We start from the raw sequence: 105434 nt of genomic DNA on the forward strand, positions 1-105434 counted from the left end.
CAATAAATATGCTTTGCCTGTGGGGTATGTTGCCATGTCTCCATGGATATAGGAGATCGCCACCTGACCTTGTGGCTGCCACAACACACCGCCCAAGAGAGATGCTCTAATTAAGGTCTGACCACACCCCGTGTCCACTAATGCATGGGTTTTCACATTTCCCAAAATCACATTAACAATACAATGCCCCTCCCGACCATTTTCCCCTCATTTACCCACTTCAGATGCCAGATTGCATATGGCCATGTCACACTTCATCACAGATGGGCATGACCTGAAGAGAAGATAGCGCTAAGCTTTATACCTCTTGACTGCAAGAAGATTCTGTACCCTGCAATAAACGAACGTCAACAAAAGCTCCTCGTTCAGACTCCTGCTAATAGGAAAAAGAGACGTCTGCGAATTAGTTTATCTATGCGTCAAAAAGAACCAGCTTCTGTTCCTAGTTTGTAATCACAGCATGACAAGACTGTGTCTGCCTTTGAGGCGAAGCATTCAAGAAGAAAACACACAGGGTGTGTGTGAAACCCCTACTTGGGTTTTGAAGATAAAGGAGCCCAACTTGGGTTTGAAGATTTGCGGAAACGAGAGAAAGACTTGCTCTGCAGACTTTTGGAGTCTTCTCCAAAAGTTGAGTATAATTCCCTTACCTTTCCCTTGTGGAACTAATGTAATTAATGGTAATTACAACACATAGAAATTGATAAAATAGTTCTTATATAGTGCTTTTAATGTGCCTATGAAAAACCTCAGAGTCTGAACCTTGTTGAAAAATAACTAAGCTGCTAAACTCATATTGTCATATGAAGTGCTTATTAGAAAGTATACTTGTGTAATTGTTCGGAAATAATTGTAGTCCAGCCTCAGCTGTGATATGTTATTAAAAGAATTTAAATTGAACAAGTTTTGTTTTGCATTTGAATAATAGATGCTTGTGTTTAACTAGAGTTATTTAGCATGTGAGCGCTAGACGCAGGGCCACTGTCTGTGTAGTGAGCTGAGGGAACTGTCAGCCTCTACTGAGATTGAGACAGAGGAGTGACTGTACTGTGTTAGAATGAAATGCTGAACCTATACTGAATGTCAGGAAAGCAATAGGATTCTACTTGTACTGTAGTTTAATTGTGTTATTGAGAAACAACATATATAGAAGCATCTACATCCCATGAATAAGTGTTTACTGGTGCTGCATTGATATGTATGTGAATCGTTACCTTGTGATGATTTTCTAAGTTTTTTCTTTCTCTACCATTAGTATTATTATCTAATAAACTGCTACGATATTTTAACCTACCTTCTTGTGGTTGAGGGTGTTTTGTATGTTCATTGTAATTCCTCAATCTTATACACGTCATTAAATAAAATTATTATGATGAGGTGTTAATTAATGTGAATGAATTCACATTAATTCACATTCACATCGATTATTTATCATATAACTTATAGATTGTCTGTTTAGTCAGTGATCTAATAAGGTAATGGTCATATATTGTTCATTCAAGTTGATTAACACACATTAATTTGAACTATATTAATTGTTCAAATTAATTAATTGTTTAAAGTAACTATTAAACAAACTAACGTGATTAGCTCCAAAAAGGTCATATGCAGACAGGCTTAAAGAATTAAATCCATTCAGTCTTGAACAAAGAAGACTACGCGGTGATCTGATTCAAGCATTCAAAATTCTAAAAAGTATTGACAATGTCGACCCAAGGGACTTTTTTCGACCTAAAAAAAGAAACAAAGACCAGCGGGTCACAAATGGAGATTAGACAAAGAAGCTGCTTGATCAGATTCTGGGATTAATAAGCTACTAAACACCAAACGAGCAAGACGTGCCAAATGGCCTCCTCTCATTAGTAAACTTTCGTATGCTTATAGTAATAACAATAAAAATGGACACTGTAGTACAGTGATCTTGTTATTTTTTAAGCAAGAGCCACTTTACCAAGAAAAAATCAGTGAGATGAGGGCCGCACCAATTTTACAATACAACTTTATTCTTATACAAAAAATGGATGAACATGAGAGATTTAAAGCATAATGGGATAATACTAACTAAACAAACATTAAATGAAATATTATGCAAGGTGAACCAGTATGAAATCATTTAAAAAGTGAACAATGCAAAACTTGTTGCTCCTTGACTTTCTCAATGCAGTCCTTGTAATCAGTCATTGCAAATCCAAGTGAGGCAGTCCAAATGTTCACTGGTCAGTTTTTTTTTTCTCTGTTTCCGTTTCACAACATTCATTGTTGAACAGGTGGACTCGCAGGTGTATGTGCTGACAAAAATGACAGCACTTTTTGCACACATTGTTTCAGAGTTGGGTATCGTAAATCAGGGACCATGTTCCAGAAATGATATTCACCTGCTTTGAGCTCAGACTTCATGATGTCATCCAACTGATGTCCACTGTTTCACTCTCCACTTTTGCTTGATCTGCTCCAAGGTCTGTTAGGACCAGTGACAGAGATGACACTTATTCACTGAAGGGGTTCTCAATGAAATTGAAAAGCTCCCTGTACACAGCAACATCTTTAAATCTCGACTCTTCTAAATTCCTGTCGTAATTCTTCCAGGACATGTACAAATGACATGTGCTGGTAATGATTCAAAACACCTCGATTGTCAGAGGTGACTGACTTAAGTTTTGGAAAGTGAACAAAGCAATTACTGCACAAATCAGGAATGAACAACGTTGTGATCTTGCACTGAAATGTAACTCAGAGCATGTCACTCGGAAGTTTTTGTTTTCCCTGTAATTGGAGGTTTAGTGCATTCAAGTGGCTTGTGATGTCAATCAGAAATTATAGCTTTATTGTCCAGCCTGGATCTTCCAATTCTTTCTCCCCCTTCCCCTTCCCCCTTCAAGAAATCCACGAATCAGAGGAAGAAGACCCAAAAATTTTTCAAGAACCCTGTCACGAGACAACCATCTCACTTCATTGTGCATCACTAAGTCACCAGACTCTGTTTCATGCTCTGAAACCAAAACCCAAAATTGCCTGTGATTCAGTGTTCTTGAAACAATGAAACTGACCACCTTTACAACCAGCTGTATATGTATGACTGCTTGCATTTCACTATTTCCATTTGCTCACGAGTGCTTTCTGGTGAATTATACAGTGAAATGTAATGAATTTTGGAATGCCATCACACCAAGCAATCCGTTTTCTTTCCCCATCATGTCTGTACACAAAGATATTAACTTCTTGCACCACATTATTTCAGTAAAAAAAATCAAAAACTGGAGAAAAACATCTGAACATTGGCCTGGATTTTCATGAGTATTGAAACAACAATTTCTCACAGAATAATTCTTCTTTGGGGAAATGAGCCCACACAGACAATTGCGTGAAGTCACTTTGTGACGGGGTGCCCACCCCTTGTGTGTTATTATTTATGTATGTATTCATTTGTTGTTATTGTGTTTATGTGCGGGTGGTCGAGCACCATCCGTCTTTTATTATTTGCTGTTTGAGGCCGGTGAAAGCCAGTCTTATAATGTGTAGTCGGTGGGGATGGGTTTAAAACCCCTTCCCTAGTACCCTCGTGGGAACTTGGCTGGAGCCATAAGGTAATAATTGTATCAAATTTGGTAATTCGGTAATTAAATCCACCGAATATAAAAAGACACACTCCAGGCTTATTAGGCGGAGAGTGTCAGAGAAGAGATGTAAGTCTGTGGGGGAAAAAGGAACTAATCAACTGCTAAGTATGCTGGTTTCACAACCAGCATACTATTTGTTTACTGTTTGTTTGTTTGTTTGGCCATTGTGCCCCTTTCTTTAGTGTTTTGTATAAATATTTATTTTATTTATTATTTCCTAAATCTGCTGAGTGCTCTTGCGTTTCAGTTTTGCCCCACCGTAATCATGTTTTGACTTGCTTCCTGAACCTGAATTCACCACCCACACACCACACAATGCCATCTGTGACACATTTATATCTGAACTGTTGTCCAAAGCTAGACTCAAACAAAGTGCTGTTGAAAGATCTGCCAGTAACTGTTCCCGGACGTCTTTTCCGATTTCCTCCACCCTTCTCATTACTGTTGTGTCTGACAATTGCAATCCTTTCATTTGCTTTAAAATCACATTCTTGTTGTTGAAATCAGCATACAAGATTTCCGCAGAAGCAATAAAATACTCTTTAACAATTTCTGTGTCAGTGAAGGCTTTTTTACAGCATGCCAAAATCCATGCAATTTCAAATGATGCCTCCTTCAAGCACTCTGTAACTGAACTAGATTTTTAAATTATTTTCTGTTGACTTTTGAAGGCAGCAACAAGTTGTTCAATTTTATTTTTTATAGACGTACTGCCAGTGGGTATTTTCAACTGAATCCCGCATGCTCTGTTGTAAGATGTCTTTCTAAATTGCTGTGTTTAAAAGCTGAACAGTCTTGCTGACAAACTAAACAAACTGGCTTCACAGAACTTTCATTACAAAGAAAAACTGATCAGCCTACTTGTCTTGAAATTTTCGATTCTCTCTTCATTCTCCAGCTCCAGACTCGCTTGCGGACTCATGGCTCCTGCTATTTCCAGCCCCCTCTTGTTCGACGTTTAACAAATCGCTTTCATTTGTTTCATTTGCTTCTGTTTCTTTGTTATGTTTTGATTGTCTTTTTAACGGACCTAGAAAATTACGTATTCTTCCTTGAGTAACTTGCTCCACAAAATATACATACAAAAATCTCCACAAACCGCTATGCGCCGGTCATTGATGATGCACAGTAATAAAAACGCCTTTTTTAATCTCATTTTAAAATATGTGCATGTACCGGTGTACTAACCTTTGACCAGACAATGTCTTGTGGTCTGGATCAGCACACCTTGTTAATCTGGTAAAGTTAACAGTGCCATGGAAGGATGCTGTGGATGAGGCGTATGAGAGGAAGAAACTTCAGTATGCTCAACTAGCTGCTGAAGGGGAACAGCGAGGATGAAGAGTCTGAGTTTACCCAGTGGAGGTGGGTTGTTGAGGATTTGTGGCACACTCTACAACTTGGTTTCTCAGAGACGTTGGGTTCAGTGGCCAAGAGTTGCCTCGCAAAGTGAAGAACTTATGTGAAGCAGCAGAAAGGAGCAGGAACTGGCTGTGGATGAGACGAAAAGATTCTGGATGGGGATCTCAAGCAAAATAGAAATAAAGCAACACTGATGTACAGGTAAGTAAGCTGGGCTGAGCTGAGTGGTTGATGGAGGTGGGTGATGCTGGGACGCCAGAATCACTGTTGAGCCCTCTTGAGGTGTGAGGCTAGTCGACGAAACACAGAGGACGGGAGGTGCCCACTTGAAGACCCCAAAGATGTACCCTACTTAGCTCAATCCAGACGGTTGTCATGCTGATGCACCGGGGAGACCGCACTGGGTTGATCCCCGGAGCCAGCATTGCAGCCATTGTGTGTGCTGATGCGATGGGGAGGCAAAATAAGCTGATCCCTGGAGCCAGCATTACACTTCAGCAATCAACACCAGACAGAAGGATATCTACATCACCAGATGGAAAGGAACGCAAATGGATGGAGATGCTGATGGATCACATTAGTTTACTGTAAAGCTACGTCTTAGTTGGTGCTTATCTTGGCGAGAGCCGAGTTCAAATCAGCATGAAGTTCAACATCTACTCTCATGTAATGGAAGTCTTACATTTGATGTGATTACTGTCTTACACTATCATCACTGCGGTGACTTCAATGTGAACAGTCATCAAAAGAGTATGAAGAGAAACCATAACTTAAAAAAAAACTTAAGTGAACGTAATAAAATAATTTGTAAGATGAGTCCGGGTGCCGCCCTAAGGTTTACGAGGGCTGCCATTGGCTCATGGGCCGTGCAATGAAGAACAGTGGTGTAGGCTCTAAACGAGGGTCACAGGGGGTCACAGATTGCTGTACTGTGCAAGTTCTTTGCTATGCAGATGAGCACTCTCCAATAATAATATTATGCGTGTCTGTAGTAGGCCCGATTAAAAAAAATTGAATCCCAGTGAGTAGCTTTCACACATAAGTCATGTTTACACAGAATTGTGCATTTTGAGACAATAAAAACAACAACAACAACAAAATAACGCATTTCTAAAACTCAAATGTACAAGACTAGTGACCCCCTTTTTATCACCAGCTACCCAATTTCATTGAAGAACTCGATATCCCATATGGCAGTGGTTCTCAACCCTGGTCCTGGGGGAACACTGCCCTGCTGGTTTTTGTTCCAATCAAGCACTCAATTACATAACTTAACCCTTAATTGAACTAATAATTGGCTTAATTTTACTTTTTAAATAGAGTAGCTTATAAAAAGTTTAAGAATTTAAGATCATTATACAATGTTATACCTAAAATGAAATCTCCATCTGTTTAAAATAATTAAAAAGCTCAGATTAGGCAAATTATTAGTTTAATTATGTAAATGAGCGCTTGGTTGGAACAAAAACCAGCAAGGCAGTGTTCCCCCAGGACCAGGATTGAGAACCACTGCCATATGGCATAGCACTGATCACGTTAAGGCTGGGGCAGGCAATTCCGGTCCTGGAGGGCTGGTCACTCCTGGTGTTTGTTCCAACTGACCAATTAAGCTTCAAATAAGCACTTCATTGGTCCAATTAAGTAATTTAGTGTACAGTTGGAACAAAAAGCAGGAGGGACACCAGCTTTCCAGGACCGGAATTGCCCATCCCTGCTTTAACATCAAAACGCATTAGCTGCTGTTTACAGTTAAACAGTGGTCATGAGCAAAAAAAAAAAAAAAAAGTTTACTTAAACTTCAGGTAGTCAAATGCTGGCCACGCAAATAATGTAGAGCCACATAGTAGTACATCGTTGAAACTGAAACTGACAGCACAAAGGCACATACGAATGCAACTTATTTCAATTATACAGGGGTATGCAAAAAAAAAAAAAAGAAAAACCAATTCAGAACACGTGGCTGTAAAAGAAGTGCATTATTAAATTTGAAAAGCAAACATTTATGGTAATCTTGTCTTCTACCATTATTTACACTGTATACTGTTTTGCATGTTAACTGTATTTCCTGGTATGTGTGGTTTAGTTCATCTTACATACAGTGCTTATCATAACCAGTGGAATAGTCCAATCAATTATATATTTTATACTAATATTGCAAATCAATTTTTGCAGCAGTTATTTCATGTAATTGTAAATTATTGTTTTCTTTCAACTTTTTGTTTTATTATTATTATTCCACATCATTGCACAGACTCCACATAAGTAAACAGAAAATTCAGATACACTGTCTGTTAATGAGAAGTCTATGTATAAGTCTATAATATATTTAAAATGTGATCATGCTTGGAAATATTTGCTTTAATAAGAGAGGATGTTGCAAATATCGGTTCTAAGATGGTTTACAAACCTAAAACTTATACAGAAACCTACAGTGAAAAAAAAATGATGTACTTTCCATTGCATCTGTATACAGATATTTTAACTCAGCATTCCAATAAAAAAGCAATGGACATTTAAGTAGTTCGAGACAAACACCAATCACCAAATGTTTTAGTACAAATATTTATTGTGGAGAATGTGGAGTGTGCAATTGTACAGTTTTTAAGAAAGGTGGAGATGGGGAGGTGGTGGTTTATGATGAAATCAAAACGCAACTAAGAGGGAAGTGAAGAGGGTACTTATAGTGCTAACAATCTTAATTAGCTAATGATTCATTTTGGTGATGTGGAGATTGGTGTCTGACCCTCTTCCCGAACTTTAGTTATGAACGTCATTAAAAACAAAAAACTATGTTTTAAATGACTGTAAGAGCTGACAAAGCTGAAAAAGAGGGGAAATTGTCAAGTAAGTCCACTACTGCATTCTTACTTCACAAACTGATACAGTAGCTGGGTTCACTTCAGACAACACAGGTAGTCCCCACCACTGGGCAGGTCAGTGGGTTGCTGAGGATTCAAAAGTTATCTGAAACAGCCTTATACAGTATATATCATTTAGAAGTTTTGAAGAGTCACTGTCCTTTGTGATTAAAACCAAAACAACTGTGGTTATGACTGTTGACTATGTGACATTTGTTAAATCTCTTAATTTTTGTAAGTATTCCTGTGAAATAGTATACTGTCCATTATGAACAACATTACACAACTGTGTGTAATTTTCAATACAAACATGACCATAAATAAAAATAGCTGAAAGGGTTGAAAGCAAAGGTTACTGTTAGAAATGTTTGTATACTTGAAAAAGAAAAGTACACAAGAAATACATGGTCTCACTTCACATGTGTTCATATTCTAATTGTTCTGATTATCTTTTACAATTCACATGTCATTGGTTTTAGTCACAAAGAACAGTGCTCTTTCTTCACTTCTAAAGCAGTGGTTCACAACCCTGGTCATGGGGATCCCTTGATCTGCTGGGTTTTGTTTCAACTGAGCTCTGTTACTTAAATGAACACTCGATTGAACTAACAATTTAGTTAATCTTTTTAAAACTATTCTTAAGCTTATAAGAAGTTGGAGATTTCAAGTTCTATTAAATTTAATATGTAACTTGGAATCTCCATCTCTTTCAATTCATTCAACAGCTTTCATTAGGCCAATTGTTAGTTTAATTGAGTGTTCAATAAAGAAATTAAGTTAAAAAAGAGTAACACTGATCGAAGGCATATTAGGCTGTTTCAGAGAAGTTTTCAATCCTCAGCAACCCACTGACCTGCCCAGTGGTGAGGACTGCCTGTGTTGTCTGAAGTGAACCCACCCACTATATAAGTTTAGTAGTGTGTGCTGGAAAGCCTTGTCAGAACATGGGTGATGTAAGAGCATAGTGGCGCTCTTATTTGACAATTTCCCGTCTTTTTTGGCGTTGCCAGCTCTTACTATCACTTTTTTGTTTGTTCGTTTTTTTTTTAAAATAGAACGTCTGTACAGCACTGAAACACTACGTTTAAAAAGTCTGGAAAGTTTGGAATTACTCTATAAAGTTATTTGTTTCTTTAGCCATAAAACATCTGAAGAATATTGAAACGCAAGCATTGTGGCTGATTGCGCCAAACACTCAGATTTCTTTTTAGAGAGGAAGACCTCCAGGCTCCGTCCTTACAGCAGGTGGCAGCACGCGGAATGGACGGCACTGAACTTCTGTTGTCTTGGTGGTTGTAAGGATGTTTAGGGGATGATAAGTTCCGGTTGTATCAACGCGTCAAGCAACACGGAGAGTGAAAACAGGTAAGCATACAGATAACATTTAAAAGCTGTTGCATGCCTTGTTTTATTGTGTGCTGTTTTGCCGTCCTCTTTGCACTATGTAGTTTAGGACTGTGGATGGTTCACAGTCCGCGGATTGTGGTGGACCGTGAATCTCGCAATGCAGGGAATAATAGGAGAGGGTCGTTCCCGGTGCCCAAAATCTAAATCTAAATTCACTTTCAGTATTTAATCTCATTGGAAAACAGTCAGGTTTAGTGGAAACACACATACACATACACACATATATATATATATATATAATATATATATATATATAATATATGTGTATGTATGTGTGTATGTATGTATGTGTGTGTATATATATATATATATATATATATATATATATATATATATATATATATTATATGTATATATATATGTATATATATATATATATATATATATATATATATATATATATATATGTATATATATATATGGTATATATATATGTATATATATATATATATATATATATATATATATATATATATATATATATATATATATATATATATATATATATTATATATATATATATATATATATATATATATAGTGCCAACACATACATATATACATATATATACATGTACATATATATACATATGTATATCATATATATTATATATATATAATATATATAATATATGTTACACTTTTAAAAAACATGATAAACATATGTGTGAAATTTGTATCCGAATGATAAACATCAAAACAGAATAGCAGTCACTCATACATGGCAAGCCGAGTCCCTCGCAGTTCAGTACTTTGTGAATTGATGCCGTTTAAAAGCTTAACATTGACCCAGACTTATTAAAACGTGTTAATTTATGATACAGTGTTGACACTAGAACGACTAAAAACAGGATTAGTACTAGTCCTCGATTACCCAATATTAATTTAGGTAAAGTAAACTAAGATTAGTGCTAATGTGGGTCTGTGAAACTAGCCATTAAATTAGAGTTGATTGTCCTGATTAGTCCGGTATCAAATAGCAAATGAGGTAAAGCCATACCATTTGCCAGTCTACGTATGTGTTCAGAGAAATGTCAATTTATGTTTGTTTAATACGAACAGATCAAGAAACGATCGTTCTAATGCTGAGTAAATAATAGTGCAGTTGATTATAAATAAAATACAGGTTTATTATTTTCTTTTGTTTAAATCTTGAAAACATCACAGTACAGGGAAACCTGTATTAATAATAGTCAAAGAACAAGCAGAATGGGTCCTTCATAGGGTGTGTGTCTCATACCATAGGCATTTATTCTTTAATCAACACTATTGAATAGCCCATTTTCTTAATCCAGTTTAAGGTTTCCTTTGCAAACTGCTCTCATTTACCATTTTAGGCCATTTCATACTCCTTCATAAAACAACAAAGTATGAATACAGAGAGTCTATTATGTTGAAATTTGAAGTCGGACAAACCCAAATCAGTGTTTTCTTAGTGATTCATACACTAATTGTTCCAAAAATAAAATATAGGTCACTTTTCAGTTGTAAAAAGTTTAATTGGTATAAAAATATCCAATTTTAAAAACACCAAACTTTCATAATGAAAAAATGCAAAGGGTAATTTGGCACAAAAAAATAAATATTCAGGGTATCACGGTCAGCCTGTTAACAAGAGCTCAATATAGCGCTGATCTGTGTCCTGTAATGAAAACTTTAAAACCCTCGTGCCGTGCATTTCGTAATTTAGGGTAAGCAAGTTCAACTGGACTTAATATAACATGTCTGGTGAAGCGAACAAATCAGTGCATTTTTAAATGGTAAAAATAGTATTCTCTCAAATTGAGATTTTCACAGAGAATTTGATATTATTATTATTATTATGATTATTATTATTATGATTATTATTACACGGCATTGGTTCTGATTTATTTTCACCTAGAAAAAAATACAGCCTTGGTGATACAACAGAACAGATAAAACATATCAGTGAAAGGAAAGTTAGATAGATTTTCAGCAAAGCTGGCTGAAAATTTACCAATGGCTGGAGTTTAATAATGATATTAGTTGTTTGGTCTGCAGTGTGTCTGCACAACTGTAGTTTACTAACCGTTGTGACCTGTACAAACAACGCGGCTTAGAAAAAAACAAAAACGTGAAATAGAAATTTTGTCAGGCAATGGAGAGTGCTCTGCATCACAATGATGAACAGCTAGACAAACATAATGTTCCATGTTTACATTTACTTTTATTTATTTATTGTATTTATATAGCGCTTTTTATACAAAAGTATTGCAAGCATTGTACGGTACATAGCGGAAAAAAAAGAATAAACCACAGTGCATTTGTATTGCACGTCAGACATACAACTGCCACAGTCAGACCAGTTTAATATACACACGATCCAAAAGCATTTGTACATACAGAACAAACACTTTGTTGAAGAGTTAGTGAAAAGTGGTGACATTATTTTCCTTTGGATTCTAAATACATTTAAAAAATAATAAAATAAATGACCAAAGAAAGGGGCCCGTGGGTATTGTGCTTTGAAGGTGAGGTGCTCTTGATGTAAGGTTATACACTGTTCGTGTGGATGCACTGCCTGTGTAGACCTGCCTTGCAGCCGCATCTTGGATGCTTTTCAGGCCAGCATGCCACCAGTTTACCTTATCTTCCCCCTTCATTTATTTTTTACACATTCCTCTCGAGACGCTTTCTACGCACCCAGTTTCCCTTGGCCAGGCACTTTCTACATGCCCAGTTTACCTTCTCTCTTCATTTGTTTTTTTACACATAGCTCTTGAGTCACTTTCTACACTTGTGGTGTTTGTATTTTATGCAAAAATAAGACTTAAAATACCAGTCAAAAGTTTGAGTACACTTGCTGGAAACTAGGTTTTTTTCATAATTGACAATGTTTTACGTCGTATATGTTTCTGTAAGTACTTGAAAATGAAAACACATGTTACAATATACAAAACAAAACATAAGGAGTATCAAAGCAATGTTCAAGAAAATTAAAAATTGTCTCTAAATCTTGGATTCCTCACAATAGCCACCCTTTGCCTTAATAACAGCCTCACAAACACAAGGCATTTGGTTAACAAGTTTCAGCAGGAAATCACCCAACATGTCTTCCCAGCTCTTGTGCAGCAATTCCCAGAGATAGAACATAAGAACATAAGAAAGTTTACAAACGAGAGGAGGCCATTCGGCCCATCTTGCTCGTTTGGTTGTTAGTAGCTTATTGATCCCAAAATCTCATCAAGCAGCTTCTTGAAGGATCCCAGGGTGTCAGCTTCAACAACATTACTGGGGAGTTGATTCCAGACCCTCACACTTCTCTGTGTAAAAAAGTGTCTCCTATTTTCTCTTCTGAATGCCCCTTTTTCTAAACTCCATTTGTGACCCCTGGTCCTTGTTTCTTTTTTCAGGCTGAAAAAGTCCCTTGGGTCGACACTGTCAATACCTTTTAGAATTTTGAATGCTTGAATTAGGTCGCCACGTAGTCTTCTTTGTTCAAGACTGAACAGATTCAATTCTTTTAGCCTGTCTGCATATGACATGCCTTTTAAGCCTGGAATAATTCTGGTCGCTCTTCTTTGCACTCTTTCTAGAGCAGCAATATCTTTTTTATAGCGAGGTGACCAGAACTGAACACAATATTCAAGATGAGGTCTTACTAGTGCATTGTACAGTTTTAACATTACTTCCCTTGATTTAAATTCAACACTTTTCACAATGTATCCGAGCATCTTGTTAGCCTTTTTTATAGCTTCCCCACATTGTCTAGATGAAGACATTTCTGAGTCAACAAAAACTCCTAGGTCTTTTTCATAGATTCCTTCTCCAATTTCAATATCTCCCATATGATATTTATAATGTACATTTTTATTTCCTGCGTGCAGTACCTTACACTTTTCTCTATTAAATGTCATTTGCCATGTGTCTGCCCAGTTCTGAATCTTGTCTAGATCATTTTGAATGACCTTTGCTGCTGCAACAGTGTTTGCCACTCCTCCTACTTTTGTGTCGTCTGCAAATTTAACAAGTTTGCTTACTATACCAGAATCTAAATCATTAATGTAGATTAGGAATAGCAGAGGACCTAATACTGATCCCTGTGGTACACCGCTGGTTACCACACTCCATTCTGAGGTTTTTCCTCTAATCAGTACTTTCTGTTTTCTACATGTTAACCACTCCCTAATCCATGTACATGTGTTTCCTTGAATCCCAAGGGCACTTGTGGGTAGCTTTGCTTTGACTCTTCTGTCCAGTTTGTCCCATACAAGTTCTATGGCATTGAGGTCTGGAGACTGGGCAGGCCAGGTCATTAGATTGTTGTCCTTCACTTTCCTTCGCCAGATAGTTCTTGCACAACTTTGAGGTGTGTTTGGGGTCATTATCTTGCTGAAGAAAGAATGACTGCCCAACTAGCCGTAATTCTGATGGAATGGCATGCCTCTGAAGTATGCTAAGCCATTCTGGTTGAGCTTGCCATGGACTGGTAAAGATCACCATCTCTACCAGCAAAGCAACCCCAGACCATGACACTGCCTCCTCCATGCTTGACAGTGGGAACCACACATGCAGAACTCATGCGCTCACCACCTCTGCATCTTACAAATACTCAGCAGTTGGACCCAAATATTTCAAGTTTTGAATCATCAGTCCATAAGAGCGACTTCCACTCCTCAAACGTCCAGTTTCTGTGTTTTTTGGCCCAGGCAAGTCTCTTCCTCTTATTCTGCACTCTAACAGTGGTTTCTTTGCAGCAATTGTTCCAGTTAGGCCAGCTTCACGCAATCTCGTCTGACCAGTTGATGTTGAAACATCTGTACTTCTAGTAGCATTTAGGTGAGCTTGTATTTCAGGGGCAGTTAATCGCCGGTTTCGCAGACTTGTGACTCGAATGAACTTCTTCTCTGATTCTGAGGTCACCCTTGGCCTGCCTGACCTTGTTCGATCCTCGAGTGCCAGTTTCTTCAAATCGTTTGGTCTTGGCCACAGCAGTTACAGACACTGGCAAAGTTCTTGTGATTTGTCTTAGATTGACCTTCATTTCTTAAAGTAATTAGTCTTTTTAATTTGTGTATTTTGCCATTTTCTGCTCCCCTACATTCAGGAATGACAAACTTGTGCCTATGATACGTATATTTATAGTAATCATGGACCCTCACCTGTTAACTGGTGATAAAAGGTTAATTAGGTAACATGCTAGTTAACTCAGAGAACATCTAACAAAGACACTTTTATACTTAGACCAGTGTTCTAACGCTGTGTTATACACATTTCAGACTTTTAACTGACTTGGGCGTCAGACTGAAATCCCCATACTTTGGGTGACCATTTCTTTGAAATTGACAAGATTTACATTTTCATTTAAAAATTTAATTTTTGAATGCAATTCACTTATGATTATCAGCTTATATAAGTACACGTATCATATAATGAAATTAAGTGTACTATATAATATATACTGTAAATATGCATGAAATATTTGCACCACTTGTCATTTATTTGACTTTTTTTAAGTGGCTTAAACTAGTTTGTTCTTTTATTTTTCAATGAAACTTGCAAACACTCACTGGTATTTATATATTTAATTATCGTCAATCTAACATATTTATCATAAATATTAACATTCCTGTGTAAATGGCCATTTTTGAACACAAATTAACCAAAACTTGTAAAAAGGTATTTTCAAGTATTGCGTTGACACAGTAGGAGAAATATAGAGGTTGGAAAACAGTTGTAATAGTGTATTAAATGCAAAGACAACGTGTCTTTTTCATCTGTATAGTCAACAGAATGTTTCCATAGTTACCCTGCACTACCTAGGTGGCAGTAGCAGGTTTAAATATAACCACAGTTGTTTTTACATGCCTCTCTGGATTTTTCCGAACTTCTTTGTTTGCATCCTAGTCTGTTCTCTCGCACGCACTTTGTGTCGCTGCTCTGGACCGAAGACCGGCATCAAGGACGGACTGTTGCAGATCGGCTAGATTCTGCGTGCCCTGAACGCAGCCATTGTCTTGCCTCTTATACCCATTTCACACAGACAAGTTGTGATGGCTCAGAACCCGCACTGATGCAGCATTTTGGTCTGTGTGAATTGCCTATACCATCATATTTTATGCTCGCGAGGTGGTTCAGAGACAGCACTGAACTGTCTTAGCTGTTTGTGTAAAAGGCTGTGCCGGCACTGAAGTGCTGTAGTGGGCGTGGATTGAAAGTCAACATGTTTTTTCCACTCACTATCTTGGGAGTGTTTGGCTCCAAAATACGTCATTGTGTTGGCGTTCCATTACCAAGTGTAGCGTTCACACGAGCATCCTTTAATACAGCAAATACCAGCATCCACCGTATTTTCACTCTGCTTTTGCCTGAAGAGCTGGACTCTTTCTTTTAAATAGTGTATCGATGCCTTTGCAATACAATACACGACCTACATTGTGCCTGAAGCTCCTGCAATTTAACACTTAACAGGTTGTTACAATGTATAATATAACTGAAAATTAAAAGCAAACACGATCCAGCCAAATTTTCTACTTCGAACAACTATGTCGTTTTGCGATTGTTTGTTTCCATTGCCATGAACATGATCTGCTGACTGACAGGTTTGAAGGTTGTACTCGCATGATCCCTTTGCCTGTGTGAAAGGGTTGTGATGGTATTGTACCAGCATAGATTGTGCAGTTTGGTGCTGTGTGAATGAGTATTTTAAATGGAAACTGCAAGTTCTGTGCGATGGGTCAGTAGCACAGGGGTAATGAAGCTGAAACATCGCTCTTGATTGTGTGTGAATGGGATAGTGGAGCTGTAACATCACGTGTGTGTGTGTGTGTGTGTGTGTGAGAGGTAATGGAGCTGAAACATCACTCTTGCGTTTGTGTGTAAAAGGGGTAATGGAGCTGAAACGTCGCTCTTGTGTTTGTGTGTGTGAGGGGTAATGGAGCTGGTGTTGCATATGTCTATGGCAGGAAACTAGTACTGAAGTGCTGCTTTTGAACTCAAGTGAAAGCACCTTAACACAGACATAAAATACAATAACATCATAAAAAGAGGGACAGTAAAAAAAACATTGGAATTAGGGATGTAATAGGTTAAATGATAAATTCCTACTGTTTTTACTAATGGTTAACGTAGAATACAAATTGATCAAATGTGTCTGGCATCTGGGGTTTTGAAAGTAAATCCCCAACAAAACACATGCTCTTTACGCGCTGCCTCTGAACTCTGCATCTCCTCTGCCTGCTTTTTATTTGTCAACATGTTGTTGGGTTAGGCGTGGTTAGTCAACTGAGATCTCATCTAGCAAACTAGTCTCAAGCTGTCGATTTCCGATGTTCGCTGCTGCCATCAAAATAGAAAAGGGAGGAGACTGTAAAGGTGAAGTGTTCAAAACGAACACTTTCCTACACTGGAAAAAGTTACTGGTGCATTCCTCTGCCTGCAGGATGTCTCTTCCACTAACTGAATCGGTTGCATACAAGGCTAATGCCGGAACACGCCAACATGTTCATTTTTCAGAATAAAAACCACTTCATAGCTGCATTTTTTTTTTTTTTAAATAGTAATTTCAAAGTTCCACTTAGGTCAAATCTAAATTGGACCATATTTTGTTTTCTGAGGGAACGTTTTTGATTTTTAGCAAAAGACCGTAAGCTTTCTTGGATTTTCTTGTATAAGTAGTTGCTGCAGACCTTTATGTTGGATGACATTTTCATCACCTTTTGAGTACAGTGGTTTTAAATTATATAAACTATATTTACAAACCTAATTTGAATCTACATCTCCATAAAATCTGAACTTATGAATGACATTGCCACTGTGTTGAATATTACACCGCTACAGTCCAGCCAACACCACAGGCAGAAAGAAGCTGCCAAACAGTGGATTGCTGGTGGTTCTAGCACAGTGGGCCAGCCTGATCCCTGACTGCTGAATGGTTGTGTTTGTATGTGCAGGTGTTTGTGGGAAGGTTGGAGCAGCGTGTCTGGAGTACAGCAGCACTGTCAGCCTCAGGCAGCAGATAGACAAGTGTTTAGTACAGAGCACGGAGCAGGCAGCAGAATGGCTGGTGTGCTGGATCTATCTGCCCCTGAGATTCCTGAGCCCACTTTCCTGGAGAGTGTCCTGCGCTATGGCCTCTTCCTGGGTGCCCTCTTCCAGATTATTTGCATCCTGGCTGTGATCATCCCTTCATCCAAGCTGCAGGAGTCGGTAAGCACTTTTTATTTGGGTTATTCCATACCAACTCAACCAGAGCCATTGCCCAACCATCTCAGATTTTGCTAGAAAAATGATCTGGGGGTTTTCAAGCCCATGGAGTTCAGAAATACTAAATTTATTTTGTTTTAATTTCCCTTTTTGAACGGTGACCTGACAAAGGTCAACCTAAAGTGAAAAGTGACCTAACCAGACGAGTGTTATTCGAACTTCAGCCCAACCCTTTACCCTGTAGGGGATGTGGGTCCTGAAATGTTAATTTTGCTTTAAGACCCTTAGGGACCACTCTTCCAAGTTCTGTGAAACACTTCTGCTTTCAAGGCCCCCAACTGGTCACTAATCCCCTCTGAAATTTGAATTTTTGGTATTTCTACCAAGTTTAGGTTGAAACACATGTGTGGAGGGGCTCCAAAAAAATCACCCAAAGATATTTTTGGGTTGATGTTGATGAGCTCTACAAGAATCAGCAAACATTTTGGTATCTGCAGATTTTGTATTTTTGGCAGATTTCTGAAGTTGTGTTTGTCATGCATTTGAGCATTGCTTATGACCCCTTTGGCGAGGCTAAAGTACCACATAGTCCTGACTGAACTGGCGTTATTCTTCAGTTTGGCATTGTCTGGGGTTAGATCTAGAGTAAAAAGTGACAGGGTGTGCTTCCAGTGGTACTAGCTTGGAGCTGAGCGTTATGAACTTGGCTGTTGAACTTAGTTCCCTTTCAAGTACAAAAGTCTGAGCCTTTCATCCCTTTCTCTGGTTCAATGTTTTACATGAATATAGTTGTGTTTCAAGATAGAGGGAAGGGGCGGGAAGGGGGGGGGGGTGTGCCCTCCCCCCGTGGAACGTCCCCCCAGGAGAAAAGCACCTTGCAGGATGGCGCTTGGTACCATTTTCTATTCAGCCTTTTCAGGTACCCAGAGAGTGACCCAGCATTCGAGAGATTGAAAATTTGCAATCTTTGACCAGAAGCAATCAGATAAGCTTGTCGTTTTTTTTTTTTTTTTTTTTTTTTCTGCTTGTTTTTCCCCTTGGGATAAACCACTGAAGCAAAAAATTGTTTAAATTAGATTTTTACTGTTAGTCTTTTTTTTTTTTTTCACGGCGTTCTGGCCAGCGGCAGTAGCGGATTTGCTTGCTCCTGCACCCCGCAGATCGGTTACACAGTAGTATTAATATTATTTATTTTCTGTTTTCTACCTTCTCTCCAGATGGAGTTTTTTGTCTTGTTTTTGCAAGCGTATTGTGTTTTTAAGCTACATTTTTAAATGAGTTGTGGTTGAAGCTGCTCTATGTGTGTGCCTGCCTGTTTTATTCCAGGGGTTGTGCTTGCAGCTCACTGCTCAAGCAGTCACAGCGGTCTGGGCTCAGACTTTCTTGCAAGCCAGCACTCCTGGATGGGCACTGTGTTAGCTGTCAGGCTGCTCAGACTCGCTTGCAAGCCAGTTTTCCTGGTTGGCTCTGTGTTCGCTCTAGGGCTGCTCATGCCACAATAGGGGGCAGCTTCGGCACAGCTTTGTGAAGGCTTGTCAGCGGAAGAGAGCTGTAAACAGGTGCTCCTCAGGTTCTTGCATTGCATTCCTGTGTTGCTGCTTTGGTCATGCACAGTTTGCTTAGGCCCTGTCAGTACCACCTGTGCACAGTTTTGCACTGTACACTGTAGTACATTGTGCCATGTGCATTACTATACAGTCTTGCTGCAACAATACCTGTGTTATATTCTTGCACGACCTGCAAGAGCATAAGCATGATCAATGTGTATGGTTTTTGGACTGAGCATGCTCAACAGGCATTCCAGGATCACTCCTTTTATCAGGCCTGTGCAGTGCTCAGCATGAGTTTGGTCGAACGCAGACACAATCGCATTGCAGAACCGGCTCTCTTGACCCTCCTCTCGCAGGGACATGGTCCCCTCACCACAGTGTGTGGCACCGCCACCAGCGGATCGTGCTCCAGTTGCCAAATGACAGCAACGAGGCAGAAGCCTCTCGTGGTCTTCTATGTTGGCCTCGTCTCCTCCTCCTCCTCCTCTCCTCCCACCCCCACCTCATGAGGTATTGGAAGGCTAGAAGCCGCTGTTCCCTGGCTATTAAGACGCAGATGGATCGCATGTGGGAAGCCATCTCAGCACAGGAGCAGATTTTGGAGCCGCTGGATGAGATGTGCCCGGTGCAACCCACCCCTGCCCTTCCTGTGGTGCAAGCAGCTGTTGCAGGATGATCAATGTCTTTCGCTGCCTCTAACTCCTGAGGAGCTAGAAGAACTTGATCTGGAGGAGGACAAGCAGAGCTCACAGCCTTAGTGAAAAGAGCCACTGAAAGTGCCGTGGCCTGAGGAGTCCAAAGCGTTGCATTTTTGACAGCTTCTCAGTTCCTCCAGAAAGGCCTTGATTTCCCCCGGTCCACCCAGACTTTTTGCAGGAGGTCCAATCAACATGAGGACACCCCGGCTGTCCCCAGTGCTGATGACCTGCTGTGTTGGGTCTGTGACACAGAGGAGAAGGGGCTTGGCCACTTCCACCCTGTCACTGTATCCATCGCCTCCCTTGTACAGGGCCTCATTTGGCGGTCTTTTCCAAAGATGTGTTGTGCCCTAACAAACAGTGCAAGGTCACAAGGCATTGTTGAAATGCCTATCATGCAGTAGCTACAGCTACCCAGCTGGGTAACTACACGAGCATCCTGGTGACTTGCCAGTCGGCACTTGAACAGATCAGATTTGACTTTTATTATTGTTTGTTTGGTTTTTATTTTTAAAGGGGCAGTACTCTGTAGGCTACTTAGCAACAACGAATTTAAACGTCTCGTTCTTATTGAAGAATATTTCTGTACTGTTTCATTTAGAACACAGGAATAAAAACAATTATTTTACATGCTGATTTTGTGTGTGTGTGTGTGTGTGTGTGTATTTATATATATATATATATACACACACACACACACACACACACACACACACACACACACACACACAACACACACACACACACACATTAGGAACACCGTTTTTTTTTTTTTTTTTTCAGACCCCGTCTGTTTCACTGTGAAAGCCTGCATCGTACAGAATTAAAGAAAAAAAAAGTTGGTGTGAAAGGACCTTTTAACGAAGTTTTGTACTCCTAAAGTAACATTTAAACTTGTCAGCAATCAAAAGCAGAAGTCTTTATATTATTGGTTTTGGTGTACTGTTTAAAAGCTCTTGTGTATGTTGATGTAGTTAAACCTGCATTATTTGGTGGTCTTTCCGTGAATTCTTGTGTTTTTTCCGCAACTCTCCTGTGAAATGTACAAAAAATCACTGTGCCAAAATTGGATCCTTAGTTATTGGAACAGTAATCATGTTTTTTCCATGATACGTCGAGTCGCTTGCACAGTTTGCATTCAACTTGTGTGTGTGAATGCAGCTTGACGAGCCTTCGAAGGTTCAGAACTACCTCCGAATTCCTGGCTAGCAAGTGAACCTTCGAATACAGCACTACTCTCCACGCTCAGCAGTTAGTCCTTCAGTTTGCCCCCTTCTTTAACAAAGTTAGGCGTCTATGATTGAGACCTCTTGGACTGTTTGCTTCTGACGTTGATTAAAACACTGAATTGTGTTGCTTTTAGAATGAATTGAGAAATGTATTGCCCAGTTGATTTATGACCCATGATGTGTGATGCAGCAACATGTTTAAAAAATACAACGCCGGGTCCCCAAGTGTTTCACCTGGGTGAAGCGCAGCCCCATGGAGCGCAGGGTAAGTCGTACACCACAGGTTTCCTGGCTGGCTTGGTCATGGGATCGGAGGACACCCACTGAACCTTCAGGTCTCCTGAGCCATGGGGGGGTATGTGCTGCAGTGAGCGGAAAAGCAATTGGGTATTCCAAATTGGAAGAACATCAGGGGTAATGATCATTTAAAAAAAAGTTTTAAAAAAATACAATGCTGCCATAGGGACAACACGGGACAGCAAACTTAAGGCAATGCGTTTCTTGTCCACTTTGCAGGTGTTCTGTAGCATTTCAAACTTGCCGAACTAGAAGAAACGGAATTTGTTTCAGAATTGTATTTGGGTAAATACTGTAGCTTTTGAGAATCTAGCCCAGTATGCCCTGACACATCCCAGGGTCTATGTGATTAGTACACCTTGCATAGTGAACTGGAAGAGACTAGTCACTTTCAAGAAACAGGTTTGCCATGCTTGTTGTAGGGAGTTCCTGTCCGGACAAGCCCAGCCATGTTAAGAGGATTTTTTTTTTTTTAAACAGACTTCGAGCTGGCATGTGACAGAACAATACTGAGTAACTGGGTCAGGCAATGAAAGGTTTTTTTTTTTTTTGGTACTGTATTCATCTGTTTGGATGCAAAGGCTGATAGTGAAGAACATTCAGTGAAAGCTACTTTTTAAAATCTTTTATTGTGCAACTACAAGATATAGTTATAAAAGTTGTATTTCGTTTTCCATGCCAAAGACTATAGTGGATTTAAATCCAGACCTCGCAGAAATAATGACGTTGCTTTTGCAGCCTGCAAAGAGAAATCTGTTGAAACTTGCCTAGATCAGTTCAATGCTTGATAATAGAAATGTGTTAACTTGCCTAGTGATCAGTTCAATGCATGATAATAATGCGCAGGAAAGCTAGGATTTCATATATGAAGATGGATAAACATGCTATTTGAAAAGGACAGTGTTTGTAAATAACCCTATCATTTTACTGAATGTTGACTTAACTGAACTCGCCCCTCCTTTCAGGATGCGGAACCCTTTGAACGCAGTGTGGATCAGACGAAGAAACCGAAGGGGCCTGTCCCTCTGCCGAGACAGAAATCAAAGAAAGAGAGCAAGAAAAAGAGATGAGGGGACCGTGGACACCTGTCAGGAGTATTTAGCCCTGATAGAGATTCAAAATTGTCTTCAAAAAGGGTTACGTTGTAGTGTAACTTTCAAAAATATAAACCTGTGCGTCTAGTATTTCAGTTTGATTTTGTTTTGCAGTTTTAAGTAAATATGCACAAAATCTGATTTGCATTTAAGTTCAGAAGTTTTTTAGCAGTGATTTATTGAACATAAGTTACAAAGCTTTAGCTGGCATGGCAGCTGAATGTTGCATTGCTGTATATACACTACCTTCCAACAAGTATTGGGGCTGATGAATACATGAACCAGGGGGATGGGTGGCCACTTGTTGTATTTTACACCCTTGCTTAATAAATATCTAGACATCCCTGAACATTTCACTGTCTCCTCTTCAAGTGTATGCAAAAGATTTGAAGTAATCCATTCTACAGGGGATATTTCTTGCACAATAAAACTTGGCCTAATGTCTTACTTACTTCTATCAGAGCGACACACATGACGGTGCACAGCAGGTATTCTCTGTTAAACATGCACACACATGAAGGTGTGCAGCAGGTATAATTGGGGGTTGTTTGTTTTAGAGCAGTATTATAGGAGGTAGTGCATTGTTTAAATGTTAAAAAAAGAATTAACTGATAACAGCAAATGATATCAACTCCATGAACACTTTAGAACCTGTCTGCTGACTTGGAATTGACATCACTGTGAATTAAAGAAATCTCTGTCTGCAAGCCATGCTTTGTTAGTGTTGCACTTGCTTGGTCATTTTACCTGGAGGGTGAAATTGTCTCCTCCCCTTTCCGCTACAATGATTTAATTCCTGTCTTTGACCAATAAGGAGTTTCTCTTCAGTTCTAGCTGCCTGCCATAGACATGTTTAATTGGGGCTGATCAGCCGAAATGATTTATATCTATAACAAAAACATTGTAAATGTAAAACAACACGTTAGAAAAACGCAACAGCCATTTAGACCAAGTTAGGAGAAGCAATTGGGGCAATCTTGTCAAGCATAAAGGAAATAGGCACAATTGGAAAGCTGCTGAGGCCCAAAATTCATGATACTGTTGCTTCTGACTTGGCTTCTTTTTTTGATTGCTCCAGTTTACATTGAAATGCTCATTTCCTTATAAGCTGGCTTGTAATCAGAATAAAGATGCTGAGACACATATGTGCCAAGGAAAGTGCTCAACACAGACTGAAGTGTTCTTGGTTATCCTTACAAGCATTACTACAGAAAGAAAGACAGCCAGGGAATGGGAGAGGCAGCATACTTGTCTGCCCTTGTGATGATTTGGGAAGACACACAGACAACATGCAGGTAAGGCACAGGTAGATCAGGGCACACATGGAGAGACATTTAGCCCATACATACACGAATACCTGAAAGAGCATGAAGCAATACATATCCAACAATGAAGATGATGAAGAAGACCAATAATGGCAATGACCGCAAGAGATAATGAGTAAGTGTATGGGAAGTGACAGTTGATGGGGCAGGCATTGCAGATTCAGGTCTGGGGTGTTGGAGCCTTTTTTTTTGGTTTTGTATTGTCAGTGTTTTTTGTTGCAGATGTATCTTTTTTTAAATATAAGTTTAGTCGTCTCTAATTTTTTACCTCGGTTTTCTCCCCAATTTACTTGTCCGGCACTATAGGTCTGGTGGCCTAGCTGTGGATCGACAGTGCGAAAAATGACAGATTGGCAGGAGCACGTTTCAGAAGACTTGTGCTCCAGCCTCTGTTCCCTGAGTCGGTGGGGGGATGCAGATAATTGGGCACACTGCATCATTTGCATGCACCATGTAAGAAATAATGAAACTGAGGGAACAGAGGCTGGAGCACAAGTCTTCTGAAACGTGCTCCTGCCAATCCATCATTTTTCGCACTGGATCCACAGCGAGGCCACCAGACCTATAGTGCCGGACAAGTAAATTGGGGGTCAAAAATTAGAGACGACTAAATTTATATATAAAAAAAGTTAAATTTGCAGACGACACAAAAGTAGGAGGAGTGGCAAACACTGTTGCAGCAGCAAAGGTCATTCAAAATGATCTAGACAAGATTCAGAAGTGGGCAGACACATGGCAAATGACATTTAATAGAGAAAAGTGTAAGGTACTGCACGCAGGAAATAAAAATGTACATTATAAATATCATATGGGAGATACTGAAATTGGAGAAGGAATCTGTGAAAAAGACCTAGGAGTTTTTGTTAAGAACATAAGAAAGTTTACAAACGAGAGGAGGCCATTCGGCCCATCTTGCTCGTTTGGTTGTTAGTAGCTTATTGATCCCAAAATCTCATCAAGCAGCTTCTTGAAGGATCCCAGGGTGTCAGCTTCAACAACATTACTGGGGAGTTGATTCCAGACCCTCACAATTCTCTGTGTAAAAAAGTGCCTCCTATTTTCTGTTCTGAATGCCCCTTTGTCTAATCTCCATTTGTGACCCCTGGTCCTTGTTTCTTTTTTCAGGCTGAAAATACCCTTGGGTCGACACTGTCAATACCTTTTATAATTTTGAATGCTTGAATTAGGTCACCACGTAGTCTTCTTTGTTCAAGACTGAACAGATTCAATTCTTTTAGCCTGTCTGCATATGACATGCCTTTTAAGCCCGGAATAATTCTGGTTGCTCTTCTTTGCACTCTTTTTAGAGCAGCAATATCTTTTTTATAGCGAGGTGACCAGAACTGCACACAATATTCAAGATGAGGTCTTACTAGTGCATTGTACAGTTTTAACATTACTTCCCTTGATTTAAATTTAACACTTTTCACAATGTATCCGAGCATCTTGTTAGCCTTTTTTATAGCTTCCCCACATTGTCTAGATAAAGACATTTCTGGGTCAACAGAAATGGAAGCGACAGCGAGTGGGAGAAGTACAGGCGTGGAAAAGTACAGAGCAGTTTAGAAGCAGTTTGAAAGCAGGTTGACAGCTGCAGAAGAAACTAAACTTCAAAAAAAAATCCCTCAACATCGTCTTCAAGCCAGTAATCTGTGACACCTGCTTGATGTGGGAAATCCGAGAAAACCCAGCAGAGCTAAACCAAGTGTGCAGTAAAGTGCCGCACAATCCAGGATTTGCATAAACTAGTAAGTATGCTAGAAATGGAGCTGGAAGAAGTGAGACAGCAACAGGATCTTGAGGAACTGGCACACCCACAATTCATGGAAGTCTGCATCACCCCTAACAGACTGAAAGCCACCAGGGAGATAGAAGGTCAGAACAGCTGGGTTCAGGTAGGCAGAAGCAGGGAAAAAAAGAAACTTCCTCAAACACAACCACCAGAAATCAAAACAACCAACAGATTTGAGTCACTTCAGAATTTTGATGAGCAGAACCAACAACAAGAAAATGAAAGGAACAACATCCAGGACCCCATTGACAGTGGTGGCCAGACAGCAAAAATAAGGGAGGTCATGATTGTTGGGGACTCCATATTGAGAAACACAGCAAGTTCAATTCGCAGTTTGGACCCCCTTACTACAACAGTGTGCTGCCTTCCAGGAGCCTCGGTCAAGCACATCACTGAGAACGTGGACAGGCTCCTAGAACGAACAGGAGACGACCCGGTAGTAGTCGTCCACATCGGTACAAACAACATTGGAAGAGACAGACCAAAATCCCTGCAAAACAAATTCAGAGAGCTAGGAAGGAAATTAAAAGAGAAAAACAAAACTGTGGTATTTTCTGGTATACTACCGGCACCTTGCAAAGGACCATATGGACAGCTGGAAATAATCAATCAAAACTCACGGCTGAAGACGTGGTGCACACGGGAAGGCTTCACCTATCTTGATCATTGGACCACATTCTACAATGAGGACTATCTGTATAGACGGGATGGACTGCACTTAAATAACAAGGGAACCAGTCTACTCGGAGAAAAGATCCTCGAGCAGGTTCAGAAGCATTTAAACTAGAAAGGAAGGGGGGAGAAATCAACAAAAAAACAGAAGGGAGACCGCATCAAAACAAGAACAACAACTCAGGTAAGACAACCATTAAATGTATTTATCTAAATGCTAGAAGTATCAGAAACAAAATTCTAGAACTTGAAGCTACTGCACTAACAGGTAACTATGATGTGATAGGTGTTACAGAAACGTGGTTGTCTGAGAGTGATGGGGACGAATATAATATTTGTGGGTATACACTGTATAGGAAAGACAGGCAGGACAGAAGAGGAGGAGGGGTAGCGCTATACATAAGAAACAGTCTTGAAGCCCAGGTGTTAAACCTGGACAAAGAAAATAAAACCGAATCAATATGGGTCAGAATAACGGACAAAAATTCAAAGGGCATAATAATAGGAGCATGCTATAGACCGCCAGATTCAGACGGTGAGCAAAATAATCTGTTATACAATGACATTAGAAATGCGTGTAGCAAAGGAGAAGCCATACTAATGGGGGATTTCAACTTCCCCCAAATAAAATGGGAAAACCCGGTGGGTAGCGCGAAGGATGAAATAGAAATGGTGGAAATGACAAATGACTGCTTCCTAACACAATTTGTCAAGGCACCGACTAGAGGGGAGGCATGCCTTGATTTAGTCTTTTCAAATAACGAAGATAGAATAACTAAAACAGAGGTCAGAGAACCACTGGCAAACTCAGACCACAACATGGTCTCATTTGAAGTGTTTTTTAAATCCCCAAAAGTAATGACTAAAGCTAAGGTTTACAATTTTAGAAAAGCAAACTATGAAGGTATGAAACAGAGACTAACAGAAGTAGATTGGAGTAAAATAGAGAAAACACCCACAGAAGAAGGATGGTTGTTCTTCAAAAATGTAGTACTAGAGGCACAAAACAATTATATCCCTAAAGTAGACAAATCTAAATGTAAAACTAAATTGCCAAAATGGTTTAATAGATCAATTAAAAAAAAAATATTCAGCGAAAAAAGGCACTTTACAGAGCATTAAAAAAGGACCAGAAAGAAAGTACGCAGAAAGAGTACACAGAACTGCAAACGCAAGTCAAAAAGGAAGTTAGAAAGGCCAAGAGAGAAATAGAAATGAACATTGCTAAGGGAGCTAAAACCAATTCCAAAATGTTTTTCCAATATTACAACAGCAAGAGAACATTCAAAGAGGAGATTAAATGTTTAAGAGATACAAATGGCAAAATCGTAGATGAAGAAAAAAAAATAGCAAATATATTAAATGATTACTTTTCACAAGTTTTTACAAAGGAAGATACTGACAACATGCCCCACATGTCATCCAGTTCCTATCCAGTTTTAAATAACTTTAGCATAACTGAGGCAGAAGTGTTAAAGGGACTAGGAGCTCTTAAAATAAACAAATCCCCTGTGCCGGATGAGATCCTCCCAGTAGTTCTCAAAGAAATGAAAGAAGTAATTTACAAACCGCTAACCAAGATCATGCAGCAGTCTCTTGACACAGGGGTGGTACCGACAGACTGGAAAATTGCAAACGTAATACCGATCCACAAAAAGGGAAACAAAACTGAACCAGGTAACTACAGACCAGTAAGCCTGACTTCTATTATATGCAAACTTATGGAAACTATAATAAGATCCAAAATGGAAAATTACCTATATGGTAACAGGGTACTGGGAGACAGTCAACATGGTTTTAGGAAAGGGAGATCGTGCCTAACTAACTTGCTTGATTTTTTTGAGGATGCAACATCGATAATGGATAATTGCAAAGCATATGACATGGTTTATTTAGATTTCCAGAAAGCTTTTGACAAAGTCCCGCACAAAAGATTAATTCTCAAACTGAACGCAGTTGGGATTCAAGGAAACACATGTACATGGATTAGGGAGTGGTTTGCTTGAGCCGTCAGCTAATTTCCCTTGTGATGCAACTTGATAACCATTAGATTTGGGTCCACGCTCTTATGGACTGATGATTCAAAACTTGAAATATTTGGGTCCAACTGCTGAGTATTTGTAAGATGCAGAGGTGGTGAGCGCATGAGTTCTGCATGTGTGGTTCCCACTGTCAAGCATGGAGGAGGCAGTGTCATGGTCTGGGGTTGCTTTGCTGGTAGAGATGGTGATCTTTACCAGTCCATGGCAAGCTCAACCAGAATGGCTTAGCATACTTCAGAGGCATGCCATTCCATCAGAATTACGGCTAGTTGGGCAGTCATTCTTTCTTCAGCAAGATAATGACCCCAAACAAACCTCAAAGTTGTGCAAGAACTATCTGGCGAAGAAGGAAAGTGAAGGACAACTCAATCTAATGACCTGGCCTGCCCAGTCTCCAGACCTCAATCCCATAGAACTTGTATGGGACAAACTGGACAGAAGAGTCAAAGCAAAGCTACCCACAAGTGCCCTTGGGATTCAAGGAAACACATGTACATGGATTAGGGAGTGGTTAACATGTAGAAAACAGAAAGTACTGATTAGAGGAAAAACCTCAGAATGGAGTGTGGTAACCAGCGGTGTACCACAGGGATCAGTATTAGGTCCTCTGCTATTCCTAATCTACATTAATGATTTAGATTCTGGTATAGTAAGCAAACTTGTTAAATTTGCAGACGACACAAAAGTAGGAGGAGTGGCAAAACACTGTTGCAGCAGCAAAGGTCATTCAAAATGATCTAGACAAGATTCAGAACTGGGCAGACACATGGCAAATGACATTTAATAGAGAAAAGTGTAAGGTACTGCACGCAGGAAATAAAAATGTACATTATAAATATCATATGGGAGATATTGAAATTGGAGAAGGAATCTATGAAAAAGACCTAGGAGTTTTTGTTGAAATGTCTTCATCTAGACAATGTGGGGAAGCTATAAAAAAGGCTAACAAGATGCTCGGATACATTGTGAAAAGTGTTGAATTTAAATCAAGGGAAGTAATGTTAAAACTGTACAATGCACTAGTAAGACCTCATCTTGAATATTGTGTGCAGTTCTGGTCACCTCGCTATAAAAAATATATTGCTGCTCTAGAAAGAGTGCAACGAAGAGCGACCAGAATTATTCCAGGCTTAAAAGGCATGTCATATGCAGACAGGCTAAAAGAATTGAATCTGTTCAGTCTTGAACAAAGAAGACTACGTGGCGACCTAATTCAAGCATTCAAAATTCTAAAAGGTATTGACAGTGTCGACCCAAGGGACTTTTTCAGCCTGAAAAAAGAAACAAGGACCAGGGGTCACAAATGGAGTTTAGAAAAAGGGGCATTCAGAACAGAAAATAGGAGGCACTTTTTTACACAGAGAATTGTGAGGGTCTGGAATCAACTCCCCAGTAATGTTGTTGAAGCTGACACCCTGGGATCCTTCAAGAAGCTGCTTGATGAGATTTTGGGATCAATAAGCTACTAACAACCAAACGAGCAAGATGGGCCGAATGGCCTCCTCTTGTTTGTAACCCTTTCTTATGTTCTTATGTTCTTATGGTATCTACCAAAACTAGATATTTTCAAACAGGAAATGGAGCATTTCTAGAATCGAGCAGCACCTTCAGGTTTTCAGCAAAAGCTGGTCAGGCATATATGTAAGCTTAAAAAGATTGACACATTTCAACAACTGAGCAGTGGGGCAGCGGGCTAAGTATGCTCTTCAAGGACATCATGTTGCAAGTTCAAAGTTGTTTTTTTTCTGCGATATGTGCTGTTTTAAAACATAAACACATTGTTTAATATAAATGGTGTGGATATCAAACTGCTTGCGTTCACTGGTTTATTTTGACGTTGACCAACATGTCGAATCACATGATTGGTAGATGTCCAGTTATTTAGCTTTTCTGTTTGAAAAGTCGCTACACGCTCTAAAAAAGTAAATGGAAGAGGAGGAGGAAGAAGAATAATTTTACTTTAGTTTGATGACTTACAAAAGTATTCAAACTTTTCCTATGGTGTCCCATTTTGTGAAATTACAAAATGATGCATACACATTTTTTTAAACTTGAATGCTGAAAGGGTAAGTTACAATAAATGTCAGCAAAAACTAAAGAGAAAAAATTTAAATATGTTGATTGCATAAATATGCAGACCCATCAACTCAGTATTTGGTGGAAGCACCTTTGGCAGCAATTACAGCCACAAGTCTTTTTGGGTAAGTCTCTACCAACTTTGCACTCTGGCTTGGTGCAATTTGTGCCCATTCTTCTTGGTAGATTTGCTCAAGCTCTCTCAGGTTGCTTGGGGATCGCTTATGGGCAGCAGTTTTCAAGTCTTTCCACAGATTTTCAATAGGGTTCAAGTCAGGACTTTGACTGGGCCGCTCAAGGACATTCACTTTCTTATTCTTAAGCACTCCAGTGTAGCTTTGGCCTTGTGCTTTGGATTGTTGTCCTGCTGAAAGGTGAATTTTCATCCCAGTTTTAAGTCTTTAACAGATTGAAACAGGTTTTCCTCTAGTGTTTGCCTATACTTTGCTCCAACCATTTTTCCTTCAATCCTAACAAGCTTTCCAGTCCCTGCTGAGGAGAAGGATCCCCACAGCATGATGCTGCCACCACCATGCTTGACTGTAGGGATGGTGTTGACTGGAAGATGTGCACCAAACATAATACTTAGCATTTAGACCAAAAAGTTCCAATTTGGTCTCATCTGACCACAACACCTTTTGCCATCTTTTTGCAGGATCACTCAGTTGCTTTGTTGCAAACCCCATGTGGGCTTTGAGATGGCTTATTTTTAGTAATGGCTTCCTTCTTGCCACCCTGCCATACAGGCTACTTTTATGAAGTGTTCAGGATATTGTTGACTGATGCACATTTTCTCCCATCAGCCATTGAATTCTGTAGCTCTTTCAAAGTTGTCGTTAGCCTCACAGTGGCATCCTTCATCAGTTTCCTCCTTGCCCAGCTGCTCAGTTTGGAGGGACGGCCTGATCTAGGCAGTCTCTGGGTGGTACAATGCACCTTCCATTTTTTGATGATTGAGTAAACTGTGCTCATAGGGATATTCAGAGACTTCAATATTTTTTTTTACCCTTCTCCTGATCTGTGCTTTTCGATGACTTTATCCCTGACTTGCTTTGAAAGCTCCTTGGTATTCATGGTTGAGTCTTTGCTTGAAATTCACTCCTGACCAAGGAACCTCACAGAAACAAGTGTTTTTATTCTGAAATCATGAGAACCACTAATATTGCAAACAGACAGAGGCCATTCAACTAAATGTGTCGCTCGTTAAGGTCATTTTGTGCACCTGAATTAATTTAGGTTTGCCACAGCAAAGGGTTTGAATACTTTTGCAATCTTGACTTTTCCACTTTTATTTCATATTAATTATCTGTTTACTTATTTCGTTTTGTTTTTGCTGAATGTGTGGAGTAGGTTGTGTATACAATACATATTACTTCCTACTTCAAAGTGTCATGACTGCAAGCTTTAAAGCAACAAAATGTGAAAACTGTGAGAGGGTCTGAATACTTTTGCAAGGCACTGTATGTCTCATTGTGTATAAGAGGTATTTGCAGGGTTTCTTTTGAAATTTGATGTAAGAAACTTTCAGACTTATGGTACTGGTACAGATGATAATTCTAACTGATTTAGTTTTGCTGCTGCAACATAGTGAAAACAGCAAAACTCTTGGAACTGTATGGAGACTCTCTTTAGTTTCAAACAAGTTTTTCTAGATCTCATCATATAAACCAGGTCCAGATACAGATCTATGTGTATAAACCAGGTCCAGATCTCAGTGTATAAACCAGGTCCAGATCTCAATGAATAAACCAGGTCCAGATCTCAGTGTATAAACCAGGTCCAGATCTCAGTGTATAAACCAGGTCCAGATCTCAGTGCATAAACCAGGTCCAGAGCTCAGTGTATAAACCAGGTCCAGATCTCAGTGAATAAACCAGGTCCAGATCTCAGTGTATAAACCAGGTCCAGATCTCAGTGAATAAACCAGGTCCAGATCTCAGTGCATAAACCAGGTCCAGATCTCAGTGTATAAACCAGGTCCAGATCTCAGTGTATAAACCAGGTCCAGATCTCAGTGTATAAACCAGGTCCAGATCTCAGTGAATAAACCAGGTCCAGATCTCAGTGAATAAACCAGGTCCAGATCTCAGTGTATAAACCAGGTCCAGATCTCAGTGAATAAACCAGGTCCAGATCTCAGTGAATAAACCAGGTCCAGATCTCAGTGTATAAACCAGGTCCAGATCTCAATGTATAAACCAGGTCCAGATCTCAGTGTATAAACCAGGTCCAGATCTCAGTGAATAAACCAGGTCCAGATCTCAGTGAATAAACCAGGTCCAGATCTCAGTGAATAAACCAGGTCCAGATCTCAGTGAATAAACCAGGTCCAGATCTCAGTGAATAAACCAGGTCCAGATCTCAGTGAATAAACCAGGTCCAGATCTCAGTGAATAAACCAGGTCCAGATCTCAGTGAATAAACCAGGTCCAGATCTCAGTGAATAAACCAGGTACAGATCTCAGTGAATAAACCAGGTCCAGATCTCAGTGTATAAACCAGGTCCAGATCTCAGTGAATAAACCAGGTCCAGATCTCAGTGAATAAACCAGGTCCAGATCTCAGTGCATAAACCAGGTCCAGATCTCAGTGCATAAACCAGGTCCAGATCTCAGTGAATAAACCAGGTCCAGATCTCAGTGTATAAACCAGGTCCAGATCTCAGTGAATAAACCAGGTCCAGATCTCAGTGTATAAACCAGGTCCAGATCTCAGTGAATAAACCAGGTCCAGATCTCAGTGTATAAACCAGGTCAGAGTATATTTGAGCTTGTCACCATTGACACCCATTTTATTCTGGCATTCAGGGTATTTCAATGTAATGATAATAAATGATGTGACACATTAACAGATATTACAGTAATTGACATTAAAACTACAGGCAGTACATGTCTGCAGTGATACCACTTGTGTGCCACTCCAATGTGTAAAACTCTAGTTACTGTCATTCATCTTACCACCACACCTAACTTTAAAATATAAATTTCAGGTAAATTACACGATATTAGGGCCTTCTCTGTCCCAAAAACACAGAAATAATGATCTCTACCGGGAGTTGTGCTTTTTCATGATTTGAAGCGCTTTTTAATTCAGATGATAGACTATGCGTGTATAGCTATGGAGTTGGCTTAACCTCAAGTTATTTGTTTGTTTGTTTGTTTGTTTGTTTAAACCGCTACAGTGCGTGTCTTTACAATGATGTAGCTACTTCAGAAACGCCCATTGAAACCGGACGATTTATTCTGGATCCAAATGGTACAAGGTATAGATTTGGACCCAAATAAACCGGTTTAAAATTAATCAAATCATACTGGTTCAGGTATGTGGAAACCAAACTGGACGATTTGAGTCCCGAACTATATTGAAATAGTTCGTATTTATTTGACCGTGGAAACAAAGCCAATGTCTGTACGTTTTTAATTTCTGAAGCAGTGACTGGACATACAGCAGAATTATTGCTGTGATTAAGCATACTCGCTCTACCCATTAATAGCCGCCAGGCAGCGCTGTTGTGAAATTAAACCTGCCCCCCCCCCATACAATTCTCAACACATTTACGCAGAACCGGCATGCGCGGTAGCACAATTTTCTGAGACAGAACCAAGTAACGCAAATCACGTAGTGTCTTTCTCCAGATCCCACCCTTTCAATCCGATTCTCTCTCTCTGCCTGAAAGCCTGTTTTTCACAATATATGTCGGGACTTCATAAGGACAGATCACGCTTGGTTTTACTGCCGAATCGGGCTGTTTATCAGTACACTGGTGAAGTGCGTGGATTTTCCATTTATTAATCACCGATTCTGGAAGTGGTGCTACACAGCTTCCCCAGGCGGTCCCGCAGTGACCTCGCTCCAGGCAGTGGTATTCAGCCGAGTCCCAGCACCGCATCCCGATGTAAATAAAAGCAACATTTACATTGTTTTGCTTTTATTGGAGAAGCTCGCACGTGCATTTTTATTTAAATATCCTCATCGCACCAGCTAAGGTAGTAAGGATAGCCGGAGGTCGAAGACACTGCGTTAAATTGAAAAGGTAAGTCGTTTGATGTGTTTTTCCCTATGGATACAGCTTCGGGGCTTTGACCCTCCGGTACAGCACTGAGGCGAACGCTATGTAGAGATATATTGTGGGCTTGTTTTCTGACCAAAACGTGGCACTTACTCATTCGCTATGTGTTTCGTTCATTCGTAAGTGAATCCTTAGTCATCTAGTGTTGTTTTCTTAGAATCTTTGCTAGCGTGAAAGTATACTATGGTACCGTTGTTAGTTTTGCATGTTTTTTGTACTAAACCGTACAATCGTATTGTTGCTTGAGTCTGAAAACCGATGAATTATATGAAATGACCCTTAATGTTTGGGGTTATAGGGTACCTGTGCACTAAACACGTGGATTTCTATTGGGTTTAAATTCTGTTTAACACAAACACAGATAATATTGCTGATCTTTAGTATCACGCAAATAAGTCGAATACTCCACAAACTAGGTGGTTATGTGAATGTGTAGGTACACAACAGTCCGCGCTTCCGCGCGTTCATTTTGGAGCTCAGTGAAATGTGTTCTGACACAGTAGGCTTGCCAATCGCACCGTTCCGGACAATCCACGCCAAACAAATACGCCAATACGAGGAAATAAAGTGTCGTACAGCAGAAACGTACATGAGGGCTTGAATATATGTATCACGAATTTGGAATCTGTGTTCCTTGCCAGGATAATTTTAACATGTAGACCCAGTGTAAGACACGGTTTGATTTGATACAACTGATTAGGTTTCCTGCAAAAACCATTTGACTGGCGCTACAGTATGTGACAGCCAGTGACAGAACCCTTTGAGTAAGTGCCTCAAGTTTATCTTTGTGTTGATGTCATCGAGTGGTTCTGGGCTCAGTTGCTCCAGGATTGATGTTCATCATAAAACATCCAGATCACAGCCAGTCTCTTCAGCCCCCATCACATCCAGATCACACCCCGGGGGTCTCTCTGGTCCTGTGGCCAGGTGGTTTGCAGTACGCAGGTGTAGAGGTGATGCGGTGCTCAAGTAATGGCAAACTCGCACAGCACAGTGTTTCTAACCCGCTAATACCTTTGCCACTATGGTGTGTGTTTGTTTGTTTTACTAGATTGCAGCATTTACATGTCAGGCTCATGCATTAAGAAAGCAGTACCACTCATTTAAGTTTTTTGTAGATTAGCAAATAACACCTTCAATTTAAAACATTAGTCTGTGTATTGCCAAAGGCTCTCTTGGCAGCCATTTCTTGATTTCTTTGTAACCAGTAGAAGATCGGCTTCTTCCACAGCCAGCCAATCAAAAGTGATAGGAGTGGGACGAAAACACTTTTAAAAATGTGTGTGCTTTGGTGCTAGACTTTTCAGAAACGTGCGCGGCTCTCTGGAAATACAGCTGGAGTGTCTTTCTAGCAACAGAACGAACACAGGACAAAAATAAATAAATATACAAACTACTTTCCGACGGACAAAGTATAACAGAAAAACTTGTTTTTCGTCACACAAATCTTGTTGCCCCGGGCGTCTGGCGATATGAATTGCACACCCTCGAATCCCCCTCTAAACAAACGGACACTCTTCTCCACAGTGGAGTGTGTGTGTGTATGGGGGGGGGGGGGGTCGTATTTATAACTGTCATTCATAAGTGACATTGTTGGAACTCGTACGAATGCGAATACATTTGAGGTAGTGTTTGAATGTGTGTCCAGGCTCCAGCAATACTCATTTGTACTGTATGCGAGTGAATTAGCTGTAGTGCTGGGTGCTGCATGTCTTAGCTTGCTTTGTGCCCGAGCCTGTTTGCCTGGGATGGCAGTGGAGAGAGATTTCTCTTGCTGTATGTCATGTGATTTTGATGACCGGTGTTCAGAAACACATGTCATTAATAGTCATGATGATTTTCCACTTTAAATTTGAAACTATTCCGTTATTTATACCATTGCTTCCTATTTCTGGAAAAGTTATTTCCGTTTCAGAAACATCTAGGTTACACTCGGAGCGTAGCTTAACCTAGATAGATTGCAGGGGTTGACACACTACACCCTATTTAGGTTACACTCGGAGTCATGATCCACATGCTGGTATGCTGTACTGTGATATAGTCACACTACAGTAGTTTATCTTTGAATAAGCCAACTGTGGGGTTTGAGTTCACTGAGAGAATAACACATTCACACTGGAGAATGTATCCGGGTGGATCCTGTAATGGGATCATTCTAACAGGGCTCATTTCAGTTGGAAAGATCTGTTCTTACTGTTGGGATCGTTAAAAACGGGGGGTTGTTATAAGAATGGTTCTACAGTGAAGTTAGCTGTACATTTATGTATAACCCATGTGATGATGCATCGATGATTTCACAGGAGCCAATTAGCACTTACTCTCAAATAGACGCTCTTATAACCAGCCAGGTAAAGAGAGGATTGAGAAAGCAACCACCCAGGTAAAAAGAGTCATTGCAGAATACTTTGTTTTTATGTCCACCTTTTAAAGTCATTCTACAGCATTTTCACCATTAATGAATTATCAAACAAATGTAAAAAGAACAAGGCAGTGTTTGGATTGACACAATGATCAGCTTGCGGGACACCTGCCCCCAGAAACTTCCCCAGGGGAGCTGGGGGAGTGCAGAGTGCCACTGTCCTAGTGCCGTCTGTTTGAACTTCTGAAGAAGAGGGCGGGTATACTGGATACCTAGGAACTGGTTTGATTGTATGAAGCTTTGCTTGCATGGCTGTCTCGGGCGAGTGATTTCCAGTCGTTCAATTAGAACAGACAGAGAAAGCATTGTGATTCATGTGTTTACAGTGCTAGCTCTATATGGGATTTCTGAAGTGAAGATGCATATACTTGTTGGAAAGGATCAGAGTTGTCTGTTCCCAGGTATTCATAGTTTTGTATTTTTATTGGTTATCGGGATGCAACTTCACCTGATTTTTTTTATTTTGCTCTATGATGCAAGTGCAAAAAAAAAAAAAAAATCCTAATTTTTAACCCAATTATTATAATTATTTTCTTAACCTGAATGAAAAAAGTAAAACCATGATTGATATTCTAATTCCTATTAGATGGTTGTCCACATCCTCATGCACATTATGCAGGTTAGGAATACCCTCCTGGTCTCTTTCTCCTCACTGACACAGCGGACCCTGTTAGTCAGGTGTGTGGTGAGCTCTGCTCTCCCGCAGGTTAGGAATACCCTCCTGGTCTGTTTCTCCTCGCTGTGGCATAGTGGACCCTGCTGGTCAGGTGTGTGGTGCGCTCCAGCGGGGGTGGTTTAATATGTGCACTCTTTTTTAAAAACTCTTTTTTTTAAATTTTTTTAAAAACTATTTAATAATATTCTAAAATATAATTTGTATGCTAATGTGTCGTAACCACACCAGTATTTCTATCTCTGTGAAAACTCACGCTTCACAATTACATCTCAACCACGTGACGTGCGATGGGTTGACTGCCAGATTTTGAGATCGACTGTCCCTTTTCTATTCGGCTAGCTGACTATTTGGTGCTGCACCTACTGAAGACATTCATTAACTTGGGTATACACAGACTATTTGTCTCTCTGACCTTCACTTTATGCATTCAAGACCGCTTGTCCAATTGTAGTTGAACTTCATATATTCTTTGAATTCTTGTAAGGGAAATAAAACTCGCCAACATTCTGTCGATGTGTTGGTTTGTTTGTAAAACTGTTGGAGTCGATTGCAGTGTACCAGTGACTTCAGTCCGCATCAAATGGAGTAAAATGTGGTCTAGCAAATCCTGCATATCTGTACTAAGTTAGTCCTGATTGCAGCACACCAAACAGCTAATCCTGAAAATTGGTTTAGCTGACCTGAACAAGTGGGACAAGTTAGACTGGTAATGAGGGCTAACCCATAAGAAGCCAAGTGCAGATGCAAATTCACTGTTTAAAAGTATAACGACAACTCAGACATTTCCGGGTACATTGTCATTACTTATGTGATAAAAAACTACACTGAATATACTGAACCGGCAAAAAAGTCAGAAATGAAAAGGTATGAAACAAACCACATAATAAATATATTAATGATAAAATGTTATTACATTAGGCGTGATTCGGGCAAACACACAAGCAAAAGTACACCTATATTCATAATATAATTGTAGCCGCTACATGTCTTTGTGTGCACATTCCTCACACGGATCATACCTGCATTTTAACCTGCCGGCAGCCTATTGGTTCTTGACACTGAACATTCAGTTCTAAATGTGGTGTTTATATTTAATACACATTACACTGACAGTTCAGGTTAAACTGAACACATCAAATGTGCTGCTTTTTATTATTTAAGTACACAGTAACTTATTGTGCAGCACTTTCTTAAAGTTTATACAATATTTTAATGAAAAAACAAAACAAATCTCTTCAGAACAATTTGTTCCTCAACCGTAATAAATTAGACAAAAAGGAAAAGGGTGCCTCTTTGCTCTAGTAGTGTATTTAAACTACCGGATACATTCTCTGTCTACCTAAGAAAATTAACACCTGCTTATTATAGTGTATTAACGATATATTAAGGTATTTTATATCATTAAAGAGTGCAACTGTCAATTTTATTAAAGATAGTTCTGTGACTCTGTGAGTGAACCTTACTGAACCAAGTGCTTCAAAGGGTTCACTTTTCACTTCTCTAGTTTTCAGAGAATAATGGAGCTGTCATTTCAGAGAATAATGGAGCTGTCTGTTTTAAAATGTTCTGTACAAACGTAGGATGAGCAGGCGTACTAAGTCAGTCTTATACTTCGTAGATAAGTTAGTCCTCCTGAACAGGATCATCTCACGTCTGGTTTGGTACGCTGCTGCAGTCAGGATCTTGTTTAGTTTGATTTAGTGGACGATCCACCGGTGGTGATTATCGTCTGGTACGCTGCAATCGGGATTAACAAGTGGACTAAACCTGCTTCATACTAGTTACACGCATCAAGTGGACTAACTTTGGTACACTGCAATCGACCCTTGGTGGTTTCTCTCTCTCTGTCTCTCTCTCTCTCTCTCTCTCTCTCTCAATATGGCCTTGATACGAGAAGAGGAAATGGGGGAAGTTTAATATATCTTTGGAAAATGATACATTAGCACTGACTGATCGGCTGTCTTTCAGCTGCTTCTAAATTGTCTTGTCTGTTGTTGCAGTGAGCCTTGTCGTCTTGTAGATGTAGTTCTGCTTTTTCCTCCCACAAAGTTTAGTTTCGATGTGTTATCGCTGACATCCTCTGTTGTGTGTTTTCTGTTTCTATCAGCAAGGAGGCCTTGTTCAGTTCGATTTGTTTACAACCCCCAGTGCTAGTTTTAGCTGAAACCTCATCATCATGCTCTTCCTACTAGCAGTGCAGGGTAATAGTGAACTTCCAAGCTCTTAACACTGATAAACAAACACAATGATATTGCTTACATGCATATCCTTGGCATTGTACAGTGCATACTCCCTGATGTGCTGCCTGCAGTGTTATTGTACAGTGCATACTCCCTGATGTGCTGCCTGCAGTGTTATTGTACAGTGCATACTCCCTGATGTGCTGCCTGCAGTGTTATTGTACAGTGCATACTCCCTGATGTGCTGCCTGCAGTGTTGATTGTACAGTGCATACTCCCTGATGTGCTGCCTGCAGTGTTATTGTACAGTACATACTCCCTGATGTGCTGCCTGCAGTGTTATTGTACAGTGCATACTCCCTGATGTGCTGCCTGCAGTGTTGATTGTACAGTGCATACTCCCTGTTGTGCTGCCTGCAGTGTTATTGTACAGTGCATACTCCCTGATGTGCTGCCTGCAGTGTTATTGTACAGTGCATACTCCCTGTTGTGCTGCCTGCAGTGTTATTGTACAGTGCATACTCCCTGATGTGCTGCCTGCAGTGTGGATTGTACAGTGCATACTCCCTGTTGTGCTGCCTGCAGTGTTATTGTACAGTGCATACTCCCTGATGTGCTGCCTGCAGTGTTATTGTACAGTGCATACTCCCTGATGTGCTGCCTGCAGTGTTATTGTACAGTGCATACTCCCTGATGTGCTGCCTGCAGTGTTATTGTACAGTGCATACTCCCTGATGTGCTGCCTGCAGTGTTATTGTACAGTGCATACTCCCTGATGTGTGCTGCCTGCAGTGTTATTGTACAGTGCATACTCCCTGATGTGCTGCCTGCAGTGTTATTGTACAGTACATACTCCCTGATGTGCTGCCTGCAGTGTGGATTGTACAGTGCATACTCCCTGATGTGCTGCCTGCAGTGTTATTGTATAGTGCATACTCCCTGATGTGCTGCCTGCAGTGTTATTGTACAGTGCATACTCACTGATGTGCTGCCTGCCTGCCTGCAGTGTGGATTATGCTCCTATAGTGAGAGTATTTGCTCCTTGTGGGTCCATTCCTAGGAAGTTCTTTAAAGTACACAGAGCACACATCTGAACTGTTCTGTATTGCCATCATTTTCCTAGGTGAAATGTGCACATATTACGTGCACACATTTGCTTGTTGCAGTAATATTTACACTTACTGTAGACTATACTGTATTTAAACATCTGTTTTTGCACTGTAACCTTGTATTGCCCTGTAACACCTGTAAGTCACCTTGGATAAAGGCACCTGCCAAATAAGCTAATAATAATAACTTCACATGGAGGAATGCAGTAGACATTGAAAATGTGCCAGTGAGAGCAAAAGCAGAGGTTGGTACTGGGAGCTATCCAATGAGTGAAGCCAATGAGTTCTTTAAATATCTTTACTAAATTGAAAGATTTTTTTCCACAGAAATATTAAAAAATGTGTTCCTTCATGGTGTGACTTGGGAGAGAGTGCAGAAAGCTCTGAACAATTCACTTTATTGACAAACACTATTTAAAAAATATCCGTTCTAACATAATGTGTTCATATTGGAAAATGCCAACTCTATGAAGTGATAGAACACCTATTAGATCAGATATACTGGAATTGGAATGCCATTATATCTGATCACATATAGATTTTCATGGGAATCTGAAACCAACTCCCCAGTAATGTTGCTGAAGCTGACACCCTGGGATCCTTCAAGAAGCTGCTTGATGAGATTCTGGGATCAATAAGATACTAACAACCAAACGAGCAAGATGGGCCGAATGGCCTCCTCTCGCTTGTAAACTTTATGTTCTTAAGTGTATGCCAGCCCTATGGAGTGGTAGAACGCATATAGATAGGATATACTGGAATTGGAATGCCAGCCCTATGTAGTGGTAGCATGCCTATTAGATCAGATAGCGGATTGTCTTGTTTAGTGTGCTGTGGGTTGTTTCTGAGGAGTTGAGGAATGTGCTTGATTTGTCTCTGCCTGTCCCGGGTGGATTCCTGACTGGGGTGTGCAGAATAGGGGCTGTTGGGACTTGTCTCCCCTCCCCCTGCTCTCCAACGCTTATTACACAAAGATTTAACCTTCGCCTCTCCTAAACCACTGTCAGTAACATTCACCCTCGCCACAGCTTTGCATTCAAAATCAGACCTATCAGTATGACTAAAAACAGAATGGAAAAATAATTAGCAATCAATTGCTAATTCACAATGTGATGTAATCTCCAGATATATACGCAGAGACATACAGCTGGATGGATGTAGGCATGTTACACAACACCCTGCAAAGTTTACAGTAACAATACATTTGTTTGCCATGGCTGTGTCCCGTGTTGTCCGTATCACAGCATTATATTATAGTAAACATACTGACGACTCTCTTTACAGTTTTAACCACACATCACAGGTCATAAATCAACGGGGCAATACGTTTCTCAACATTTACAGGGATTGGAATAAGACTTCTATTGCATAGCACATTCATACATTCCAGATTTGAAAGCAGCGGGGTTCCGAAAAAATTTGCATTATACATCTCTATGTGTTGTTACAACTGTTTAAATAACCTACCTGTAGTTTTTCTTTTCATTGTTAAGATCCCGACAACCTTTTACACGTACATCTTTAAAGTCAGTTTCAAAGCTCTTTTCAAAATGGCTGCTCTAGTGCACTGGTTTTTGAGATCTGTTCTCCTAAAGCAATGCAGGAAGAGCATTGAAAAACATAACCAGTGCTCTGACTTTTCTGTTCCATACCACATCATGGACCGTTATTGCTGGGTTACCTGTTTGATAATGTGGACAATAATCTGCGTAGACCTGGGATAATGCCCAGATGGCAAACTAGTTTACACCTAAGCTTAGGACTACAGTGGGACGACACTATCAGTGCACTAGAGCAGACATTTTGAACATTGTGAGACAATTCCGTTAGCTGCTTTGAATGTTTCTTGAGAATTTAAGTGTGAGTTTCTTCAAGCTTAGGGCAATAATGCATACAGCATGCTTTAGTCATGAATCCAGTTATCAATCCAGTTCTCTCTCTATCTCACGCTCTGAATGAGAGTTTGAGCTATTGAAGCCCTTCTTGGATCACACACATCAAACAGACAACAGCGTCTCAGTGCTGCACTGCAGCGGGTGCAAACCAGCTGCCATTCCACCAGCATTCCAAATACAGTCTGAGTGTTCTACTGTACGGAGCTCTTACCCTAGCCACAATATGACAACATGCAGCAGTCACTGTGAGTGCAGTTTCTGGGAGAGTCTTTTTTATTTTCTTAAGGAAATTAGTCAGATTTTACTGCTTAGTCCAAGTCATTATTGAAGAATTTTCAGCAGTTTGCAATTCTTTTGAAAGAAATCTGCAAATCTGGGTTTTCTGTAACTTGACTCATTTTTCTAAAATTGAACTGAATTCTGGTCACCACATTATCAAATGGGCAAGCAGATCCCAGCAGGGCTTGAAGGACTGAGCTACAAAGAGAGACCAGATTAATTAAGCAGGGCTTGAAGGACTGAGCTACAAAGAGAGACCAGACTAATCAAGCAGGGCTTGAAGGACTGAGCTACAAAGAGAGACCAGACTAATCAAGCAGGGTTTGAAGGACTGAGCTACAAAGAGAGACCAGACTAATCAAGCAGGGCTTGAAGGACTGAGCTACAAAGAGAGACCAGACTAATCCCAGCAGGGCTTGAAGGACTGAGCTACAAAGAGGGACCAGACTAATCTCAGCAGGGCTTCAACTGAGCTATGAAGAGCTCTTAAACAGTTGCAGAGTTGAGGTTGTTTATAAAATGTTATAGCTAACTTGAAATATGCAACTGTTAAGAGCTGAAAACCATTAAAAAGGTCTAATTAAGCAAATTATCTGTTCAGTTAAGGGTCTAGGTAAGTAATTGAGAGTTCAGTTGGAATGGAAATCAGCAGACACAAGGGCCCCCAGGACCAGGGTTGACAACCACTGCTGTAGATAGGTCATATGACCTCCTCTCGTTTATAAAGATGAACAGTCCGCTGTGCAGATAAACATGCCCCCTCCACTGTGCAGATAAACACGCCCCCTCCACTGCATTGACAACTTAAAAAAAATAAAATCAGTCAAGCCATAGAAACCAAGCAGGGCCGCTGGCTCTCTGTTTGTGTGTGACCTGCACAGACAGGCACTGCAGTATTGAGGACCAGGACTCGTGGGAATGCTGGCTCTCTCTGTGTGTGACCTGCACAGACAGGCACTGCGGTATTGAGGACCAGGACTCGTGGGAATTTTGACACTTAAGTAATGAAAGTATGTCAATCAATGGCAGATGTGCCATGACAACGGCACCAGACCTTCCATGATGAGGTGGAAGAGGGGGTCAGATCAAAAAATTGAGAGGGCTACACCCCACTTTGTGTGGGCCACATAAAATACATTCAGAAGTGGACCAGGATGAAGAGCAAGCATTTAACAGCAACCTTCAGGAAAGATAGAAGCTACAGCAGAGGAGTCATTATCTGAAGAAGTGAAATAATAACAGTCCTATGGAGGGTAACTGTGATCAGAGAGGACTCATGCTCTCACATAGAGTGCTAAACAACGGCAATTTTACCAATTAAAGCGTTAGTTATGGAGTGTACTGACGTGAATTGGAATGAAGGTGCAGATAGTGGTGACTAAACTAAAGTTTATTGATTTGAAGGTAGCTTACATAGAGTGTAAACAAGGAAGGAGAAGGGTTATTACCAGATAAAGTGCAGTGATTGTTTGTTCCTGTATTATGACATGTTCTCAATAAATATCACTTGTTTGTGGACACAAATACCCTAGCTTGTAGATAGCAGCGACCTCTCAACCGTGCATTTGTAATGAAGGACAGCTGACCAGGGCTGCCAACTACTTTTACAAGTACCTCCCTACTTCCTGAAAGAAACCATAATAAAAAATAAAAAAAAAATCACCATTTAAGAATTGGACTGATATGCTTTCAACCAGTAACAAGAAGACCCACAAAACACTGCTGAGGTGAAACAAACTATGAAGTGCAAGTGTAATGATTTCCTGTGCTGGAAACTGAGAGCTTTCTTAACCTTATAAAATGCATACTTGCTACTGTGTTTCTTTCAGAACGGCACATTTTAGATCTGTGTAGCTAATGGAAGTACTGATTGAACAGGGTAGGACCTTTTTATACAGAGTGTATTGAGTAGGTTACCAGCCATGTTGTTCATACTGAATAACTGGGATCCTTTAAGACCCAACTTGACAAAGCTTTGAGATCAATCAGCTCTTGTTTGTAAGTTTTGTTCTTGAGACAGATTTACATTAGAATTATTTTCTTAGCTAATGGTTCACTTTAAATATTGGTTTGCAATAGAAGTAGCTGCAAATTGCTACTTGTGGACAGGCTGTTACAGGACAGTTTTCAAACACACTGCTAAGGGGCTACCTCATGGAGACAGGCAGACACACTCTCACACACACACACACACACATACAAACCTACTTAGTTCTGTTTGTTTGGAGTGGATCTCAGACGTATAATTGCACAGGAATGGTACTGGATTGTTGAGACAGGAACCAGACAGTGACGTCTCTGTAAAGTGCACTTCATGGGAGATAGAGGTCTGTGTTGTTTCTTTTGTGATACAAGACCAAAAGCACAACATAACGCAACAATACAACAACGATGTGAGAGATCACACACAATACAACCACGATAAGAGAGAACACACACAATACAACCTTGATGTGAGAGAACACAAACGGTACAACCACGATGTCAGAGAACACACACAATACAACCACGATGAGAGAACACACACAATACAACCACGATAAGAACACACACAATACAACCACGATGAGAGAACACACACAATACAACCACGATAAGAGAGAACTCACACAATACAACCAGGATAAGAGAGAACACACACAATACAACCACGATGAGAGAACACACACAATACAACCACGATGAGAGAACACACACAATACAACCACGATGAGAGAACGCAACAATACAACTAAGATGTGAGAGATCACACACAATACAACCACGATGTGAGAGAACACAAACAATACAACCTTGATGTGAGAGAACACACACAGTACAACTATGATAAGAGAACACACACAATAGAACCGTAGTAAGGTACTTGGTGCTAATGGAGCTTCATCTTTGGCGATTAACGCTTGTTTTCGCAGATCCATGGAGTGTGTTAGTGTTCTGGGTTGAGACCCATGTTACTGTTTCCTAGTCTTGTTGGGGGTGTGCAGAGACCTGGCTGACACACTGCAGACTGGCCTGGGGCTCTGTATTGAGTGGGCTGACTCGCTGACCCGTCTCTCAGCTACACAACCAGCAGCGGAGTACTGTACATGGGAGTGTAAAGTGGAAATCTCGCTGCGCAGCAGGTACCTGAGATTTATGCTTGCTTGCAGCAGCTTGGTGTTTTGGCTGCTGTGATTTTGCAGAGTGATACCTGGACAGCTCTATAGAAAAGATAAATATTGAATAAATAACCTTGCAATGCACTACACTACAGCTGACCTACATTTCTGACCTGCATATCTTTTGGTTAAATGTTTAGAAAAAAATTCTAGACATTTAACATGAAGTTTAAAACTGTGGTTGGGGGAGGAAGGACTGCCCCCAGCACACATTAGGGCCTATCAGGGAAATGATAAATAAACTGGTAACTGAGCCCTCTATTGCATTTGATTCACTGGCTTCCCTCCGCCTCCCTCATCATAGTGCTTCTTGAGTGAACAATGAGTGTGTTTTATACTTGGTATGAATACATCTCGCTTATCTCATTGTCTTTTAACAAAACACTCTATCTATCCTGTGATCTTATGCACCATTCAAGTGGCTCATCAGGACGATCACATGCATTGTGATACAGTGTCACATCAGGACATGCATTTTGCGGTTGTTATGGTGTGTCAGTACACCCCAGCAGAGTGGGTGGAACTCATAGTAACACTTCACAATAAAATGATAGATAATAAAACATAAACTGAAGCATGAAAATAACAGCTCTTCCCAGACCAGCCCAGTCACGACAGCATCTCCAGACATCAACATAAACTAACATGAAAATAACAACCTAACTCAGCCCAGCCCAGTCGCGACAGCATCTCCAGACATCAACATAAACTAACATGAAAATAACAACTTAACCCAACCCAGCCCAGTCGCGACAGCATCTCCAGACATCAACATAAACTAACATGAAAATAACAACCTAACCCAACCCAGCCCAGTCGCGACAGCATCTCCAGACATCAACATAAACTAACATGAAAATAACAACTTAACCCAGCCCAGCCCAGTCGCGACAGCATCTCCAGACAAGAACATAAACTAACATGAAAATAACAACTTAACCCAGCCCAGCCCAGTCGCAACAGCATCTCCAGACATCAACATAAACTAACATGAAAATAACAACCTAACCCAGACCAGCCCAGCCCAGACCAACCCAGCCCAGTTGCGACAGCATCTCCAGACATCAGCCTAAACTAACATGAAAATAAAAACCTAACCCAGCCCAGCCCAGTTACGACAGCATCTCCAGACAAAGCATAAACTAACATGAAAATAACAACCCTACCCAGCCCAGCCCAGTCACGACAGCATCTCCAGACATCAGCATAAACTAACATGAAAATAATAACCCTTCCCTTCCCAGCCCAGTTGCGACACCATCTCCGGATATCAGCATAAACAAGAAAGAAAATAACAGAACTAATCCCAGCCTAGACAGCATCCCCAGATGTCAAGACCTTAATGTGGTAAAGTAGATATTCAGTTATCCTCACAAGGCACTGGGAAAATGTGGTGAATTCTGACCTCCCCAAAAAAAAAGACCTATCTGGATACATAGTCCCGCACCCAGGGCAACTGGGAAGAATGTCGTACATCCTGACCTTTTGTGGCGCTTAAGTCCCTCCCCCCCCCCCCCCCCCCCCCCCCCCCCCCCCCCCCCCCCCCCCCCCCCCCCCCCCCCCCCCACCCCCCCCCCCCCCCCCCCCCCCCCCCCCCCCCCCGAGTAATCGTCTTGTTTCACACTGAGACCCTTTGTTCCAGCTCTAAAGAGATTTACTGTATTGATGGCAGATACAGCACAAAGGGTTCAATCTCTTAATGAAGCCCCTGTTTTGGAGTTCCGCTCGGCGTGGGAACTGAGGATTACATCCCAGCACTTTGGCCCTGTTTTGAAGTGCAAAGGCAGTTTTTGAGAGGAATGAATGTAGAAAACAATCAAGAAACACTGGCTGGAAGGAGCAGGTTGTGAAATCTTATCTGAGAGAAGACATGTTAAGTCTTATAAATTATTTCCAATTTATAACCAAATGAAACTAAAGGGTTATTTTGGTGTTCTTTTCATTTCGGGCAGGCAGTTTCAGCTGTACAAATGGTTTCTTTCTGGCACACAGACATTCAGAGACATGCTCCTCCTGTACCTGCAGAAGAAGGAGGTTATGAACCCCATGAGCTCAAAGCTGTGTATTCATTTTTCTTTCTGAGAATGTAGATCCTTCCAGGGGATGTAGTGCGAGGGGCTGGCAGACCTCTATGTGGTATTTCATTTGCTCAAATCATGTGTAACCAAGAACACGTCTCCAATGAGAAATGCTTGTGCAGTTGTGATGCAGCAGGCTACCGACCTTCTTTAGCACAAGCTATGAAGTTTAGCATAATGTGGGGGTATCTGTGGACTGTCACACTTTCCAAATCTAAAGATCCGCTTAGTAGTTGTGATGAAAGCTAAAAAGGACTGTCTTTTGCACAACTTCTTAATCTGAATCTGCAGGTAGAATTCCCCCTTCAGTCACTTTGTGTGTAATTGTACCACGTTGAGTTTCTTCTTTGTGTTGTAGAATTGCACCATGTTGAGTTTCCTATCTATGTGTCTATTTTATAATGCATCACATTTTGTTTTTTAAAGTTTTGGCAAGGCATCTTCTCAAACTCTGTAGATTTCACACAAACTGTGAAACTTTCAATATCTGAAAATGAAAATAAAGACGTGTCCAAAGGGGATATGGAGGCTGGCTAACCTATCGCTCTTTAAGTATCTAGAGAAATGACGAAAGTTGCTTTGGACTTTCTTTCAAACTGAGCTTGTCAGAGTCTTGGAGTATGAAGGCATCAGTCCAGCCTGTATGACAAACTTGCGTTTTTACACAGTGACGGTGATCTGCTTTGTCATTGTCGTTATATAAAGTGCTTTAGTACAGGAGCATTCCAGTCCACAGTGCTTAATAAACTCCACAAAACACAGCATGCCAGTTATCTTTCAGTTCCTGTTACACTATGACCAGACGCCTAATGTCATAAAGCCATGTAGGGATTTCACTTCTCACATCCACTTTCACTCTGCTTAAGCTTGTGTAGATAAATAGCTGCTCTCACAAAGCTCACAGGTGGGTTCCTAACACCTGCAGGGATGATGTCACAAAGCCATGTTGAGATTTCACTTCTCTAGCAGTTGTTAGGAAGTGAGTTTCACTTCTCACATCCATTTTCACTCTGTGAGAGCAGCTACGTGTCTGCAGTAGCTCTCACAAATCTGTCAGGTTGGGTCCTAGCTCCTGGAGTGTTACATGAGGTAAAGAATGTTCTGTAAAGCCTTGGTTCTCACTGGGAGCTTCCAAACCAAACCTGGCCTGCATGCCAAAGCAAAAACATCCCTGTACAGTCTACCCACTGTCCTGTCCCAATTAAGACTGCGTGACTGGCTATTCATTTCATTTGTTCTTGTAAAAATCCCTGCATCCCAAATTAGAACATGTCAGATAACAGCCAAGCATTCCCTGTGCCCAGTACAGGACTTGTGCGAATTCTCCTCAGCTCTGCTAAGGAAGGAACTTTGTCAAGTAGACAGACCATTTAAAAAGTGTCAAACTACACTGCTAGTACCCTAATATTCAGATACATATCAAAACTCAGCCAATCATTTTTACTGTAAAATAAGTTCCTTGGAGATCCTGCATTATTCTTATTCTTAGCAGACACCCTTACCCAGGGCAACTTACAGTTATATAAAAAAATACATATCAAGAATGACAGTACAATTAAGAGGAAGATATAAAATACAATGACTTCAGCTAATAAGAGCAAATACAAAACACAGTACGATTTGGTATTGGGGCCGTTCAAGAGCAGATAACAGTGTTGATAGTTACATCAGGGTTAGATACGAGTACAGGTGAAATACAAAATACTATAGATTGGGTTAAGTGAAGGATTAAATACAGTAAAATAGGGAGCAGATAAGTGCATGTTAAAGTGCGTTAAAGGCAGAGCGCTGTATTGTCCAGAAGGGAAGAGTTGAGTTTTACAGGTGTTGTCTGAAGAGATGTGTCTTGAGAAGGCACCTGAAGGTGGTCGGGGACTGGGCAGTCCTGATATCCATAGGCAGGACGTTCCACCACTGCGGGTGGAACAGACGAGGGTTCAGAAGAAGCGGGCTGTGGATGCAGGGGAGCGTAGAGGAGGTACAGCCAGTCTTCCAGTGCAGAAGTTGGAGTAAAGAAGAGGAAGGAATCCAGCAGAGTGGATGGGGTTGGAGAGGTGGATATTGAAATCACCTGACAGGACAGTTGGGGTAGACAGAGAGGAGAGGGAGGAGAGGAGATAGTTGAGTTCATCGAGAAAGTGAGTGAGAGGTCCAGGGGGATGGTACAGTACAATTAGCAGGACTTGACAGCGAGAGGTTAGTTGGACAGCATGAAATTCAAAGGTGTTAACAGAGTGAGGAGAGGTCAGAGGGGACAGAAAAGAGTATACATTTTGTATATAGACTAACAAGAAACACAGTTTAAAATTCAGTTTAAACAAAGCAAATCTAAAAAAGTAAGTTTTCAATTTTGACTTAGTCATGAGCTGATGTAGCACTTCTGCTGAGTGCAGTCCACAATTTGGGAGTACAGGGACTAAATGCGCTCTCCCTTTCTGTGCACACTTGTGGGAGGCACAGAGGCCTGCATCAGCTGATCTTAAATCACAAGAAGGTATATGTGTGACTAGAAGCGCCTTTTATATAATCTGGTGTCATACCTTTAAGTGCTTTTATAAGTCAGGGGTAATATTTTGAAATCCACTCTAAAAGCCTAGCAGCTGTAGTGGAGCTGTCTGTCTGTCTGTGGAATGCATGTCCCTGGGGATGGGGGTGTAGTGGAGCTGTCTGTCTGTCTGTAGAATGCACGTCTCTGGGGATGAGGGTGTTGTGGAGCTGTCTCTGTCTGTCTGTCTGTGAAATGTACATCCATGAAAGAAGGGGGGGGGGGGGTAGTGGAGCTGTCTGGGGGGTCTAGTGGAGCTGTCTGTCTGTCTGTGGAATGCACGTCTCTGGGGATGGGGGTGGTAGTGGAGCTGTCTGTCTGTCTCTGTATGTGAAAGGCACATCCCTGGAGAGGTTCCCCTGTATGTAAACCCACATCCCTGACATCCCATGCGGGCGAAGGGGGGGTGGGGTAGGGTAGTGGAGCTGTCTGTGAAATCTGTGAAATGCACATTTCTGGGGGGGGGGGGGGGGTATGGGGGTCTGCTGTGGAGCTGTCTGTCTGTCTGTGGAATGCATGTCCCTGTGGATGGGGTGTAGTGGAGCTGTGTCTGACTGCTCTGGCTGTGGAATGCATGTTGCTGTGGATGGGGGCATAGTGGAGCTGTCTGTCTGTCTCTGTTTGTCTGTGGAATGTATGTCTTTGGGGATGAGGGCTGTAGTGGAGGTGTGTGACAGGGTACATCCCGCCCCTGTGTGTATTATATTATTTGTTGAATTGTTATTTCAAATCTATTGTTTGTGTGTACAAACACGCCGTTATATTGTTATTGTTTGACAGCTGGTTGGGGTTAGGATGCCCAATCCAGATAAAATCGTGTGAATGCGTGGTTAAGAGCGAGTGCTTATTGATAAACTTGCTGTTGAGCACGCATGTTATAAACCCATGCAGAATGTGATTGACGCATAAACTATTAGCTAATCTATTAGCTAAACTAATCTACAAAATATAAACCTGCAGCTGAACAAGGTTGTTGTGTTCAGAGGCGGAACGAGAGCAGGGAGTTGAAGTAAATGAAATGCAGAGTAAATCCTAACGATCGCTGTGCCTGCAGCTCGTGTCAATCCGTGTCATCAGTGAAGCGTGAGAACTGCCAGGCTCTCTCTACAACAAGGATAGTGTACGAGTTTTCAGGGTAAATCAGCCAAAAGCATAATTTCACTTTGGATTTCTAGTTTCCAACACTATTAGGTGAAATGTAGAAAAAAACTCAATACCTGTCATACAGTAAGAGAAATAAGTTGCCAAAATAAGGTAAAAATGTCCTCCACCTCCTCCTTCTTCCAACATATTTTTTTGCAGACCCCAGGCACTTCTATCCATGCATATGTATATTTAATAACAATGTACTTGTTTTGTCATCATGGAAACGTACATGGTTGCTACCTGGCTGTCGGACTTCAGAAGCATTGTTCTGTGGGAATGCTCCACAGCCAGGATTAATAAGGCACGTCTGACAGCTCTACAGGCATGGAGTGCAACTGCTGCCGATTTGGCTGCACTGATGTTTAAATGACTCTGGCTTCTTTTCCATTACCTTCAAACTAGCTTCTATTTTTGGTATATCATTTTATTTTCATATAACAATATTGTAGTAACTTTTTCTTATTTATTTTTATATTATTATTTTGGCAATGTTGTAAATAGTTTATTTTAGTTTTGTTTTGGTTTTTTATGCTTTGTTTCCGATATTAAAAAAAAAAAAAAAAAAATAATAATAATAATAATTGATCACAAAAACAAAAACATGGAAACACACTAGAGAACACATTTATTTTGACGTCTGTATCATCTATATTACATGATTTATTGATAATTTAAAATGGATCAGTCATATTCATCGGACACACAAAAAAAAAGACCCTAGGGAGTTTTATCCACACATGTATATTACAGGACATCCAAGTTTAATGACCATGGAAATGCAGTTGGGCGGGACAATGACGTTCTATGTATTTTTTTTCTATTAGTAGTGAAAAGCAGGCGCCAGGCGGCGGCTGTAACTGTTGAAAAATGAAGTGCAGCAAGGCAGTATTGGTCAATCAAAGCAGAAATTCACAAATCCGTCCTAACTGATTGCCTACCTGTAGGTGGGATGTTATAGTGAGAGCTCTGACAATGAGGCAGTGTTAGGGTCATGTGGTCGTTCTGCTGGCAGATGTAGAAAGGGTGTTCAGTATTAATAAAATCACAATATGTAGAATCCACTGCCAAATTAGGTTTATTTATAATGTTACAAGTTTAAACATAGAAGGTGTTTTTACATTTTCCCAATGTGTGCTAATAGTGGGCCGCAGTGTCTAATGCAGCTGGACAGGTGGGTCTCGGGTAAAAAAAAAAAAGTTTTGGAACCTCTGTGATATGGAACACACTTATTGTGACGACTATCATTTATGTGAAATGATTTATTTCTGTTTTAAAATGGAACATTTACCTGCAAAAAATGTTTCTTTTTTTTAAAAACATAAAGTTCTGACATGCATGGGATTTGTATGAACCTATAACAACCTTCAGTTTGCAAACGTATTGTGTTACTGTCAGTGCTACACGATTAGTTGAGAAAAGCAGTATTTTGAAAGATAGTCAATTGAGAATTCTCTGGACTTTGTTATACTTTGGAGATATTTTGGAGGCACAGGTGTGGTTGTCCATCCATAGCACCTTTGACCATTGCTCCATAGTCCAATTTCTGTGTTCTTGTGCATATTTTAGCCTTTTAGTCTTGTCATCCTTTCTTAACAGAGGTGTTCTTACTGCGACACTGCATCATAAGAACATAATAAAGTTTACAAAACAATGCCTGAGGAGTTGCTTGTTCTGTTTTGATGAGGTGTTCTTGCTCGTTTGGTTTCCCATATAATAGAAGTTAGTCTAACTGATAGTATTGAGTCCCAAAACGGTATTCATCTGTCCATACCATCCCTGTGTCAAGTCCCAGTTTGTAAATTTCTTCTTTCATTCTTTTCCTTCCTAGCCCTCTGAATTTGTTTTGCAGGGGATGTGTTCTTTTCTCCAAGTTATTTGTAATGAGTTCAACCATTTAAATGCTATACCGTCTTGTTAGATAGTCCTGGTTGTAGAAAGTGATCAATGATCATGATAGGGAAAGCCTTCCCGTGTGCACCACGTCTTCAATCATTCGATTTGTAATTATTTGTGTCCAAATGGTCCTTTGAAAGGTGTTTAGTAACAGAAAATACCACAGTTTTTTGGTTTTCTCTTTTAATTTCCTTACTAGCTCTACGAATTTGTTTTGCAGGGATTTTGGTATGTCTCTTCCAAAGTTGTTTGTACCGATGCGGATGACTAATACCGGGTCGTCTCCTGTTCGTTTGGATCCCAGGGTGTCGGCTTCTACAGCATTACTGGATCCCGTAATGACCTTCACACTGTACTGGAGTATGACACTAACTAGGACTCTGATTTTGGACCCACCTGTGCCTTCTGTCAATTTCTGTTGTCCAGCATCAGATTTTGTGTGTTCTGTTGTAGCATCTTTTAGATCCTTTCTTAACAATGCAACATGTCTAAGACTTTTGCACAGCATGCATATATATATATATATATATATATATATATATATATATATATATATATATATATATATATATATATTGCACACACACACACACACACATACAGTACCAGTCACAAGTTTGAGTACACTTTCTGGAAACTAGGTTTTTTTCATAATTGACAATGTTTTACGTCGTATACGTTTCTGTAAATGCTTGAAAATGAAAACACATGTTACAATATACAAAACAAAACATAAGGAGTATCAAAGCAATGTTCAGAAAAATTGAAAATTGTCTCTAAATCTTGGAATTCTCAAAATAGCCACCCTTTGCCTTAATAATAGCCTCACAAACACGAGGCATTCAGTTAACAAGTTTCAGCAGGAAATCACCCGACATGTCTTCCCAGCTCTTCTGCAGCAATTCCCAGAGATGTAGGGCACTTAGGGGTAGCTTTGCTTGGACTCTCTGTCCTGTTCATCCCATACAAGTTCTATGGGATTGAGGTCTGGAGACTGGGCAGGCCAGGTCATTAGATTGAGTTGTCCTTCACTTTCCTTCTTTGCCAGATAGTTCTTGCACAACTTTGAGGTGTCTTTTGGGTCATTATCTTGCTAAAGAATGAAGTACTGCCCAACTAGCCCTGATGGAATGGCATGCCTCTGAAGTAAGGTTGAGCCTGCTATGGACTTGGTAAAGATCACCAACTCTCACCAACAAAGCAACCCCAGACCATGACACTGCCTCTTCCATGCTTCACCCTCTTCATGGTTCACTCATGCGCTCACCCATGGCCTGCCTGGCCTTGTTCGTTCACTCATGCGCTCACCCATGGCCTGCCTGGCCTTGTTCGGTCCTCATGAGTGCCAGTTTCTTCAAATCGTTTGGTCTTGGCCACAGCATTTACAGACACTGGCAAAGTTCTTGTGATTTGTCTTAAGATTTCAGTTTCTTTGCTTAACTGAGCGTATTTTGCCATTTTCTGCTCCCTTACATTCAGGAATGACAAACTTGTGCCTATGCTACCTATATTTATAGTAATCATGGACCCTCACCTGTTAACAATAATTGGTGACAAAGGGTTAATTAGGTAACATACTAGTTAACTCAGAGAACATCTAACAAAGACACTTTTATACTTAGGCCAGTGTTCTAACACCGTGTTATACACATTTCAGACTTTTAACTGACTTAGGCTTCAGACTGAAATCCCCTTGCTTTGGGTGACCATTTCATTGAAATTGACAAGATTTACATTTTCATTTAAAAATTAAATTTTTGAATGAAATTCACTTATGATTATCAGCTTATGTAAGTACAGCATCATATAATGAAATATTACGTGTTTACAGACAAGTTTATACAGTTAAAAGCATAGATAACCATGAAAAGCCTGCTTTCAAGCAGGTGTACTCAAACTATTGACTGGTACTTATATATATATACACACACACACAGTGCCTGTAGAAAGTATATACCCCCTTTTAAAATTTTCACCTTTTGTTGCCTTATAGCTTGGAAATTAAAATAGTTAAAATTTTTTTTTTTTTTTTTTTCATTTATCTACACATCCTACCCCACAACTTCAAAGTGAAAAAATTCTAGAAATTTGTAGAAAATTAATTAAAAATAAAAACTGAAATAACTTGGTTGGATAAATGTCCACCCCAGTGTTGCCAGGTCTGCGGTTTTCCTGCAGAATTGGGCTACTTTAAAAACACACCTGCGGGAAAGGAGTCGTGGGTTGATAATGTAATTAGATTGGTGGTATAACTTTAAAAGATTGAACTGTTTTCGTGTTTGCAATATTGTTTGGGATACAGTACCAGCATTAGTATTTCAATAAAGGGATCACGCTGTAGTTCAGTTGCTAGTATGAATGTTAATTTGTCCCTTCAATACTTCATACACATTTGTTGACTGACGTGTGGATGAGCTGTACTAGGGCTTGTAGTTTCTATCAGATTTATACCAGGTATCTTTTCTTACGAAAGCTTTTGATTGTTTTTTTTATGCATAGGGCTACGTGTTAATAGTAAGCTTGCTTTCAGTTAAAACAAATAATTGGGCTATTTTTTTTTAAGTAACTTTGGGCTATAAACCCAACAGAAATCTGACAACCCTGGTCCACCCCCCTTATAATAGCAATCCTAAATTAACTCGGGTGTACCCAACCGCCTTCAAAATCAAACACCAAGTTAAGTGGCCTCCACCTTTGTTAAATTGTAGTGATTCACATGATTTCAGGATAAATTCAGCAGTTTCTGTAGGTTCCCCCTGCTGGGTAGTGCATTTCAAAGCAAAGACTCAACCATGAGCACCAAGGCGCTTTCAAAAGAACTCTGGGACAAAGTTGTTGAAAGACACAGGTCAGGGGATGGGTATAAAAAAAATATCAAAAGCCTTGAAGAGCAAGAAGGAGACTGATCAGAGAGGCTACCAAGAGACCAGTGGCAACTTTGCAAGAGCTACAGGCATTTATGGCCAAGACTGGTCAAAGTGTGCATGTGACAACAATATCCCAAGCACTCCACAAATCTATGGCCTGTATGGTAGGGTGACAAGAAGGAAGCCATTACTCAAGAATTTAGCCATGTGGCAAAAGGTTTTGTGGTCTGACGAAACTAAAGTGGAACTTTTTGGCCTAAATGCAAAGCTTTATGTTTGGCGCAAACCCAACACAGCACATCACCCAAAGAACACCATCCCTACTGTGAAGCATGGTGGTGGCACCATCATGTTATGGGGATGTTTCTCATCGGCAGGGGTTGAGGCAGTTGTCAGGATAGAAGGGAAAATGAATGGAGCAAAGTACAGAGAAGTTCTTGAGGAAAACCTGCTGCCCTCTGCAAGAAAGCTGAAACTGGGACTGAAGTTCACCTTTCAGCATGACAACGACCCAAAGCACACAGCCAAAGCTACACCTGCGTGGCTAAGGAATAAAAAGGTAAATGTCCTTGAGTGGCCCAGTCTGAGCCCTGACCTAAATCCAGTCGAAAATTTGAGGCATGACTTGATGGGATTGCTGTCCATCAGTGCTCCCCAAGGAACTTAACAGAGCTTGAACAGCTTTGTAAAGAAGAATGGTCAACTATTGTCAAATCTAGGTGTGCAAAGTTGGTAGAGACCTATCCCAACACTCACAGCTGTAATTGCTGCCAAAGGTTCTTCCACCAAGTTTTAACTCAGGGGTGGTGGAGACTTCTCCAATTATGCTCTTTCAGTTTTGTATTTTTAATATATAAATTTATTCTCAATAAAGCCCTTTTTCCCCTTGACAGCATGGAGTATGGTGTATAAATAAGTGGGGAAAAAATGTGAAAAAAGTTCAAGGGGGTGTAGACTTTCTATAGCACTGTATATTCCATGTCTCCATATTTAGTGCAGTGGAATGGTCGCAAGTCACTCTGAACATAAGAACATAAGAAAGTTTACAAACGAGAGGAGGCCATTCGGCCCATCTTGCTCGTTTGGTTGTTAGTAGCTTATTGATCCCAAAATCTCATCAAGCAGCTTCTTGAAGTATCCCAGGGTGTCAGCTTCAACAACATTACTGGGGAGTTGATTCCAGACCCTCACAAATCTCTATGTAAAAAAGTGCCTCCTATTTTCTGTTCTGAATGCCCCTTTGTCTAATCTCCATTTGTGACCCCTGGTCCCTGTTTCTTTTTTCAGGCTGAAAAAGTCCCTTGGGTCGACACTGTCAATACCTTTTAGAATTTTGAATGCTTGAATTAGGTCGCCACGTAGTCTTCTTTGTTCAAGACTGAACAGATTCAATTCTTTTAGCCTGTCTGCATATGACATGCCTTTTAAGCCCGGAATATTCTGGTCGCTCTTCTTTGCACTCTTTCTAGAGCAGCAATATCTTTTTTATAGCGAGGTGACCAGAACTGCACACAATATTCAAGATGAGGTCTTACTAGTGCATTGTACAGTTTTAACATTACTTCCCTTGATTTAAATTCAACACTTTTCACAATGTATCCGAGCATCTTGTTAGCCTTTTTTTATAGCTTCCCCACATTGTCTAGATGAAGACATTTCTGAGTCAACAAAAACTCCTAGATCTTTTTCATAGATTCCTTCTCCAATTTCAGTATCTCCCATATGATACTTATAATGTACATTTTTATTTGCTGCGTGCAGTACCTTACACTTTTCTCTATTAAATGTCATTTGCCATGTGTCTGCCCACTTCTGAATCTCGTCTAGATCATTTTGAATGACCTTTGCTGCTGCAACAGTGTTTGCCACTCCTCCTACTTTTGTGTCGTCTGCAAATTTAACAAGTTTGCTTACTATACCAGAATCTAAATCATTAATGTAGATTAGAAATAGCAGAGGACCTAATACTGATCCCTGTGGTACACCGCTGGTTACCACACTCCATTCTGAGGTTTTTCCTCTAATCAGTACTTTCTGTTTTCTACATGTTAACCACTCCCTAATCCATGTACATGTGTTTCCTTGAATTCCAACTGCGTTCAGTTTGAGAATTAATCTTTTGTGCGGGACTTTGTCAAAAGCTTTCTGGAAATCTAAATAAACCATGTCATATGCTTTGCAATTATCCATTATCAATGTTGCATCCTCAAAAAAATCAAGCAAGTTAGTTAGACACGATCTCCCTTTCCTAAAACCATGTTGACTGTCTCCCAGTACCCTGTTACCATATAGGTAATTTTCCATTTTGGATCTTATTATAGTTTCCATAAGTTTGCATATAATAGAAGTCAGGCTTACTGGTCTGTAGTTACCTGGTTCAGTTTTGTTTCCCTTTTTGTGGATCGGTATTACGTTTGCAATTTTCCAGTCTGTCGGTACCACCCCTGTGTCAAGAGACTGCTGCATGATCTTGGTTAGCGGCTTGTAAATAACTTCTTTCATTTCTTTGAGTACTACTGGGAGGATCTCATCCGGCCCAGGGGATTTGTTTATTTTAAGAGCGCCTAGTCCCTTTAACACTTCTGCCTCAGTAAACATTTAATCTCCTCTTTGAATGTTCTCTTGCTGTTGTAATATTGGAAAAACATTTTGGAATTGGTTTTAGCTCCCTTAGCAATGTTCATTTCTATTTCTCTCTTGGCCTTTCTAACTTCCTTTTTGACTTGCGTTTGCAGTTCTGTGTACTCTTTCTGCGTACTTTCTTTTTGGTCCTTTTTTAATGCACTATAAAGTGCCTTTTTTTGCTGAAATATTTTTTTTAATTGATCTATTAAACCATTTTGGCAATTTAGTTTTACATTTAGATTTGTCTACTTTAGGGATATAATTGTTTTGCGCCTCTAGTACTACATTTTTGAAGAACAACCATCCTTCTTCTGTGGGTGTTTTCTCTATTTTACTCCAGTCTACTTCTGTAAGTCTCTGTTTCATACCTTCATAGTTTGCTTTTCTAAAATTGTAAACCTTAGCTTTAGTCATTACTTTGGGGGTTTTAAAAAATACTTCAAATGAGACCATGTTGTGGTCTGAGTTTGCCAGTGGTTCTCTGACCTCTGTTTTAGTTATTCTATCTTCGTTATTTGAAAAGACTAAATCAAGGCATGCCTCCCCTCTAGTCGGTGCCTTGACAAATTGTGTTAGGAAGCAGTCATTTGTCATTTCCACCATTTCTATTTCATCCTTCGCGCTACTCACCGGGTTTTCCCATTTTATTTGGGGGAAATTGAAATCCCCCATTAGTATGGCTTCTCCTTTGCTACACGCATTTCTAATGTCATTGTATAACAGATTATTGTGCTCACCGTCTGAATCTGGCGGTCTATAGCATGCTCCTATTATTAACTCTGCCTAGCAGTGATGTCGGTGACTTCAGACTGTGCTACCTTTACAGTTCAATTTCTGTAAAACTAGGACACCCCCAAAAATATGAAAACCCCGTTGCACAGCTGCACCTCTGGGACTCTGTGCCGAGCGTGGCTCCTTAATTTGCTATACTTTGAGATAGAGGTGCACAAAAAAGCATCTTAATCATTTAAAAAAAAAAAAACAAAAAAAAAAGTTTTTTTTTTTGGCTCTCTGTGTCTCAAAGTTTTCAACCAAATGCTCCCCATTCAGGTTTGTTGAGCCTGCCAACCCAACCACACACAAGTGTTCATGGGTCAGTCCATGCCAACCCAGCCAGGGCTGTTGCCCATCAATCTCAGATGTCCCTACAAAAATTCAACTGGGCGTTTTCAGATATGCTGAGCTCAGAAAATTATTTTTTTAAAACGTTCCCCTTCGACGTGTGACCTTGAAAAGGTCAACCTAAAGTGAGAAAGGGACTTTGACCAGAAAAATTACCCAGGGTGCAATTTAGATGCTACTGTCATGTGTAGCACCTCGTTCTACTGGTATTGAATAGGGCTTTTCAGAAAAAAAATACTAGCAACACCCGACTCGCTTCAGGCAAGACGAGGGGTAAGTGACAAGTTTAATTCAAACTTCAGCCGTACCCTTTACCCTGTAGGGGATGTGGGTCCTAAAATGTAAATATTGCTGCAAGACCCTTAGAACTTCCAAATTCTGTGAAAAACATTTGGTTTCAAGTCCCACCACTGGTCATTAAACCCCACTGAAATTTTAATTTTTGCTATTTGTACCAAGTTTACGCCGTAATAACTTGCGTGGGGGGGGACTCCAAAATCACCCAAAGATATGTTTGGATAGATGTTGATGAGATCTACAAGCATCAAGCAAAATATGTTGGTATCCAGGGATTTCTGGCAGATTTTTGAAGATTCATTTGTCGTGCATTTGAGCATTGCTTCAGGCCACTTTGGTGAGGTTAAAGTACCACATAGTTTTATCCAAACTGGCTATTTCTTCAATTGTACATTCTCTGAATATTGATCTAGAGAAAAAAGTAGCAACGTGGGCTTCACTGGCACTAGCTTGAAGTGGAGTGGTTATGAACTTACATATGGAACATTTGAAACAACCAAAACCTTTTCCTGACTGTCTGTGTCCAGACTCATCCTGGTCTGACCTCCCCACCAGCCAGCCTGGTCACAAGGTGTCTGTGTCTGGAATGTTGGAGTGTTTTATGCTGTTTCATACCCTGCAGTCCTGACTGTCTGTGTGTAGACTCATTCGGGTCTGACGTCACCACCAGGCAGCCTGGTCACAATGTGTCCGGAATGTAGGAGTGTTTTATGCTGTTTTACTGAAACCTTTCAGAGTAATGTTAGCTTTGTTATCTGAGATCATACTTATTGATCTGCAAAGTGTGGATATAATATGCCCATTAAGAAATCACATCAAACAGTAATTTTATGTGAAAACTAGAGTTGAAATGTAGTGATGTTTTCTACAGTCTGTTAAATTGTTGCCTCGATTTGTGCATTATGTATAAAGTGATGTTCTTGGCAAGAAAAAATAAAATAAAAAAAATCAGATCATCCCTTCATACTGGACGCGTGTGTGTTTCACGCAGGCAGATCATCCCTTCATACTGGACGCGTGTGTGTTTCACACAGGCAGATCATCCCTTCATACTGGACGCGTGTGTGTTTCACGCAGGCAGATCATCCCTTCATACTGGACGCGTGTGTGTTTCACACAGGCAGATCATCCCTTCATACTGGACGCGTGTGTTTTTCACGCACTGAGAATTTTCTGCTGTCCGAACTGGGAGGAATGGGAAACTCAAGCAATTCTCTTTTAGCTTCTAGAACTGTGCAGGTTGTAGAGATTACAAACATGCCTGGTGTTGTGTATAAAACTTTTTTTATTATATTTTCACATGCCATTTTGACACTACCTAGTTCTAGTAGGGGAGTAATGACTCACTGTGCATCGATGGATCGAGACACTTTCTTTACATGAGATTTTGTAATAGAGGTGTGTATCGTTTGTGTTGGGATACAAAACCACAGCTTGACTCGCTGCAGTTCACCAAATGGTTCTTGAATGAAATGAATTAAGCGTGCTTAATTAATGTGAGACTGTTTGTTTGTTTTTGTTGTCACGTTTCAGGCCCTGTGATGGGGGGAGCAAAGAGTAAGCCCAAGGACTCAGGCCAGTGCTCTCCCAGCCTGGATGGGACTATCAGCTCCCACTACCCCAAGCACACTCACCCCCAGACACAGACCCCCCAGCGCAGCCCGGCTGGTGCCTCGCAGCCCTGCAGCAGCAACACGGCGGAGCTCACTCCCTTTGGGGGCGTGGAGCCCATGGGGGGTGGCCCGCTTGCAGGTACTGAAAACAGAGTAGCATTCATTTCAATTGCTTGTTATATGGTGCTCTGGGTTCTGGAGCTCCAGCATTCCAATCTTGTTATCTAAATCTGTCTTTATCTGAGCTTGTTTGGAGAATATTTAGTGCTGGGACTGGACAGCCTTCCTGTTTTCATTCAAATCATGTGACGATGTGACCTTTCAACTATTCTGCATTTATATAGGAAAGTAAGTGGGGGCTGGCAGAGGTCAAAAGGTGAAACAGGGGTCTGTGGTCGCAGCCCTGACGAGTCCCGTCTTGAAAACGATGAGTTCAAATGGACTTCTGCTATAAATAGCTGAAGGAATTACCATACTTTAGTATCACTTTTATGAGGAATGTAGTTCTTGAAATATGCGACAACACAGTCAAATGGATTGTAAAACTTTTGTATTTACAAGAAAGTGCAGCAGCTAAAGAGTTAAGGCCAGGCAGTGCCGACTTGTCTCTTCCAGTCAGTTTGGGGAGGGAATGCCCATTGAGAAAGAGAAGGGGGAGGATTACAATAGTATGCCAGAAGGAATGCGGATGTGTGTTTCGGAATGCGGTGGTGTGCTTCGGAATTAAGTTTTGGGATCTCAGTTCCAGGTGGTCTGAATGTTGTCAGTGTTGGAGGTTTGTGACCATGCCAAGCTCACTGGGTGCTTATTGATTCATGCGCAGTTAATAGTATTTAAAGTAATTGCTACAAAGGCCTCTAATGTGCAGTTTTAAAAGAAACATGTTATAGCACACGTGGATTGTCATCTCTGGTACTACTTGAGGTTAAAGGAAGATCTCAGTTTCTAAGCCTCTGGTTATCCATTTCCATTTCCTGGCTCATTTCACCTCAACCATGTCTTCTGGGTCACGTTACTGGCTGATATGTCAGTCAATAGAGGAAGCAGCTGATTGGTTATTGACAGGAGGAAGACAGTGAAGGGGCAGGGACAATTTCACTCTCCAGATGAAATGATTGAGGAAATACAAGACAATCTGTATTCTTTAACAGATAACGGAGTTTAAAATGAATATACATGTTTCTGTAACGTTTTTGTTTCAAAACGGCCCATTTGAGACCTATGCAATGTTAATGAGATTTTATGGAAATATTTTGTTCGTTTACTTTAAGATGATTGTGGTTGTTGTGTTATTTTTGTAGCCCCTGTTGTGCAATCTTTAAAGACAGTGGGTGTGTGGTTGTATATCTCACTTCCCTTTCTCTGCTGTAGGGGGTGTCACCACGTTCGTAGCACTGTATGACTATGAGTCTCGGACCGCCACGGACCTGTCTTTCAAGAAGGGAGAGAGGCTTCAGATCGTCAACAACACGTAAGGACATTCCAGCTAACTCAGCTCCGTCCTGCAGTGTCCTGTCCTGCCCTCTCCTGTCCTGCAGTATCCTGTGATGTCCTCTCCTGTCATGTAGTGTCCTCTCTGGTCCTGTCCTCTCCTGTGCTGTAGTGTACTCTCCTGTCTTGTTATGCACCGTCCTACCCTGCTATGCACTGCCTTGCCCTGTCCTGCACTGTCCTGCACTATCCTCTTCTGTCTCGTCATGCACTGCACTGTAGCCTCCCCTCAGACAAGCAAACAGTCTTCCCAATTACTGCTGACAGCAAGGGTCCAGGGATTAAACTGCTTTTACTAGAATAATTAGCCACAGTCTGTGTAAGAACCCAAAGAGTCATTCAACATGGGGGCAGCTGAACCCATTAAGCCATTGAGCGCTGTCTTTACCAGCACCTTAGTAATCATGAGCACAAGTCTAAACACTGCATTCTGAGCTCTCTCCAGCACTGTCATTACCAGCACCTTAATAATCATGAGAACATAAGGACATAAGAATATATACACAAGATATATGAATCATGTATGGGATATATGAATAGTGTGTGTATATATATATATATATATATATATATATATATATATATATATATATATATATATATACATACACACACACACACACACACATACATACAGTACTGTGCAAACGTTTTAGGCAGGTGTAAAATAATGCTGTAAAGTAAGAATGCTTTCAAAAATAGACATGTTAATAGTTTATATTTATCAATTAACAAAATGCAAAGTGAGTGAACAGAAGAAAAATCTACATCAAATCAATATTTGGTGTGACCACCCTTTGCCTTCAAAACAGCATCAATTCTTCTAGGTACACTTGCACACAGTTTTTGAAGGAACTCGGCAGGTAGGTTGGCCCAAACATCTTGGAGAACTAACCACAGTTCTTCTGTGGATTTAGGCAGCCTCAGTTGCTTCTCTCTCTTCATGTAATCCCAGACAGACTCAATGATGTTGAGATCAGGGCTCTGTGGGGGCCATACCATCACTTCCAGGACTCCTTGTTCTTCTTTACGCTGAAGATAGTTCTTAATGACTTTCGCTGTATGTTTGGGGTCGTTATCATGCTGCAGAATAAATTTGGGGCCAATCAGATGCCTCCCTGATGGTATTGCATGATGGATAAGTATCTGCCTGTACTTCTCAGCATTGAGGAGACCATTAATTCTGACCAAATCCCCAACTCCATTTGCAGAAATGCAGCCCCAAACTTGCAAGGAACCTCCACCATGCTTCACTGTTGCCTGCAGACATTCATTCGTGTACCGCTCTCCAGCCCTTCAGCGAACAAACTGCCTTCTGCTACAGCCAAATATTTCAAATTTTGACTCATCAGTCCAGAGCACCCTGCCATTTTTCTGCACCCCAGTTCCTGTTTTTCGTGCATAGTTGAGTCGCTTGGCCTTGTTTCCCCAGTTATATGTATTTTATATATATATATATATATATATGTATGTATGTATGTATGTATGTATATGTATGTGATATATAGTTATATATATATATATATTATAATTATATGGATATATATATATGTTATATTATATGTATATAATGTATGTTACATATGTTATAGGGAGGGGTTTCCAGATGTGCTGTCCAAGCTCTTTTGAAGAAGCACAAAGAAACGGGCAACGTTGAGGACCGTAGATGCAGTGGTCGGCCAAGGAAACTTACTGCAGCAGATGAAAGACACATCATGCTTACTTCCCTTTGCAATCGGAAGATGTCCAGCAATGCCATCAGCTCAGAATTGGCAGAAAACAGTGGGACCCTGGTACACCCATCTACTGTCCAGAGAAGTCTGGTCAGAAATGGCCTTCATGGAAGACTTGCGGCCAAAAAGCCATACCTCCGACGTGGAAACAAGGCCAAGCGACTCAACTATGCACGAAAACACAGGAACTGGGGTGCAGAAAAATGGCAGCAGGTGCTCTGGACTGATGAGTCAAAATTTGAAAAATTTGGCTGTAGCAGAAGGCAGTTTGTTCGCTGAAGGGCTGGAGAGCGGTACATGAATGAATGTCTGCAGGCAACAGTGAAGCATGGTGGAGGTTCCTTGCAAGTTTGGGGCTGCATTTCTGCAAATGGAGTTGGGGATTTGGTCAGAATTAATGGTCTCCTCAATGCTGAGAAGTACAGGCAGATACTTATCCATCATGCAATACCATCAGGGAGGCATCTGATTGGCCCCAAATTTATTCTGCAGCATGATAACGACCCCAAACATACAGCGAAAGTCATTAAGAACTATCTTCAGCGTAAAGAAGAACAAGGAGTCCTGGAAGTGATGGTATGGCCCCCACAGAGCCCTGATCTCAACATCATCGACTCTGTCTGGAATTACATGGAGAGAGAAGCAATTGAGGCTGCCTAAATCCACAGAAGAACTGAGGTTAGTTCTCCAAGATGTTTGGGCCAACCTACCTGCCGAGTTCCTTCAAAAACTGTGTGCAAGTGTACCTAGAAGAATTGATGCTGTTTTGAAGGCAAAAGGTGGTCACACCAAATATTGATTTGATGTAGATTTTTCTTCTGTTCACTCACTTTGCATTTTGTTAATTGATAAAGATAAACTATTAACATGTCTATTTTTGAAAGCATTCTTACTTTACAGCATTTTTTCGCACCTGCCTAAAACTTTTGCACAGTACTGTATATATATTATGAGCAAAGTCTCAAAGATCATATAACTTCTATTTATAGAACACAACCACTACTAATTACTTATTAAAACTTATTTCATTTTATTGTCAAAAACAAAAGCAGCATGTAACAGGTAGCTGTGCACCACAGCGCGTTTCCACACTCTCGTGCCTTCGTCAGGTGGACAGTGGACACCCCTATTTATACACATCATCTCTCCCTGTGAAATAATTGTTTAATTAGTAAATTCAATTAAGTAAACATATCAAATATTTATAAGGAAAAGAATGTGTACGTAGACAACAGCAAGGCATGTGTTACAAAGCACTGTAAACTCCCAACGCAATCAGTAGTCACTCTCATGCAAACAGAATATTTAAAAACATTGATTAAAGCAAAATATGCTTCTTTAATCATACAGATGAAAAACGCAGGCAAAATACAACATTTCTCTTTTTCAATTCTTACAAGCAACTAGGTCATTTTATTAAAGAAACTTGGATCATTGTACCACTTTAAAGCACAATTTCTTGTCTAACAGCAAGTAAGTCAGTTTTGTCAGAAGACATTACTTCTATAAAAGAGTACTCGTTATATTGTGTTTCACTAAAGACTCTTCTGTAATTATCAGTTCTCGTATTACACTTTCTTACAAACATGGGCAGAGGTCTAAGGTTTCATTTGGATGTGTGGTTCCATTCTTTTCAGTGTGAATGTCCACTATGATTCCCTCTTAACAGTACATTTATAATTACCTCCTCTTTCAGTAACTACAGTGTTGTAGTATCCAATACATTTTAAACTGGAAGCTGGACCGCAGTTCATAGTTTTATAATGTCTTGCTATTGCATAATCTATATTTTGGTTTCTTATCGCAGCTTGGTGTTCAGCGATTTTATAGGTGGTGTTTTTTTAGTGGCGTTTATGTGAGTCAAACAAAATGCCTTCTTAAATCTGAAATGATGCTTTTATAGCGGTATGATGAGTTCATGCACAGGCTTGCCAGACAAACTACAGGAACCTTGATCCGAAGTGTCAGGTCACCAGGCAACGACAACGGAGGAGCAGCTCCTGAACGAGTTCTGAAAGCAGGCTTGTAAATATGTTTGAGAAAGTGGAGAAAGAGCCACTCTGAACACGAGGACCGTACCAAACAAATACATAAAATAAACAGGGAAACACTAAGAGGCTTGCTCTTGTAACATATTGAAAAACGTAGGTTTGTGCAGTGTGACTCTGGGGACCACATACTTAAACAGGCAGTAACAGGACCCAAAAAACACTGCTCAGGTAACTTAGGAAGGGTAACAGTTTCCTGCGAGTAAGGCATGGAAGCAGAACTTTTAATCTAATGTAGTACCAGAAATAAAACATGCGTGCTTGTGATCACCTGTGTTTGTCAAAACCACACATATGAGCCTTATTGGGAGTGCAAAGCATGTCAAATATCTGGAATTATTTTAGCTACAATTCCTTTAAAAAGCCTGTGACAAAGTTTTATAGTTTCATTTTCCAACTGTTCTTTTCAAGTCTGTTCTAAATGCTATGTTGTCTCTGTGCTGGGTCCTGGAACCTGCTGTATTATTTCCATAACCTCTTTTTTTCCCCCCTCTGCACGCTTCATGACTTAATTTAGGAGAAAGCTGAACAGCAGGTCAGTACTCTTCCTTTCTATATATGTCATATGTGCTGTCAGATGGAATAAAAAGGGTGCAGAATGAGTCTCTCACCTGCATATCATTCATTTCCAGTTCTCGTTTTGTTTGCTTTCACCCTTGTTAAGTGTGACCTCCGCACGGTTCACAGTAGTATCTAGTAAAGACTACGACAAGGTGCTACCCGTTGGCTTCTTATCAATGGGAGACAAAAGGGAAGAGTGAGACTAATTTGATGCTGTCTCACCTTCAACACCTATGTGAGCTTCTGTGTATGTATATGCATGTTCTGCGTTAATTATTCTGTTAATTATAATACATTTTACAATATAATTAATTGTATTCTAACATTAGCCGCCAGTTTTCTTAAATAGGGCATTTGCTTACAAAATAATTCCAGTAAACTGATAATATGCATAGATCTCACTTTTTTCTTGTATGAAAGATATACTCGTGGTTTGATTTTGAATGGCATTTTTTCATAGGATTGATCAACAATAGAGCCTCTTCAGGTCTCTTGCTCTTGTTTCTGTGCTGCTCTTCATGAAGCACATTTTTATAAAATATATATTTTTCAAGAAAAAAATGTAAACATTCTAAATGTTTGCCATGTATTTTGTAGAACTCCAGCTCCCAGAAGCTAGACGCTTTGGCTTGCATTTAAATTCTTAATTCCTTCACGTGACTTAGGAAGTTGACAGGGAGTACAGCTTGGAAGCATCTACAAGGAGTATTCGATAAATATTGTTCAATAAAATCTTCAAATAAATTCACGTGTGTGTTATTCATATAGGAAAACCTGAGACCTACAAAATGCTAGCAATATAAATTGGGTAAGATTTACTGAAATGCTGCTGAAAACTAGTGGAGTGTATTGTGTGCTGTGTGTTTCAGATGGGTGAGAGGTAATGGAGTGTATTGTGTGCTGTGTGTTTCAGATGGGTGAGAGGTAATGGAGTGTATTGTGTGCTGTGTGTTTCAGGGATGGGTGAGAGGTAATGGAGTGTATTGTGTGCTGTGTGTTTCAGGTGCATTAGAGGTAATGGAGTGTATTGTGTGCTGTGTGTTTCAGATGGGTGAGAGGTATTGGATTATATTGTGTGCTGTGTGTTTCAGGGATGGATTAGAGGTAATGGAGTGTATTGTGTGCCATGTGTTTTGACGGCTGCTTGTTCCGTGTGTTTCAGGGAAGGAGACTGGTGGCTGGCCCGCTCTCTCACGTCGGGGAACACTGGTTACGCTCCCAGTAATTACGTAGCGCCTTCAGACTCCATCCAGGCGGAAGAGTAAATCTCTTGATTTTTTTTTAAAAACAAATATTGGGATAATAAAGTCCTCTGTCTGTTTTATACAGTGTCTGTCTGCTAACAGGTATTGAATCTATGCTTGACGAAGGTGAGGAGAGCTGTCTGTCTGTAAAGATGTAAACACCCCTGGCATTCTGTTACAAGTCAGTTCCAGTTACAATGAGCCAAATTTGATAACTGACAGAAGGAGGACATATTCTTCTGTATCTAAAACACATGTATGAGAGCCTTCTGACAGTATTGTGGGCTGAGGTAAAACCCGTGAGAAGTGTTTGTGAGTATCGTGAGAGGGTCTGGATTTTGTTTGTCATATTTGTTCTCAATTTGTCAATACCTGCCTTAGCGCTGCGTTGAGCTTGCCTGAAGAATCCTAACTGCTGGGACTTAACAGCTTTTCTAATTCCATTCAAATCACGATACAATGTGACTTTTTAGCTAGCTTCACCTACTATCAAGGATTCTCCAGCCAGTCTCAAAGCAGGTAAATGAAGATTCAGAGTAAAATTCTATTAGCTCAGTATATTGAGAACCAGAACCACAGAACCAGAATGATTTCAAACACTAAGTAGTAAATGAGTTAAGGGATTGACTGCATAAGTACTAAGGGAGATCAGTTAATAGGGATTGACTGCATAGGAGACTGAAGGCTGTCTGTCTATCTTTATGTACACATAAAGAGCTGAGGGCAGTGATAGGCCACTGTACATCTGTCCGAGTTTTTGAAAGTGGCCAGACAGTGCTCCCCAGTGACCTTTCAATGCGTAGCCTGTCATCTGACTGGATAGCAACATGTTCCCTAGCATATTCTTTAGTGATTCTGTGTGTTTCCTCCTTAGATGGTACTTTGGAAAGATCACTCGGAGGGAATCGGAGAGGATGCTGCTGAACCTGGAGAACCGGAGAGGAACCTTCCTGATCCGGGAGAGCGAGACCACAAAGGGTGGGACTGAGCAGCACATTCATGTCACACACAATATCTAAAAGAGAAATAAACTAACCAATCATAAAATCAGGACATAAACACAAAATGCAAATTTGGATATAAAAGCAAACAGATAGCAGAGCACAACGAGAGACTCTCATCTCAAGGGCCTTCACCAAACAGATAGCAGAGCACAACGAGAGATGCTATTCTCAAGGGCCTTCACCAAACAGATAGCAGAGCACAACGAGAGACTCATCTCAAGGGCCTTAACCAAATGTGAGACCGAACAGATAAGTCTTAAGACCTTTTTTAAACTAATCAACTGACTAGCAGTTCCTGGTGTCAACGGGGAGGTCATTCCATAGCACAGGAGACAGAAAGGAATGGCCTGTGAGAGCAACCTGTTTCAAATCAGGAACAACCAGCAGGCCAGCCTAGGAGGATCTAAGGGTACGGACCGGCTAGTAAGGGAAAAGTAATTCAGTAAGGTGAGTAGGACCAGTACCATTGAGTGAGCCATAAGTCAGGAGAAGTAGATTTAAGAGATTACTTGATGGGAAGCCTATGATGTTTAGCCAGGACTGGTGTAATGTGGTGGTACTTTTTCATACCAGTCAAGATTCTGGCAGCTGCATTCTGAGCTATTTGTAATATATCAATTGCTTTAGGTGGAAGGCCTGCAAATAGGGAGTTGCAGTGGTCAAGCCGAGCGGTTACAAAATCATGAATCAAAATCTCAGCTTCCGTGAGAGAGAGAAAACCTTGAACTTTGAGAATCTTCCATAAAGGGAAAAAAGAGGGTTTGACAACAGAAGAAATATGTGCCTACAAAGACATTGTGGCATCTAAGTGTACACCAAGGCTCTGTGCTGACTCAAACTGGAACCTAGACTCAGTCACTGTAAAACTAAATGCAGTAAGTTTTTTCCCCTACTCGCACAAATTCACAGTACCTTTCTCCTTGAATCGTACACTCTGTACTCCTTTGGGTGTACATGGCCTTTCCTTCGTCCGCAGCCCTGATTGCAAGTTTCTTTTTTCATTATTGAGGGCTGAATCAGACCCAGGTGCTTCTGATTTCCTGCAGTCCCATGGCATTCTGGGAAATGTAGTCCCTGTAACCCTTCATGGACTACAATTGTTCTCCTTTAGACTTCCTCCGTCACCTCAGCCACAATACGTAAGGAGTAACCCACAACAGGGTGTGCGGTAAGAATTGTCTTGCCGCACACCCTGGAGTGTGTTATGTCGCTTATAAAATTTAGCATTTTCTTTTTTTTTTTAAATAATTACACAAACTGGCTTTTTTAAGGAAAAAAAATAAGAAATATATTATGTATCCTTCCGCAGAGAAAAAATAGTCCCTGAAGACTGTTTGATTGTAACAAATATATTTTGTACTTTTTTTTTTTTTATTTGCCATAAACATTACATTGAACACTGCCATTTATAATCTGTGGGAGGATTCATGAAACAGCCGAACTCTGCGCTGCACTACACTGCACTGCACTGGTACTCAAGGGAGGGGCTTCAGAGAGTGTGTTTTGTAAGAAACGATCCTATTCAGCCTTTGCGGCCTTCAAGAGAAGCTGACCAATAATTTCTGAGGCTGTTTTCACCCCGATGGCCGGTAACCGGCATAATTTCTCTAGAATGTAAACCAGCATTAGATGATATGTGGACTAAACGACTTCCGTGTGAGTCTGCACAGTGCTGCAGTCCTTCCTATCTGCGGCGAGCACAATAGAATTCTATGCCGAGCTTGACCTTGTTTAAAAGCCCAGTGGTTGTGTCAGCAGAGAGCAGGAGAGATTTTAATTTTGTTTTAAATATGTTTCTGAAATCGGAGGGTAGTGGTGAGATGTACCTGTTGTGTCAAGTTTAAATATTGCATACTCGCGAGTCACTCGCTAGTCACTTTTATAAGGCGCTATTTAGTTTATTGTGTGTATTGTGCTACAACATGGAATCACAATGGATTTAATGAGGAGTTTTTGCCACTGAGCAACACAAAAAAAGCCATAATGTCAAAGTGAAAAATAAAATCGACATTGTTCTAAATTAATTACAAATATAAAACAGAAAATAATTGATTGCATAAGTATTCACACCCTTTGCTATAACACACCTAAATAAGCTCTGGTGCAACCAATTGTCTTTAGAAGTCACATAATTAGTTGAATGGAGTCCACCTGTGTGCAATTATGGTGTTTCACATTATTTCATGTTAAACACACCTGTCTCTGGGAGCCTCTACAGCTGGTTGGTACATTTCCTAACAAAAACTACATCATGAAGACAAAGGAACATTCAAAGTAAATCCAGAATAAGGTTCTTCAAAGGCACCAATCAGGGGTAGGATATAAGAACATTTCTAAGGCATTGAATATCCCCTTGGAGCACAGTAAAGTCCATTATTAAGAAATGGAGAGAATATGGCACAACTGTGAATCTGTCTAGAACAGGCTGTAGCGTCAGAAGGGGGGTCATAATATCATTCTGTGCATGAAAATAACAGAATTGGAATGTACAGGGGGGAGTCTTAAACCATTCTCTGTGTCTTCTTTGTTTGTGGTCTCAACCTCCCCCACTGACAAAGAATGCTTTTAAAAAGAGTCGTAAACGAAGTACTGGACACATGGCTTATCTTCACGATCAGTGACTGATCCATTCGGTGCCACAAGCCAAACAATTCTAGGTGTCTTCACGTTTGGAGGGATGAAATGCATGCTGCTGCTCTGAACAAAGTTGCAGAGTCATGGGAGCATATGTGCTCGAATTCACAGAAGGCAAGGAAGAACCAATGTTCTGAATAATGGCTAGAATCATCTTCTGAGGAAGGGCCTTGCCGTCTGTCCTACGAGAGACTGGATCAGTAAACGGGATACTGCATTAATCAGAAAGCGGGTCTTTGTTTCCATGTATCTGCACGAAACGAACTGAAGCGAAGCTGTCAATTATGTTTTTGGAAGATTCCGAGAGAATTGCCACAAACAAGAACACTTACAAACTATATAACTTTTCAATTGCAAAGCATTAGCTGAACTGAGTTACGTCTGATCAACGGAACTATTCCCAGTGGGAAAACTGCCAACAACAAAGATAATGTTGCAAGACTTGCAGATCAACAAGCTGATCTTCATTTGAAAACATATAAAAATATTTGTATTGCGAGCCTACACAATACAATGCGTGCCATTTTTATTGGAACTTCAGATCGAGAGCTGCAGTGTTCATCAACACAAACTTGACGTCTGTATATGGAAATCGATGCGTATTCAGCATATCAGCCATCCTCAAAAACTGAGTATCCAGGCGAGAAGGGCACTAGTCAGGGAGGCCTCCAAGAGACCTATGGCAACTCTAAAGGAGTTACAGTCTTCCACGGCTGAGCTAGGAGACACTGCATACTGCAACAATAGCCCGGGTGCTTCACCAACTGGCCTTTTTATGGGAGAGTGGCAAAAAAAAAAAGCCTTTGTTGAAAAAAAACATAAAATCTCGGCTAGAGTTTGCCAGAAGGCATATGGGAGACTCTGAGACCAAATAGAAGAAGATTCTATGGTCCGATGAGACCAAAACAGAGCTTTTTGGACTCAACGCTAAGTGCTATGTTTGGCTCAAGCCTAACACCATACATCATCCCTAGAGAACAGCATCCCTACCGTGAAGGATGGTGGTGGCAGCATCGTGCTATAGGGATGCTTCTCTGCGTCAGAGCCTGGAAAGCGTGTGAAGATAGAGGGCAAAATGGATGTAGCAAAGTACAGAGAAATCCTGGAGGAAAACCTGTGGAAGTCTGCAAGAGACCTGGGGAGAAGATTAACCTTCCAGCAGAACAATGACCACAAACATACAGCCAAAGCCACACTGGAGTGGCTTAAAAACAAAAAGGTCAATGTCCTGGAGTGGCCCAGTCAAAGCCCGGACCTCAATCCAATTGAGAATATCTGGAAAGAGTTGAAAATTGCTGTTCACCAAAGTTCCCCATCCAACTTGATGGAGCTGGAGCAATTTTGCAAAGAAGAATAGGCAAAAATTGCAGTGTCCAGATGTGCAAAGCTGGTAGAGACTTATCCAAATAGACTCATGGCTGTAATTGTTGCCAAATGTGCCTCGACCAAATATTGACTCAAGGGGGTGAATACTTATGCAATCATTTATTTTCTGTTTTGTATTGTAATTAATTTAGAACAATTTGTAGATTTCATTTTTCACTTTGACATTATGTACCTTTTTGTGTTGATCAGTGGCAAAACTCCTAATTAAATCAATTTTGATTCCATATTGTAACACAATATAATGTGGAAAAGTCCAAGGGGGGTGAATACTTTTGAGTGTGTGTGTGTGTGTGTGTGTATATATATATATATATATATATATATATATATATATATATAATATATATATTTAATGCAGTATAGTACAGGGTTACAATGCAATATTCATATTTAAATGCAGTATATTTTACAGTAAGTGCACATACTAATGTTACTAAAACACAATATTAAATAGGATGCAACATGCTAGGATCACAAGAGGTTATATCTACAGTGACATACTAGTAGTGCAGGATAGTGCATTAGCTGAGGATCCAATAACTGGGGGCGCATATCAGGGAAGTCCTGTGCATGGAGGAGTGGTAGGTCAAGAGATCTACAAGTGCAGTTAAACAGGATTACCCCAATTTGGCTGATTAAATGCGTTTTCTTCACTAGCCAACAGAGAAAAGAAAACGGTAGCCCATCATGTTTTATTATAACACTGCGATATTCTAGGTAAGAGCGGCTGGCAGAGTCTTGTTTGAATTCCATTTTGAGGGGTATGTTTTCTCGGCCACTTCAAAACGGATTGGGGCAGCATTTCATATGCTCCGTGTGATGGATATTTTTTTTTGTCCAAAGTTTTTTGCAAATACGTATGGTAATCTTTAAGAATTGCGGAAACTTTTTTTTTAGCTAAAATAACTCAACCGGTTCCGTGTTCAAACACCATATCGGGCAGGCAGATAGTACTACTTGACTAGGAGTGCTTTTTTTTGCAACCGAAAAAATAGATAAAGTATTTAGCGTGTTTTCATTTTTTTTTGCGCATGCAAGGTTTATTTTTTGTGCCTCTGCGAATGCTTTTGAATGCGCGCAAACCAACCAGTCGTCCAAATAGTTTAGGATCCGAATACCCTGCAGCCTGAGTGGAGCCAGTGCTGTATCCATGCACTTTGAAAATGTGCGCGGTGCCAGCGAGAGGCCAAATGGCAGCACGCAGAGTTCATACGCGTTGCCTTGAAAGGCAAAGTGCAGATATTTTCTGTGCGCGGGACGGATCGGGAAGTGAAAGTAGGCGTCTTTTGCAGGTCGATCGATGTGAACCTGTTCTGGAGGTTGAGGGTGCAGATGCTGGGTTGCCCCAGGAGGGGTGCACCAATTCCAGGAAGTCCTGGCATAAGGGGAGGGTGTGCTGTGGGTGCCCCTTCTGCTGGAGGAAGTGGTTCCCCTTTACCCCCTGTTCTGTCGGCCATGGGATATCCGTGGCTGTAGCTGCATGCTGCATTAGCTCCCAGAACTCCTCCCTCCGGGACACGTGTGGCAAGGGTGGCACGGTGCTCCCCACTGTGGCCTGCCTGACGGAGGTGGATGGGTCCAACCTGGATGCCGTGAAGGACAGCTCGTCTTGGCTATGTGGTCTCGGCAGAGGGGACGGGGTACGAGACTGGGGGGGCTGGGGCTGCCCGGTGGTAGGGGGCAGCCTGCCCTGAGCCTTTAATAGGGTCTCCAGCATAGTTTGCTGAGCCTTTACAGTCTCTGCCGCGACGCGCCGCTCAGCCGAGCTTGGGCACCTTTGAGGCGACTGCGATGGCGAACATCTGCGCCTACGTGGGGAAGGGAAGCGGTACCTGCGTGGTGACCTCCTGTCCCCGGTGAGCATTCCCTTGAGTGGTACCGCCTTGGCAGTGACCATAGTGCCGATGGTAGGCACGGTCAGGGCCAAGCTGTAGGCGGCGCCGAAGATGTTTACACTGGTGCCGAGTCACTCGGGACAGGATAGGCGCTGTTTCTTCAACCTCGCAATTGGTGGGAAAAACCACGGTCGTGCCAGGGTATGCAGCCATTTCAATCGGTGTGGTCACCGAGGGCAAGCACAGCCGTGCTAGGAAAGCCCGAGGAGTGTAGTTGTGAGTACACGAGGGAGCTGCATTTGAACAAACAAAAGGAAAGGCAGCGCTTACAAGTGTGTTTCTATTTGTTTGGAATGTGATTTACCCCAGCGTTTTGTTTCCATGTTGAAATTATAAGTATCTGGGAGATCCTGTTTTTCTTGATTATTAGGCTGTTAATAACATGAATATATTCCTAATCAGGTAGCTAGCCTAATATCAAGTATTCATGTTTTTAAAAAATTAAAAATATGTACTAGCCTAATAATAACAGCTTGTTTTATGTATGAGAAGTCTATGTATATGTGGATAAGTCATCTACAATGTGGTGTCTGTATATGTGGGTAAGGGATCTACAATGTGATCCTACTTAGGAGTGTTGGTTATATTAGTAGATAATTGTTCTTGTACAAAAACTGAGTAGCACCATTAATAATAATAATAATAATAATAATAATAAATAATAATAATAATAATAATAATAAAATAGCAAACCAAAAACTGCCTTTAAGACAGAGAGGACTACAATCTAAATGGAGGGACCTCTTTCCATTGCATATAAACATATAATGTTTTAAAATCAGCCTTCCAGTGAAAAAAGAATGGATATTAAACAGTTATCATCAATCGTTGTACTCTGGATTAGAATATTAGACCAAGAAGACTAATCATTTCACAGAATAGTTTTTGAACACTTTGATTTTCTTCATTATTTCTCAGCATGGCCAAGCCCATACTTGCTGTGGACATTCTTTGGGTAAAATCTGTATGCCACACATTTCTATGTGGTGAAGCTCTAGATGAGTCAGTCTTTGTCACAATCATGTTATTTACAGTGGGGGTGTTTGTGTAAGTCCTTGTGAATTGAGTTGGAATGTAGAGGGAGAGACAGTAGGCTGTGTGTGGGGGTGGGGGAGAGAGAGTGAAAGTGAGATAGACAGAAATAGGTCACTGTGAAGCTTCTGCTAAATATCCCAAGCCTATTTCTAACTCTAATAAAGCATCCCAAAGTCAGAGTGCCCCCTGAAGTCTAGCTCTGGGAAGTTCATCAGGGCTTTCAGCTGCAAACTCTTCATTGTGGTGCTGCACCCATGCCTCACATTGTGTATAACACTGCTGCGCTTCATTGACTCGCAGGTGAAAGAGTGCGTGCTGATGTGTTGGAAGCAAGCCTGGTCAGGCCAACTGTCAGTGTAGAAAATCTGCTGGTTCTATTCTTCCAGCACTGTAGAAACGCAGCTTCTCATTCATCCAAGCAGGGCTGTGCAGAATGGGTTGAGAGGTGTGTGCAGGGGTCCCAAGGGATGGTTTGAGAGGTGTGTGCAGGGGTCCTAAGGGATGGCTTGAGAGGTGTGTGCAGGGGTCTTAAGGGATGGTTTGAGAGGTGTGTGCAGGTGTGGCAAATTGGCTGGTAAAGGGAACAGGTGTAGCGGTGATGCGGTGCAGGAGTGACTGGCAGACAACGGTAATCCAGTGAAAAGTGCTTTATTTCTTTTCCAGGTCTGGTGACCGTAATATAAGCAAATCCAAGGCGATACACAACAATGTGTAACACACGGGGATAACAATAAACAGGGCACAGTCCCGAACAAAACGAACAGAAGGTCACCAGTCCTGGGTGAGTGCAGTCGTGATGGTGGTTAGTGCAAACACAGATAGTGCGGTGTGCAGTGGTGCTCCGGACAGTGCTGACCCTTGGCGACAGCTCTGGAATAGTGCTTTAACTGTCTGTTGGTGAAAAACACAGACAATTACACAGACAAACACAACAAAACACAACACGTAATTCTCTTTAGCAAAGAGAGTTCCTCTCTCGATCCTTCTCTCTCCAAATGTTAACCCAAACGAAGGAAAAGATCAGCGTTACCCTTGCCCCTATATGTAATCCCGCATGATATCTAGGTAAACAGTTGCAGCTGCCTTATTACTTGCAGCTGCCCCTCGTTTACCTTTCAAGTCAATACGGTCTTACAACAGAGTCTCGCTGCTTTCCAGGCTGACCCACTTCCCGGTCCCGGAAATTAACTGTCAGTCCAAATGGCATGGTTTTAAAGTGGAACAGCCCTTCTGGTGTTGAAAATGCGGTTTTCTCTCTGGAGCTGCGGGTTAAAGGGATTTGCCAGTATCCCTTCGTCAGGTCCAGAGTGGAAATAAACCTAGCTTTTCCCAGTCTGTTTAAAAGTTCGTCAACCTGAGGCATGGGATATGCATCGAACTTAGCAATAGCGTTTACCTTTCTGAAATCCACACAGAGGCGGTTGGTGCCGTCTTTCTTAGCAACAATGACAATGCACCACTGGCTCCTGGAAGGTTCAATCACACCAAGCTCGAGCATATCCCATACCTCTTTGCGAACGCCAGTTGGTCGACTTTCCGGGATCCGGTACAGTCTCTCTTGCATTGTGACACCTGGTGGAGAGATAATGTCATATTCAACTAAGTTTGTTTTGCCAGGCAATTCAGAAAAAACATCGCTGAACTCAATAAGCTTACGCAGCTATCTTTGCTGATGTGGAATCAATTGTTCCCCCATAGAAATCGCTGTTGTGCTTGGGTTCTCTGGACAGGGGCCTAAATCATTCTCCATATTGCCTGAGGCTATAAATAAGACCTCCCTTGCCTGCCAGAGCTTTAACAAATTAACATGGTAAATTTCATGGTCATTCCAGTGATCGGGCTGTCTAATTTCATAATTTACTTTCCCTATAGCTCGAGTCACCTCATACGGCCCCTGCCATTTAGAACACAGTATTGATTCTGATGAGGGAAGTAGCAGCATTACCTTGTCCTCTGGTCGAAAGGTTCGACTCTGTGCATTTTTGTTGTAATGCTGCTGCTGTTGGTGCTGAGCCGATCTGAGGTTGTCTTGGGCCAAACGACTGACCAAATCCAGGCGATCTCTTAGTAGGAGCACATACTTCACTACATTTTTGGACGAGCCTTTGTGCTCCTCCCACTCCTCTCTCAGCAGGTCGAGAATGCCGCGAGGCTGCCCGCCGTACAGGAGCTCAAAGGGGGAGAACCCCGTTTGAACTCTGCGGCACTTCTCTCACCGCAAAAAGGAGGTAGGGAAGAAGCGATGCCCAATGTTTCTGCTCCTGTGTTACGAATCGCCTCAGCATCGACTTTAAGGTCTGATTAAAACGTTCAACCAGACGGTCCGATTGTGGATGATAAACGGGCGTCCTGATGGGACGTATTTTTAATATTTTGTACACCTGCTGTAATGTTTTGGACAGAAAATTGGTCCTGTGATCGGTCAAAATCTCCTTGGGGATCCCTACTCTAGCCATAATCTGTGCTAACTCGGCAGCGGCACTAGTGGACCTCAATGGAACTGCCTCCGGGTATCGCGTTGCATATTCCACCACCACTAATATATGCGTATACCCAGAGTCAGAAGGTAGCAAAGGGCCCACTATGTCCATTGCAATGCGCTCGAAAGGAGTGGAAATAATCGGCAGTGGGACCAAAGGGGCGGGGTGCACTCGACCCCAGAGCCATCAACATCCTTACCTTCAATGGACCGGACCTGCCCCAAGCGTGCACCAGTGAAGGGTCGTTATGTTGGCCCCACACTAGGTCCACGTTTGGGTACCACGGGTCCGGTACATTGAGAGGGGCTGGAATAACCTCTGCCCTAGTCGGCCAAGTAACCTCGCTCTCTGTCACACTGCTTTCCCACTCCCTTCGACTGGCATTTGTTACCATTGCAACACTCTCCCACCAGACCCCAGCCTTGTCTCAAAAACGCTCCCTCCCATTTCGTGGTCCGTCTCTCCTTATTTGTTTTTCTAGGACGGAAAAGAGGGGAAAACATTTCAGTGTGAAAAGGAAACACATCACCAATTCGTTCCCTTTTCTTTTTTTCTGCCACGTTTACACGTGTGGCTGAGACTGCCATTATTTGCATCAATTCTTTGAATTTTGGCCAGTCTCGGCCCAGAATAACTGGGTATGGCAACCTTTCCGCCATCCCGACTACAAGGTGACGTTTTATCGGTCCTACCGATAAATATACTTTTAATGTGGGGTATGCCGCCGTGTCTCCATGGATACAGGAGATGGCCACCTGACCTCTTGGCCGCCACGACATACCGCCCAGGAGAGCTGTCCTAATCAAGGTTTGCTCACACCATGTGTCCACTAACGCGTGGATTTTTATATTCCCTAAAACCACGTCAATCAGACAGGGTCCCTCCCGTTTTCCCCACGCTTACCAGTTCCAGGTGCCCAGTTGCATGCAGCCACATACTCCTTGGCAGCGGTGCATGACCTGGCCCTGTGTCCCAGCTGGTTGCAGCTAAAACAGACAGGGGGGACAGAGGGAGCAGATGTTAAATATCTGTCCCGCTGCTGGTAGAGCAACATGGCAGTGGCAACACCTCTACCCCAGCTGGGGGCCAACCTCGGTCTCCATGGGGGGGAGGTAAGGGGGCCCAACGGGGTCGGCAGTCTCAATGGTCTTGGTCCCGGGAAAGAGGATGGTGGTGGTGGTGGTGGTGGTGGAGGAGAGGGAGGGAGAGGTTGGCTACTGCGAAGGGCAGGGACTGACAGTATCCCGACCTGGGCTGATGTCAGGGAGTCCTCGTAGTCTTCCACGAGTCTGACCGCCTCCTCCAGGGTGTCCGGGTTGTAGCGCCGTATCTAGGCATGGGTTTCGGCGCCGACCACATGGCAGAATTGTTCCACCACAATGGCTTCCCCCATTTGCTGAGTAGTCGTCTTCTCAGAGGTCAGCCAATGGACCATGTGGTTGCACAACCGCTCGGCGACCACCCTGGGGCGTGTCTCCTGGGCTCTCAGGAACTCGCGGAACCGGGTCTGGTGGGTCTCCACGGTGATGTTGAGGTGGCGGAGGATAGCCTGCTTGACCAGGTCGTAGTTGGCGGCGTGATGGTCGTTCATAGCTTGGTAAGCTGCCTGAGCCTCTCCAATCAGGCAGGGTCCCACTTGACTTGCCCAGAACTCCCGCGGCCATTCCGTCGCAGTAGCTAGCCACTCAAACGCCACAAATACGCTTCCGGGGCATCCTCTGCCGTCATTTTCATCGCCCATGCCTTCGGGGGCGACATCCGTGATGTTGTGGTAGGGGTCGTCACCGTGGCAACGGCCAGCCCTACCCGTTCAATGAGCGCCATATAGTGCTCTTCCCTCCTTCTCTCCTTTGCATCCCGTCTGCTCTCCAGCGCCTGCAGCAGCTCCGTCAGTGCTTGCGGTCCATCCCAGATCTGACACCACGTGTGGCAAAGTGGCTGGTAAGGGGAACAGGTGTAGCGGTGATGCAGTGTAGGAGTGACAGGCAGACAACGGTAATCCAGTTAAAAGTGCTTTATTTCTTTTCCAGGTCTGGTGACCAAAAAATAAATAACAATAAACAGGGCACAGTCCCGAACAAAACGAACAGACGGTCACCAGTCCTGGGTGAGTGCAGTCGTGATGGTGGTCGGTGCAAACACAGATAGCGCGGTGTGCAGTGGTGCTCCGGACAGTGCTGACCCTTGGCGACAGCTCTGGAGTAGTGCTTTAACTGTCTGGTGGTGAAAAACACAGACAATTACACAAACAAACACAACAAAACACAACACGTAATTCTCTTTAGCAAAGAGAGTTCCTCTCTCGATCCTTCTCTCTCCAAATGTTAACCCAAACGAAGGAAAAGATCAGCGTTACCCTTGCCCCTAGATGTAATCCCGCCTTATTACTTGCAGCTGCCCCTCGTTTACCTTTCAGGTCAGTACGGTCTTACAACAGAGTCTTGCTTCTTTCCAGGCCTACCCACTTCCCAGTCCTGGAAACGAACTGTCAGGCCAGCCCTAACAGATACTTATCTCGTTCTTTAGTGCCCTCACAGGTTGGGAGGAAGATTTATCACCAGAACTCATTGTATTTCTGTCACAGCAGGGCTCTGCAGAATGGGTTGAGAGGTGTGTGCAGGGGTCCCAAGGGATGGGTTGAGAGATGTGTCAGGGGTCCTAAGGGATGCTTTGAGAGGTGTGTGCAGGGCTCTGCAGAATAGGTTGAGAGGTGTGTGCAGTGGTCCTAAGGGATGATTTAAAACTGGGTATCGCCAATAGCTCAACTTGTATTCACTAGTATTTTATAACGTGACACACAGTTAAAGATGTATTGTCTTCATACAGCTGGTATTCCATGCTTTGCTGTGACTGTCCTGCTCACATATAGCTGGTTAGTGCTTACGTGATGATAAAAACACTTTGGGTCATATCAGTTACTCAAATGTGTGAAATAACTTCGATATCCTATGCTTGCTTGCTTGCTTAATACAATAGTACAAAATTAGTACAATTTTCTGACAACTGAAATGTGCAGGGTCAAGGTTTTCCGGAACACTCCTCAAATGCACTCTTCAAGGATCAAGGTGAAGTTTGAAAGCCTGTTCCTCTACCATGCCCCCGAGAATACTTTATTTTTCTAGTTTGTTGTAAATTATCTTTGGAAAGGGATTCTAATGCATTTTTCTGTGTTGTCTCATTTAGAAAAAAAGAAACTTCAATAGCGTTTCAACGAGAGGTGTTTTTCACGGCCGTCACTTTTCAGTATATCTCAATCCATGTGCTATGAAGCTAATGGCATGTCTGTTATCTTTCCGTTACAGGAGCCTACTGTCTCTCAGTTCTCGACTACGACAACACAAAAGGCCTGAATGTGAAACACTACAAAATCCGCAAGCTGGACAGCGGCGGGTTCTACATCACGTCACGGACGCAGTTCAGCAACCTGCAGCAGCTGGTCAGCTACTACCACAGTGAGTGCAAGGAGCCTATTCCAACTCCAAACATGATCCTCCCATCCCATTGCTAGCCCAGGAGAAAACTGTGCTTGCTGAAAGCAGTATTAGCGTTGTTGTTGTTGTTATTGTTGTTTATATTTATTTATTTATTTCTTAAGCGACTTACAGTTACAAAATATCACAATGCAGAGTATCACATTACAGATAAGAGCAGTTAAGAAGTACAGTAAAATCAGTAGAAAATAAGAGCAAATTCAAATAAGAGCAAATTCAGATAAGTGCACATTACACCATTATAGACAACACCACAGTAGTTCAGTACATAACCCACCAAGGAAGCACACAAACCTGGCAACTCTGCAAACTTTCAATCAAAACATGTCATTGTCATTTCTTTGGTATAGGGATTCATGTGTGTTGGTCAGAACTGGTAAGACTGGCGTAATTTCGTGCAATTTGATTTCTTAAGCTTTGAGATGAACTCCACACCCCTGTGTATTCCTCCCTACTTCCCTATTATCATGTACAAAGGTGAAAATGTAAATGAATGGATCTGTAAGCATCTCCCGTGTCATCCCCCAGAGCACGCAGATGGACTGTGCTACTCTCTGACCGAGGTGTGTCCCACCCTGAAGCCCCAGACTCAGGGACTGGCCCGGGATGCCTGGGAGATACCGAGAGAGTCTCTGCGTTTGGAACTCAAACTGGGACAAGGCTGCTTCGGGGAGGTCTGGATGGGTAAGCACTGCCAGACACAGAGAGAGAGAGACCCACACACACAGAGAAACAGTGAGACACACACAGAGACAGACACACAGAAACACAGTGAGAGAGAGCGAGAGACACATACAGAGAGACACAGATAGAGTGAGAGACATAGAGAGAGACAGACACACAGAAACACAGTGAGAGACACAGAGACTCACACACGGAGACACAGAGCAAGAGACACACACACACAGGGAAACACAGAGAGCGGGAAACACAGAGACACACACACAGACAGAGAGAGAGAGAGAGGCAGACTTTTAAGATCGTTTTTAATCATAAAATCCCATTAAAGTGCAATAAGTTAAAACACAACAAAATTAAGAGCCTGGCACATCCGCATTAAAATCCTAAAAAAAACATAATTTCCTTAAAAACAGATTTAAAAAAAAAAAAAAAGATCATTATATATATATATATACACACACACACACACACACACACACACTGTATATAAGCACAACACGATCTCCCTCCTAACTCACAGCCCACACATCACCTCTCCGGGTTATTGACCAGCACCTTGAACTGCACCACGACATCAGCCAGCCCACCTCCAGAGATGATTTCTCATGAGCCAGTAAAATGGCCAGTTTTACCGGACCCATCTTAAAACTGTAGGAGACCCCAAAAATATATAAGTATTTACTAAAAACTAGGGCTGCACCTAATCCAGGATTCGGTTTCGGATTCGTCCCGAATACCTACTTTTTGAGCAGGGTTGGGATTCGGTCGAATACTTAGGATTCGGTGAATTGAATCCTACATCTGTACATCCATTTTAATACATCCCTCCAATTTGTGCAGTTCTTTTTAAATAAGACACAAATCCGGTACTGAACGTAACTGTTGTGCAGTATTTAAAAACAAGAACACGTTTGATTAACTCTGCTGCAGCTCTCAGCTCCCTAAATTACTGGTGTCGCATGCACTAAACACACGCAGCTGCTGAATGCAAACATACCCCTGTATGCAACAGCACCTTTTCATGGAGTAAAGTTATGTAGTAAACCTGCAATATATAGTAACGGTAAACTGTTGTAGATTTTTGTGCTTTGTTGCTTTGTCTGTCAAACATGTTCTAGAGATCCTACTGAAATAAAAACAAAAGTAAAAAAATCGGTGCACAAAAATATACAATTTATGTAACTTTAAAACTGTCAGATGCGTTGTTGAACAATATATGCTTTAGTAAATTAAATTTTACGTTATTGCAATGTGTGCCAATACAAGTTGAACCGTTTGGGAACTGCTGTATTTTATTAAAATGTTTTTTAAACTATTTCATAGCTTATTTGATATTGCACACACGGTGCATTTAAATCAACATGGGTTTTATTTCGCAGGGAGATAATTCAGATCACTCATCACGGTAATTTTTTCGTCATAGCTCTCAGATCAGGTGACACAGGTTGAAACGTCATTAAAGAAAATAGTGGGTTATGACTAGTGGTTTAGTCCTAAATCTTAAAGCACGGGAACGCCAATTCAAATATAGATTTTTCTAACACAAATGGCTGGAATTTACATTTTATTTGTACATTGAACTTGAGGGAACACATTTGGCCTGTTTTGAAAGCATCTAGCAGGTTAATGTTGTCTGTGGTTTGTTTTTGTTTTTTAGCTATTTTTGTCATGCATGTTTTGTTTTATACTCTTTTCTATTATGTCATCCCCAGTGCAGAACTTCAATCACCACGCTGTAGTGTATCACTTTTTTCTGGAGCTCTGCATCCAATACAATTATGAATCACACTAACGCACAATTTTTTTATTCGTCATCAATTTAAGAACTGTATCAGTACATTTATTTAAAATGTATCTTTAAAGACTATTTGCTGACAGTTTTAAACAATTTAATTGTGCACTGCATTCTGAATATTAGCTAAAAAAAATTAAAAAACATCGGTTCTGGTATGTAGATGTGAGTAACATTACCTACCAGTGGTTTGTATTTTAAATAAATGTGTAGCACTTATTTGTGTTTTGTAATATATAGTAAATCTTAAATGCAAGGGCAGTCATTCACGCCAATCCCCGGGCCTGTGACTGGTGTGCAAAACAGCCTTAAACCTGTGTTTATGGCCACAATGGTAGCATGAACTTCAGTTGTCGCCGTCAGCGTTTTTACAAAAAAAAAAAAAAAATACTGTTATCCTTCTTAAAGTAGTACTATAGTTTGTAATAGAAGTACTAATGTTCCCTTCAGTGCATCACAAGGATAACTGAATCGGACAATTGTGCGGGAGATTTGACTTCAAACATTTAAAATACTCGCTATTCAGAGACTCGGATTCTGAACGTACCATCAAAACTGGTATGTAGGGAATCGGACACGGTGATTTATTTGTTCCTAGTGCTTATTCAATGGAAAGACAGAAAATTGATCACTTCATTTTTGCCCAGCGGTCAGGCTCTATGTAAGCATTTTCATTTAAAAAAAATGGTAAATGTTCTTATTTAATTCTTAAGTCAAGATTCTGCCTAAAGAAAAAAGTACCGGAACGTTTTTCCGGAGCGTTCCGGCTCGAGTACACCCCTGATTATGGCAACGATGGTGCTCTCCTTTCTTGTAACAGTAAAGTAAACAGTTCTGTATTTTGACATTTCTGTTGTGGGGGGAGGGGGCTAGCGGTAAATTGTGTAAGTTTCAAACTGAAATCTTATTCAGGGATATTTCCATTTGGTAATAAATACTATTAACTAAAAGGCTCAAAACTATAGATTGTGCACGTCCCTTGTTAGTAGCTGCCAGTCTGTTTTTTCATTCAACAGTTTTCTTGACAGTTTTTTTAGGTTCGGTATTCGGTTTTGTATTGGACGAATCTTTTGAGACGGACTCGGTATTCAGCCGAATCCCAACAACTTGGATTCGGTGCATACCTACTAAAAACCACACCCAGGCCTTGCAGAAGACCTGTAGGAGACAAGAGTGGCCCCAGCCTTTCACATTCACTACGCGTGGATTATTGTCTCTACAGAGCAGGAACAGCACTCCGTGCTGGTGCTGGAGTCCGCTGTGGAGAAACCTGTCAGTAGACATAATGCAGTGCAGGATCCTCCACTGCAGGTCCCCTTTGCACACTCTGAGAGGGGCAACTTGTACAGCACCCTCCACCTGGAGCCTACCAGCCCCCGCAGCTGGCTCAACTCAAGTGTTGTAACCATTAACCTTCAAGGTTGCTGCATCCATGATTGCAACATGCTTGAAGGAAAATGAAGCTAGTATCTGTGTCTGCAGTCTTGTTTTCCCATGACTGGCGAGCATGCAGCTTTGGTGTTTCTGTGCCTCTTGTGTTGCAGTGCAGACTCGGCTTCATGCTCTTCTGCCTCCAGCTCCACTGGCTCTGGGTCAGGGGGCTGCTCCTCCTCCCTGATCACCCATCAACCTCCTCCCCGCCAGGAGCTCCCTGATCCTGCTGTGCTTCAGCCCTATCCCACTTTATCTGACAGTGTTTCCTTTGATGTTCCTTAGCAATTAAAACACCTCATTGTATCTGAACTGGCAAAAACAACACAATTTGTCCCCTGGACATTAAAATCCCATGCTACCTCAATAATTGAATTTGGATCATTTTGTGTAATAAACGCTTGTCTCTAAATGGTAATACATGTTTTACACTGGGGGTTTTACATCCTAGAGGGATCGTCTTAATGGGGTACGTTCATTTTCCATATTGTGCTAATTCTCTTTACAGTAATTTAAGACGTTAGACAGTATTACATTTGTTACGGGTGTCGCTAAAGTTGACACTTCAATAAATTAGAAGTTTGTTTAGAAAAGCTTAGTATTCTAAATATTATAGTTAATTCATAGCTAAACAACCGTACAATTTTTTGAGGTTTTAAATAAATGTGTGTGATAGGGTGCGTGTGTCACGTGTGTGGGTAGCTGCTGCTTCAGCAATTCAGAGAGACATTGGAGGTGGAGTTGAAACACCGGCACAGGCGCACAGGATTTATTAATGCAACAGTAAATAAATAAAGGGGTCATGTGACGTTACCAGCGACGGTAACGCACAGAGGACACATACAGCAAGCTGTACAAAAATAAAACACAGTACATAAACTACAAATAAAAGGTGCCACACTGGTGAGCACTAGCCTTATAAACGAGGCGTCCCACCCCAGGAACCTGCTACACAACTTAACCCTCGCTATAATGATTTCCATTACATGAGAGTAGATGTGGAACGTCAAGCTAATTTGAACTCTGCTCTCACCAAGTTAAGCACAAACTAACACGTAGCTTTGCAGCAAACTGGTGTGATCCATCTGCATCTCCATCCATTTCCGTTGTTTTCCATCTGATGATGTAGATATCCTTCTGTCTGGTGTTGCTCAACTGTTGTCAAGGAAACCTCGTACACAGTCAGTGGCCACAGCAGTCTTGGCAGTAGACCAAACTGAAAGCACCAGAGTTTCAGTTTGCCTGGTAAAGCGCTGCTGTGTATGCTCTTCAACCCTTCCACTGCTTGCTGTCTAACTTCTCCCACACAAACTGTGCCCTTTAGATCCCTGTCGTAACATCTCCCCAGACTTTTCACTGGCTTCTCGGACACTGTTGGTATTGCGTCACCATTAATGTAGAACCTTTTATCAACTACTTTACCTTTAATTATAGAGATGCTCCTTGATTTAGTGGGCTTGAATTGTACGTGCCCATTCAATGTTATTGGTTAATTTGCCCAATAACCGATTAGTGCAGGCTACTGTTGTAGTCATTGTTGTCATGTCATCCATGTATGCTCAAATTGTTGGCAGTCGCATTCCAGAAGCCAAGCACTCTCCTCCCACTACCCATTTTGATGCCCTTATAATTACTTCCATTGCCATGGTAAAAGCCAGTGGAGAAATGGTACATCCTGCCATTATTCCAACTTCTAGGCATTGCCATGTAGTGCTGAATTCTGAAGTTGAAAAACTAAATAGTAAATCTCCAAAGTAGGCTTTCACTAAATTTGTTATTGTCATCGGTACGCTGAAAAAATCAAATGCTGCCCAAAGAAGTGACTCATATGCACTGAACCATATGCATTAGCTAAATCCAGGAATGTCACATGGAGCTCCTTCCTCTCCTTTTTTGCTGATTGAATTTGTTGCCAGATTACGCTGATGTGTTCTAAGCATCCTGGGAAACCTGGAATGCCTGCTTTTTGTACTGAAGTGTCAGTGAAGCAGTTCTTTTATAGGTAGGTTGACAATCTCTGAACAGTAATGCTGAAGAAAATCTTGCCTTACGTTTAATCCCTACGTCTTCCCTACGTTTAATAGGGAAATGGGACAAAACTGACCGATGCTTGTAGAATCCTTTTCTTTTGGTATAAAGACTCCACCTGCTTGGTACCATGCTCTTGGTACAACCTGTTTTTCCCATGCCACTTTCATCAATTTCCACAGGATTTGAAGAACTCCAGAAGCACTCTTGTACACTCTGTATGGAACTCCATTAGGTCCTGGAGATGATGATGCCCTTGCTTTTTTCACAGCTTGCTCTTCTTCTTTCCACTTAGGTGCACAGTCCTCCATTTGATATTTGGGTGGATTGATAGGTGGGATATCTGAAGGAACTGCCTCCTTTCTCTAAGCGTTCAATCTCCTGCTGCCATCTAGACTTTCCAGGAATAGTTTGAATCTTTTTCCTATCTTTTTTTCAATCCCAAACCTCTCGCTTCCATATGCGTAGATGATGTCCCCAAATTTGTCCAGCTTCTTTTTAACTGTTCCAAAGTAAAACAGAGATCCGTGTTTACTGTGTCCCACACAGTTTTCTCACAAGCTCTTGGCCATTTAACTCCAGGCTTGTGTCCGTTGAGGTTCTTTTCTCTCTTACACTGGTTCGTCTGACCGGGTTCGCAAGGATCATTAGGTTCGTTGTATCCACGCAAGTCCTCCTCATGTCTATGACGTGTGCTGATATCCTGCGAACTGTGGTTTGCTTTCTGTCGCTGGATTTCATTCGACTGACTTGACTGACTTTGTAAGAAGTACTGATCAATCAGAGGCTCTTGTCCCTTCTCCCTCAAACATTTCATTCTCCCTTGATTAATCTTCAAACCCCTGACCGTTGTTGCCTTGCTCCAGCCGCAGAACACAAACCTGGAGTTCCATATCTTTGCTAACTGCAGATCTTGAACTAGTCTTTTGTGAAGTACTCTCCATTCTCATATCCGTTTCCGTTCCTAAGTCGTTAACCGCGTTATCCAATGTTGAGTCATCTTCCGCCCCCGCTCTCGCAGACTCTAGGGGTATTTTTCTCATTAATTTCTTAGAAGCCTTGGGCGGGTGTCTCCAGCATCCTGTTTACCTTTGAAAACATAGAGCTGGATACTGCCGACCAGGGTAGCTAACCCTTTCCAGCCCCCCAATGGGGTCTCTTTCCTCCTGTCAGCTGTCTCTCCATGCTGTCACGAGGTCTTTCCCTTGTTACCAGCTGCACTATTCACAGCAGTCACTGGATGTATCCAGCTCTTCATGATTTACATTACATATGATCACTATCCCCTAAACTAACCTACTGATGAGCCAGTATTCATACGACGACTCCTGCTGCTTCATACGGGCTTGGCTGGGCATTGCCTTCACAAGCACCGCTTGCAGTTTCAGGGTTGCGGACGCTCTCCTGAGTATATGCAGTTCCCCTCTGAAGCATGGCGTTGCAGTCGTCCAGAGCCATCTCCGTCGGATGTTTTTTATGCTGACGGACACTCGGTCAAGACCCGCCCACCTGTTGATTTGAGGACCAGCACAGCCAATCACTTGCTGCCCATCCCCTCAGCCAAGCCTAACAGGCAGCAAGTCTCAATCGAGCGACTGCTTGTTAAAAAAACAATAATTTAATCACACAAATGAACTCCAAAAAGACACACAAACATATTTCCACAAACAAATTACACCAACACTAATTTCCCATTGTGCAGCGCAATCGTCCTGCCACAGTGTGTTTGGGTGCTTAATGTGTATAGTAGCCAACTAGCAGTGTCAATATTTGAAATATATTCATTGAAAAGAAAGTTGATGTAAAGTATGTGGTTTCAGATGGACGGATTCAACCATTTCATACAAATAAGAGCCAGATGTTATCAAATACTTGATTTAATATTTTTATAAGAGGTGACGAGTCACCTTGACTGTTCTGCTAATAAGTCATCATTCTCCTCCAGTACGTCCTCTTGTGAGTCCTGTAGTGGAGGGGCTGGTCTCCTGATGCCCAGGCTGTGTTCTCCACAGGCACTTGGAATGGCACGACGCGGGTGGCAATCAAGACCCTGAAACCAGGCACCATGTCCCCTGAGGCCTTCCTGCAGGAGGCGCAGGTGATGAAGAAGCTGCGGCATGAGAAGCTGGTGCAGCTGTACGCCGTCGTCTCAGAGGAGCCCATCTACATCGTCACAGAGTACATGAGCCAAGGTCAGAGCAGCAAGCCAACATGGGCTCATGCAAGGTTCCACTTTGAACACTGTCTAACTGGTCTAATTGAGATCGAACCAGACATCTATGTATTACCATTATATTAGTCTAAGTGAGGCCCTACTCCCACGACAGGGAAGAGAGATCTGCAGGTGAAGGTGGGGAAGCATAAAGAGCTCCGGGCTGACACTCTCTCACTCTGTCCCTCTCTCATTCACCACTTCTCAGGTAGCCTGCTCGATTTCCTGAAGGGAGACACGGGGAAGTTGTTGCGGCTCCCCCAGCTGGTGGATGTGGCCTCTCAGGTGCGTTCCAGGCTTCAATGTGGGAATCCAGGGCTCTGACAACATTTATTTTGTCTAATTCCCTTAATTGTGCTTAACTTGATTGTAGCAAACAAAATAATTAAATGAATCTTACCTGCTGCGTGCCCGTGTGTTCCAGGTCTCACAAACAATTCAATGAATCTTACCTGCTGTGTGCCCGTGTGTTCCAGGTTTCACAAACAATTCAATGAATCTTACCTGCTGTGTGCGTCTGTGTGTTCCAGAAAATGTGTCACATGCTGTCTGGTATTACACTTAGTTTAAGACATCTCTGTTTGCAAGTCCTGCTTTGAGATAGTGCTGCACTTGCATGGTCATCTGAAGGGTGAAATTGTCCCCGCCCTCACAAGGCTTTTCTGTCATTAATCAAACAGCTGCTTCCTCTATTGACTGACATGCTATCAGCCAGTAATCGGACCCACAAGACACTACTGTGGTGAAATGACCCAGGAAGTGCAAGTTTGTCAGATTTCCTTAGAGTAGACATGCAGCTGAGCACTTTGTTTACTCTATTGTAGTACCAGTAGAAGTGCAGTACAGGTAAGATGTATGGAGTTCATGAAACAGAAAGATATTCAGGGTTCTATTGTAGAGAGGGCGACAGTGCAGCTTGCTAAGTGCGACATCGCTATGTCTTGGCAATGAAAATCCAGGGTGTCAGTTCATTACAGCTGTGTAAACAGAGGCTGACCTCTCAGCTATGGCCAACAGTTTTGCATCACCTAGAATTTAAGATTGAGACGACATTAAAAAATATATGAACCTAATTTAGATGTTTTATTTAACATCATGTAATCAAATAAACTACAAAATGATATTGCAAGTATTAGTAATAATCATACTGTATTCATTGTTAGATTTTGAAATATCGCATTTTTCAGTTTGTCAGGTTTTTGTTAAGTATGTGGAAAAATACAAAGCGGCATATAATTCAATACGTTAATGTAATATGTTAACGTAACAATATGTTAATGTAACATTATTCAGCAGGTTAATCGACTAGTTACCACTTTAAATAAACACCCTGTGTTTGCTCATGTATAGGGCTCTGTTTGTAAACACCCTGCTTGATCACTATATTTTAGAACTGCATTGAATCTTTTAAAATGATTGATTAATGTTTGAAAGGTCATTTATGTTAAACGCTGCTTCTGTCTGTCTGAAACCACATGCTTTACAATGACTTAGTTTCAATTCAAACCACTGAATACAGTTCCAATATTGACGTTGCTAGTTCCCCAGTAGGAGATCCTGTAAACACACAGGAATGTGATGCTGCTGTTCAGTGTTTCGTCTTTCTGGTAAGAAAAGGGTTTGAAAGCGCAGTGTGTGATTCGTCGTCGTCTCTCTTCTCCAGCCCACTGTGTGCTGCTGCCCCTTCTGTACTCTTCCCTCTGTGCCCTCAGATTGCAGCGGGCATGGCCTACGTAGAGAGGATGAACTACGTTCACCGGGACCTGCGGGCAGCTAACATCCTGGTCGGGGACAGTTTGGTGTGCAAGGTGGCTGACTTCGGACTGGCTCGACTCATAGAGGACAATGAATACACAGCCAGACAGGGTGAGCATGTAACCTCCCCGGCGACCACTGGGGGGCACCAAATCAACACAATTACACAGCCAGACAGGGTGAACAGGCAACCTCCCCAGCGACCACTGGGGGGCACCAAATCAAACACACAAGCAGGACGAAATGTTGGCAGTGAATTTAATTTACAATCCATTGACCAGCACGCAACTAGACAAGACGAAATGTTAGTAATTAATTTAATTTTTTGCATTTCTAAATGCAACATTATCGAGTATAACACTAGTAAGAAATGGCTTGGTTGGAGAAAAGAACAGTTAATTTATTCTGATTTAATTATTCTTTGTTTTATGCTGTTCAAAATTGTATTCAAAATAAAACTTGCACAAAAGCAGTGCTCATGTGTAGTCTGTTTAGGCATTGAAAACGAGGAGTCTTCTGGAGGGCGGACCAGTCTGAAACACAGGACTTTCTCAACCCTGTTCTCCATGAGTACTGTGCTATTCCAATGAGTGCCCTCCCTCCCTCTGCAAGCAGGTTCAATCAGGTCTCAGTGTGGAGAATGGGTAGTAAAGCACTGTGCTGTTCCAGTGACTGCCCTCCCTCCCTCTGCAGCAGGTTCAGTCAGGTCTCAATTTGGTAAATGGGATCTAGATAATCTAGTGGTCATTTCTATATGTGATTTTAAATGTTTATTATTAGTAATAGTATCAGGATCCTTATCATACGCACACATTTCTAAAAAGTGAACCAGTTTGAGTCTAAAGCTAGAGCATTCTCAACCCCACTCAACCACTGAGATCCCTTAACCATTGGAAACAGAGCCCTGAAACTTCTCTCTGTCTCCTGATCAGGTGCTAAATTCCCGATAAAGTGGACAGCCCCAGAGGCAGCTCTGTATGGACGCTTCACCATCAAGTCAGACGTCTGGTCTTTCGGAGTCCTGCTGACTGAGCTTGCCACTAAGGGCCGGGTGCCCTACCCAGGTAGGAAGTTAACACAGCACTGAGGAATCAGGAGAGGGTGCTGTATCCAGGCAGGAGGCTAACACAGCACTGAGGAATCAGGAGAGGGTGCTCTACCCAGGTAGGAGGCTAACACAGCACTGGAATCGGGAGAGGGTGCTCTACCCAGGTAGGAGGCTAACACAGCACTGATGAATCAGGAGAGGGTGCTCTACCCAGGTAGGAGGCTAACACAGCACTGAGGAATCAGGAGAGGGTGCTCTACCCAGGTAGGAGGCTAACACAGCACTGAGGAATCAGGAGAGGGTGCTCTACCCAGGCAGGAGGCTAACGCAGCACTGAGGAATCAGGAGAGGGTGCTCTACCCAGGTAGGAGGCTAACACAGCACTGAGGAATCAGGAGAGGGTGCTCTACCCAGGTAGGAGGCTAACACAGCACTGAGGAATCAGGAGAGGGTGCTCTACCCAGGTAGGAGGCTAACACAGCACTGGAATCAGGAGAGGGTGCTCTACCCAGGTAGGAAGCTAACACAGCACTGAGGAATCAGGAGAGGGTGCTCTACCCAGGTAGGAGGCTAACACAGCACTGAGGAATCAGGAGAGGGTGCTCTACCCAGGCAGGAGGCTAACGCAGCACTGAGGAATCAGGAGAGGGTGCTCTACCCAGGTAGGAGGCTAACACAGCACTGAGGAATCGGGAGAGGGTGCTCTACCCAGGTAGGAGGCTAACACAGCACTGGAATCAGGAGAGGGTGCTCTACCCAGGTAGGAAGCTAACACAGCACTGAGGAATCAGGAGAGGGTGCTCTACCCAGGCAGGAGGCTAACACAGCACTGAAGAATCAGGAGAGGGTGCTCTACCCAGGTAGGAGACTAACACACACCAGAGATGAGGAGTCAATCAGTCCTTTATTGGCTGCCATAGAGCTCCGGAGCTGCTCTCTACTTAATAATATAATAATCTTTATTTATAGAGCGCCTTTCATGCCGCAAGGTTCAAGGCACGTTACACAAGCTCTTCTACTTGCCTGTTATTTTAACACTAAAATGTATTTCATTGAGTTTGTGTCTACAGTTCACAGGCCATTGCACAAACTTCCAGTGTTGTACAAATGATTACACATCTAGAGTTTGTTGAAACAAAAACTCTTTGATAATAAGTAGGCTATCCCTCTGCAGTGGTTTGTTCTCTGCTAATATTGAGACATTGGAGCTTGTGTTCTGTGGCTGACAGTGCCCTCCAAAACCATGATCAAAATACAATGATAATTTCACACTACATTCAAATAAACTGCCTCTTACATTTAGCGCCGCAGTATGAAAATGTTGTATTAACATAGCTTTTATTAGGTTCTGTAGCATCATAATACAATGATAATTATATTAAAGAAATGCTGCTTCATTGGTAATGACGTTAACAGCCTTAATACAGATGCACTCTAACCTGCGTGTCTTTACCTGTGCTGCTCCTGGCAGTGCTGGAGAGTTGCATTGCGTGTTTTTTTAGCTGCGAGAGTTCACCTGTGTACAGAGCTGCTTCTATAACTGGCTAGATCAGCCAAACTGTCTTGAAGTTAGAGCCACATCCATCTAGTGATCGGCTGCTTTGGATCCAGATTCCTATTGTGGGCGATACAGAGCCGGCGCTAATATGAAGACATATTAGCATGCAATTAGAAGTGAAGAGCAGCTCCTGGTCTTGGGTAAATTCCTTTGAGAATACTGGGATTGCAGTAAAAGCCAGTGTGAGTGACGGCACCATCCTAAAAGGTAAGAGAACAGAACAATGAAAGACATTTTCCACCATTTACTCTTCAGTCTTATCCAAGCGTTCGTTATCATCCGGCCCGGGTTTGGGGTACAGATTGTATTAAACATGTGTTTACAAGTGCATGTTCCACTGCACTACAAGGTCGTCTTCCAGTAGGGATTGTTGTGGAAGGACTAATAATGTGCACCCAACTGTACATAAGGGTGCAATTTCTTCAAGGGGTTTGGTGACAGATCAGTACTACACATAATAACAATAAGAAGAATAAAATAAGGTTATATTAGTTTTAATATTTTTTATATTAAAATTAAGTGTGAGAAGCAGGTCTCCTGATAAATGCACCAATGTAACTGACATGCAGATGTACACACAGAAAAATACACCCAGATATCTCAGAATCAATAACCTCTGATCAATATTAATACCATGTTTCATGACAATTGGATCAGCGGTTCTCCAGCTTTATGGAAAAATGAAGTGTGACATATATTACATATGCACAACTGCCTGCACTATATATGCACTTTGCAGGGATGATAACATTAATATTAATAGTGCTTCTCATACGTCTCCCCTCCTGTCCTGCAGGGATGGTGAATCGGGAGGTGCTGGACCAGGTGGAGCGTGGCTACAGGATGCCCTGTCCGGCCGAATGCCCCGACTCGCTCCACGACTTAATGCTGACCTGCTGGAGGAGGGAGGCTGAGGAGAGGCCCACTTTTGAATACCTGCAGAGCTTTCTGGAGGACTATTTCACTTCCACAGAGCCACAGTACCAGCCCGGAGAGAACCTCTAGAACTGAACCCACTGCCAGGGGTCTACCACTAGAGTGTGCCATTCAAACACTGATCCCTACCCTGCCAGGGGTCTACCACTAGAGTGCGCTTTTCAAACACTGACCCCAACCCTGCCAGGGGTCTACCACTAGAGTGTGCTGTCCACCTGCTCCCAGGTTCATTTATAATTTAGTTTTATTTTTGAATGCTTGTAAAAAGCCTGGATTCCTTCTGATTTCAGGTCCCTTTTTGATAGATGATGCTGGGGCTGGTATCTTCTCAACTACCATGTTTAGAAGGCTGCTTTACTGATTTTCGACAGCCTGTTATTTTTAATTAGTTTTTTTTACTCAGTTATGCTGGTAGGTTTTGTTTCTTGAATGTGCCATGTTCTCGGATTCCCCGCGGCCTGCAGGCACTGGGAGGAAAAGAACCTAATCAGTGCTTCCCAGGGCCTGTTGAAAATCAAAACCTGATTTTGCTGATTTTTTTTTTTTTTCCCTTGTGACTTGTTAAAGAGAAAGTATGTGAGTGGTATGTTTTTAACTGTATTCTTCCAAGCTTGTGGTCCTGTACTTCCACAGTCGATAGGGACACAGAGGTTGGAAAGTAGGCCAGCTAGCCCATGCTGCCCTCGGTACCTTGCCTGGGCGTGCGGACAGACTGTCGCTTCATGTCTTCATGAACAATGATGGTGTTGGCACTGTGCTGAGCCAACCTGGTTAAACTGGACTCTGGTGAGTGTGTTGTGCAGGGATGTCACTGTGCTGACCCGACCTGGTTAAACTGGACTCTGGTGAGTGTGTTGTGCAGGGATGTCAAGATGATAGCAGGGGTGTGTATTTAGATATGTTTCCTGTCTTACATGAGGCTTCCATAACTTTGAGTGGATAAGATATTTTTTGTACAAAAGTAGATTCAAATGTCATTGTAATGGCTGTTTTCCATTCCCCTCTTTACTATTTGATGGGGTAACTACCGATCTGAGGCTTAAGTTGCACCAATCCCGAGTCTCCTTGTTCTCTATTGTTTGGAGCTGCTTCTCTGGAGAATCCAAAGTGCCAGGACTGAGCAGTCTTCCACATTCCATTCAAATCGTGATTTTTCAACTAGCCCCACTATATCTATAGACAGCATGAGTAGGTAGGGCTGGCAGAGCTGGAAACATTGTCACATGATTTGAAAGGAATGAGGAGGTTGTTCAGTCCCAGCACTTGATTCTGCAGACAAGCCAAAAGCAGGTACAGGCAGCTTTAGAGACAAATGAGAACTCGGTATTGGAGCTACAAAAACCAAACCGAAACATAGTAAAGGATGTAAGAGAGCAAGTAAAATTACATTTGATGCAATTTGTAATCCACACCCAGAATGAGGGTCCCTGTCCAGATGCACTGTATACCATTACTAGACTCCTATCCTTGTCCATCTGCACTGTATATCAGTACTAGACCCCTCTCCTTGTCCATCTGCACTGTATATCAGTACTAGACCCCTATTATCTATTAGCCAGACCATTTATTCAGAACTGATTTAGTACAACCTTTATTATTAACTACAACTGTGTGTGTCCCAGACGTCGAATAGGGGTGGGGTAGGGTAGGGAGGCTCCTTCATTGTGGCCAGTGTGACATGCTTTAAAACACAGTCCTTTTACTGTTAGCCACTTCATGATTTCTGGATGTAGTTTTGTTGTTTCTTTTTTTGGTAATTGAAATGTTTTTTTTTTTTTTTTTTTTTTATATATATATATGTGTCTCCTGTTTCTACATAATGCTGCGTCTATAGGAAATGTGTTGCTGCCCCCTCTAATAGCGACTGCAAGACCTGCTTCTACTGATAACTGATTTTAAATTCCTAGCCAGGGTCTGTTTCAGATTCATCTAAAATCTAAAAAGACTGTCTCTCCTGTATTTTCCATTTGGAAATTCCTTTACCTTCCTCCAGTATTTTCCCTAATAGAACCCTTATCCTGCCTGCATGTGTTTTGTTCAGTCTATACCTTCATGTTCATATGACACTTCTGTTAGAGACCCACGTTGAACAGACTTTCTGTGAGCTTGTAATCCTAATTGGCCTATTAAAGGCATGTTGAACAGAATCTTCTGTGAGCTGTACTGGAGTCTCAGTTCAGAGCACTTTGAACAGGCGGGACTGATTTCAAACCGCGTTTAATTTGACCCCAGATGGAAATGCAGAATAAGATCATCCCAAATGCTAAATGGTTCTACTGATTTTTCCTCTTTGATATAACTGGCTAAGGGTATCATTCTGGCAGTCCAGGGTATGTCTGCCAATTTCAAGGATGGCTAGTATATATAAGGACTGATCTAAACATGAACTAATCTACAACTACGGTAATGTATGTTGAGCTGCATACCCATTAAGGTACTGTAATCTGATACAATAGCAAGGTAATGATGAGCTACATACGTTAAGGTACTGTAATTTGATACACAGAATTGTGTCTCAAGTTGTGCAGATTTCAGGAGTGGGGGTTCCGTTAAAGCTACACTGTTCCACAGTCCTATGGGAGTATGGTAGATATCCTGTCCTGACCAGCACTTTACTGTACAATTGGCAGTGTTGAATGCCTTAGTAAGAGCCAAGGGTTATAGTACCCCTATTGAAATATGCATGAGACTTCTCACATGCATCATTCCAGGACATAGTGTGCTTACCAGTTGATAGGATTACAGACCGTACAGGATGAGCAGGATTCAGCAGAGATGGCTGCTAGACTAGAAGTGTACATTCCCGTATGGAAATGTCTGAATCACATCTCTGCCTCCACAATATTCTTCTGTGTGGCAGACCTGATTGGCACCCTAGTTTGTTCTCTCGAAAGGTTCTTCCAGGTTCTTTTGACATGGATTTCCTGTAGAACATAAAACAGTCTGCATGTTTCCCGTAGGGGGCAGCATAGAGTAGGAGTGCTCTCTTCCATATAAAAGTTACATGAAACAGTTCATAGGGGCAATTGTAAGAAGCCCTGTGCTCCTTTTTATTTATTTTTTAAATGTTTGTTATAAATTACTGCAACATGCAGGTCTGTATAACTCTATCTTTACAGAACTTAATGGTATATGGACAAGACTGTGAAGAAATATTGAATATGAAATAACTCACTGCGATGTAAACGGTAAGACTAACACCAATATAGCCTGCGTGCATCTGATAACAGTTCAATGTTTACAATCACCTAAACATTTGAAGTAGCTGTAGCTGGCAAAATAGTTTCACAAAATAGTTCTGCTATGCCCATCCATTCATAATAAAGCTCTCAAATGTGCAGTTTTGAAAGAAGCACAAGTAATAGCAAACACGTTTTCATTTTAGAACACGTGGTTAATGAAATCTCTGTTTACACTTCCTGGATCACCTGTAGAGAGAACTCATCCCCATCCCTTCAATGCCATGCTTCCAGCCAGGAACAAAACCCAGAACATACAGATAATCTGAGAAGACAGACCAGCAACTGAGAGCATCCTTTAACCTACAGTAGTACCAGATATCATGTTTGACATTTAAAATCCATGTGCTGGAACAACTTTCTTTAAATCCTCTGAATGAGAACGCAACATAAGAGCAGCTGAACCTGGGTGAATGAGAACACCACAAGATCCCTATTTTAATGATCTGAACAGTGGTGGATCTTACTACCACTGCCCTTTGATACTATATAATGGATGGACAGTGTGTAGATGCACACTGATAGAGGATGGACAGTATGTAGGTATGATCAGATTAATAGCCCCACTAGAGCCATACAGAGATGCTGATAAGGCTACAGTATTGTTGAGTTTTGTGAATCTTCAGATGGATTATAAAGGGGCTTGAACACAGCTATTAGAGGCCCTGAAGAATTCCAAGCGATTTAGCCAGTGCTGTCATGCCAGTGACACCCTTAGCAGTGCGGTCAGGCCACTGACTAAATTAACCAGTGCGACCATGCCAGTGACTCCCTTAGCCAGTGCCGTCATGCCCCCAGACGCACCTCTGAATGAGCACGATACTGCCCTCTGCTGATGATTCTGTGCTGCAGCGGTGTTGGTTGTGATCTTTATTTCACTGTATACGGTACACATTTTTCTGAACCTCTGCAGATCTGAATTTTCACCTGTGCCATTGATTTGTAACCATGTTATTTAAAATATACATAATTTTGTTTTAACAGAAGGTGATTTTTGGTAAGAAGAACTCATGTAAAGTTTATGATGTGTTTTCTCCAGAATGAATGAATGAAATGAGATACTTTATACCTAATTGCTGTGACATGCCTCTTCATGGTGTAATAAATACAATTGAAAATTGTTTTCTGAGAGTAGATTTACTGTATTCACAGGAACAATCTAATTTACTCTGCAGTTCGTTAGAGATTGTTTGGGATTTAAAAATCCTGTTTTATTCTCAGAGCTAATAAAAAGATACAAGGATTATATAAAGCCTTTTAAATGATTTTCGGTTTTAACCAAAAAAACAAAACCCTCTCGATACAAAAAAAAAAAATGAAATCGGTATAGCCAACACACCAGGAAATACACTGGACATGATGACTCAACTCACGCTGACTTGACCCCTTCCCCATGAAAAAAAAACCTGCAAAAATGTGTGCAGTGCAGTGGGGCAATATCCCTCTTTCCTGATTTGTATCTCACATTGATTTATTCTGAATAATTAATCCCATCCCAATTACTGAGTGGCAGCAAATTCCAGCATTTCTATTGGAGGATTGTAACATGATTACAAGAAACGGAGGATTCTTCTTGCTCCCAAGATTTAAAGCTATATGCTTTAGGTAGTAGTTCGATAGGCAATATTTACATGCTCGTGGAATTTAAAACAGAATTGCAAATGGTGATGAAATGTAAAAAAATGCCTAAACACAAAAATGCTAGAAGAATATGCGCGTAACCACAAGGATTTAGTTGTGGAAGACAGCGAAAGAAGGTATAATTTAAAAAGTGCAAGTGCCGTCAAGTTACTATACACATTGCGACAGAAAAAACAAACAATATTTTCATACAGTTAATAAAACGCAAAAGCCCTCCCCCCAAAAAAAACGATTTAGATATAACTCAAACAACTAAAAATAAGCACCGGAAAATGAAATGAATAAAAACAGAAGCCCTAATTATAAACCTTATAACATGTGGATTATAAACAGGGGTTTGCTTTTATCATTAGGGTCTCATATAACATGTGGATTATAAACAGGGGTTAGCTTTTATCATTAGGGTCTCATGCGAGTACCAGCAGAAATGGTTCGGTACACACTAAAGTTAGGGGGTCATCATCCAGTCGCTGGCTAGCTCCACCTCCTCCTCCTACAGTTTAAACAATTGGTATGTGAAGGATCAGGGTTTCTAGTGCCAGTGTACCTCAGACTAGAGTCTGTGCGGATCAGAATTTTACGACCCTGTGGAAGGGGTGTGGGTAATTCACTGACCAGGAGACAGACAGGTGTATTTGGAAACACCACACAGGTGCCCAGTTTTATTTTAGACCGGTTCTTATTTCTCTCCGGCAGAGGGCACTGTTGACCGTGGGCTGCCTATCAACGATGATAGACAGCACCACGGAAATACCACAGCTGGTACACGAACAGCAAATGCACTCGCAGGTGCTCAAAGAAATAATAATGAAAACAGAAGGTGAAAAGAACAAGGGGAAATAAAACAGTAATAAAACTACAAATAAAAGGTGCTGCACTCGGCAGCGTTATCCCGGTCGCCGCTACCCGCACGACCCGGATCACCGTCCTACTCTGTCGGCTATCTAGCCTGCTCTTTTACAATACGCCGGGGTCTGCCCAAGGGTTCCCCGCTCTCTCTCTCTGTCTCGCTGTGAACTCTTTCTTTTTCTCCCGGCTAATTCCCGGTCCTGAATCAAAGCTTCCGCACTCTTGGTGCGTCTAAGTGGGCAGACCTGAGGAAACAACAGAGCGTTATTTTATAGGACCACCAATCACCCAAGACCCGCCTCCCAGCCATTCAGAGAGGGGGAAAGTCCACACACACCCTTTCCCACCTCCCCGTGTCACTGCCATGACTCGCAGGCGGCTGTTGCGCGACTGCCGCCCTCTTCCTGCAGCCCGTGAACACGCCAGCAGAGTCAGCACAGATCTCTCCCTGTTACAGACCCGGACCCGCAACCCACTGTAACAGGTCTTCTTACAGATGACCAGACCCGCTTTAATAAGACCTGCAACCTGACCCAAACCCGCAAGTGTTTGTCCTTTACCTACTGCCTGCGTCAACTGACACTCAACGCTCTCACATTCACAGATATCTCAACCATTCTCCATGGATTCAGTTTACACAAGGCTGTACAGCGTGATAGTTTTCTCTAGTGGTCTGCATATATTTTAACACTAACATTTTAACTATCTCTACTTTACTATAAAATATCTGTCATTCCTTTCATGCCACCAGTTGAAAGGGAGCTATACCTGTGCTTTCGCAGAGATGATGTACCAGGTTTGTGGCTATCGTTTACAAAAACATAATGACAGGTTTTACAAGCAATGAATCCAGTTACATAATCATTATTTTCATTTGCTATGATTCCAAAATAATTCCACACTTGACTTACCTCTCAAAATATTATCCACTTACATGATATAAACCCTGTGCTATCTTTTGTTGCCACAAACATTTTTAATATCACCAAGGAGTCATGATAAAGAGAGCTTGCGATGCATCAAACAAGTGAGAATAACACTGCTTAGTCAGCTGACTCCTCCCTAATTTTTAAAAAAAGTTTTTAACCGCAAACCGCGAAAAAGTTCACATTCCGACCCGAACCCGCCCCGTGGGTACTCGACCCGATGCAGGACTCTACGTCATACCGCGCGAATGACTTACATGGGGGTGGAACAAACTATAAATTTAGTATGGGACCAATTCTACTGGCCACACATGCAGAGGGGTTTGGAGCATTATGTCAACAAAGTATGCACTTGTCTCAAGCAAAAACAACCAAACCAACCAACCAGAGCACCACTATCAAACATTGTCACCACCTATCCATTTGAGATGATCTCTGTTGACTTTCTGCATCTTGAAAAGTGCAGAGGGCACCCACTTTGCCCAAAGCATATGCAACCATGAATAAATCTGCAAAGACACAGCAGAGAAAATCTTCAATGATGTTGTGCTTAAATTTGGTTTTCCCACAACATTTCATTGTGATATGAGGAGAGTTTGAGAATCTACTGTTTTCTAGGCATGAGAAGTACTGCGGAGTCAGAGGTTCACACACTACCCCATATCATCCTCAGGGCTATGGACATGTAGAACAGAACTCTCCTGAGTACACTAAGGACCCTCCCGGAAGATGCCAAAGCCAATTGGAAGGGTTCTCTTGCTAAATGGTGTGTGCTTACAACTGTACGTGTAGCAAGCCCTTAAGATTGTCACCCTTCTATTATTTGGAAGAGCACCCAGGCTTCCCATTGACATCGTCAGAAAAATGAGACACACATGAAGACTACATGGAGAAGTGGAGGAGAATATCAGATAGAGCCCAAAACAGCACTGAGAGAAGGTGAAAAAGGCAAGGAATACTATGACAGAAAAGCTTAAGGTGCAGAGTCATTCCCTGGGAGCAGAGTCCTGGTCAGAAATTTGAATGAGAGGAGTGGGCCTGGAAAGCTTCGAGCTTATTGGGAAGAGTGTTCATATTGTTACCCAAAATAAACACAAGGACACGCCAGTATAAGTCAATATAAGTCAAATGGGTGCTGGTAGACCCAGAATGATGCATAGAAACATGTTGTTACCTTTTGATTTCCTGCTTGTTGATGAGCCCCTTCCAAGTAAAACAAAGAAAGTCATTGGAACAAGGCCGGTGAGAAGACACAAGCCCCAAGGCATGCTGTAAGTGAAGCTGAGAGTGACTTGGAAGAGGGTGATTGGTGGGGATTTATCATCAACTAGAACCGCACATCACCCCCAGCCATGCCAGCAATCAGCTAACTCCTGAAGCGGAGGAATTTGCATGCAAACCAGGTTCCGTTTAAGCTGGGTAGTATTTAGTCATGGACACAGAGCTAACACGGGACACCTGCTGATTTGGAAATGGAACCAGACCAACAGTTGAGGAGGTGAACATACCTGATCCAGGAGCAAGTTTAATTGACCACAGAGACTTAGAAGAAAAACCCTATTCTCCTCCCAGGAGAACTACCCCAGCAGAGAAAGAAGACAGCCTAAACCACTGACTTATGACAGTCAGGGGCAGCCCAGGATTGTGCCAAGAGATTTCCATTTAAGCATTTGACTACAACTTTAAAAATAAATGTTATATAACGATTAGTCAAATACATCAGATTTGCAGTGATTCTGTGTTCTTCACTATAGACAAGTTCAGTTATCATGTTTTGTCTCTGTGTGCTGCTGTGAAATGTCTTTGCCCTTTAAAAATGAAATGCCCGTCTTGGTGACGTCACATGAAAAAACAAACATTCAGGCAGTGAATTCAGTCCCTCCCCTAGCCAAAATGCATTAATAAGCTGTACTGCCAAGTATGGTGGCCCAGCAAGTCAAAGAAACGTTTTTTACCCAATCATATTTTCCCAATCACAGCCCAGAACAGCACTTCAGTATGATCTTGTTACACCATCATGTCCTTAAAGGGTTAATGGCAGTGTCAGAGACAACACTAGTTTAAGAATCTTTAAGTGGAGTCTAGATTCTTGGTTATTACATTGTTTTTGTACAAATTATCTCACATTCTCTGTTTATTTCAATAGCCTACCACCAAATTCCGGCCCTGGGGATTCAAAA

The 105434-nt window shown here is 41.6% G+C and overlaps 2 protein-coding genes across 4 annotated transcripts; both read left to right on the forward strand.

The window, feature by feature from the left end:
* The first annotated feature begins 9066 nt into the window (after positions 1 to 9066).
* On the forward strand, positions 9067 to 22718 carry manbal (mannosidase beta like). Its single transcript, XM_041224562.1, has 3 exons — positions 9067 to 9202; positions 17158 to 17413; positions 22150 to 22718. The coding sequence occupies exons 1-3, from the start codon at positions 9150 to 9152 to the stop codon at positions 22252 to 22254; spliced, it is 414 nt and encodes a 137-aa protein (XP_041080496.1). The 5' UTR covers positions 9067 to 9149; the 3' UTR covers positions 22255 to 22718.
* Positions 22719 to 33799: 11081 nt separating this feature from the next.
* Positions 33800 to 101092, forward strand: LOC121297902 (proto-oncogene tyrosine-protein kinase Src-like). Of its 3 annotated transcripts, XM_041224529.1 has the most exons (14): positions 33800 to 34218; positions 47215 to 47317; positions 62077 to 62295; positions 63528 to 63627; positions 67946 to 67963; positions 69152 to 69250; positions 70108 to 70211; positions 82970 to 83119; positions 83687 to 83842; positions 91103 to 91282; positions 91511 to 91587; positions 93015 to 93168; positions 93990 to 94121; positions 96460 to 101092. In XM_041224529.1, exons 3-14 carry the CDS (start codon positions 62085 to 62087, stop codon positions 96666 to 96668), a joined length of 1590 nt encoding a protein of 529 aa, XP_041080463.1. In that variant the 5' UTR covers positions 33800 to 34218; positions 47215 to 47317; positions 62077 to 62084; the 3' UTR covers positions 96669 to 101092. The 3 variants fall into 3 exon arrangements, with proteins under 3 accessions (XP_041080463.1, XP_041080462.1, XP_041080464.1); XM_041224528.1 differs by lacking the exon at positions 47215 to 47317; XM_041224530.1 differs by lacking the exons at positions 47215 to 47317; positions 67946 to 67963.
* The last annotated feature ends 4342 nt before the right edge of the window (positions 101093 to 105434 follow it).

This window comes from Polyodon spathula, chromosome 23 (assembly GCF_017654505.1).
Source record: "Polyodon spathula isolate WHYD16114869_AA chromosome 23, ASM1765450v1, whole genome shotgun sequence".
Classification (NCBI taxonomy): Eukaryota; Metazoa; Chordata; class Actinopteri; order Acipenseriformes; family Polyodontidae; genus Polyodon; species Polyodon spathula.

What these genes read in the sequence shown, in the direction of transcription:
- manbal (XM_041224562.1), top strand. Translation starts at nt 9,150, where the DNA reads ATGATAAGTTCCGGTTGTATCAACGCGTCAAGCAACACGGAGAGTGAA. An exon ending in AACACGGAGAGTGAAAACAG is followed by an intron (nt 9,203 to 17,157) that starts GTAAGCATACAG and finishes TTGTATGTGCAG; the next exon opens with GTGTTTGTGGGAAGGTTGGA. An exon ending in CATCCAAGCTGCAGGAGTCG is followed by an intron (nt 17,414 to 22,149) that starts GTAAGCACTTTT and finishes CCCTCCTTTCAG; the next exon opens with GATGCGGAACCCTTTGAACG.
- LOC121297902 (XM_041224529.1), top strand. Translation starts at nt 62,085, where the DNA reads ATGGGGGGAGCAAAGAGTAAGCCCAAGGACTCAGGCCAGTGCTCTCCC. An exon ending in GGGGGGTGGCCCGCTTGCAG is followed by an intron (nt 62,296 to 63,527) that starts GTACTGAAAACA and finishes TCTCTGCTGTAG; the next exon opens with GGGGTGTCACCACGTTCGTA. An exon ending in CACAGAGTACATGAGCCAAG is followed by an intron (nt 91,283 to 91,510) that starts GTCAGAGCAGCA and finishes ACCACTTCTCAG; the next exon opens with GTAGCCTGCTCGATTTCCTG.